The following is a 120819-nucleotide window of genomic DNA, read 5'->3' on the forward strand; positions in this document are numbered from 1 at the left end:
CTTTTTTCGCTCTGACCGTAACTTAGGTACAAGCTGGCTCATTGGAATCCACACTCTCTCCTTTTTCTATTGTGGATCACGGATTTGTATTTTAAACCACCTCGGATACTATATCCTACATCGACGAAGCTCTTTAGCATGAGCTAACGTGATAGCATCTGTCTCAAATGCAAATAGAAACAAAATAAATAAATCCCTGACTGGAAGGATAGACAGAAGATCAACAATACTACTATCAGGAGATACCGAACCAAACACTGGACATGTAAATACACGGTTAATGTGTATTCGACGCCTGTTGAAGCCTAGCAATGCTGTTGCTAACGACGCCCACTTAACAACGGGACCTCGTCAGAGCTATGATAAAAACATTAGCGCTCCACCTACGCCAGCCAGCCCTCCTCTGCTCACAACACCCGTGCTCACCTGCGTTCCAGTGATCGACGATGTGGTCGGCGGCCCCGAGACGTAGGAAGTCAAGGTGAGTTCGCCGCTAGCGCGTCTGCTATCCAACAAAGTCCTCCTTGTTGTGTTGCTACAGCCAGCCGCATACACCGATCCCACCTACAACGTTCTTCTTCATTGTTCATTAAACAAATTGCAAAAGATTCACCAACACAGATGTCCAGAATACTGTGGAATTTTGTCGAAGAAAACAGAGCTCTGTGCATTGTGTCCAAAAGGGTCCAAACACTTCCGTGGACCTCGCGACGTCACGCGCATACGTCATCCTCCAAAGGCGTTTTGAACCGGAAGTTCCCCGGGAAATTTAAAATTGCACTTTATAAGTTAACCCGGCCGTATTGGCATGTGTTGCAATGTTAAAATTTCATCATTGATATATAAACTATCAGACTGCGTGGTCGGTAGTAGTGGGTTTCAGTAGGCCTTTAATATTCTGAACAAAAATATAAAGGCAACATTTTTGTTTTTGCTCACATTTTTTATGAGTTGAACTCTAAGATCTAAAACTTTTACTATATACACTACCGTTCAAAAGTTTGGGGTCACATTGAAATGTCCTTATTTTTGAAGGAAAAGCACCGTACTTTTCAATGAAGATAACTTTAAACTAGTCTTAACTTTAAAGAAATACACTCTATACATTGCTAATGTGGTAAATGACTATTCTAGCTGCAAATGTCTGGTTTTTGATGCAATATCTAGGTGTATAGATTCCCATTTCCAGCAACTATCACTCCAGTGTTCTAATGGTACAATGTGTTTGCTCATTGGCTCAGAAGGCTAATTGATGATTGGAAAACACTTGTGCAATCATGTTCACACATCTGAAAACAGTTTAGCTCGTTACAGAAGCTACAAAACTGACCTTTCTTTGAGCAGATTGAGTTTCTGGAGCATCACATTTGTGGGGTCAATTAAATGCTCAAAATGGCCAGAAAAAGAGAACTTTCATCTGAAACTCGACAGTCTATTCTTGTTCTTAGAAATTAAGGCTATTCTACAAAATTGTTTGGGTGACCCCAAACTTTTGTATGTTAGTGTACACAAAATACCTATTCCTCCCAAGTATTGTTCACAAATCTGTCTAAATCTGTGTTAGTGAGCATTTTTCTTTGCCTAAATAATCTATCTCACCTCACAGGTGTGTGTCATATCAAGATGCTGATTAAACAGCATGATTGTTGCACAGGTGTGATTTAGGCTGCCCACGATAAAAGGTCACTCTGAAATGTGAAGTTTCGCTTTATTGGGAGTTCAGGGGGTTCAGAAAAGCAGTCAATATCTAGTGTGATCACCATTTGCCTCACACAGGCACCACATCTCCTTCGCATAGAGTTGAACAGGTTGTTGATTGTGGCCTGTGGAATGTTGGTCCACTCCTCTTCAATGGCTGTGCGAAGTTGCTGGATATTGGCAAGAACTTGAATACGCTGTCATATGCGACGATCCACAGCATCCCAAACATGCTCAATGGATGACATGTCCGGTGAGTATGTTGGCCATGCAAGAACTGGGATGTTTTCAGCTTCTAGGAATTGTGTACAGATCCTTGCAACATGAGGTAATGGTCTCGGGTGAATGGCACAATAATGGGCCTTAGGATCTCGTCACAGTATCTCTGTGCATTCAATATGCCATCAATAAAATGCACCTGTGTTCGTTGTCCATAACATACGCCTGCCCATACCATAACCCCACACCTACTATGGACCACTCGATTCACAACGTTGACATCAGCAAACAGCTCTCCCACATGACGCCACACGCTGTCTGCCATCTGCCCCGAACAGTGAAAAACAGGATTCATCTGTGAAGAGAACACCTCTCCAACGTGCCAGATGCCAGCAAATGTGAGCATTTGCCCAATCAAGTCGGTTACGACAACAAACTGCAATAAGGTTGAGACCTCGATGAGGATGACAAGCCTGCAGATGAGCTTCCTTGAGACGGCTTCTCACAGTTTGTGCAGAACTTCTTTGGTTATGCAAACCAGTTGTTGCAGCAGCTGTCCGAGTGGCTGGTCCCAGAAAATCAGGGAGGTGAACCTGCTGAATGTGGATGTCCTGGGCTGGTTTAGTTAGACATGGTCTGCGGTTGTGAGGCCGGTTGTATGTTCTGCCAAATTTTCTGAAACGCGTTTGGAGACGGCTTATGGTAGAAAAATGAACATTCAATTCACGGGCAAAAGCTCTGGTGGACTGCACACTCCCTCAAACTTGTTAAATCTGTGGCATTGTGCCGTGTGATAAAACTGCACATTTTAGAGTGGCATTTTATTGTGGGCAGCCTAAGGCACAACTGTGCAATAATCATGCTGTTTAATCAGCATCTTGATATGCCACACATTTGAGGTGTGATGGATTATCTTGGCAAAAAGAAATGCTTGCTAACACAGATTTAGACAGATTTGTGAACAATATTTGAGAGGTATAGGTCTTTTGCATATATAATAAAAGTTTTACAACTTTGAGTTCAACTCATGAAATATGAGAGCAAAAACAGAAGCATTGCGTTTATACTTTTGTTCAGTGTAAGTATACTGAGGACACTGTGTAGTTAATTCCTGACAGTGGTGTGCTGACACATTTTGACAGTGTCATGCTGCCCCGAATCCAATATTGTCCATGTGCACTTAGCGGAAATTACAATTGCTCTTCACTTCTTTTTTCTCTCCACATCCTTTTATTGGTGAATTGCAATTGCAGTTGAGTTAGTCCTTCCCCTTCCGCTATGTAGCAAAAATGGCGACAATTGGGGGTGGTAAGTGTCACTGCACATTCATAATTTTGAGGGCAAAACCCTGGTAATTCTTATTTTAATTCCCTGTGTAACGCACTTAAGCTCTCAAAAGACTGAGTATAAGAATGAATATGCACCAGCTGAAACACAGCCATGGTTAACAACTGCTTCCATGCTGTGTTTGGTATTTTTTAAATGTATTTTATTTTTTGCTCAATAATTTTGAAGGAGCGACCCAGCTACAGTGAACATTACTGATGAGATGTCCAAAGGCTCTTTTGGGGACGTATGGAAGGGTGTCAGTCCTGTGGAAAAAGATCCTCCTGCTAAAAGGTAAATCTTTTTTCCAAGAAAAAAACCCAGACATGGTGTGTTTAGGTCCAAAGTGGTTTACAGTATGTCCATCTATACATGTCCATTCTGTCCCAGTTCTATTTTATGATGTAAAAAGTGTGCACTATTACACTGACTAATTAGTTCACCCCTACAAAGATATGAACAGTATAATCATTATTTTATGGTTGTGACGTAGTAGCTCCGTCAAGATCGGCAGATCACAGAGAAACACCCGGCGCTACACGCACAGGCACACACCCACACACACACACCCACACACACACACACACACACACACACACACACACACACACACACACACACACACACACACACACACACACACACACACACACACACACACACACACACACACACAACAAACCACATGTACACACTTTCAATTCTGTGACCGCGTAGCTTTCATTTAGCCCGGCAGAACATCAACAGAGCACACTTGATGCCTATGCCTATCCTCATTATCCATAATCTACATTTCTGGCCAAACATAAAAGTATTCACAACATACTTGGTCATTTTCACTGCTGTCGGAGTCAAACTGAGCTGACGTCATTGCGCGCATTTTTAAAGCATCATTGTGGGCCGCATTTCAGTGACCTCACCGTCAGGGGGATGGTCCTAGGATTTAAAAAAAGGCCTTTGCCTGGCATTGAGAGGAGTATTGGGTTGGAGATAGTGATGGTTGGAAGCTGAGAAGCATTGTTTTCCATGTTGTACTATTACAAAGAAGATAATAGACTTTTAAGTATTTACCCAGTAAATTAAGTTCTGGTACTGTTTATTTTTTTGTAATTATTCGGCTAAATTGTTTTGGAATTTTTTCTGACACTTTTCACCATTTTTGTATTTTTTCACTTATTTTTTGCCACTATTTAAGAGAAAAAAATAAACACTTTTAAGTTTTTTTCTTTTGACTTGCCTATTTTTCACCCTAATTGTGGGGATTGAACCCCACGACAAATGGTGTCAGAAGTGGGATGGCAAGTCGGAAAATAGGAATTACCTTCACATTTAAAAGCCGCACAGGGCTGTGCTTCCAAAAACAGCAAGAACAGGGTGAAGATTGTGAAAACCCCAAAATGGATATTGTCGGAGAAGTAGAGGCCTCAGCAGAGGAAGAGGACTAAACCACTGCCTAAGCACCAGAACAAGCTGGGCCTTCAACACCAGTGCCAAGCGGAGAGTTTCTGGCAATGATGAGAGACTTTATGGCTGGGAAGAAGAAGAGAGAGGAGTATTTGTTGGCTTAGCGCAGAAGCCTCAGATCCTCACTCTCACCTCAACAGGCACCCCAGTTTCAGACGCCTGCGCCACAGACTTTTGAACAGCTTGGCCCTGTTATGTCGTTTTCGCTGCACAATGAAGACTTGAATGGAGACATTACAATGTCAAACGTTCCTCTATATTAGGCAGGTGATGACCTTGAGAACTATTTATTACGGTTTGAGTGCATTGCTATAACCTGGAGATGGCCAGAGAATGAATGGGTCTGCAGACTAGTTCCACTCCTATCTGGGAAGGCGCTAGAAGCATACACGGCGATGGATGAAGACAAAGCTCACCGTTACCCAGACCTGAAGGCAGCATTGCTGGTAAGATTCAAGATCTCTACAGAGACTTACCATCAACAATTGTGGACCGCAACTGTGCCTTCTGGTGAGCGCTCCAGTGGGACTTATCATAGTCTGAATGGCCTTTATCAAAGTTGGATAAGGCCAGAGCAGCACACCAAAGAATAAATTGGTGAGACCATCATCTTGGAGCATCTGCTTCAAGTGCTCTCAGTGCATGTTCGTACCTGGGTGAAAGAACTGAGCCCACCGAAGGGCTTGGAGCGGCTAAACTGGCTATGCAGTACTTCAATGGGCTCCAAGGTGGACTAGCGGCTCATGTCCCCAACACATCATACTGTCCAGCATTCCGTCCAGCAATCCAGCCACCTCTATTCAGATGGACACAACAGCCAGTAAGTGCCAGGTCGCACCAATACTGCCCCAAATCAGCGGCCAGCCCATAAGGACATAATTTGTTACCATTGCCAGCAGCCAGGCCATACAGCCTCTGTGCGTCCCATACGAAGAGCCAAAGTTGCAACCGCTTGCTATGCACCCCAACCTGAGATCAGCAGAGATTAGGAAGGCCAATTGCAATGATATCAAATTGTGTATCAATGGACAAAAGGTTACTGCTTTGTTGGAAACTGGCAGTTTAATCTTACCTGTAAAGTACAATTTAGTACCCGTTAACAGTGTGGACTATAGCAGACAAGCAGACATTTTATGTGTTCCTGGGGACATGCATCCTTATCCCAAATGTGATTTAAATGTGACAATAGATGAACACTCATTGGCTGACTTTAGGGTGGTAGAAAATGTACCAGTGGATGCCATTTGGGGATGTGACATGTTCATTCTTGTAGAGTTATTTTATGAAAATAAACAACCGGGGAACACTTACGGTGGAAAGAATGCTAAGGCTAACACAAATACTACTGCAAAGGCAAGTCTGCATGTGCCCTGTCCTGTGGTTAAGAGGGCCCAAGCCAAAATTGGTGTCCGACATCTCCCAGACCTTGATGATAGTATATATAAGGGAGGAATACTCCCTTTAGAAGGATAGCGAGGGACATTGTGGGTCCGCTGGTGAAGAGTTGTCGGTGACACCAGTATATTCTTCTTGTGTGCAATTATGCCACCAGATTCCCTGAAGCCTTCCCACTTTGCTGTATCATTGCACCGGCTGTCCTTCATGCACTGGTGCAACTCTTTTGAAGAGCGGGACTCCCAGATGAAGTGCCGACTAATCAGGGCACTAACTTTACCTCCAAGCTATTGCAGCTGTTCGACAATCCGCCGGGAATTAAGTCTATCAATACCACACCCTATCATCGCCAAACAGATGGACTTGCTGAAAGACTCAACCAGAACCTGAATAGGATGTAACAGAAATTTGTGGCTGATACCGGAAAGGACTGGCACCGTTGGCTTCCATTTATACTCTTCGCCTACGGAAAGTTCCCCAAGCATCAACAGGATTTTCACCCTTTAAACTTCTGTATAACTGTGACGTCCAAGGCCCATTGGACCTACTCTGGAAGAGCTGGGAAGCCTCAACACCCGCGTCAAATGACCATGGAGTGATACAATACATGCTCCAACTGACAGACAGGTTAGCCAGGTATCAAGAGAAGGCTCAAGAGAACCTGCAGGAGGCCCAGAAAACGCAGAAGTTCTGGTATGACAAACAAGCACGTCAGCGTGACTTCCAGCCAGGGCAAAAGGTTCTTCTACTTATTCCTTCCTCCAGTGGTAAATTTCTTGCAAAGTGGCAAGGTCTTTATACAATCATCCGTCGTATGAGCCCGGTCACTTATGAGATACTCCAACCTGACAAGAAGAAACAAAAACAAACATACCATGTGAACCTGCTTCATTTATGGAAAAAAGTTTAAGCTCCAACTCATGTAGTGTCACTGGTGAAAGACATTCAGATGGAAGAAGAGGAAGATCCCAGTGTAGCGGTAGTCACCAAGACACCTGACCACGGAACTAGCAGCACAGCTTCGGCAGGTGTTGCAAGAAGTATCATCCCTCTTTGCTGCAAGCCCGGGTAAGACAACCGTAATTGAGCATGCAATCCAGCTAAAGGAGGCTCATCCACTCCGCCAGCGACAGTATCGTGTTCCACAGCAGCTGGTGGAGAAATTACGCAGAGAGGTCGAGGCCATGCTGGAAATAGGAGTCATTGAGCCATCAAATTCGGAGTGGTGGCACAGTGGTCATTATTGGCAAAAAGTATGGATCCCTCCGCATCTGCTTTGACATTCGCAAGTTCAAATACATCTCTGAATTTGATGCCTACCCAATTCCACAAATAGACAAACTTCTAGAAAGGATTGGATCAGCAGCTTACATCACTACACTTGTTATCGCAAAGGTTTTTGGCAGGTGCCCCTTTGAGCCAGCGAGTCAGCCATACACTGTGTTCCGGACCCCTGGTGGGTTATTTCAATTTCCTGTTATGCCTTTTGGACTGCACGGAGCACCAGCGACTTTCCAACAACTGATGGATAAAGTCCTCTAAAGTTACGAGGAGTATTGTGCAGCTTATCTAGATGATGTGGTGAGCTTCAGCAGAACCTGAAAAGAACACCTGCAACATATAAAGCAAGTTGTTGGAAATATCCAGGCAGTAGGACTGACTTTAAATGTCAAAACAAAGGTGAGATCCTTCTTGATATCGCGCAAGACTAAGACAGGCCAACGTTTTAATGTTTTATTTGTTCCACTTATCTGGGTCCGAGTTTCTGGGGTAGTAGTCTCAGTAGAAAAGCCCAGACTCCAGCCATCATGTCCTTTTCCACCGGGGGGACACTGAGGCATTCCCAGCCTAGCTGCGAGACATAATTCAGCGTGTCCTAGGTCCAACCTGGTGTCTGCTGCCAGCTTGGCTTGCCTCAACAAGAGAGGCATTAGAGATATACCGAAACAAAATGCTTGAGTCACCTCACCTTGGTTCTCTCAATGGGGAGGGCAATGGGAAGCTGTAAGCGGGGGACGCACAGCTACTTCCAGCCCAGCAGCTTGCTAGATATGCAGGCCTTTTGTTTTTTCCACTCTTAGTTGCGTGTTCTCCCAGTCCCTTGTTTGTGCGCTTTCTTTTGATTATATTGAATAATATTATTTTACTCCCGTCTCTGCTTTTTTGGTGTCACGCCGCTAAGCTGCGTTCCAGCTTCCTGACAAATGTATGTGTTGTATGGACACATAACCGCTCTGTTGGGTCAAATGCTTGCTGATTGGTTTGGGGACGAAGTACTTATTTCACTCAATGTATTTTTCTACCCTCTTGTATCTCTCCCTACTACAACGGAGTACTGTTCATATCTTTGTAATGGAGTAAACTTACAAAATAAGCATTGAATATCGTTAGTGTCGGAACAAAAGAGGTGCATTATCATCTATTTCGTAGGGAATAAACATCCCTTTTTAGAAATACATATGTGTGTATACATGGCCTGCTCTAAATGATGTCCACCATGTAGGCTAACATAGAAACTCCTGCATTGCCTCTCTCCATCTCATTCCACCCCTCAAGATCCCCTTCCTAACCTCTCAGAAGCTGAGAAGCAAAAAGGTGAGTCTTGCACTGTTGCGCTTGGTGAGGCTTGAAATGGCTGCATGTTAGATGCAGTGATCTAGGGGTGTAACGGTACGTCATTGTCACAGTTTGTTATGAACCACAATTCGCTTTATTTTGGGAACATAATCCAAAACAGAAAATGTTTTAATTTTTTTTAATGATTTAATAAAAACAACATCAATAACAGCAAACTTGCAGGTAATTCTACTTTTAAAAAGTGACACATTTGTTAGGAATATTTGTCTAATCTTTTCTGCCGATGCCAAACATTCTATTATGTCATCGACTCTTGATTTGAGCTTCTGGTACCGCCAGGTGCTGCCAATTACACACCTGTGAGTATGATCAAAGCTCCAGTAGTTAGTAACTATGTGCACATGGACACCTTTAATCGGATTAAAAGCCTAACCGGAATAAAAATGCTCCATGTAAACACAGCATTCAGAATATTCTGACCCAATCACACACGTTCGGGTTAAAATTTCATTCGGATCGAGACGGGTGTTTTATGACGAAAGTCATTCTGATTGTAGCGCATGAAAACACATCTTCCGAAATGCGCATGTCTTTGATGTCAGCTATACTTTGGTGGTGGAGCGGGGACTACATTAAAGGCCTACTGAAAATATTTTTATTTATTTAAACGGGGATAGTAGATCCATTCTATGTGTCATACTTGATCATTTCGCGATATTGCCATATTTTTGCTGAAAGGATATAGTAGAGAACACCGACGATAATGTTCGCAACTTTTGGTCGCTGATAAAAAAAGCCTTGCCTGTACCGGAAGTAGCGTGACGTCACAGGTTGAAAGGCTCCTCATATTTCCCCATTGTTTTCAATGCAGCGAGAGCAATTCGGAACGAGAAAGCGACGATTACCCCATTATTTTGAGCGAGGATGAAAGATTCGTGGATGAGGAACGTAAGAGTGAAGGACTAGAGTGCAGTGCAGGACGTATCTTTTTTTGCTCTGACCGTAACTTAGGTACAAGGGTCCATTGAATTCCACACTTTCTCCTTTTTCTATTGTGGATCACGGATTTGTATTTTAAACCACCTCGGATACTATATCCTCTTGAAAATGAGAGTCGAGAACGCGAAATGGACATTCACAATGACTTTTATCTCCACTACAATACATCGGCGAAACACTTTAGCTACGGAGCTAACGTGATAGCATCGGGCTTAACTGCATATAGAAACAAAAGAAATAAGCCCCTGACTGGAAGGATAGACAGAAAATCAACAATACTATTAAACCCTGGACCTGTAACAACACGGTTAATGCTTTCCAGCCTGGCGAAGCTTAACAATGCTGTTGCTAACGACGCCATTGAAGCTAACTTAGCTACGGGACCTCACGGAGCTATGCTAAAAACATTAGCTATCTACCTACGCCAGCCCTCATCTGCTCATCAACACCTGTGCTCACCTGCGTTCCAGCGATCGACGGTGCGACGAAGGATTTCACCCGATCACCGATGCGGTCGGCGGCTAGCGTCGGATAGCGCGTCTGCTATCCAAATCAAAGTCCTCCTGGTTGTGTTGCTGCAACCAGCTGCTAATACACCGATCCCACCTACAGCTTTCTTCTTTGCAGTCTTCATTGTTCATTAAACAAATTGCAAAAGATTCACCAACACAGATGTCCAGAATACTGTGGAATTTTGCGATGAAAACAGAGCTTTTTGTATTAGATACAATGTGTCCGAATACTTCCATTTCAACCATTGACGTCACGTGCAAACGTCATCATATCTAGACGTTTTCAACCGGAAGTTCCCCTGGGAATTTAAAATTGCACTTTATAAGTTAACCCGGCCGTATTGGCATGTGTTGCAATGTTAAGATTTCATCATTGATATATAAACTATCAGACTGCGTGGTCGGTAGTAGTGGGTTTCAGTATGCCTTTAAATAGTCTCGGAATGTAGCCATTGTTTTGCTGCCAAGTTTCATATAGTGTGGGATGTCAGAGACAGGTAAAGTGGGCGTCCCAAGAAGACGACACCCTGAGAAGACTCTTTCCTCACCTTGTCATCACTTGAGTATCATGGGCTGTCTTCTACACTTTGCAGTCAGGGATTTTAAGATGGCTGACGGCTCTCTGCCCTGACAATCTGGAACAGACTGTATGCGGCCAATCTCTGTTCTCATAGGTCTGTCAGGACCTCTGTCTTGACGGCCCTTCACCGTCAGACCTTTTTGCGCTAGTGTCAGTAGCACGTTCATTAGAAGCTGAACATGTGGAGGAACATTCATTTCAGCGATGAGTCCAGAATCTTTATGACAGTTAGATCGTAAACTCAAAGTATTGCAAACGCTATTTTGATTACTGCACTGCGAGAGGAACGTCTTTTGGTGGAGGTCATGTGATGGTGTGGGGACATAAAATGAGGTTTGTCAATATTGTAGACAATCTCATTACAGACAGATATCTAAATGAGATTTTACAACCAGAGGCAATACCATATATCCACAGTAGGGCTGTCTTCGACTAAAGATTTTAATAGTCAAATCTGATTTTAGATTTTGCCAATAGTTTATGATCAGTAGAACCTACAGCATTTTTTTAAGAGAAATAAAGAGATGATCATATGTAGTAGTGTATACTGACTGGTTACTAGGTGTCGGTAATATCACATACTGTATGTGCTCTAGCTTGTATACAGTGAATCTCTCTCCTAAAGCTAATTAAAGTTAATTAATACAGCTAATCTTTCATTAAAGTGAACAAAACAAAGATCTCATATGTGAGATTTTCCATCTCAAAAAAAGTCTAAACCATAGTTTGTCTGGTTCTTGCTCTGGCGCAGCACCAATGAGGACATTAGACTTGACTAAATAGAGGAAGTAAAAGTATAACCACCAGCGGAATGAGCATTACCTTTGCAAAAGAAGCGCAACACTTCCAGGGCGAGACGTTATGAAATTGGCTGGAAATTGTACATGGTGTGGGCCAACTACGGGATTTGGCCAGCAAAAGGCTTACGATGGCACGGCGAGCTTTGTGTATGACATCATAGCGCCTTGACAAGTCTCAATCAGACGTCTAATGTACAAACATACTCCCAGCACTATTAGTAAAATGTTATTGTGTGTAGACAAATACTTTTTATATAGTAAGAGACGTGGAAGGCTAAAACACGGCAGCCGGTTACAAGACGTCAGAAAGCAGTGATTGCTCTCTTGTGACTGCTGAAATTGTAAATAGATATGAATTACAGTAGTACCGCAACATAGAAGCACATTGCATATCACAACTTAGCACTAACTCGGAATACTGGTATCTTAAAGTAACCCCGCCCATTGAAATGATTTGAAAACAATTTAAATTGGGATTGGCCATCTTAAAACAGCTCAATTTTAACATGTAACATGAGTTTTAAAAAGAAAAAAACTATCTCTTACATAAGAAATATTGTTTGAAAAATTATACAATAGTAATACAAACTGCTACAGGACGGTGGTTTTATGAATGTAACAGGGTAGGTAGATAATGGAAAATGCCCACGGCCAGCACTCCTGTGAACTCATCACCTGCGTTTGGTAATACAGTAATAATTATGTAAAGAGTTAACCTTTTCCAGCAGACTGATGAGCACTTCAAAATTGTCAGTTTTTTCTGTGTGGCGCTTTCCCGTCGCATTAGATCCAATATGTGCAACAAGCCAAGTTACCAAAAGGGCAAGGCTGGGATGGCAGCCAGTAGTGGTTATGGATGAGGTTATGGTGTTAGTTTATTCCGAACATGCATACAATCACAATATCATAAGTCACATATTTACAGTTTCTCATTACAACATGTCTGAAAAGGAGTAAGAGGAAGTAGAGTTTATTTAATCCTACCCCTTTCCCTCTCATAGCAATTTCTAACAGTTTTTACTGCTCATTCTTAGGGCTGGGCGATATGGCCTTTAATTAATATCTCGATATTTTTGGGCCATGTCACGATACACGATATATATCTCGATATTTTGCCTTAGCCTTGAATGAACACTTGATGCATATAATCACAGCAGTATGATGATTCTATGTGTCTACATTAAAACATTCTTGTTCACAGCCCTTTGAGACACTTGTGATTTAGGGTTATATAAATAAACATTGATTGATTGATTGATTGATTAACATATGTTCATTTTAAACTTTCATGCAGAGAGGTAAATCACAACTACATCAATTGACCAACACTGTATTTATTAAGCAGTTATTAAACAGTGGCACAAACATTCATGTCATTTCAAAACAGAAAGTGCAAGATTATCAGACATTTTAAAACAAGCTATTAGTGCACTTTTGTGCATGATGTCACTAAGATGACATATCAAAACAACACTAAATTAAAGTGCACTTTTTGTACAGAACGCCACTACAATAGTTTAAAACAAATAAAGTGCACTTTTGTGCATGATGTCACACAAGATATTTCAATAACTGTCAAATAAAAATGAGCTGTATAATAGGAAATCAAATAGTGTATGTCCTTCGTATGTGGTAGGTTCCTGCGGACGTTATCTCCTTATGTCGTGGACTATTTTTTTCATACGGTGTTGATCTGGATATGGAAGACTCCAGGCTCAATTGGGTCAGTGCATTTTGTTGGTGTGGCACCGGCCGAGATGTTGACATGCGGAGTTTCAATCACTTCTTAGTCTCTAGCGGGTGACTTTTCAAATGATGATACAAATGAGTAGTGCTGCTACTTTTTGTAGCAACGCTTTTGCCGCATACTTGACATATTACGGTTGTCTGTTCAACATCTTCCCATTTGAAGCCAACCCACCGCCAGACGATGGACCCCCTGCTGTTTTTCTTGGGAATTATTTATTCTTCCTTCATTTGTTACCAGATTGGCCCTTAACTCTCTCGTATTACCACTCGCATCGCTCCGCTAGCACCACAGCCAACGTTACCCATGCCGCTACCTCTCTGCTCGGCGAGAGCGTATGACGTCGCACGTGCGACAGTATGTGACATATGTAACAAGGTGCGCTTGTTTTATGTCTCTGTGAGAAGGAGAGACAAGAAAGGGTAAGAAAAGCCTGTAGTGTAATACCCGCAGCTAAAAGCAACTGCGTGAGAACGTATACTCGAATACTCACGATATAGTCATTTTCCACATCGCACAGAGACAAACCCGCCATATATCGAGTACCGTATTTTTCGGACTATAAGTCGCAGTTTTTTTCATAGTTTGGCCGGGGGTGCGACTTATACTCAGGAGCGACTTATGTGTGAAATTATTAACACATTACCGTAAAATATCAAATAATATTATTTAGCTCATTCACGTAAGAGACTAGACGTATAAGATTTCATAGGATTTAGCGATTAGGAGTGACAGATTGTTTGGTAAACGTATAGCATGTTCTATATGTTATAGTTATTTGAATGACTCTTACCATAATATGTTACGTTAACATACCAGGCATGTTCTCAGTTGATTATTTATGCCTCATATGAGGGAACTCTCCTGAAGGAATCAATAAAGTACTATCTATCTATCTATATCGTACACTTATTCAGCCTGTTGTTCACTATTCTTTATTTATTTTAAATTGCCTTTCAAATGTCTATTCTTGGTGTTGGGTTTTATCAAATAAATTTCCCAAAAAAATGCGACTTATATATGTTTTTTTCCTTCTTTATTATGCATTTTCGGCCGGTGCGACTTATACTCCGGAGCGACTTATAATCCGAAAAATATGGTACATTCGATATATCGCCCAGCCCTACTCATTCTTTACCACAACAGTAAATAAAAAACATAAATAAATAAATATATTACTAAATAGACAAATGAGTAAGTAAATAATTATCAAATACTCAAATAAAAATAAAGTTCTCATAAATAAATAGTTAAATAATTTATTCTTTACAAAATAATGTTGAAAAAGCAGATATAACTAATTAGGCTATCTCCCGCAGTCAGTGTTGTGGTAGTGTTGGGCTCTGTACCGCGGATGTCGTTGTGGCTTGTGCAGCCCTTTGAGACACTTGTGATTTAGGGCTATATAAATAAACATTGATTGATTGATTGATAGATGAGAGTTCACGCTTGGTAGGTGATAGGCTAGGAAAATCACCAGGACATGTCCGGTGCTCACGACGAGCCAAAGACTAACATAAACCGCTGCACACCCGGGGCCTCGACATGCATGCATATTAAGGCGAGCCGCGGGAACAAAACGAACAAACAAAAAACATAAACAACAATAAAACTTATAATTGACGGATAGATCTGAAGTTGATCTTGAGATTATTGTGTTAAAAGTAAAGAGTAAAAAAAATGTATAATTTATTTTTTTAGCACTTTAATGAGTAGGACCCTTTTGGATCCCCAATAATTTTAGTGTGATTTGTTTTTAAGTGTCATTGCTCAAAAAATAATATTGAATTAAAATCAATAGTCTTATGAGTTATTGACCTTTTTAAGGCTCAAATTATTGTATAATCTCAAATATTCCACTTAAAAAAAATTATTGGGTGAAAATATTGCATATTTTGTGTTTTTTCCATAAAAAAACAGGGTTTTCTTTGACAAAAAGAGCATAAAACTTATATCTTTAAAAACATTATATTGACAAATAGACCTAATGTTGATCTAGAGATTTAAAACTTGAATAATAATAAAAATAATAATACTGAATAATGACACATTTTAAATATTTTTTTGACCAAAACCCTTTGGGGTCCCCAGGATCAAGCCTGAGTGGAGGCCTGAATGTATATTTGTTATACATATATTGTATTGGTTTTTAAAATAAAAAATATCAAAATGGCCCCCGCTTGCTTTGATTTGTCAGTATGCGGCCCTTAGTGGAAAAAGTGTGGACACCCCAGTCTTACACTAAAATTATTTGTCTGCACAAAAGAGTCTTTTATTAATATAATCAAGAAGACATGACGAACGCAATTGATCTGTCCTCCCAACACACCTGCTGTACGCATTGGGCCTCAGCAGGTACTGAACTCGCAGTGTATTTAAGATAAGAAGATTCAAAAAACTTTTTTTGGATCTGTTAATGTGTACAGTGTGGGAACCAAACTTAATGCTCAATACTGAAAAGTGTGATTCCAAATAAATGGACCTTTCCACCCCTAAGTGATGCCAAGCTGCAACGGTGTGAATGTCTTTGGTTTGAAAAGCTACACAGCCTGGGCTTGCATGCACTTCTCTTGCCCATGCACATTTACCCTTGCATGTTATGACGAGTTCTTTATTGCCTCGCATGAGTGCATTTCAGTGTTTGCATGCCTTGTAATGTGCTTTGACTAACATTCAGTTACACTATTGTACAATTGTTTGACTCTTATACACTTACAATGTGTCTCATTTGGCAAACAGCCATACTTGCATTAGTCTTTTGAGTGCACAAGTGTGTACACTAAGAAATATGGCAAAATGCCACACACTGTCTGTCAGTCACCCAGATGTCGAACTCTGAACACTCAAAATTGGGGTGGGGCTAACTCAAGTGGTTGCAAAATCACCTTTGAAAGTAGAGAAGAAAGATAATGTGATGGTCTTTCCCGGTAGTGTGCAATGACAGCACTACTGTCTATATTCAGGAACTGAGTATACATTGTACATAGTATACTGATGAAGGTGTACTGGTATGTATTCCATTTGAGGCACAACCAGCGTCAAAAACAGAATGCAATGTGGCAATGATGTCATCATGCTGATGAAGATCATCACACAATCAGAGCATTCAATCAGATTTCTTTTATAATTGCATGATGTATTGGCACTTTAAATGATATGCTGTGCTGTATTAACTTTTACATCCACATATATATATATATATATATATATATATATATATATATATATATATATATATATATATATATATATATATATATATATATATATATATATATATATATATATATATATATATATATATATATATTTATGTATAGGGATGATACTCGAAACCGGTTTTCCCGGTTGTTCGATAAGAAAAGAACCGAGTCCTCGGACTCGAATCCCTTTTTGAGAACCGGTACCCGTTATCGAGACCACTATAGTAAAGAAAAAGAGTTGGTTCTTTATTCGAATCCCTCGGAACGAATCCCATCCCGACCAGAAATGCCCCTTGAGACATCACAAGAATTTACGTCACGTAGCTCAGCCATTAGGCGCAGATAGGGAAAGCAGGAAAAATAATGGAATAATAAAGTTCAAAACAAAAGGTATAATCCAATGAATAACTTTACTGAGAGATTTAAACAGGGTACAAACACATGACGAACACTTTTACGACCAACCGGAAACAGCAACCAGGCTAGCAACGCACCTCCTTTACGGCAGCTGTCACAACGTTCTTAAAGCAACCGCAGCACATACATATATGACATCTCCCTTTTTTAACTTTTGTTTTTCTTTCCTTGTAAACAGAACTAAATCACACTGTATATGTGTTGTCTGTCTAATTATAAATAATGCAGACGAGGCGTGTTGACGTTTACTTTCACAGGTGACGACATCTAACAACACTTTCGGGGCTACCGCGCATGCTCGTCACTCCCGTTGCATGCTGGGTAGTGTAGTTGTTATATTCTCATAACATCACATATTTCCCCCTAAAAAGAAAGATTTTAACTCAATAAAGTGTATTTCTTTTTTTAGCTTTAACTTTTCATTTTTTACCATTGTAACCACATTTGCAAACAACTTTTCTCTTCATAGAATTTTCTTTCAATAAAGAAATAAAGTGTAAAAATGTCAAAGCATCATAACAAACAGTTATGTCAAATAGCAGCAGAAGTGCACTTTTTGGAGAGCTGTATTATTTTCAGTTTTCTGCCCAAGGGACTGATTTTATTTAACACTATATTATTATTTATACACCTATAGTGATCACAGAGACAGCTTGTTTTTGTGTTACTGTATATATTTGTTTTTCTGAAAAATCCCACTTAATATACTTTGGGTAACAACAGTCAATATTTATTTTTTTTATTTTATTTTTTTAGCGGGGTAACAGTCAATATTTATTTATTTATTAGATTTTTTTTTTATATAATAAAAGTGAGCTTTTGTTAAACCAAATATTGTGTGTTTTTTTCCATATACAACAACCTATCTGGACTCGATAAGAGAATCGATAAGGAATCGGTTCGATAAGAGGATTCGATAATAGGCTCGAACTCGATAATTTCTTATCAAACATCATCCCTATTTATGTATATATATATATTTATGTATATATAGGTGTATACGGTACAGGCCAAAAGTTTGGACACACCTTCTCATTCAATGGGTTTTCTTTATTTTCATGACTGTTTACATTGTAGATTGTCACTGAAGGCATCAAAACTATGAATTAACACATGTGGAGTTATGTACTTAACAAAAAAAGGTGAAATAACTGAAAACATGTTTTATATTGTAGTTTCTTCAAAATAGCCACCGTTTGCTCTGATTACTGTTCAAGAGGTAGTCACCTGGAAGGGTTTTCACTTCACAGGTGTCATAGTTTTGATGCCTTCAGTGACAATCTACAATGTAAATAGTCATGAAAATAAAGAAAACACATTGAAATGAGAAGGTGTGTCCAAACGTTTGGACTGTACTGTACTATATATATATATATATATATATATATATATATATATATATATATATATATATATATATATATATATATATATATATATATATATATATATATATATATATATATATAAGTATGTATGTATGTATGTATGTATATATGTATGTGTATATATATATATATATATATATATATATATATATATATATATATATATATATATATATATATATATATATATATATATATATATATATATATATATATATATATATATGTGTGTGTGTATATATATATATATATATATATATATATATATATATATATATATATATATATATATATATATATATATATATATATATATATATATATATATATATTTATTTATTTATTTGTTATTTTTATTAATTTATTTATTTTCTGCCCAGGTTTTCCAAAAGTGGCGAGAAGCGTCACAAACGTCGGAGGCGCGACAAGAGCTTGGACAGAGAGACAAGTTTGTGAAGACATACACTGGCAGTGCCGCCATTTTGTCATTTCTGTGTTAATGATAGTTTTTAAAATACTGTGCCACACTCAACCACCTTTGTACTGTGATACACTGTTTTTGTCTTTGTGTGCAAGTTGTGTACTAAAAAGGTGAAATTAGAAATGTCATTGTCATAAAGAGTCAATGCACATTTGTGCAAAACCAGCAGCAAATGTAATGTTTTCAACAGGCCAAAATTATTGACAAATTTTGAATAACATTAATTGTATTTTACAGATTTGTATGCTTTGCAAAATCTGCATCGTATTGAAAAAAAAAAAAAAAAAGCTTATGTGTGTTGCACGTCCCTGAAGTGTGAATATATAATCTTCAAAGGTTTGACAACAGAAAAGTTTACATTTTAAAGAGGAACTGCACTTTTTTTTGGAATTTTGCCTATCGTTCACAATCATTATGAAAGACATGACGAAGGATGGATTTTTTAAATACGTTCTATCTTGTAAGTAAATGTAAATAAAAGTCCGCTTGATAAATAACCATTGAAAAACTGCCAACAATACCCCATTTACATATCATGACTTGAATATTAACCAAGTATTAGTGATATTGCCACAGCCCCCTGTTTATTTGTGAGGATTATGGTCATTCTTCATCTAAATGGGAACATATGAACATTCTAGCAGTCAGTAAATCAATGTTTATTTATATAGCCCTAAATCACAAAAGTCTCAAAGTCGGCATCCTATTGACAGCAGACCTTCCATTTTTCCATCCATTTTCTACCGCTTATTCCCTTCGGGGTCGCGGGGGTCGCTGGAGCCTATCCCAGCTACAATTGGGCGGAAGGCGGGGTACACCCTGGACAAGTTGCCACCTCATCGCAGGGCCAACACAGATAGGCAGACAACATTCACACTCACATTCACACACTAGGGCCAATTTAGTGTTGCCAATCAACCTATCCCCAGGTGCATGTCTTTGGAGGTGGGAGGAAGCCGGAGTAGTCACGGGGAGAACCCACGCAGTCACGGGGAGGACATGCAAACTCCACACAGAAAGATCCCGAGCCCGGGATTGAACTCACGACTACTCAGGACCTTCGTATTGTGAGGCAGACGCACTAACCCCTGTTCCACCGTGCTGCCCAGACCTTGCACAGTAAATTATGTTTTTTTATGTTTGTTGGCTCTTGTAACGTCTGCAGTAAATAATAGTGATGAAGAAAAAAAAGCAAACGTTGTGATGCGTTTTTAAAAATTAATTTGCCGCGTTTGCTTAAAATGATCAAAATACGGAAATATTAAATGTTATTATAAATATGCCCGTTATTACATTGCATACATATTTACATCATGTATATAAAACCTTAATGGAGGTGTCTGGATGTTTTTTTAAGGGCTTTGTAGGCAGAATTGCGCTGCTCCATTGAAAGCGAATCTATGATCGAATTTGTTTTAATATTCAGACTGCAAAAAAAAAAGAAAAAAATACATCAACATGATGATTGTAAATGATTGTAAACGATAGGCAAAATTCCAAAAAAGCTCAATTCAGCTTTAGTTTTTCAATACAGATCAAATGTCATCATTTATTATGACATTGCAATTAAATAATTTAAAAATGTATTGGAATAAAAATGTATAATATTAATTACAAAATTACAAATGAATTACAAATATAGAAAATAATGCATTACAAATAAGATTTAAATGTGTATTATATTTCATATATATATATTAAATATATGCCTTTTGCATCAAGACTTTAGGGACACATTTGGGAATTTGTGTGATGTCTAAAGGTTATAAAGCAAATCTTTGAGTTTTTATGTATTATGTATAATTGATTGTTTGTGATGGTAACAGCAATTTATTTATTATTTTTCATGACATTCCATTTAAAAATATCTACCTTTTTTTTTTTAAAGATACCATGTTAGCGTAGCTCTTTTTGGGAATTGCTCTTACTTGGTCTTTGTTTTGTATTGCAAAGGCGGATCTTTAGAGTTGCTTGTACAGGAAACATTAGCACTTGTGTCATCTTGTCACCCATGGACCTATGCTCTCCTCCATGCTGTTGGCATTCAAACTTTGTATTCTATAAAGACACTTCTAGAGATGCAATAATGAAAAAATCAGCAAAGGGCAACCTGTAATATGTGTTAACTGTCTTAACAATGTATTATACATGCTATATTTTATTAAGTGTTACTAATATATTACTAAACTGATGTCAAAGACAGTTTTTTCATGTAGATGTTTCTTTCCTTTCATCTCATTAATGCTTCTTTGTTCCTCAGACAAATCAATAATATTAAAATAATACATTTTTAACACATTTGGGTTTGTTTTTGCCTTAAACTTTGGTAAAAGGTAGCCATGCACTTTCTGTTCATAAATCGGACTGGTGATTTTGCCATAATTTACTTTCCAATTGTTGTTCACTTGTGTTTTCCGAAGAATGACAAAGAAGCAAGAGTGTTTGAAAATGTTCAATAAAATTAATTCACGTTTTGTTCATGTCTCTTTTGCTCGAGAACAATGACTTGGTCCCACCTCTGCTTTACAAAGCAACAAAGCAACAGGTAGTGTAACGCAGGGGTGTCCAAAGTGCGGCCCGGGGGCCATTTGCGGCCCGCAGCTAATTGTTTACTGGCCCGCCACACATTCTGCAAAAATTGCAAAATTGATAATATTGCAAAAATTAAAAAAAACATTTAAAAAAGTGGAATGAGGTGAAATCTAACAAGAAAAAGTTGCAATGTTGACACAAAGCTGTGCCATGCAGGCTGTTTTTTTTCTTTTGTCTTTGTTTATTTTTCTTTTTTTTGCCATTGCTAAAAAAAAAAAAAAAGACTAAAAATCTATGTTATAATGAATTATTACTTAAAAAATATCACTTTAAAATGTTTTATGTGGAAAAATATTGCATATATTGTGTGGTTGCCATAACAAAAACATCAATGTTTTATTTGACAAAAGAGCATAATACAAACGAAATAATAGTTCAAATGTAAAATCGACAGATATATCTGAAGTTGATCTCGTAATTTAAGTGTTAAAAGTAAAAAAAAACTAATAAAAATGTATCACTTTATGAGTGGGGGACCTTTTGGATCCCAAATATATTTAGTAGGATTTTATTTAACATTTCACTGTGATTACTCAAAAATATTAAAGAATTAAAATCAATGGTGTCTTGCATTATTGATCTTTTAGGGCTCTAATTACTAAATACTGCATATTTCAGTTTTACTATAAAAAACAAAGTTGTCTTTGACAGAAAAGGCATAAAACCTTTTTTTTTTTTTTACTTTATATCAACCTGAAGTTGATATAGAGATTTACTGTAAGCGTTAAATAAAAAATAATAATAATTTGACTTATTTTTTACATTTTAATGACTGAGACCCTTTATGGTCCCCGGGAGCCCTAAATGTTAAAAAAAAAAATCCATATATTTTGTTAAGATTTGAAAATGAGAAATATCAAAATGGCCCCCGCATGCTTAAATTTTTCCGTGTACGGCCCTCAGTGGAAAAAGTTTGGACACCCCTGGTGTAACGCAAGTATGAGGAAACCATGGCCCGTTAAGCTTTTAGTTCTGATCAACCCAACTTTCCCAAATTATTATTTTTCTTCAATTCCAAAGCTGTTGCTGTACACAGGATTTGAAACGCTTGTTGTTTACAAAGTAGAGTGTGATTAAGCATGGAGAGGCAAGTTTAGAATGACAAAAGTTCTACAGAGAACTTGTATTTTATCTGACTTTTGCGTGTTTTTTACTGTTGCTTTTTGTGGTTTTACATTTTTGTTTTTAATTGGCATCATTTGGAGCACTTAGTGTATTACATAAAGTTAATTCAAGGAGGGATGAAATCTTCTGAATGATGAATTCTACTAAGTAGTAAATACTCCTCCATCAAGTTTTATTGTTCATAGTTGAAATTGTTAATCCCAAATTCTTAACACATGTCTGTTCTGTCTGTCCTATTCAGTAAAAACATGTATTATGTTGTTTGGGGTGTTTGGTCATGATACGCTGGTCAAATGCAGGGCTGGAACACATAACAACTGACACATGTTCAAAATAGGTAGTAGTCCCGTAAAAAGGTGAAATATAAGTACTCAGAAAAGTACTGTATTTTCCGGACCATACTGATTATAAGGCGCACTGCAGATGAATGGTCTATTTTCGATAGTTTTCATAGATAAGGCGCATCGGATTATAGGGCGCATTAAAGGGTTCATATTATTATTATAGTTTTTTCTAAATTGAAAACACTTCCTTGTGGTCTACATAACATGAAATGGTGGTTCTTTGGTCAACATGTTGCATATATTATGTTTTACAGATCATCTTCAAGTCGCTTTCTGACAGTCGCTTCAGGATGCGTCGTTTTGTGGGCGGTCATATTTACGTGGCTCACCTTCTACAGCGTCTTTTCTCCGTCATCTTTGTTGTAGCGGTGTAGCGTGCAAGGACGGGGGTGAAAGATGGAGCTAACTGTTTTAATGACATTCAGACTTTACTTAAATTAACAACGGAGCAGCATCTCCTCATCTGGAAACAACAACAATGTCGGAATTTGTGTCCCGTGAAGAACCGTCCGACCAAAACTCTCTAAAAACTACAGTTCCTTTGGTGAATAATGTAAAGTCACTACACCGGTAGTTTTTAGCGCTTTCATGGCGAGTTTACTGACAGATATAAGTAAGAACTTTACGCTACTTTATATTAGAAATGGCAACAGTGGAGGATGAATGTCCAATAACAAGAAGATAGAGAAAAAGAAGAAGCTTATCGACTACGGCGTCGCACAGACTACAAAGGCGAATGTGCGCAATTTTTCAGGACTTATGCAGATCCCAAATACAGATCAGCAGGTACCAGACGGTAAGAAAAGTTGCTTTTGCATAACATAGCGAAACAAAACGCCAGATAATATGTCTTACCTTATACACACACCATAATACTGGTATGTTGAAGCACAGTGCAATCCACCAAGCAGTGCGGCTTCTGAACCTACCAAAGTTGTACTAAAACATTTTGATAGATTTTTGAGCGCCGTGTGTAATGTTCTATGATTTCAACGGAACATATACAATGTCGGTGTTATTTACTTGAGTCATGTTGCCCTCATATTGCAGTCTACACGTATCTCTTATGATTGACTGCCATCTACTGGTCACACTTATCATTTCACCATGTACCAAATAAAATAGCTTTGAGGTCAGTAAGCACAACCAGAATTATTCCGTACCTTAGGCGCACCGGGTTATAAGGCGCACTGTCGAGTTTTGAGGGGGAAAAAAATTAAGTGCGCCTTATAGTCCAAAAACCCTGTGTTTTTACTTGTCATTGTGAATGGTGCAAAGCTTTTCTTGTGTATATGTAGAAGTACTGCAAACGCACTATGGGAAAAAAAACTTTATTTTACTTTTCAACACTGTGATTGTTTTCTATACCTGAGTTTTTTCTTGGTGTTTCATTTCTTTTAAAATTGTTTCATCTTTTATACACAAGACAATAATTTAAATGTAAACAAAACAAAAATGGAAGAGTTTGCATTTTTTTTGTATGGCTTCCTGTTCCTCGTATTTGTGTTCTTGCACGGTCATGGATGTCTCCTCAATGGTCCACTTGTCTCCTCGCTAGTCCACTTGTCTCCTCTTCCTGCAGCACACACAACATCATTCTTTGAATAATGCCATCTTTTTCTTTGTAGATGCAGTAATTGTGCTCCTTATTTTGGATTGCATTCAAGCGTTTACCTCTCCCCTGAAGGCTTGGAGGTCATGACCCACAGTAAATACTCCTTGGCCGCCATAGAGTCCAGGACTTTGTTCACGTCGCTGGTGAAGCTTCCGTCCACGTGCCTTCTCCGGCTTAATCCCTGATCCTGCCTCTTGACGTCATATCTGGGTACATGCACACCAAGGAAACCATTATGGCTCCATTACGACACATTGGGCGTCCAGATCTGCTCCTGTGAGCAAATCTCATGTTTATTTTTATTTTAAGCTTTGGGCTTGGGTTTAGTTTGGGGTTAGGGGTCTTGGGTTGCAGCCACTACTTCGGTGACTAGTAATTATTGTTATTTTTTATTTTATTTGATGCTTGCTGAAGTAATAACCAACACATGTTTAGCAGTAAGATATGACTTTTAAGTTTGTTTATACGTTTCTTTCCTTATTGACAAAACCATCCATCCATCCATCTTCTTCCGCTTATCCGAGGTGGGGTCGCGGGGGCAGCAGCCTAAGCAGGGAAGCCCAGACTTCCCTCTCCCCAGCCACTTCGTCCAGCTCCTCCCGGGGAATCCCGAGGCGTTCCCAGGCCAGCCGTGAGAGATAGTCTTCCCAACGTGTCCTGGGTCTTCCCTGTGGCCTCCTACTGGTCGGACGTGCCCGAAACACCTCCCTAGGGAGGCGTTCGGGTGGCATCCTGAGCATATGCCTGAACCACCTCATCTGGCTCCTCTCGATGTGGAGGAGCAGCGGCTTTACTTTGAGCTCCTCCCGGATGGCAGAGCTTCTCACCCTATCTCTAAGGGAGAGCCCCGCCACCCGGCGGAGGAAACTCATTTCGGCCGCTTGTACTCGTGATCTTGTCCTTTCGGTCATGACCCAAAGCTCATGACCATAGGTGAGGATGGGAATGTAGATGACCGGTAAATCGAGAGCTTTGCCTTGCCGGCTCAGCTCCTTCTTCACCACAACGGATCGATACAGCGTCCGCATTACTGAAGACGCCGCACCGATCCGCCTGTCGATCTCATGATCCAGTCTTCCCTCACTCGTGAACAAGACTCCGAGGTACTTGAACTCCTCCACTTGGGGCAAGATCTCCTCCCCAACCCGAAGATGGCACGCCACCCTTTTCCGGGCGAGAACCATGAACTGGGACTTGGAGGTGCTGATTCCCATCCCAGTCGCTTCATACTCGGCTGCGAACCGATCCAGTGAGAGCTGAAGATCCTGGCCAAATGAAGCCATCAAGACCACATCATCTGCAAAAAGCAGAGACCTAATCCTGCAGCCACCAAACCAGCACACCAAAATGAAAGATGACATTTCAATACAAATATTTCATTCATATATTGTAGGGATGGGAATCTTACAATAACTCATGACTCAATTCCGATTCTTAGGGTGACGTTTCGACTCAGAACCGTTTTCGATTCAACACCATTGTGGATTCAGACCGATTCTCACAATATATTATTTGGTTTAAAAAAAGATCAAAACAGGTTACAAGCTTGGCTTCTGAGTAAGCGCAGAGATGACCTAATTAATTCATTTATTTTTGTAATCTATTCTTGAAAATTATAAATCGATTCAGAATCTGATAAAAAAAAAAGAATCGCATTTGGGAATTAAGAATCAATTTTTTTGGAGCATCCCAGTTACGTAGTCACTTAAAACTGGTGCTGATGTAGCGGCTCTGCTTTGTATGTTTGAGCTTCCCTTCCTGCCACTGCTTGTTGATTGAGAAGTAAGTGTGCTCGCCACGAGGCATTCTTTAGTGCACTTTAACATCCAAGTGACTTTGGAGCTTCTATTTGTTTCATGTGAGTACAGTAGATGGCCCAAGCTACTAATTTGATGCTAAATAAGCTCATGTTTAGCCTGTGCTCTGAAACAAGTCTCAATTGGTGCGTACTTACCTACGCTTACTCTTTTGAGTGCATCAGTGCATTCAAAGTACAGAAAAATGCAGCGCACTGTCAGTGCCTGGATGTTGCACTCAAAAAGCTTACAATGGTGGTCGCAATTTGCCGTTAAAAGGAGAGACGACGGAGGTAAATATTTGATTGCCATTTGCGGTAAGTGCGCATGGACAGTTTTGACTTCAGGACAGCACTACATGGTCTATTTGTACTCTGTAAGTACACAGTGTACACGGCAGTGGTGTGCCGTCAGGGCCAGCAAGGCCTTCTCTGCTGGCCTAACATAACCAGAAATCATGATCATAATTAATAATAAAAGTAATTTTTGATTTACTACCCCTAAATATCTAAAATTATTCATATTCATATGCTCCTTCCAGTGCTGTTTAGGTTATAGAGTATGCATCCAATCAGAATTCAGCTAGCTTATGTTGCCATGCTGCACCAAATCTACCCGGGGCCTTCAGAATCAACCATGCGGGCGTCTGTGCACTGTCAGCGAACGGACAAATATGGTTGATAGACAACTGCCATAGCCAATCAGATCACAAGTTGTTGTCAGTAAGGCTTTCTTGATGGCCTTACGTTGTGATTCACAATTTGCGAAAACAGGAAGTGGCACCGGAGCCGTACGCGCCATAGGAAGTCACAGAAAACTCAACGCTACTCACAAAGGAGGAGAGCAACATGTTGATTAGGTGGCAGGTATATATTTGCAAGGCCATTTTCAAGAAGGATATTTAAAGAGAAACTACATCTTGTGAGACGAGGCCGGCCAACACCGGACGCTATCTCGGCGGTGAAATGGTTTGCGCGTCTTTTCACACGAATCAACCAACTACGACCAACTGACTACTACGAGCGGTACCACTGGCTTATACGGCGTCGAATGGGTCCTACAAATTGTGAGTTCAAGTATTTTATTTCTTAATTTTTTCATTTGTTTTATACTTTTCTTTTGGCCTACTCAGTGGCCTAGTGGTTAGAGTGTCTGCCCAGAGATCGGTAGGTTGTGAGTTCAAACCCTGGCTGAGTCATACCAAAGACTATAAAAATGGGACCCATTACCTCCCTGCTTGGCACTCAGCATCAAGGGTTGGAATTGGGGGTTAAATCACAAAAAATTATTCCCTACTCCCCTCACCTCCCAGGGAGTGATCAAGGGGAGGGGTCAAATGCAGAGGACACATTTCACCACACCAAGTGTGTGTGTGACAATTATTGGTACTTTAACTTTAACTTTTAATTTTGACAGTACCACGTAAGATATGTTTTAATTGCCGAATTGAATGTTAAATGCGCCGAAAAATAGACCGTTTTGTACACTGCTGAGGGGTTTCAATACATAGTAGTGTGCAAGTGTGTTTCTGTATAGTACCTCCAGCCGTGTCCATGTGGTGAGATCAACTACGGTATTTTGAGAGGTGAAGTCTGAATAAGTGGGACATCACTGAAGGCCTAGGTGAGAAACGCACGGCCCGCCACTGGTACACGGTATACTTATTAAAGAGTACTGAGGGAAGTATTCTATTTGAAACACAGCTATATCTATTGATGCGGCGTTAAACTTATTTGACGCTGAGATGTAGAGCTAACCCTCGTTTTGTTAGCGCTGTGAAATACAACTTGTCGGCTTGCTCTCACTCCACTCAGCACGTTCATGTGGTTTATTGTTGCACCAGGAAGTAAAAACTACATCAAGTTCAAAGGTCAAATGGGGTAGGGGGGCGGGGGAGGCAAGACAAAGCAGCTGAGGCGTTGAGGAGCGCTAAGAAGAAGCAGGAAGTTCCCCTACTCTCTTCGGATCTGTCCCGACATGAGCCCGGCCACAAAGTCTTTGACGGCCTGCTCCCTCTGGTACGCGCTCACGTCGCTGGTGTAGGTGCCCTCGGCGTGGCGCTTGTCCGCAGCGCTGGAAATAAAATGAGAATAACCGTCAGGACAAGCTCAAGGGGTTAGTTGACAGCTGTTGTGTTTTGAAGCGTGTTACCACCGGAGAGAATTTGAATCAACAAACAATGTAGTTGGCGTAAACCGCCAAACAATGACAGCGACAGTTGAGTCCTGATGGTTCTTATTCAACAATTTGGTGTCCGAGTCTGAGAACGGTTAAGGAAGGAGTGTAAGTCATCCAATGGGATTTGCTAAATTTGCATGTAATTATCGGGACCTGACGAAGACCATGACCAACACTGCAAAAAGTCAGTGTTCAAAAACAAGAAAAAAGGGGTATTTTATTTGAACTAAGCAAAATTATCTGCTTATAGAACAAGAAAATTCGGCTGGTCAAGACTTTCCAAAACAAGTCAAATTAGCTAACCTCAATGAACCCAAAAATACCTTAAAATAAGTATATTCTCACTAATAACAAGTGCACTTTTCTTGGTAGAAAAAAAAAAGAGACCTTTTTGCTCAATATGTTGGAAAATATTCTTAAATTAAGTAAATGCTAGTGCCATTATCTTGACATATTGATATGCGCTTGGCATCATGATTTTTTTTTTGTCATGCTTGAAATAAGAAATGATTACTTTAAAAAAGTAATTTTATACTTGTGAGTGTTGATGACACAGCTTTGCATCAGTTGATATTCTAGTTTCAAGCACTCAATATAGGTCATAAAATCTCAGCTACAAGCTGTAATATCTTACTGAGATCATTTAGGATCAAAACCCTTAAAACAAGTAAAACACTCTAACATAACATTTGCTTAGTGAGAGGAATTATCTGATCAGACAGAAAATAAGCAAATGTAACCCTTGTTTGAGATATTTAAATTTACTTAGATTTCAGTTTTTGCAGTGAACCTGCTCCTGGTCTAGGATGTTTTGTGTTTTTTAGTTTAAAAAATCCTGTTAAAATTAAGCATGCAGTCAGAGTTTAACTATAAGGCACGTTTAATAACTTAAATTCTGTAACTCCAAAAAGGATTGCTAATTATGAATGTTTTTTGTAGTAGTTGTGACATACATGAAGGTAAAGTTGGAGTGTTCAGTTAGCCATTAAACCCATTTGAAATAGTTCTTACTAGGAGTGTGGGAAAAAATCGATTCAAATTCGAATCGCGATTCTCACGTTGTGTGATTCAGAATCGATTGTAATTTAAAAAAAAATCTATTTATTTGTATTTTTAATTATTACATTTTTTTTTTTAAATTAATCAATCCAATAAAACAATACAAAGCAATACCATAACAATGCAATCCAATTCCAAAACCAAACCCGACCCAGCAACTTTCAGAACTGCAATAAACAGAGCAATTGAGAGGAGACACAAACACGACACAGAACAAACCAAAACTAGTAAAACAAAAATGAATATTATCAACAACAGTATCAATATTAGTTACAATTTCAACATAGCAGTGATTAAAACCCCTCATTGACATGATCATTAGACATTTAGAAAAAAAAGAACAATAGTGTCACAGTGGCTTACACTTGCATCGCATCTCATAAGCTTGACAACACACTGTGTCCAATATTTTCACAAAGATAAAATAAGTCATATTTTTGGTTCATATAATAGTTAAAAAACATTTACATTATTGAAATCAGTTGATAAAACATTGTCCTTTACAATTATAAAAGCTTTTTACAAAAATCTACTACTCTGCTTGCATGTCAGCAGACTGGGGTAGATCCTCCTGAAATCCTATGTATTAAATGAATAGAGAATCCTTTTGAATCGGGAAAATATCGTTTTTGAATCGAGAATCGTGTTGAATTGAAAAAAAAAATTGATTTTGAATCGAATCGTGACCCCAAGAATCGATATTGAATTGAATCGTGGGACACCCAAAGATTCACAGCCCTAGTTCTTACCTACATAGCATGAGTTAAAGTCACTATAGAAGTGCTTTAGTCTTTAGTCGTCTTAATGCCAACTCGCTAGGTAATGGCATGTTAACATTTAGCTAGCTATGTTTCATAAAATGAAATAACTATAGATCTGCTCTCAAATGTCCAGTGCTTGGTGGTAGCATGCTAATTGTTAGCGTTTCCTCAATTAAAATTGTTTATACCTACATTATTTGATATACAAAATAACTACGATAATGCACATTAGCACTTTCAGCACTATCTTTTCAGGTAATAGCATGCTAACTGTTGCCATTTCAGCCATTTCAGCCATTTGAAATGTCATGGCTTGATGTAAGAAACTACAGAATTGCCATAACACTTTATGTACTTAAAGGCCTACTGAAATGAATTTTTTTTATTTAAACGGGGATAGCAGATCTATTCTATGTGTCATACTTGATCATTTCGCGATATTGCCATATTTTTGCTGAAAGGATTTAGTATAGAACAACGACGATAAAGATTGCAACTTTTGGTATCTGATAAAAAAAAGGCTTGCACCTACCGGAAGTAGCGTGACGTAGTCAGTTGAACATATACGCAAAGTTCCCTATTGTTTACAATGATGGCCGCATGAAGTGAGAGAGATTCGGACCGAGAAAGCGACAATTTCCCCATTAATTTGAGCGAGGATGAAAGATTTGTGGATGAGTAAAGTGCAAGTGAAGGACTAGTGGGGAGTTGAAGCTATTCAGATAGGGAAGATGCTGTGAGAGCCGGGGGTGACCTGATATTCAGCTGGGAATGACTACAACAGTAAATAAACACAAGACATATATATATACTCTATTAGCCACAACACAACCAGGCTTATATTTAATATGCCACAAATTAATCCTGCATAAAAACACCTGCGTGTTTGTTATGCTAGCTCCTAGCTCCTCTGCTAGCTCCTAGCTCCATAGAACACGCCAATACAATTCAAACACCTGATCAACACACACAATCACTCAGCCCAAAAGACCGTTTACCTAACCCAAGGTTCATAAAGCTTATATATTTTTAAAAAGTTACGTACGTGACGCGCACATACGGTCAAGTTATCGAATGTTTAGCAGCCAAGGCTGCATACTCACGGTACCTGATATTCAGCTGGGAATGACTACAACAGTAAATAAACACAAGACATATATATACTCTATTAGCCACAACACAACCAGGCTTATATTTAATATGCCACAAATTAATCCTGCATAATAACACCTGCGTGTTTGTTATGCTAGCTCCTAGCTCCTCTGCTAGCTCCTAGCTCCATAGAACACGCCAATACAATTCAAACACCCGATCAACACACACAATCACTCAGCCCAAAAGACCGTTCACCTAACCCAAGGTTCATAAAGCTTATATATTTTTAAAAAGTTACGTACGTGACGCGCACTTACGGTACGGTACGTGTTATGCTAGCTCCTAGCTCCTCTGCTAGCTCCTAGCTCCATAGAACACGCCAATACAATTCAAACACATGATCAACACACACAATCACTCAGCCCAAAAGACCGTTCACCTAACCCAAGGTTCATAAAGCTTATATATTTTAAAAAAGTTACGTACATACGCAAAAAAAAGCCAAAGCTGCATACTCACAGTAGCACGTCTGCGTCTTTGTCATCCAAATCAAAGTAATCCTGGTAAGAGTCTGTGTTGTCCCAGTTCTCTACAGGCGTCTGTGTATCCAAATCAAAAGTCCTCCTGGTTAGAGTCTCTGTTATCCGAGTTCTTCCATCTTGACTGCATCTTTCGGGAATGTAAACAAAGAAGCGCCGGCTGTGTACTGTTGTGGCTGACTACGTTCGAAAAATACGTCCATTTCGCACCGACAACTTTCTTCTTTGCTTGCTTGGCTTCCTTCTCCATAATGCAATGAACATGATTGAAACAGATTCACGAACACAGATGTCCAGAATACTGTGGAATTATGAAATGAAAACAGAGCTTTTTCGTACCGGCTTCAATGTGGAAGGCATACCCGTGTTCGTCGGGCTACGTCACGCGCATACGTCATCCTCAGAGGCGTTTCGAACCGGAAGTTTAGCGGCAAATTTAAAATGTCACTTTATAAGTTAACCCGGCCGTATTGGCATGTGTTATAATGTTAAGATTTCATCATTGATATATAAACTATCAGACTGCGTGGTCGGTAGTAGTGGGTTTCAGTAGGCCTTTAATGCTCTCTGACTAAGTTCTAGCATGTTACTTGTTAACATGCTATCGTTTTAGCCATTATCCTCATAATAGATTGCAAATTTGACTTAGCACGATGGCTTTTGAACTCCCTTATTATGTTTAGTACAGTGGTTCTTAACCTGGGTTCGATCGAACCCTAGGGGTTCGGTGAGTCGGCCTCAGGGGTTCGGCAGAGCCTCCGACGCGGAGGTCAAGACACGCCCGACTCATCGTGTAAATACAAACTTCTCCCTGACGGCGTATTATGGATACCCCCAAACAATGTTCCCTCTAATTTTCCATATGTGTGAGCAAACGCAAAATCTCCTTAAGCATTCAGTGGAGCACATGTGAGCGACGTCAGACCTGCAGCACACCTGTCCCAAACCTGGCTAAATAATAAGTTCAATGTTTTATTATTGTAATCAAATGACAGCAGTCATTTCCATGAGATTATTTTCTAAAATAAGTGTTTTGGCCCACTTACAATGACTATAACATATTTGTTTTTCATGAGCTGTGTACTAGTATTATATGTCTGGGTGGGGGTCCTGCTTTGGAAATAATGTGTATCCCTTTCAGATATCACATTTTGTTCCCACTAAATTATTCACATGTTGCACAATGAGATGTAAACATGGGATCATGTGTACATTCCTGTAACTTTGTTTGTAAAATATATCTACTAGTAATTCTTTAATATAATAACATCATTTTATTATTACGGTTCGGGTTCGGTGAATGCGCATATGAAACTGGTGGGGTTCAGTACCTCCAACAAGGTTAAGAACCACTGATTTAGTACTAGTTTACATGCCAACTGTTTCCTGATCTTGAATTGCACAATAATAATAATAATAATAATAATAATAATACTATTTGCATGGCCGGATGTAACTTTGAAACAGCTTTAGATCATTTGTTGCTTGCTAATTGCTAGAGTGTTAACAGTATTGTATTGTTTGTGATTTTTATGGGCTGCCGGAAGTATCTACCTATCTATCTATTCATCCATCCATCCATCTATCTATCTATCTACTTAACTACCTACTTGTCTGTCTGTCTTATTTAACTGTTACAGTCTTGTTTGGAGATAGCATTCTAACTGTTAGCATGTTTGCATTAATTTGAAGTTGTGTATAGGCCTACCTACATTGCATTGCATGATGTAAAATCAATTAAAAGTTACTGTGCTTTCGCACTTTTGATACTTAGTTTTTCTAGGTGTTAGCGTGTAAAATGTTTAGCCATTCTAAACATTTAAAACAGGGGTGTCCAAAGTGCGCCCCGGGGGCCATTTGCGGCCCGCAGGTCATTTTTTAACGGCCCCACGGCACATTTTAAAAATAAGGTTGAAAAAAATTAAAAACATAAAAAGTAGTATAAAAGAGCAAACAGGTGAAATGTAACAAGAACATGTTGCAATGTTCACTCTAATAACACAAAGCTGCCATGCAGGCAGTTTGTTTCTTTAAAAAATAATAGTGAATCAAAAGCAATGTCATTATGAATTATTGACCTATTCAAGGCTCCAATTACGTCACATTAAATATTCCACTTTAAAGTATTTTTTGGGGCAAATGTTGCATATTTTGTGTTTGCCATATAAAAAACTGAGCTGTTTTTTTTAAAGAAGGGCCTAAAACGAACAAACAAAAACCATAAACAACAATAAAAATTATAATTGACGGATACATCTGAAGTTGATCTCGAGACTATTGTGTTAAATGTAAACAGTAAAAAAAATGTATAATTAATTTTGTAACACTTTAATGAGTAGGACCCTTTTGGATCCCCAATAATTTTAGTGTGATTTTTTTTTAAGTGTCATTGCTCAAAAAATAATAATGAATTAAAATCAATGGTGTTATTGACCTTTTTAAGGCTCCAATTATTATATAATCTCAAATATTCCACTTAAAATTTTTATTGGGTGAAAATATTGCATATTTTGTGTTTTTCCATTAAAAAAACATGGTTTTCTTTGACAAAAAGAGCATACAACTTAAATCTTTAAAAACGTTATATTGACAGATAGACCTAATGTTGATCTAGAGATTTAAAACTTGAATAATAATAAAAATAATAATACTGAATAATGACACATTTTTAATATGTTTTTGACCAAAACCCTTTGGGGTCCCCGGGATCAAGCCTGAGTGGAGGCCTAAATGTATATCTTTTATACATATATTGTATTGGTTTTTTAAAAAAATGGCCCCCGCTTGCTTTGATTTTTCAATGTGCGGCCCTCAGTGGAAAAAGTTTGGACAACCCTGATTTAAAATAATATATTTCTTAATGTTGTGAAGTAAATTAACTTTGTTGTACGGGTTCTCTCCAGGTGTAACGATATGTGGCACAGTGGGCCTGATTTACTAAAGACTTGTGTGTACTAAAACATGTGCAAACTTGATAGCACACGCAGAGCGGATCTACTAAAGGTGTGCAAAGTGGATTGCGTCTGTTAAGTGAGCAGAATAATGCGTGCAAATCCATAATGCGCCTCTGTCTTAATTAACATGCAAAATATATGCTGATCGTTGGAACGCCCACGATACAAGGAGGAGAAAATGCAAATATAATTATTTAGCACACGCAGCCTGATTTACAAAACTAGAAAAGTGATTGTGGAACCAAGTCTGCAATTTATTTAACACATCTGAAAATTATGTGCAAACTGACAGTATCAGTGCACAGAATCCTCTGTTCTACACGTGTGTGTTAACATTTTGGACGGTCAGAAAGAAAAATATCAGATATATCTTCTATTTAGCCACATCATTTTATAATTTTATAGCCGCTTTTTTTTTTTTTCCATGTTGTTCGTCTTTTTTTTAAATTCAATATATTACTGTAATATACTGTATCTCCTACATGAAAAGACGTCTTTCATTTGCGCTGGTGAGTCAGTCCACAGCCACGCGCACAGAATTACGCGTCAGTGTGCATAATGTTTCTGTTGTCTAGATTGCGATTCAGAAAAAGTGTTACAGATTATAGATGTGTTGAACACATGGCACACAAGATAATATGAATGTACAGAAAATGATCGTCTCCGTGGTTAAAGCCCTGTATGCCCGCAAAATCCTCATTTTATAAGGCGGTCTTTACCACTTTTCAATTGCACACGCAGTCTTAGTAAATCACACGCAACACCCATAGTACACGCTATTTTATATTTTGCACATGCTGTTTAACGCGTGGTATTTGGATCTTAGTAAATCAGGCCCTTCGTCAACCGATGTATTGGCACATCAGAATCAGCCATCAGACCACTAACCCGCTCCGCTTGTTGTTCATCAGCCACCGAACAAAGTCCTGGGCTTTCCGGTCTTGGAGATATTTGCTGTAGTCGTTTGAGAATGTTCCCTCCGAGTGTCTTCTCACTAAAGCATCGTCCATATCTGAGCTTGAAGAGGAAAGAACATGTTCTTTACATTAGAACCCAACCAGAAATCACAGAATGTCCGCTTGGGAGTTTTACCTTGAGGTCTCCTGCAGAGGAACCTGCCAGCCGCTGTGGACGCAGCTGAGGACAACTAGGAGGCCGGCCATGGAGTGAATGCTAATCATTGCTGGAACCTGACCCACAGAACCACACTGTTATTGCAGAATGCAACTGAAATATGCTGGTAAACACCAGATGACAGATGATGGTAATACTGAGTCTATTGATACACATCCTTCATAATCTTGTTACTAATATGACAGTCATTATTCTACTGATACACATCCTTCATAATCTTGTTACTAATATGACAGTAATTATTCTACTGACACACATCCTTCATAATCTTGTTACTGATATGACAATCATTATTATACTGATGCACATCCTTCATAATCTTAGTATCGTGCTGAGCGATTAATGGAACAATTATTGAAACTGACATTTAAAGCTTTTAACCAACATAAAACCGTCTATTATATCACTTTTCTCTCCCAACTCTCACAGAGTTGAAAGTACTACATGATCAGCCTGCACCCAAAAGGAATTATTTGGCTACAATAAGGGTGTTGTTGACCCGATTGGGCTGTAGTAGCTAAAAGTGGAATAATCATGAATTAACCCAGATTGAGGTAAAAGTGAATTATATTTATATAGCGTTTTTTCTCTACAGCAGTGGTTCTTAACCTGGGTTCGATCGAAGCCTCGGGGTTCGGTGAGTCGGGCTCAGGGGTTCGGCGGGGGTCAAGACACACCCGACTCATCGTGTAAATACAAACTTCTCCCTATCGGCGTATTACGGATACGGCAACAGCAGAAGTCAGACTGATTTGCAGGTGTGTAATTTGTTGTGAGTTTATGCACTGTGTTGGTTTTGTTCCTTGCCCGTATGTGGGCTCTGTACCGAGGATGTCGTTGTGGCTTGTGCAGCCCTTTGAGACACTTGTGATTTAGGGCTATATAAATAAACATTGATTGATTGTTGTTTGAACAAGGTGATGTTCATGCACGGTTCATTGTGTGCACCAGTAATAAAATATGGTAACACTTTAGTATGGGGAACATATTCACCATTAATTAGTTGCTTATTAACATGCAAATTAGTAACATATTGGCTCTTAACTAGTCATTATTAAGTACTTATTAATGCCTTATTATAACCCTAACCCTCTAACCCTGGCCCTAACCCTCTAACCCTAACCATAACCAAATAACTCTAAATTAAGTCTTTGTTACTTAGAATATGTTCCCCATACTAAAGTGTTACCAAAAACATATAACTTTGTCTTGAATTTGAAAAAAATTAACATTTTATTTTTCACTAAAGAAGGGTTCGGTGAATGCGCATATGAAACTGGTGGGGTTCGGTACCTCCAACAAGGTTAAGAACCACTGCTCTAGAGGCTCTGAGCGCTTTATATTTGGAATTTTCTGCATTTCTAAGCCACATATATACCAGCGTTGATGGCACTGGGAGAAAGATGGGTGAAGTGTCTTGCCCAAGGACACAGCGGCAGTAACTAGGATGGTAGAAGCTGGATTCGAACCAGGAACCCTCACATTTCTGGCCGGCTGTTCTACCATCTGAGCCTTGATACTGTTTGATACCAACAGTATATGACATGAGAAAGTAATTGTACATTTAGTAGATGACAGTAGACTACAATGATTGATGAAGAGAAGAGCGACAACTCTTGTTGGTTGTAAGACTTACTGTTAAATGATTGTTTTTACGTATTAATTTACTCTGCTAATTGATGCTTTACCTTTTTGATTAAAAGTTATGAACCTAACCTGACAAGCTCCCCCTGTAAGTAGCTGAGGTGTGGAATAAATTTAAGACAATCTACTTGGGTTGAGATGATAAAGCATTCATTTTTCAAGTTCAGGCATGAAAAAGCAGAGAAGAAGTTGACACATACACAGTAAGTACAAATAGTTCAAGGTAAGTCAAGAAAAATGCCACCTCACCTTTTTCCTTATTGCTTTCAGAAGAATGTTCTAGTTCCTGGACTACTAACCCTGTTTTTGCCGTCCACTCTTAAATACCAGAGGATGCATTTGCTCAAGTAGTCCGGTTCGCCTCCTCAATCTGTCCTACCGATTACTTTCGAGCCATTAGGCAAGTCACTCCGCCACAATCATTGGACAACAAGAGCAATTGGTGCGTGACACCAGCTGCTGCGCTGGTGCGAAGTTCAAACAAACTTAATACTCATCCTGGCAAACAGCAGGAAGCAATGCTTTAATGGGCTACTGTGACATCACCATGTGTGTCACCATCATCAACATACGCACAAGGAGTCTACATTTTAGTTTCCCTTACGATTCATTTTTTAAAACACAGGAAACATGACAGGTTATTTTGCTTCAGTGAGCAGCATTAATTTGCCTGATGTAAAATCATTTGGCATTGTAAGGACAGTTTTAGTTACACTGCGGGACGTCTCAAAGTGGTATTACTGTTTTGGAGCAAAACAAGGTCGGCTTTGGACGTGAATAAAAAAGTAATTTTATAAAGTTTTTGTATATGCTAGCCATATAATTAGCATGGAAAAATAATAAATTATTTCAAACAATACAAATCCTTTTTCCCATTAAAGCTATTTCTTTGAAATATATTCAACAATTGTAAAGCTTTGATAGAGCGTCAAATATTCAAATTTTAGCCTTAAAATTGTCATGGAAAGTTTGACATGACTTATTTGTCACAAAGGCAAAATGCTAATGTGACACTCAATAAATGTATGATGTAAATGATCAAACAATGTTTGTTCCACACTAAAAAGTGTCAAGTTATTTTCAAGTGGTGAATACATCCATCCATCCATTTTCTTCCCCTTATCCGGGGTCGGGTCATGGGGGAAGTAGCAAAGCCCAGACTTCCCTCTCCTCAGCCACTTTGTCCAGCTCCTCCCGCGGGATCCCAGGGGGTTCCTAGGCCAGCCGGGAGACATAGTCTTCCCAACGTGTCCTGGGTCTTCCCCATTGCCTCCTACCGGTCGGACGTGCCATAAACACCTCCCCAGGGAGACGTCTGGGTGGCATCGTAATCAGATGTCCGAACCACCTCATCTGGCTCCTCTCGATTTGGAGGAGCAGCGGCTTTACTTTGAGCTCCTCCCGGATGACAGAGCTTCTCACCCTATCTCTAAGGGAGAGCCCTGCCAATCGACAGAGGAAACTAATTTTGTCCGCTACTACCCGTGATCTTGTCCTTTCGGTCATAACCCAAAGCTCAGGACCATAGGTGAGGATGGGAACGTAGATTGACCGGTAAATTGAGAGCTTTGCCTTCCGGCTCAACTCCTTCTTTTCCACAACAGATCGATACAGTGTCTGCATTACTGAAGATGCCGCACCGATCTGCCTGATGATCTCACAATCCACTCTTTCCTCACTCGTGAACGAGACTCCCACTTGGGGCAAGATCTCTTCCCCAATCCAGAGATGGCACTCCACCCTGTTCTGGGCAAGAACCATGGACTGCTGATTCTCATCCCAGTCGCTTCACACTCGGCTGCGACCAGATCCAGTGAGAGCTGAAGATCCTGGCCAGATGCAGCCACCAATACCACATCATCTGCAAAAAGCAGAGACCTAATCCTTTAGCAACCAAACCTGATCCCCTCAACCCCCTGACTGCACCTAGATATTCTGTCCATAATAGTTATGAACAGAATCGGCAACAAAGGGCAGCCCTGGCGAAGTCCAACCCTCACTGAAAACGTGTCCGACTTACAATGCGGACCAAGGTCTGACACCGGTCATACAGGGAGCGGACCGCCACAATCAGACGGTCCGATACCCCATACTATCTGAGCATTCCCCACAGAACTTCCTAAAGGGCACAGTCAAATGCCTTCTCAAAGTCCACAAAGCACATGTAGACTGGTTGGGCAAACTCCCATGCACTCTCAAGGATCCTGCCGAGAGTATTGAGCTGGTCCACAGTTCCACGACGTAAACCACACAGCTCCTCCTGAATCCGAAGTTCGAATATCCGGCGTAGCCTCCTCTCCAATACACCTGAATAGATCTTACCGGGAAGGCTGAGAAGCGTGATCCCACAATAGTTGGAACACACCTTCCGGTTCCCCTTCTTAAAGAGAGAAGATCCTGGCCAGATGAAGCCACCAATCCAGAGGTACCGCCCCCAATGTCAATGCAATGTTGCAGAGTCTTGTCAACCAAGACAGCCCCACAGCATCCAGAGCCTTAAGGAACTCAGGGCGGATCTCATCCACCCCCGGGGCTTTGCCACAGAGGAGCTTTTTAAATACCTCGGCAACCTCAGCCCCAGAAATAGGAGAGCCCACCACAGATTCCCCAGGCACTACTTCCTCAGAGGAAGACGTGTTGGTGGGATTGAGGAGGTCTTCGAAGTATTACCTCCACCGATCCACAACATCTGCAGTCGAAGTCAGTAGCACACCACCCTCACCATACACGGTGAACAGTGCACTGCTTCCCCTTCCAGAATTGCTTCGAAGCCATTTGGAAGTCGTTTTCCATGGCTTCCACAAACTCCTCCCATGTCTGAGTTTTTACCTCCGCGACCTCCAAACCAGAACACCGCTTTGCCTGTCTGTACCTGTACGCTGCCTCCGGAGTCCCATGATCCAATAGGACTTAAAGGCCTACTGAAATGAATTTTTTTTATTTAAACGGGGATAGCAGATCCATTCTATGTGTCATACTTGATCATTTCGCGATATTGCCATATTTTTGCTGAAAGGATTTAGTAGAGAACATCGACGATAAAGTTCGCAACTTTTGGTCGCTGATAAAAAAAAGTCTTGCCTGTACCGGAAGTGGCGTGACGTCACAGGTTGAAAGGCTCCTCACATTTCCCCATTGTTTACAATGCAGCCAGAGCGATTCGGAACGAGAAAGCAACGATTACCCCATTAATTTGAGGGAGGATGAAAGAATCGTGGATGAGGAACGTGAGAGTGAAGGACTAGAGTGTAGTGCAGGACGTATCTTTTTTCGCTCTGACCGTAACTTAGGTACAAGCTGGCTCATTGGATTCCACACTCTCTCCTTTTTCTATTGTGGATCACGGATTTGTATTTTAAACCACCTCGGATACTATATCTTCTTGAAAATGAGAGTCGAGAACGCGAAATGGACATTCACAGTGACTTTTATCTCCACGACAATACATCGGCGAAGCTCTTTAGCTACGGAGCTAACGTGATAGCACATCGGGCTTAAATGCAGATAGAAACAAAATAAATAAACCCCTGACTGGAAGGATAGACAGAAAATCAACAATACTATTAAACCATGGACATGTAACTACACGGTTAATGCTTTCCAGGCTGGCGAAGCTTAACAATGCTGTTGCTAACGACGCCATTGAACCTAACTTAGCAAAGGGACCTCTACAGAGCTATGCTAAAAACATTAGCTATCCACCTACGCCAGCCCTCATCTGCTCATCAACACCCGTGCTCACCTGCGTTCCAGCGATCGACGATCATAGATGCGGTCGGCGGCCCGGAGACGAAGGAAGTCAAGGTGAGGTCGGCGGCTAGCGCATATGCTATCCATCTCAAAGTCCTCCTGGTTGTGTTGCTGTAGTCCGCCGCTAATACACAGATCCCACCTACAACTTTCTTCTTTGCAGTCTTCATTGTTCATTAAACAAATTGCAAAAGATTCACCAACACAGATGTCCAGAATACTGTGTAATTTTGAGATGAAAACAGAGCTTTTTGTATTGGATTCAATGGGGTACCAACACTTCCGTTTCAACGATTGACGTCACACGCATACGTCATCATACATAGACGTTTTCAACCGGAAGTTTAGCGAGAAATTTAAAATTGCACTTTATAAGTTAACCCGGCTGTATTGGCATGTGTTGCAATGTTAAGATTTCATCATTGATATATAAACTATCAGACTGCGTGGTCGGTAGTAGTGGGTTTCAGTAGGCCTTTAATAGGACCCTTTGTTCAGCCTGACAGCATTCCTCACCAGAGGTGTCCACCAGAGGGTTTTAAGATTACCGCCACGACAGCCACCAACCACCTTGCGGCCACAGCTCCAAATTGGCCGCCTCGACAATAGAGGTACGGATCATGGTCCACTTGGACTCAATATTCAATGCCTCCCTCGTGACATGTTCAAAGTTCTTCCAGAGGTTGGAATTGAAATAAGTGTAGCTACTGTAAGTCAATCCTTTTTCTACCGCTTGTCCCTTTATGGGTGACGGGGCAGGGTTCTACAACTCAATTTTTGTTTCATCTGACCACAGAACTCCCCTCCAGAAGGTCTTATCTTTGTCCATGTGATGTCAATTGAAACAAAAATTTGGCTGTTTGGCCACAATACCCAGCAGTATGTTTGTAGGAGAAAAGGTGAGGTCTTTAATACCAAGAACACCATTCCTACCGTCAAGCATGGGGTGGTAGTATTACAGTATGCTTTGGGCCTGTTTTGCTGCCAATGGAACTGGTGCTTTACAGAGAGTAAATGGGACAATAAAAAAAAAGGATTACCTCCAAATTCTTCAGGACAACCTAAAATCATCAGCCCGGAGGTTAAGTCTTAAGGCACAAATGGGTGTTCCAACAGAACAATGACCACAAACACACATCAAAATTGGTAAAGGAATGGCTAAATCAGGCTAGAATTAAGGTTTTAGTGTGGCCTTCCCAAAGTCCTGACTTAAAAATGTGGACAATGCTGGAGAAACAAGTTCATGTCAGAAAATCAACAAATTTAGCTGAACTGCACCAATTATGTCAAGAGGAGTGGTCAAAAATTCAACCAGAAGCTTGCCAGAAATTTGTGGATGGCTACCAAAAGCACCTTATTGCAGTGAAACTTGCCAAGGGACATGTAACCAAATATTAACATTGCTGTATGTATACTTTTGACCCAGCAGATTTGGTTACATTATCAGTAGACCCATAAATTCATAAAAGAACCAAATTTCATGAATGTTTTTGTGACCAAGTATGTACTCCAATCACTCTATCACAAAAAATACAAGTTGTAGAAATGATTGAAAACTCAAGACAGCCATGACATTATGTTCTTTACAAGTGTATGTAAAATTTTGACCACGACTGAATATACAAGGATTAATCAGATTGAAAATTCTGTTTTGACAGCCCAAGTTATATCACTTATGATAGACAAATACACTGACCGAATAGAAAGGACTTCTGGCTGTAAATACACACTTTAATCCTTTATTTCGACTTTTTGCAGTGTGCTTGTGTGGGTTCCCTCCCATGTGTTATGTAAATTGTCCATAGCTGTAAATGTAAATGCATTGTTAGTGTTCGGGGATAAACAGGTGAACAGTCCAGGGTGTACCCAACCCCTCACCTAAAGTCAGCTGGGATATGTTCCAGAACTTCACTTGTGACCCTAACCTGGACAAGCAATAGGAAATGGAAGGATGGCTTATGTAACTTTTTACAGCATCTTTATTCAGGTTTTTTGAATGACGAAAAAAACAAATGAAAAAAGACACAAAACTCCACATTTCTATAACGGCATGTGGGTGGATGTACACCCATTGCCTAAAATACTCTGGTAAAGGTTTCTATGTCTCAAAGTCCTCTGTCCTCCCTCTGGTAACAAGTCAGTTTTTCCAGTAGGACATAACTCGTCATGTACTTAATTCTTGACTGGTTAAAGCTTCAAAGTTTTGGAGTGTGTTTAGCTATTGATACTACAATATTGACCACCATTTAAATATGTTTTATTATTCAACCTCAGCCCTACAACATGTTTCTCGAAAAAATGAATCCAAATATTGTAAATGTTTACCTAGAAGTTGTTGATCTAAAAATAAGTACATTTGTGTGCATGCTTTTTAGACCAAGTAAAAACTGTGGAATTTAAATGTTTGTCAAATGAAAGAAATGTGAATTTAGATTCAAAATGCTCTTTAGAAATATGTGGTTTCAGTGTAAAGTCAATAATAAAAATATGTGATTACCCATACAAAGAATGCAGTTATTAAAATAAGATATAGCTGTGGAGTTGAAACTCAGTGTGAATGAAGTGTCCCTGCCCTGGAAGTAAGGAGCTGTCTCCTCCTTAATCTTACTCCTTGGTGAAGTACCAGAAAGAACTACATTTCCCAGAACACCAAGGTCAAGATGGCCACCAATTGGCTGATTCAAGGCAGCTGTTAAGGAATGGTGGTGCTGTCTCATTTCATGCAAGCAAGCAGAGCGGCAAGACGCAAAAATCTACAAGATCCATCTTTAAAAGACTTCCAACACACCAATGGTCGGTGAATATACCCACTTTGCAATATGCTGAAATGCTTATTTGTTAAAACTCACCTTGACATGTTGGTTTACTTACCTGTCTTAAATTGTTTTTAGTTTGAACCACAGCAAATTTACTCCAACCTTGAGCATTGATTGCATCTGGGTATTTTCTTACTGTTTGATAATTAAAAAGCTTGAGTTAATTGAATTGTTAAATAAGCTCAATTTAAAGGGATAAAAAGTCAAAGATTATGGTTCAAAGTTAAAAGTAATAAAGATAAAAGCAAAGTTGAAGGATAAAAATGTTAAAACTTTTGCTTAAAGTTAAGCTAATTATACTTACCTTTATACTTACCTTACTAATTAAGCTACCTTATTAATTAAGTTAATTATACTTACCTTTTACTTACCTTTACTCCGTTTGGTGGATTTACTCAGTTCCATCATGGTAATGAATTTACATGATTGATTACTTAATTGCATGATTAGTTAAATGATTAATTGAGTGAACGATTAAGTAATTAAACGATTGATTGATTAAATTAAATGATCAATTAATTTTGACTTCTTTAAAGTGACTAAAACTACTTTTCTGATTTACTTGTTTCATTTTACTGAAACTGGTTAATTTGACAGTGCATTCACATGCATTTAATCTAAGTGTCTAGAGTCCTTTTGAAAAGTAATGTTAGATAATTTAAAAGTTTAAACAATGGTATTTAAAAGTTTGCAAATTTAACTTTAAAAATAATACCTGTTTGAGTCAGTTGAATTTGAACCTTTTTGTAAATACCTGTACATATATTGTTTTTCCATTGTTAACACTTGTGTTCGAAGGTTAACAAGCTGATTGAATGAAGATCAACAGAAAAGAAACCAACAAAGCCAAAAAAGTTGGATAAATAAAGTTGATCAATTGGAAATCCGAGTTGTCCTGGTGTCCTTTACGGAGTCAATAAGTGGAACTTGACAGTTGTTAACCACGGACCAGCCCTGGACAGTGAAGATCAAAGGCCTCAAGACCCAGGGGAGCTGTGGACGCCGGAGAAAACGGGATAAAGATGGCCGAAGAGGTATTGGGGAAGACTGCCGTGATCCTCAAGCAGGAGAGGACGACAGCCAAGAGGAACCTGACCAGAGTGGCCAACCTGATCTCCAGAGGAGCAGGCACCATGCTGCAATCCGAACTAAAAGAGGAGTTTGCCAAGTTTGCCGACCGTTTCACATCACTGCTGGATGCCAACGAGGACTTCAAGATTGGCCTGGAGGCTGACGTCAAGAAGGATGACCCAGATGGGGAGCTCGAGAAACAGCAGGAGGATGACATCCGAGCAATAATAAAAGATGCCGAAGATAAGATGGCAGAAATCAAGGACATTGTCCAGACCAACCTGTGGGGAAGATACGGGAAGACTGAGCTGAAGGCAGCGATTTCCGAGGCAGAGGACGCCATTCAAAGGGCTGAAAATGTAGCAGTTGAAAGCAACAACGTGGAAGGCTATGACGTTTACCTCACCCTGCTGAATGAGACGGTGAGTGTTACCATCCATACCATGGCCCATTGGGAGAAATGGATCCCTCAGCACTTAAAGGACGAGATGGATGACAAACTAACACAAGTGAAAGCAGCTCACTACAGGCTCAAGTTGAGGAAAGCTGAATTCGCCACATCCAGGAGGCTGGCTGATCAAGGTGCAGGAGGACGACCTGGCCAACCAACACATCCCATTGTGAGGATAAAGCCTACATCCCTACCAGTCTTCCATGGGAGCAAAATAGACTTTCACAGGTGGAAGAAGGATTGGGAGAGCCTCCAGAAACAAGGGGAGCCGACTGGATCACCAGAGGTAAAGAAGATCCAGCTGTTGGAGAGCGTCAGTGATTCCATTGCCAAGGAACTAAGACTGTCCACCTACACCACAGCAACAGATATCTTCAGGGTCCTCGAAAACAGGTACGGCAACAAATCAACGATCACAGTCGAAATCTTGGAAGCGCTGGACAAGATGGCACAAGTCAAGGGGAACCAGCCCAGGAAGGTCATTGACCTAATACAAGCTGTGGAGAAGGCCCTGGCTGACCTGACGGAGCTAGGAAACTCTGGAGCCATCAGAAACCCCCTCGTCATCAGGTCGATTGAAAGCAAGTTACCAGATTTCATAAAAAGAGACTGGCTGATGTACATGGTTGAGCCCACCAACCGTGTAACCCCAGACAACCATTTTGATATGCTCCTAAAGTTCCTAAAGAGCCAGGAGGAAATACTGGAACGACTCGAGCAACTAAAGCTGGTGGACAAAGCGGAAGAAGCAGACAGGAAGAAGCCAGAAAGAAAGTTTGCATCTACCAGGGCTACGAGTAAAGATGGTGACGAGGTCTGTGGCATTTGTGGTGGTGGTGGGCACACCAACAAGATCTACTTTTGCAAGAAGTTTAAAGGCTTGAAGCTACATGAGAAGAAAATGGCCCTGAAGAAGCTGGGAGCGTGCAGGAAGTGTCTTGGGTATCACGACGCAGGTGGCTACTGCAGAGACACCTTCCTATGCGGAAACCAAGACTGCAAAAGGGCAAGCGGCACACCTGACCACCACTACTTCCTATGCCCAACAGCAGAGGCCAGAATAGAAGGAAGCAAAGGTGCAAAAGGAGGAAAAGAAGGAAAAGGTAAATTCACTGAGGAACAGGAGGCCTTCTTGTCACAACTTGCCCCAGAACTGGCAGAGAAGGGCAGAAAGGCATTCTCAAACCGAGCCTCAATGACTCTCAAATCAGCGGGCCAGTCTGAACTGCTGAAGGAAACTGGGCTGGCTGAGTTACCAGTGATGATGATGTTGATGATGGTCACAGCTAACGCAGGTCAGAAGATTGGCACACTTATAGACCTGGCATCCGACACAAATTACATCACTCACAAAGCTGCCGAAAGACTTGGCCTGAGAAGTGAAGACATAGCGCTGGTCGTACATGGAGTTGGAGGCATGACAATGAAAGTCAGGACGAAAAGGTACCTCCTGAAGGTCCGAGTCAAGACTCCCAAGGGGACTGAGCGAGCACATCAACTGGTCTGCTATGGCCTGGAGCAAATTGCAAAGGTCCATCAAGCAACTGAACCCGAAAAGTTGAAAAGCTTCTTCCCAGATGTCCAGCTTGAGGAGTTAGAAAGACCAGAGGAAGTCGAGCTCCTCATAAGCCATCGCGAGGGACGACTCGCACCCCAAAGACTAAAAGTCATCGGTGACCTTGTCCTATGGGAGAGCCCCCTGGGCAAAACAGTCGGTGGAGCACACCCTGACTTGCTCGAAGAAGTGGAGGTGGCAGCATATGAGTCAAGAACCCACTTTGCCCGCTCCATGAGAACCGCTGCTGTCCGATACCAAGAGATCACAGTCCCAGCGTCTGAGCCAGGCCGGCTACAGCAGGACGATGTGGCTCACGCAACTACATCTGCCAGTAACCGTGAATTTCTTGATTGGTGGCACTGGGACAGCATCGGAGCTGCATGTGAGCCGAAATGTGGAAGCTGCCGGTGTGGAAACTGTCCTCCAGGAGGAAAGGACATGACCCTGGCGGAGGAGAGGGAGTTTGAGATCATTAAAGGAGGACTCACCTACAAGATGGAGGACTCTCACTCCTCAACTCCACACTGGGATGCCAAATATCCCTGGACTGAAAATCCAGCCTCTCTCCCCAACAACAAAAGAGCAGTCCAAGCTTGCTTCTTGAGAATGGAAAAGCAACTGAGCAAAGACCCAGACTGGAAAGTTGCATATTCCACCCAGATCCATGAAATGGTCCAAAGAGGCGCAGCCATAAAACTCACCAATGAAGTCATGGAGAAGTGGAAAGGACCAGTTTGGTATGTCAGCCACTTGGTGGCGCCAAATCCCCATTCAGTGACTACACCAGTTCGTATTGTCTGGAACAGCAGCCAAAAATACAACGGAGTGAGCATGAATGATCTTCTCCTAAAAGGACCAGATGTTCTCAACCCCATCAGAGCTGTCCTGCTCCGATTCAGAGAAGGAGTGAACGCAGCTCTGGGCGACATCAGAAAGATGTATAACTCTGTCTGGTTGGAAGAGCGAGAGATGCATCTGCACAGGTTCCTGTGGAGAGACAGCCCAGAAGAGGAAATCAGTGAGTATGCCGTCACCAGAGTCAATATGGGCGACAAACCTGCTGGCTGCATTGCTCAATTGGCCATGAGGGAAACTGCAAGTCTGCCCAACTTCACTCACCTGCAGGATGAACGCAGAGTCATTGAAGAAGACAGCTACGTGGATGACCTGTTGACCTCCCACAATGACCTGAACAGACTTGACCAAATCACAGCTGGAGTTGAAGAGGTCCTAAAGGCTGGAGGCTTCTTCCTCAAACCATGGGTCAGGTCAGGGCAAAGTGGGAGGAAAGAAACTGAAGCGGATGTCCTAAAGCCAGAGCAAGGAAACACCTTGATTCTTCCAAACCAAATAAGAGAAGGAGAGAACAAAGCCCTGGGCATCGGCTACCAGGTGGACAAAGACAAACTGTACATGCTGACGGCGGTTAACTTTTCCAATAGGAAGAAAAAGATGAGAGTTGGCAAAGATCTTCTTGAAGAGGAGGTGAGAGCTGAAACGCCTAACCCACTGACGAGGAGAGCTCTCCTAAGCCAAGTTGCTGCACTGTACGACCCAATCGGCCTAGTTGCACCGGTCAAGCAGAAGGGAGCAATTCTCGTCCGTAAAGCATTCCAAGAAGGAGGGGGTGGCAAGCTGACCCAAGAAACCTGGGATCAACCTCTTTCAGAAAGACTCAGGGAAGAAGCCATACAGCTCTTCGAGGAATATGCCCAGCTTGGACAGGTGAAATTCCACAGGAGCCTCACACCGCCCGACTGGAAAGGGAAACCCTACGGCATCACATTTTCTGACGGAAGTGACAAAACCTATGGTGCTGTGATGTACGTCAGATGGGAGACAAGTCACGGAACTGAAGTTCGATTCGTGGAAGCAAAGGCCAAACTGACACCCCTGGACCAAAAGGGAGATGCTGTAAAAGCAGAAATCTGTGGCGCAGTCTTTGCTGCCAGAATTCGGAAGTACGTGGAGAAACATGCCCGTATGAAGATTGAGAAATGGTTCCACCTACTGGACAGTCAAACAGTCCTCGGGGCCATCCAACGAGAATCATACGGATACCAAACCTTCTTCGCCAACAGAGTGGGCGAAATCCAGATGTCCGGGCCAGTGCAAGACTGGTGGTGGATCAGAGGAGATCTGAACATTGCTGACTTAATAACAAGAGGAGGCAATCCCAAAGACTTAAATGAGGAATCCACATGGCAAAACGGACCAGAGTTCCTGAAGTGGCCAGTGGAGGAGTGGCCTATTCAGTCAGCTGGAGAAGTTGCAGCCCAGGCCAGGGAGAGTGTAAACAAGCTTCAAAGAAAGGCATTCTCTGCTGCACTGACCAGAGCTCAAGCTAAGATGAGTCGGCAAAAAGAAGACCCACTGGCCACTCCGGAAAAGGAAAGTCCCTGTGAAGAATCGAAACCTATTATGCCAAAAAGAAAACCCACTAGCTGGGTGAAACATCTTGGGGATGTAAAAAGGTTCAGTAGCCTGACAAAACTGATCAGAGTTGTTGCCTGGACACGACGAGCTGCCGAGCAGTGGCTGAAGAGGAGGTCGAACCCAGGACAACCAAAGTGGGAGGCAACACCCAAGCAGGCTGGATTGGCTGGCACTGAACTAGAAGGTGCACGTGAAGACGTCTTCCTCGCAGCTCAAGAAGGTGTAACATTCCCAGTCACTACTCTGAGCAGATTGGCAGTATTCAAAGATGTGAAAACTGGACTCCTCGTTTGTGCAGGGAGGATCCAGATATTTAACGAAGATGAGACAGCCGTGCCAGTCTTGCCATTTGAAGCATGGGTGTCAACATTGCTGGCACAAGAATCCCATGACGCTAACCACGAGGGGGTAGCAGGAACCCTTCTACGGATGAGGAAGACAGCGTGGATAATAAAGGGCCGGAGAATTGCCAAGAAAGTAGTTGACAGCTGCATAGTTTGCAGAAAGAACAGAGCAAAGAAGTGTCAACAAATCATGGCAGACTTACCTCCAGAGCGAACCACCCCAGCTGCTCCTTTTGAATTCACAACCATGGACCTATTCGGCCCTTATGAAGTGAAGGATGAAGTCAAGAAAAGAACCAGACTGAAAGTGTGGGGAATCGTCTTCAGTTGCATGGCCTCCCGTGCCATACACACTGAACTAGTGAGTGACCAGTCATCCCAAGGCTTCCTCCTCGCCTATCAGAGGTTCACGTCACTCAGAGGACATCCCAGGAAGCTCTGGTCAGACCCCGGCACAAATTTTGTGGGCGCCAAACCTGCTCTGGAACAGCTGTACACATTCCTTGACCGACTGGACAAGTCTCAAGTCGAAGACATGGCTGCCAACCATGGAACAGAATGGTCCTGGAAGATCCACCCTGCGGATTCTCCCCACAGAAATGGTGCTGCAGAAGCGGCTGTCAGAGTGGTCAAACGGGCCCTGACCAATGTCGGCGGAAATGGTGTCTTCACCTGGGGTGAATTTCAAACCTTCCTCTACATGGCTGCCAACCTTGCAAATGAGCGACCAATCGATGCAAGAACTCAAAGCAGGGAAGACTGTGTGGAATACATCACCCCGAACTCTCTGCTCCTAGGGCGTGCCAACCCTAAGGGAGATCCTGGAGACTTCCAGTTTGATCGCTATCCTTATAAAAGACTGCAAGTAATTCAAGCTGAAGTCACCAAATTCTGGAAGAAATGGAGCCAACTAGCTGGACCCAACCTCTTCATAAGAAACAAATGGCACACCAAAGAGCGAAATGTTTCTGTCGGAGATGTGGTCTGGTTGGCTGACCAAAATGCCCTGAGAGGACAGTACAAGCTGGCCAGAGTAGTCAGAGCCAATACGGACAGCAAAGGCATCGTAAGAGACGTGCTTGTGAGGACCTTTCCCAGCTATCCTGTCCCCATCAAGAAGACAAGCGACAAAGAAAAACCGACCACGAAAACCAAGAGGCTCAGACATCAAATCCCAGCAACAATCCTGCATAGGGATGTCAGACGCCTCATCATTCTAATTCCCATTGAAGAACAAAGGAAAGAAGGACCTGTGTGACCCCATTGGGTTTTGAAAACCATGAGGGCCAAGTGGGAGGTGTGGAGTTGAAACTCAGTGTGAATGAAGTGTCCCTGCCCTGGAAGTAAGGAGCTGTCTCCTCCTTAATCTTACTCCTTGGTGAAGTACCAGAAAGAACTACATTTCCCAGAACACCAAGGTCAAGATGGCCACCAATTGGCTGATTCAAGGCAGCTGTTAAGGAATGGTGGTGCTGTCTCATTTCATGCAAGCAAGCAGAGCGGCAAGACGCAAAAATCTACAAGATCCATCTTTAAAAGACTTCCAACACACCAATGGTCGGTGAATATACCCACTTTGCAATATGCTGAAATGCTTATTTGTTAAAACTCACCTTGACATGTTGGTTTACTTACCTGTCTTAAATTGTTTTTAGTTTGAACCACAGCAAATTTACTCCAACCTTGAGCATTGATTGCATCTGGGTATTTTCTTACTGTTTGATAATTAAAAAGCTTGAGTTAATTGAATTGTTAAATAAGCTCAATTTAAAGGGATAAAAAGTCAAAGATTATGGTTTAAAGTTAAAAGTAATAAAGATAAAAGCAAAGTTGAAGGATAAAAATGTTAAAACTTTTGCTTAAAGTTAAGCTAATTATACTTACCTTTATACTTACCTTACTAATTAAGCTACCTTATTAATTAAGTTAATTATACTTACCTTTTACTTACCTTTACTCCGTTTGGTGGATTTACTCAGTTCCATCATGGTAATGAATTTACATGATTGATTACTTAATTGCATGATTAGTTAAATGATTAATTGAGTGAACGATTAAGTAATTAAACGATTGATTGATTAAATTAAATGATCAATTAATTTTGACTTCTTTAAAGTGACTAAAACTACTTTTCTGATTTACTTGTTTCATTTTACTGAAACTGGTTAATTTGACAGTGCATTCACATGCATTTAATCTAAGTGTCTAGAGTCCTTTTGAAAAGTAATGTTAGATAATTTAAAAGTTTAAACAATGGTATTTAAAAGTTTGCAAATTTAACTTTAAAAATAATACCTGTTTGAGTCAGTTGAATTTGAACCTTTTTGTAAATACCTGTACATATATTGTTTTTCCATTGTTAACACTTGTGTTCGAAGGTTAACAAGCTGATTGAATGAAGATCAACAGAAAAGAAACCAACAAAGCCAAAAAAGTTGGATAAATAAAGTTGATCAATTGGAAATCCGAGTTGTCCTGGTGTCCTTTACGGAGTCAATAAGTGGAACTTGACAATAGCAACGTTATAACTGACATTTTTACACACCCCAGGAAAAAACATTTATTGGTGTTAATCAACTTTTTATGTCCAAGTTAAGAAAACAAAATATTTCTAACTTGTGTACATGTTTGACACTAAATAAGACAGTTTGTCACAAATGATGCATGATGAATATTGATATTTTCTAATAACCGTGTGTGTATGGCTGGTTGTGTGCTCTCAATGATAGACATGTCTTTAGAAAGACTCAAGCCAATACAAACCAGATCCTGCCTCCACGTTTCAGATTGTCCAAAAGTGTTGTCATAAATTCATCAAGAAGTGACAGGAAGTTAGACTTTAAGGTAAAGCGTCATTGTTTGTGGTAGGAATCAAGTCAGTGTAATGCCCTTTAAAAATGACTTAGAAGCAACGTTGTAAAAAAAGTTGTATTTTTAAATTGAGACAAAGTTGTCTAACGTTGGTGCCACGTTGTTGGTTGAGAAATTACCACAATTTAATGGTAATATCAACGTCAGTACCCTACATTGATTACACGTCAGTAAAAAGCATGATGTTCCAGCGTTAAGTTTGAGTTGCTCAACGCCAGAATCTAATTCAACAAGTTTTCAGCATCTTGTGCTTGCTGGGATGTGAAGTTTGTGATTTGCAAAATGTTGCTAAAATTGGTTTTGTTCGAGCGATATGTAAATGTAGAGCATGACTATAGTGATGACTATTCATCATTACCATGACATTATAGACTGAGCCTTGTTGCACATACAGTATACAATCTGCTTTATGCGTAAGGTACAGGAGTTGCGTTGATCCGAGGACTTCATGCAAAGCACCTTTGTAGGAAGTGACTCATGTGGGTGTAGACATGCTGATTAGCAGGACCACCCAGCCCGTGGTCCTTGTCTGTGTACCACTGCAGGATGACAATAATCAAATTATTTAACATACTGCTTTTATTGTGGCCATCATGGTCACGTTTACTCACCATAGCTTCAAAGTCCACCTGCTCTTCTACCAAAGCTTCTGATATCTCAGCTGCTTGCTGGAAATGAACGTTGTCTAAAAAACAAACATGCTATTCGTCATTCATTTACTATACTGCTTTTATTACGGTCATGAGGAAGTTTGCGCCAATACCAGCTGACTTCAAGGAAGAGGGTAAACCCTAAACTGGTCGCCAGCCAATCGCAGGACAACCACCATTCCAAGTCCAATTCATACCCAAAGTCGTATATAAAGAGATTGTGGAGAACTAAAAAACAGGCGCCATGACTGCTACCAAGGATGTGTGCAGATGTGCCCGGATACATGCTTTCTGACAAAACAAAACAGTACGTCTAAATAGTTCTAAACATACTCCAGCTCATAAGCTTACGATAAAACATGCTTTTATTTTGTGAAAGGGTAATTTTGCGGCCGTATTTGACGCACTCTGCTGCTACATTGCTGCTGTGTTTATTAACAAGCACCCGAAACGTAAAAGAAACAATTTACCGTATTTTTCGGACTATAAGTCGCAATTTTTTTCATAGTTTGGCCGGGGGTGCGACTTATACTCAGGAGCGACTTATGTGTGAAATTATTAACACATTACCGTAAAATATCAAATAATATTATTTAGCTCATTCACGTAAGAGACTAGACGTATAAGATTTCATGGGATTTAGCGATTAGGAGTGACAGATTGTTTGGTAAACGTATAGCATGTTCTATATGTTATAGTTATTTGAATGACTCTTACCATAATATGTTACGTTTACATACCAGGCACGTTCTCAGTTGGTTATTTATGCGTCATATAACGTACACTTATTCAGCCTGTTCACTATTCATTATTTATTTTAAGTTAAAGTTAAAGTTAAAGTACCAATGATTGTCACACACACACTAGGTGTGGTGAAATTTTTCCTCTGCATTTGACCCATCCCCCTGGGAGATGAGGGGAGCAGTGGGCAGCAGCGGTGCCGCGCTCACAACCTACCGATCTCAGGGCGGACACTCTAACCACCAGGCCACTGAGTAGGTTTTAAATTGCCTTTCAAATTTCTATTCTTGGTGTTGGGTTTTATCAAATAAATTTCCCCAAAAAATGCGACTTATACTCCAGTGCGATTTATGTTTTTTTCCTTCTTTATTATGCATTTTCGGGAGGTGCGACATACTCCGGTGCGACTTATACTCCGAAAAATACGGTACACAGAACGACCCAAAAAATTACTTATTACCCTCACTTTGCTAAAACCTTTATTAGCTTTAGTATTTAGTATTTGTAATCACTGTATGGCAGTAGCGAATATGGAGTGATTTCTGGGTCCAGAACATACTGTATTTTGCCTTGTTTATTCTTGACGTATTCCTTTCCACCCTGTTGTATATTTTTTATGAGATTACCAGTTATTTTCCTCATCTATTACACCCAAAATGGTTTCTTTTACTCTTTCAATGTCCGTCTATTTGTCTTTCTCTTCTACTGTTGCCGAATTGCAATATTTTAGTTTTACTGGGATTCAAAGTTAGTCTTTTTGTAGAACCATTTTTTTAATTTGTTCTTTTCTTCAATTATTTGTAGTAGCTTCTGTGTGTTCCCTCCTGAACAAAACGCAGAGTGTTGCATTTACCTTGCACAAGACTAACAGTAATCTGTGGCGAACCTTCACTTCCCATACTTGCCTTCTCACCGGGTTGCTGGGAAGGCGATGGAAAAGCTCTCCACAATTCCGGCGGATGGAGCAGCCCCATGCTGCACAAGAGGGCATTTATACACGTCGAAAAATGTAACAAGGAAGCAACGCAAACACATAGCATTAGCTCAGGGTTAGTAGCAGTTATGGCGCCCTGTAGTCACGTCAGTGCCTTTTGACCAACCATTGAAGAGATCGCTGGAAACTGAGTTGGCTGTACTCTCTTTATACAGGACTCTGTCCATGACTATGGACAATTTGAGTTTTCGCACAAATCCATGTTTGCTTGTTTTTGGAAGAGCTAAACATTAGCTTTCTCACCGTTTGTTTTACACATTTGACTGCTTGCGGTTTAAATGTTCTTAATTTTTATATACAAACCCCAAAACCAGTGAAGTTGGCACGTTGTGGAAATCGTAAATAAATAAAAAATACAATTATTTGCAAATCCTTTTCAACCTATATTCGACAAGATACTTAACATTCAAAGTGGAAAACGTTATTTTTTGCAAATATTAGCTCATTTGGAACTTGATGCCTGCAACATGTTTCAAAAAAGCTGGCACAAGTGGCAAAAAAAGACTGAGAAAGTTGAGGAATGCTCATCAAACACTTATTTGGAACATCCCACAGGTAAACAGGGATGATTGGGAACAGGTGGGTGCCATGATTGGGTGTAAAAGCAGCTTCCATGAAATGCTCAGTCATTCACAAACAAGAATGGGGCGAGGGTCACCACTTTGTGAACAAATGCATGAGCAAATTGTCGAACAGTTTAAGAACAACATTTCTCAACGAGCTATTGCAAGGAATTTAGGGTTTTCACCATCTACGGTCCATAATATCAAAAGGTTCAGAGAATCTGGAGAAATCACTGCACATGAGCAATGATATTACGGACCTTCTATCCTTAAGGTGGTACTGCATCAAAAAACGACATCAGTGTGTAAAGGATATCACTACATGGGCTCAGGAACACTTCAGAAAACCACTGTCAGTAACTACAGTTTGTTGCTACATCTGTAAGTGCAAGTTAAAACTCTACTATGCAAAGCGAAAGCCATTTATCAACAACACTCAGAAACGCTGCCGGCTTCGCTGGGCCCGAGCTCATCTAAGATGGACTGATGCAAAGTGGAAATGTGTTCTGTGGTCTGACAAGTCCACATTTCAAATAGTTTTTGGAAATTGTGTCCTTCGGACCAAAGAGGAAAAGAACCATCCGTATTGTTATAGGCGCAAAGTTGAAAAGCCAGCATCTGTGATGGTATGGGGGTGTATTAGTGCCCAAGACATGGGTAACTTACACATCTGTGAAGGCACCAATAATGTTGAAAGGTACATACAGGTTTTGGAGCAACATATGTTGACATCCAAGCAACGTTATCATGGACGCCCCTGCTTATTTAAGCAAGACAATGCCAAGCCGTGTGTTACATCAACGTGGCTTCATAATAAAAGAGTGCGGGTACTAGACTGGCCTGCCTGTAGTCCAGACCTGTCTCCCATTGAAAAATGTGTGGCGCATTATGAAGCCTAAAATACCACAATGGAGACCTCCGGACTGTTGAACAACTTAAGCTGTACATCAAGCAAGAATGGGAAATAATTCCACCTGAAAAGCTAAAAAAAATCAGTCTCAGTTCCCAAACGTTTACTGAGTGTTGTTAAAAAGAAAGGCCATGTAACACGGTGGTAAAAATGCGCCTGTGCCATTAAATTCTAAGTTAATGATTTGCAAAAAAAACATGTTGCTTAGTTCAAACATTAAATATCTTGTCTTTGTAGTCTATTCAACTGAATATAAGTTGAAAAGGATGTGCAAATCATTGTATTCTGTTTTTATTTACGAATTACACAAAGTGCCAACTTCACTGGTTTTGGGTTTTGCAATTGGTTTGCTTGAGCTTTTAGCGGGCGTTCTTCCACCAGCATATTGATCCAAGCCTTAGGTAGCAGTTGCCAGTTACCATAACAACACAAATACAACCATGTTGCCCCCAGTACTGGAGGTACTAGCGGTTTTACAGGTTAAACAACCTTGACTTACCATCAGCTGTTCCATGAACTAGAAGATACTGCACTGAATGGAAGTTCTTGGCCCGTGCAGTTACTGTTGAATTCTGTGCAGACGACATCAAACTTCAACACAAAGCTGGACCATTTTTAAGTGTCTTTGCAAGGGACAACTTACTGAGTAGGCCACAGGATTGTCAGCTGGCGTCAACATGTACCTCTCGGTGTAGATGGAATCTGGCGGGAAAAAGTGGACATTTGCTGTTGGATGGACTGAGAGAGTGGAAAGGTGGTGAACAAAAAGTAGGTCTAAAAATACCATAATATTCCCATTTGGAGACTGGAGCAACTGCCATCCCACATTTAAAGACACCGCTTCCAGATCCCAAAGCCATGGATGCCACATAGCCGCCATAAGACTGAAAGAAGAATACATTAGAGGACTTCAGTTTCAATGCATTGAGCATCAAGAAACAATTTAGGCAAATAAGTATCGGATGCCAATACAAAAACAATATTGTTTTGAGTTGGGCTCTCTGGGTGGCTGGGGCTGTACTTTGGCTTTTGCACATACTGGGAGACAAATATATTATACATACAAACACACAATTATATACATACATAAGTACGTTTATCTATACATACCCACATACAGTACATACATCCACACACTTTAACTGTACAAACATACAAACACATACTGTACATATACAAGCACATATGCATACATTCATGCATAAAATCATGTTTCTTCAAACATTTTAATGTTTCACCTAGGAGAAACTGGGTAACACATGGTACACTGATAAAGCTTAACCTAATTTTACTATAACAATGTACAAGGTTAATATAGTTTGAGTCTTTCTTCCCCTCCATTTATCTGCTTTATTTTGTAATTCAAGTTATCGTTACATACATATTGTTGCATTTGAAACAATCTTATTGTTAATGGAAGTAATTATTAAATACTATTCATTATCAATAGTGATATTTCTATTCTCCATCTGTAGTACAATAATGTTCATTGTCATTCTGTTATTAATATTTACTTCACTACCTGCTTCTTTGCTATAATTTTTTGTATCACATCTGTACATATCGTATTTGCTGATGCTGTTTTTGTTGTTGTCAGTCGTATGTCTTTCTTGTACTCGCAATTTCCCCCTCTGCCTTCTTTCTATCCCCTCCTGCACCAAATATTAATATAAATCCATTTTAAAAAAGTCAAATACAAATAAGGCAACAAGAGAAGTATCGCGCACTTCTCTTTTTTAAAGTAAATCTGTGCACCAAATATGGGCATTTACAACAATATGATTTGCCCGAGTGGCTGGAAAGGACAAAAAAAAAAAAGTATTGTTTGGGAGCAGTTTCCTTTAGTTGTAGTACTTGTAGTAGCGCATGTGTAGTTTCTTGTAGCTCTAGTACTTGTAGTAGTGCACTTGAAGTTTATTTTGTAGTTGCGGTACTTTTAGTAGTGTATTTGTAGTTTGACGTCATACTACTTATGGTTTCTTGTATTTGTTGTAGTTGCAGTACTTGTAGTAATACTTCTCATAGTGCACTTGTAGTTGTAGTAGTGTACTTTTAGTTTCTTGTAGTTGGTCAGCAGGGTTGATCTTCCTCAGCAAGACATGGTGGTGTGTTTGGAGTCTTTTTGTTAGAAAACAGACATGTGGCTTAGTTTCTGCTTCACAATGTCACATTTCCCTCAATTAACCATAGCTCCGCAGTGCCAGTAGCGCTCATGCATCCCCAAAACTATAACACTTAACTGCAAGCCAAACCCAGTTATCTTGGTACTCAACTTGTTACCAGCTACTTAGACAATAACGGCTGTGTCATCTTAGTGGATGATGTATCTATACTGCAGTGCAATACTGGCTGAAACATGTCCCGACAAATATATACAGGTAGTCTTATAAAAGTGGTTGCTGAAATGTCACTGTTGTGTGACTGTGCTGAAAATAGACTGACTCTAACCCTAAGTGCGAAAGTGGTGCAGAGCACCTTTTTTTAAATTAGAATTTAGTACCGTCGGCTATCACCATGGAGACCCTCCCTGCACATTATGCTCTCCGACCTATTATGTTGTGAAACATGCAGCACACAAATAGAATCTGTACGCTACAACCTTTTCTGCAATATAGAAGCGCGATCTAGACAACCTTTTTTTGGCACACTTAATGTATGCTCTGGAAAACGGCGCCACAATAACTACGCTGTTGCGGCATTTTTAAATTTTTCAAATTATTTATTTAATTTTTTTTAATATACTCAAAAAGGTTCATTATGCCTTCTCATTAATATGCTTTGCACATTTTCTTGTAGTCAGACAATATTTTCGATATGGAAATTTTGCCTGACATGTTTTGACTGTCATCTGCAGTCTTCTTCAACAGGGTCACCTGACCACTGAAGCGTTGCCTACCTGCTGTTCTTATAGGCGTGGCCAACCGAGCAGACCTGTCAAGTTGGTTGGGGAGGGGAGATGAAAATATACCTTACCAAAAATATTGTCTGACTAAAAGAACATTTGAAAAGTTTTTCATAGATTTGCTAGTAATTCATCTCTTGTATGAAACATTTTGTGAAAAATTGACACCATTTAACAAAATGTCAGCCATGTCCCCAAGTCATTCCTTAAGTCATTAATAAAATAAAAGATGGAATTGCTGGACAGACAATATATCTAATATTTTAATTTCCCGACAGAAATGTGTGAATTGTCAACACGATCACGGAATATTGCAGCTGCTGGAGCGATTGCCACTTGCTGACTGCGGCTCAGCCATTTGTGCGTAACTGTGCCAGTTTGCACGTGCCTTCCAAACGTGCTAAATATAGACCCAAAACAGTTTCAGCCTTGATAAATCACACTGCGAGCGCTAAATGATTACATTTGCATCTCCTCCTCTTGTAGGAGTTCTAATGATTAGCATATATTCTGCATATACAGTATATGAAAACAGACACGCCAAATGGAATGCGCTCGCTCTTTTGCTAATTTAAGAAACAATTCTTTGCGCACAAGCTCATCTTTAGACTTAGACTTAGACAAACTTTAATGATCCACAAGGGAAATTGTTCCTCACAGTAGCTCAGTTACAAATGATGGTGTAATAGGATGCGCTATTCAGTTTGCACGTTTATTAATGCATGCAAACCTTCGGTAGATCAGGCCCAAACAAAGCTTTCCCTTTCTGCAAAACTGATGGAAAGTTAACTCGTCCCATGAACAAAAAAGAGCTTTAAACATGGACAACTCTTGAGTTCTTACCCATCCCCATATGGCAACTCTTTCTTTGTCAATAAATCCCATTTTGATGAATTCCCTAAAATAGAAATGGAGATCACAGCATGGGATTTTTTTTTCTTTCTGGCTTGAGCAGAAATGTGTTTGTTGAGACCCACAATCTTCTTACCTGGCTGCCCTTATCTGATCTTCCACCTCATAGGTTCCCAGATGTTTATAGATTTCGTGCATTAGCTTGTCACCTTGGTAACCACTGCCTCTACCATCGAAGCTGGCCACGATGACTTTCTCCTCGCTGGCCAGGTAGGTGGACCAGCTCACCCTGTAGAGAAAGTCAACCTTCTGGCTGCAGGGACCAGCATACCTGTAAAGTCCATCAGTGATTTATGACAGGTTGAGCAAAGCCATGTTTCTACACCACTACAGTCTGGACATATAATACACACACTTACAATTAACATAGTATACACAAGTTCGATTTGAGTCATGATTAATTAATACCATAAAAAAATAAAACATTGAAATTAAATTTTACAAAAATAAAAATTAATGACTTATCTATTTAGTACTAAATAAAATTAAAACATGTATCATATTTATTTATGTATATGTAGTTAACATTTTGAATATAAATAATTGTTTATAATTTATGATCATATGTGTATTTTGCTGTGTGTCCAGACTTTAGGGGCATGCTATATTTTTGGGGGGTATGATCTTACACATCCAGCAATAAAGGGTACTTCTTAGACTCATCAAAGCCTGGTGGCAAAAACATTTGGTACCAGAGATCTGTTAAAACAAGAACATTAGATTAATAAGAATTATTGCAATAAACATTAAACAGTTCTAGCACAAATAAACAAGAATATCATGACTCAAACAAGTAGATGATTCTCCACTATCAGAACCTTTTCTAATTCTGGGATTTGTGTGTGTGACACAAACATTCTTTTTGAAAAAGGTCATACGTAAGTAAAAGTAAAGCGGCCATTGAAAATGAAAAACATTTTAAAAGGTTGAAAGACTGACAGACTGATTGGTGCGGCGTCTGCAGTGATGCAGTCCCTGCACCGGTCTGTTATGGTGAAGAAGGAGCTGAGCCAGAAGGCGAAGCTCTCGATTTACAGGTCAGTCTATGTTCCTACCCTTACCTATGGCCACAATCTTTGGGTAATGACTGAAAGGACAAGGTCGTGAATAAAAGCGGCAGAAATGAGTTTTCTCCGCAGGATGTTTGGGATCTCCCTCAGAGATAGGGTGAGAAGCTCGGTCATCTGGGAAAGACTCAGAGTAAAGCCGCTGCTCCATCACGTCAAGAGGAGCCAGCTGATATGGCTCAGGCATCTACTTTTGTACAACGAATGCATGGACGCCTCCCTGGTGAGGTGTTTCGGGCATGTCTAGCCGGGAGGAGACATCAAGGCAGACTTAGGGCACGTTGGAGGGACTATGGGTGTGTCTCAATTCGGCAGCTGCATTCTTTGAAGTGCGCATTCAAAAAAGTTCTAAGTGTCCTTCGAATCCGCCCGACAAATGTGTCCTTTTCTCCCATTAGGAGAAAGGTTGCATCCGTGTACACATCGCGTCCTTTCATTTCCCGAAATTCTTTGCGCCCTCGACTCTGAAAATTTTCAACACGGGGATACCATGCGGCGCAAAAAGAACCACCTTAAAATGTAAGGATAGTTTTATTTATTCATTTAAAACAGCTAAAAGTAGACACGGCAAAATTTGTGTCAAAATACGAGACAGACTATCGTAATGTTGCATAATTAACTAATAATTAGGAATAACAGCTTTAGAACGCTTGTCAACACGTGACACATCTCCATGACAACCATCTCCCATGATCAAGGAAATCAGACGCCGGTGGTGCCGGGAGCTCTTACCCACTTCCTCTGGAATAAGGTAAAGGACCAAGAGAACACAAAAAAACTATTCGACATTCTTCTCTTCAATTCGTCATTAGTAAACCTCGGGCGACTGAGCAGCAGATACGTGACGTAAATGAAAGAGCGGGGACAACTGACGTAACCAGGAAGTGTAGACTAGACTGTCCCAAATAATATCACTCCAGCCGCTGCTAAAGGACTCTCGCCAGGACCCACACTTTGTCGACTCCATGGGCTCCTTGGGAGGATGCAGCCCCCAAATTGAGACACAGCTTATGTCTCACAGCTGGCTTGGGAATGCCTCAATATCCCCTCTATAGAACTAGAGGAGGTGGCCGGGGACAGGGAAGTCTGGGCTAGAAATGTCCGATAATATCGGACTAATATCGGCCGATAAATGCTTTAAAATGTAATATCGGAAATGATCGGTTTCGGTTTCAAAATTATCGATATCGGTTCCAAAACCTAAAATGTATGACTTTTTAAAACACCGCTGTGTACACGGACGTAGGGAGAAGTACAGAGCGCCAATAAACCTTAAAGGCACTGTCTTTGCGTGCCGGCCCAGTCACATAATATCTACGGCTTTTCACACACACAAGTGAATGCAAGGCTTACTTGGTCAACAGCATTTCAGGTCACACTGAGGGTGACCGTATAAACAACTTTAACACTGTTACAAATATGCGCTACACTGTGAACCCACACCAAACAAGAATGACAAACACATTTCGGGAGAACATCCGCACCGTAACACAACATAAACACAACAGAACAAATACCCAAAACCTCTTGCAGCACTAACTCTTCCGGGACGCTACAATATACACCTCCGCTACACCCCCCACCTCAACCCCGCCCACCTCAACCTCCTCATGCTCTCTCAGGGAGAGAATGTCCCAAATTCAAAGCTGCTGTTTTTAGGCATGTTTAAAAAAATAATGCACTTTGTGACTTCAATAATAAATATGGCAGTGCCATGTTGGCATTTTTTTCTAAACTTGAGTTGATTTATTTTGGGAAAACCTTGTTACCATTGTTTAATGCATCCAGCGGGGCATCACAACAAAATTAGGCATAATAATGTGTTAATTCCACGACTGTGTATATTGTATCGGTTGATATCGGAATCTGTAATTAAGAGTTGGACAATATCGGAATATCGGCAAAAAAGCCATTATCGGACATCTCTAGTTTGGGCATCTCTGCTTAGACTGCTGCCCCTGTGACCCGAACTCCAATAAACAGTGGAAAATGGATGGATGGAAAATATGCCCATCTAATGAAAATGAGTGTGCAGCAATGGTCACATACCTGTCAACCCAGACTCCCATATGTTGGGGTGTTCCTGATATATCTTTTTGTGGAAAAACAAGATTTTCCCCTTATTTTCCTTAAGTTTCCTTGTTTTTAATGGAAAGATTCCTTTATTCATAAATGCAAATGTAGACACGAGTGGTTTGTGTGTTTTTATGGATGTAGGATGTATAGTTCGGTGTGGATTACCAATATACATTGACTAGATTTTACTAACATAACAGGACCTTATTGTTGGTAGAGTGGCTGTGCCAGCAATCGGAGTGTTGCTGGTTACTGGGGTTCAATTCCCACCTTCTACCTTCCTAGTCACGTCCGTTGTGTCCTTGGGCAAGACACTTCCCCCTTTGCCTCTGATGGCTGCTGGTTAGCGTGTGTGAATGGGTAAATGTGGAAATACGGTCAAAGCGCTTTGAGTACCTTGAAGGTAGAAAAGCGCTATACAAGTATAACCCATTTATCATTTATTAGTCAGACTTTTATCTGTATTAGAATACCATCCTGCAATGGTTAATATCGGCCCCATTTCAGCAAACTAAGCTTTCCAATGATACAAAAACAATAAATGCATGTTGCATGGAATAGGTCGGCAGTGCACTCACTGTATCCAGCAACCTTGACAGTGCCGCGACGCATGGTTGGCATTTGGATGTGAGATATCAGCTGGATGAATTCCTTGTTATCCTCCAAACGCTTCAGCTCTAAATATGTAAAGATGGTTGGCAAGAATAAAGAATGAACAAAAACTAGCTGATCTCACCAGTGCCATCCCGGTTATCCACAAGTGAACTGTAAGGGACACCAGGACCTTTGAGCGAAAAGAAACATTTTTCACTCACAATGAAGACATTTCGCAAAAAGACAAGAACTAACCTCTGCAGCTCATGAGGTAAAATGATGCATTGTGACTGAAATAAGCAGAGTTAGACTGGCAGTTGTCCCTGCTTAAATTGCACGTCAGACACTGGACCTCTTCCTTGGTCCACCTGAAACAAGCACATGTTAAGAGCTCAAAAGCAGAAATTAACCAAAAATGTACATTTGTATTCACCTGTAAACGTTCCTTCCTCCGGGTTTTCCACCCTCTTGGTTGCTGGAGTAATAACTGTAGGATATTGTCAGCGTTTAAGTACCAATATGTAACCATTTGATTAAAACTAACTCACCTTTTTCTCAGGAAAGTGTAGTGTAGATAAGTACATAAATGAGTATAATTAACTAAGTGTAAGTAATTTACAAAGAAAGTGCAGTACATCATTTTTATGGTAGCTTAATTTCAGCTTAAAATTCAGTGTAAAGTGTATGAAAATTCAGTGTCGAAAAATTAGCTGCTTCAAAATTCAAGACTCACTTTCGGTAAATTAAGACAGAAGCAATCAATCCTTCCTCAGAACCAGCCAATGGGAGTGGACGGGGCTTGTTTTCAGCGGCAAACAGACTGATAGAGATTGTCAGACAAAGGCAGAATTCTACAGCAATGTTGTGCAGAAGAGTGATATTATATCGAATATGTAGATGTTTTTTTTACCCTTTGCGTTTATGTTTTGCCGTGTTTGTTGCATCTTTGTTGCTCTTGCTCCATTATAAAAGATGTCGACCAAGGAGGTGGTCTCAATATTCAGTATTTTATTAATGTATATTGTAAATCCCACATTCTATATTTCTATGTACATTCTGACTGTCATAATTCAGAAAAATAACCGAAGTTCATTCCATTTGGGAGATGGTATATTTATTTTTTTTTACTGAAAAACATTCTTCAATGTACATGAAAACACTGAATGTAAGATTTACAATATTAACTATGAACAATAAAACACAGAATATTTCAAATACATGAACGTTGCTCCTCTACTGCAGACCACCTCCTTGATCGAAATCTTTTATCAGGCAAGAGCAACAAATATGCGACAAAAACGGCGAACAATAAAGGAAAAAGGATTAAAAAAAAAACATCCACTTATTCAATATAATTTCACTGTTCCTATGGTCATCTATTAATGACCAGACTTTGTCTCGTGAACAACAAGCTTACACTCAAATATGTATTCCTCCCTCCTATGAATGAATCCAAACATGTCTTCTTCCTTACGTTTACCTGAACATCATTATCCAGCACTATCTGCTGGTCACATTGTGTATCAGTCAGTCTAGCTGCATATCATGATGTAGAAACCGTATGTCACTCAAAAGTGCAGATTCTAACCATTGGAATCATTTCTATAGTGTGAAAATATCAGCGGTCCCATTGAAATGTTAACTTTGTATTATGCCAAGATAGCCCAGTTAACTGCTTTAATGCAGTTTTGCAAGACCCGTATCACCTTACTTCAAACCTCATTGGCCGGTTCTAAGACAGGATCGACTGCTTCTGTCTCAATTTACCGAAATAGAGTCTTGTTTTTTAAAGCAGCGAATCTTTTTGCACTGAATTTTTAGACACCGGCTTGTTTCCCCACTCAATTTTAAAACACTGAATTTATTTTCAATTACATTTTTAGCATCATTTTATGTAAAAAAATGTAGTTCACAAAATTAAAACGCAAAAAAATTCAGTTACATACATTTAGTGTACATAAAAAGCTTTCGCAATAAAGACAAATTAACCTCCATTGTTTAAGCACAACATCAGATCAATAGTATCCCTTTACAATTATTAACCATAGAAATGGCTGTCATTTATTAGACATGACAAAGGCTTAAATAATTTCAAACACATATCCTTATGATAACCACGAATATAAGTGTTTGTCTTACATGTAGTAATTAGTTGTGGACAGACAAAGCCCGAAAGCAGTATACGCACGGCGGCGGGAACCCGTATTTGGCAACAAATAGATTTGACTTAGTTGTGTCAATGTCACGACCGATGACTTGCCTGCTGATGGCACAGCATTAAAATGTAAAAAAAGTAATGTTCACTTTCTTTCAGGTGTACACATCCGATGTGGAAAAAGGCAAAGCCATACATTTTGGTTTTCGCGGTGAGTCGGTGACCTTATCTTGCAAGTAAAAGGATCTGATTGGCTCTCGTTCATAACTAACCCCCCACCTCTTTTTCAATGTATGCCATTAAAGAGCTGGGATTGGATATATTAAGTTAAAGTTAAAGTTTTAATAATTGTCACACACACACTGGGTGTGGTGAAATGTGTCCTCTGCATTTGACCCATCCCCTTGTTCACCCCCTGGGAGGTGAGGGGAGCAGTGAGCAACAGCATGGGCCTCGCTCAGGAATCATTTGGTGATTTAACCCCCAATTCCAACCCTTAATGCTGAATGCCAAGCAGAGAGGTAATAGGTCCCATTTTTTGTAGTCTTTGGTATGACTCGGCCGGCGTTTCAACTCACAACCTCCTGATCTCAGGGCAAACACTAACCATAAGGCCACTGACATTCTGAACTTGTCCCATTCTTTCACAAAAAATTAAATTTGATTTAGTTTCTGTCAACATTTTCTTCTCCAATGTATAATTTAACATGTCAGTTTGTTTTATTGTCATAGTCAACGTGCCTATTTTTTTTACTTATCCTTTTTCACCAGCTGCAATGTAAAAAACAAACAAAAATAAAATAAACAGCTTCCAGCCCAGGGCGTGCTCGGACGCAAGGGCAGCTACAATATGAAGTATAAACGATAAAACATTGAATATTACGAGTATGTGGACCATTTCTACCTTGTTTATTTCCCTGACCTCCTTAAAGTTTTTTAATCAAACAGAAGTATCTAGCCATTATTTTTTTTCAGCGGATGTCCCTCAAACGAAATTGCATCAAACATGTCAAAGTGTGGAGAGAGTTTTACATTTTTTTTTTTTTTTTTTTTTTAATTATTATTATTTTATTTTTTTTAAATAATGTCCTGCCCAGCTTCTCGGGCAAATCATATAGCAGATGTAGATGCCCATATCGGCTGTTCAGATTTACTTTACAAAAGAGAAGTGTAGGATACTTCTCTTGTTGACTTACTTGTATTTTGACTTTATTAAATGTATTTATATTATCATTTGGTGCAGCCAGGCCGGAGCAGGAGGGGATAGAAAGAGAGAAAAAGGAAGACAGAGGGGGGAATTGTGGGGACAAGAGGGGGATTAGACAGAGACAAAAACAACAACAACAACATGTACAAATATGATGGTAAAAGTAATAGCAAATAAGCAGTTAGCGAAAATAAAAAAATACAGAAATGACAATGAGCATTATTACACTAAAAATGGAGCAATATGAATACCAATAGAAATAGTGCTATTGATAATAAACAATACCAATACTTTACCTTTATTATCAACAATACAATTGTTCAAATGCAACAATACATATACGTAATGATAACTTGAGATACGAAAGAATGCAGAAAAATGGAGGGGGAGAAAGAGAAGCAACCTACATTAACCTTGTAGATTGTTATAGTAACAATAGGTTAAGCTTTGTCAGTGTGCCATGTGTTATACCCAGTTTACCCTAGGGCAACAACATTAATATATGTTTGATGAAACGTGATTATGTGCATGAGTGTATGTGTGCATATGTACTTGTATATGTACAGTATGTGTATATGTGTGCTTGTACAGTGAATGTATATGTACAGTATGTGTATATGTGTGCTTGTACAGTGAATGTATATGTACAGTATGTGTATATGTGTGTACAGCGAATGTATATGTACAGTATGTGTATATGTGTGTTTGTACAGTGAATGTATATGTACAGTATATGTATGTGTGTGTTTGTACAGTGAATGTATATGTGTAGTATGTGTATGTGTGTGTTTGCACAGTGAGTGTATATGTACAGTATGTGTATATGTATGTTTTTACAGTGAATGTATATGTACAGTATGTGTATACAGTATGTTTGTATAATGAATGTGCGTGTGGATGTACGAACTTTGAGTGTGTAAATATGTACTGTATTTATTTGTATATGTATGTGGGAGCGTAGGTACCTATGTATGTCTGTATGTATGTGTGTGAGTATATGTGAATTTGCATGTACAATACATTTGACTCCCAGTGTGTGCGGGAGCCAGAGTACTGCCCCAGCCTCCCCGAGAGCCCATCCCACAAACAGTAGGTGTGGTGCCCAGGGAACCAGGGGCCACCGCCCCCATGCAGCCAAGCCGGACAGCGACAGGAACCCCAGAGCCTGGCCCACCGCGCCGCCCACAAGGGCCAGCAGCAGGCCGCAGACAGACGCACCCGGCAGAGGACAAGGCACGAGAAAAGCAGGGGGCAGCCAGACCCCAAGCCAGCGAGAGACCACACACCACACGGACAGAAAGGCGGGACGCCCCGCCCGAGGGGCCCTGAGACCCCCCGCAACCGGACGGGAAGACCGCCCCTGCCCCACCGGCAACCGGGCCCCCACGAGGCCCCCCCCCCCCCCCCCCCCCACCCCCGGAGAGCGCGGCGAGGCCAGCCCACGGCCACCCCACCCAAGCCGGCCGCCACAGGACCACCCAGCACGGGGCCACGGGAACCACCCACCCCACCTGCAGGGACCCCAACGATGGAGATGGAACAACCAGCAACCGCCCCGCCCCCCCCCCGAGGTAGGGGAAATAAATAAATAAAATAAATACATACATAATAATAATAATAATAATATTAATAAAATATAATAAAAAATAAGAATAAATAAATAATTAAATCTATTTATAAAAAAAAAAAAAAAAAAAAAAAAAAGAATTAAAAGAAGATCACAGACATGCTGACACACAAGGTCGCTACCCCAACAACTGGCCGACTCGCAGCACCTCGGAATACCCTGCAGCACCAAGCTACCACAGTAGACGCAGGGACCCGGAAGGGATGGACGGTGGGACCCAGGAGCTCCAGACACGCAGTCCGGATGCAGTAGCCTGAGGCGCCGACCCCCACCCGACAGGCAGGCCCAGAACGTACCCCCAGAAATATACATACATATATATATACATACACATAAACATACACATGTACACATACACACACATACACATACACATGCATACACATATATATACATACATACACACACACACATATACACAGTTTGTCAACCACCACGCGCGCGCGCTGCCACCAGTCACAACATCAGCCACCCCCCTGCACCAGACCCAGAGTTTTACATATTACCCATCAGGCCTATAGTAAATGGGTGTATCTGTACTTGTGTAAAAACTATTACACAATTTTCATGTTGACATAGTTCAGTAGGCAAGTTGTGTGTTTTTGTATCACATTTTAACGTTCCGTGTTGGATTTTGATCATACCATGAGTTTGAAAGGTTGTCCAATTTAGTACCTATATGCTGAGTTTGTGCAAATTATTTTTGGATTATACATGTTTAATAAAATTAGTGGAACACACTTATTGCGAGGCGTACTCATAAAAATGATGTACTGTTTAAAATATCTCTAAGGGTAAACTTACTAAATCAGCAGGGATCAAATACTTATTACACTGCAGCTGAGCAAAAATTTGAACTTACACAGTATCTGCAGTTACTTTTTGAATGCCAATAACTTCCCATTCTCCTGCGGTGATCGCTGTGGCGTTGCCCTGCAAGGTAAAATTGGCATAAGGTTTGACAAAAATGTTCTGCTTCTCGATGGTTAGCTTTGTCTGCCGGCTCAGCTTACCTCAACTACATGATGGATGTGTTTGTAGCCTTTAGTGTCACTCATCAGCAAATAAAAGCTCTTCCTATCTGCAGCAAAAACTGGATCTGGTGGAGAAAACTATCAACAAAAACATTTACAGGCACCTCAGAAATGCTTACTATGAGATATTTTTTAAAAGTGTTTTTATTTTACCCGTCCAATCCAGCCAGAGGGGCTTTGCACGTCCAGATGCTACAAAAATCAAGACAGATGTGTTAGAATGTTTCAATAAGATATCCTTCATATTCCATATCAAATATTGTCATTGTCTCCATCCTATCAAGCTCTTATGGTCAGTTCTTGTTCTGTCTGGTGACTTTTTGCATACAGCGAAAGAGGTCGCCAGCATCTTCACTGTCCAAGGAAATCGTCATACCTTCATGTTGACAAAACCATGAAGATTTTATTTTATCTGGCTTTTATTGAATCGGTTTTGTCTTTTTGTTTGGTGTCATGGTTTGGAGACCTGCCTCTGAAGGAGAGAAACTTAATTAAGCCAAATAATCAAGTGGTCAAATCGACTTATTGGTGAGCCTCAGCTGATTTTAGAGTCCCTGTACACTCGGCAGTTACAGCAGATTGCCAAGTCAATTAGAGCAGAAATCTCCCACACTCTTTATGGTGAGTTCCAGCTCCTCCCGTCTGGTCGGAGGCTTAGGTTCCCAAGATGCAGAACATCTCTGTATAGGAACAGCTTTGTTCCAGCCGCAGTTATTCTTTTAAACAAACTATAGCTATATTGCACATATTTATATATGTCTTTATTTCTATCCACTTATTAATTCATGGTAGTTTTATCCTACTGTCTTTTATTAACATTTACCCTGCCTCTTTTTATTGTTCAAGTGACTTTTTCTTACTTTCTTTTCCTGGTAAGCAGCTTGGCCTAAGAATTGGGGTCAGAGCAGAGAGGCAGGTGAACGCACTTGGCAATCATCAGCATCAATATAACAAGTTGATCTGGCCAAGCCAGTGACCTCAGGGATGACAATCGCGAACAGTATGGTAACTGCTGGAGAGATACCGGCATCTGGGAACAGTAACCGGGGAAGGAGGGCCTGAAACACCTGTGCAGCTCCTCGGAGGGTGCAACCACAAGCAAGCTACAGAAAACTCTACTGAATTAAAGCCCCAGGGGTGCCCAAGAGGGGTGAGGACAAGCACCTCAAAAAAGGCGGATAAACAGGCAATGACCTATGCTAATTGAAAAACGACGAGTGCAGTCTGTTCATATGGCAAAGTCTGCAAGAACCAGCATGGTCTGAAGATTCCCCAAACCAAAATGAAATGTTTGACAGGGAAGCAAGTGGTGGAATGCGCAGGTCCAATACTTGGTGAGACGCAGGAGGAACCTGGCAGAGAGTTAACCCAGAGTAGCCAGACCCTCCACGTTCCAAACGCCACCGTGTATCAGGCATTCCTCCTCGCCGGATCATGTGGCCTTCTGCCAACAAGCAAAGAGAGTGAGTCCAGTTTGATATAGATCTGGAACAAGTCCTTGAAGCTACTGCAAGGGGAGATGTAGTTCAGAAGTTGCGGACGATGTCTGATATGATCAGCATTGGCGCTGAAAAGTTCGGCATAAAGGAAAAACAGCCAACCAGATGGTAGGTGAAGATCAGCCAGCTTCAGCGAGAGCTTAGACTGATTGAGTGGCAATTGAAACAGGCAAGGGAGGGGGAGAAGGCCAGGCTAGCACAGCTTCACAATATCCTGATGAAAAAAACTCACCACCCTCCGTTGTGCTGAGTGGCACAGGAGGGCTAAGGAGAGAGACAGAAAGGGTGTAGCCTTTAGCTTGAACAGCTTTGGCTTTACCAAGAAGATCCTCGGGCAAACAATAAGTGGTCAGCTTGCTTGCACTGAAGATGAGGTTAGCAAGTACCTCAGGGCCACCTACAGTGATAGCACAAGAGCCTTGCAGTGATAGCATCTTGGGCCTTTCAGGACTTTGATAAGTCCGCCAGAACCCCCCTTGGCATTCAACACCAAGAAGCAGACTTTGAAAAAACTTGGAGGTTGTCAGATCAGCCTGATCCAGATGAGCACCAGGCCCCAGCGAAGTGCCATATGTTGTTTTCAATAGATGCCCTAGACTCTTGAAGCAACTGTGGATGATCCAAGGTTATCTAGAGAAATGGGAAGTTGGCACAGCAGTGGAGAGACAGAGGGTGTCTGGATCCTGAATACCAAAAGTGTAAAACCAAAGTAGATAAACAACCCAACAATAACCTCAAATCACACCTTACAACACTCAAAAAGCAATGCAATAAATTAAGAAATAAGGCGACCAACCTGACTACATCCTTAAAAAAAATTACTTTAACGACAAAATAGAGGAAAACACAAACAAGCCACGTGACCTCTGGAAAATTCTCAACAACCAGCTTCCTGGATGTAGCCAGGAACTTAAAACCAGGCTCACCAACATCGATATCAAGGAGGGCGACTCCCTCATTACAGACAAAATGGAGGTAGCAAGCAGACTTAACACCTTTTTCACCTGCATAGCCACAACTCTAGTTAACAAGCTGTCCCACCACTCTGGTTGTTTTGGTGTAGAACACATTAAAGCTTACTACAGAAAGCTAGGAGTATTCAACAACGTTTTCAAATTAGAAATGGTCTCAGCTGACGAGGTGCTTAAAAAATTGAGCGCGCTCCACCTAAACAAGGCCATCGGCCTTGACAATATCCCCTCCAGATTCCTCAGGGACTCTGCCACCACCTTTGCCCCAATCAGCACACACATAATAAATCTCTCAATAAAACAAGGCCAAGTACCAAAAGATTTCAAGATAGCAAGAGTAACTCCCCTTTTTAAAAAAGGAAGCAAATTAGAACCTGGTAACTACTGACCTGTTTCTATTCTCAGTTCCATTTTGAAAGTAATGGAAAAAATAGTTTATTAACAGGTCGATAGATACCTTGCTACTAAAAAACTCATATACAAATTCCAATCCGGCTTCAGAACTAACCACTCCACTGAAACATGCCTTCTCTATCTGACCGACCACATCACACATGAGGTGGACGCGGGCAAATACTGCGGCATGGTCATGCTGGACCTTCAGAAGGCCTTTGACACCGTTAACCACGCTATACTGTTGGATAAGCTCAGAGCAATCGGATTTGATAAAACATCATCGAGCTGGATGCAATCTTACTTGGAGGGGAGGAAACAGGTGGTAGAGGTGAACGGTACTGCCCCCCCCCCCCATCAGTAAGCTGTGGAGTCCCCCAAGGCAGTATATTGGGGCCTTTACTGTTCCTAATATACGTTAATGACATGTCATCAGCTTGCGACTGTGAATTGTTCCTGTTCGCGGATGACTCGGCCCTGCTGGTATCCGACAAGGACAAGTCACAGGTGGAAAAAATCCTCAGTGCTGAACTCTGTAGTATTTGCATCTGGCTCGCTGACAATAAACTATCCATACACTTAGGTAAAACAGAATCCATCCTATTTGGGTCCCAAATCAACCTTAAGAAAGTCAGTGACTTCACTATTAAAGTGGGTAACATTGTTATCACCAGGAAAGATGAGGTCACCTACCTCGGTTCCATTCTAGAGGCTAATCTTTCCTGTGATAAAATGGCAACCAAGGTAATCAAAAAGGTCAACCAACGAACGAGATTTCTCTACAGAATCTCCTCTCTGGTCCACAAAAGCACTATGAAGATTCTAACGGGAACTCTCGTTCAACCCTTTTTCGATTACGCATGCACCTCCTGGTACCCTAGCACCTCCAAAACCCTCAAATATAGACTCCAAACATCCCAGAACAAGCTAGTCAGGTTACTTTTAGACCTCCACCCCAGATCACACCTCACTCCTACCCACTTCTCCAAAGTGGGCTGGCTCAGGGTAGAGGACAGAGTAAAACAACTTGCACTGAGCTTAGTCTATAAAATTCACTACACCTCCCTGATACCGAAGTACATGTCAAACTACTTCCATAACGTAAATGACCGCCATAACCACAACACCAGGGGGAACTCCACAAACCACGTTAAACCCAGATTCCGATCTAACAAAGGTCTTAACTCATTCTCTTTCTATGCCACATCAATATGGAATGCACTCCCAACAGGTGTAAAAGAAAGTGCATCTCTATCCTCCTTCAAAACCACACTAAAAGAACACCTGCAGACAACTTCAACCTTTGACTAACACCCTCCCCCCTCCACATCCCACCTCCCCGGATTGTAAATAATCAAATGTAAATAATCAAATGTATATACTTATTCTTATGCTTTCTGATCTCTATCTCTATGTCCACTACTTGCTGTACATATCCTACCAAGTCAGACCTACACTGTTTCAATGTCCATTTCTCTGATGATGCAATTGTTGATGACTGAAGTGCTGATATCAGCTGAGATTTTTTTTTGTTTATTCTTTTTCTCAGCCATTTTCTAGACTGTCATGTTGCTCCGTCAATAGTAGGTGTTGCTTGTCAACCTAAAGCCATAGTTTTTGCTCTCACACTCATATTTTAAAGATTTTTAGCTAGGTTGTCTGTTGGTTTTTTGATTGTGTTACTTTGTTCCTGGCATTTATGTTGTTTTTGAGTGTGTATGTAATTGCTGGGTTGCAATCAGGTGACCCAGATGCACTTCCGGGTTTCCGATGGTGGTCAGGAGCAGTGTTGGGTTAGTTACTGAAAACTAGTAACTCGTTAGTTACGAGTTACTTTATTTTAAAAGTAACTCAGTTACTAACTCAGTTACTTACACCAAAAAGTAATGCGTTACTGTGAAAAGTAACTATTTAGTTACTTATTTTTTTCTTATTTTTTTAAAGCTCCCATTAATGCCCTTTTAGCTTTCATTTCAGTACTCTTATTGCACTGGAGAATAATACAATCTGTTGATCAACTTGACATGCATTTGCATCACTGAACTCTGCTAAGCAATGTGCTCTACATATAACACAAAGACAAAGATATGTTTCAAAGGGCCAACTTATTTCAGGCCAGAACAAATTGACAAAACTATTTTAAATAGCTGCAACATAACATACATAAGTAACAAACAGCATAATAAACATAGCTGTAAACCAAATAAGTACTTTAACTTTATTTTTACATACCAAAGCCTAACCAGGCGTTTTTTCTCTCAAGGAATTCTGAAATAAAATCATGTCTGAAGCCCAGAACACTACACATTTCCCCAGTTTTAGTTTAGAGATAAGGAAAGATTGGCCTGGCCCACTAGGATCCCTCTTTATGTTTGTGAACTTTATATTCTATACATTAAGAGTGATGTGATAATCAAACACTCTAGAAGTCTAGAATGAAAGAGTATATAAGAGAATTGACAGTGTGTGTGTACTATAATTCATAATAACATTGATTTTGATTCAATATTATGTTTTGAGCAATGACAGTTTGACAAAAAAAAACAGCTTTGTTTTATTAGACAACATTGCAACTTTTTCTAAATTACATTTCACCTTTAAGCTTTTTTATTTCCCTTTTGTTATGTTTTTGTTTATTTTAATAGTATTTTTAGAATTTGCTGTGGGCCTTTAAAACATTAGCTGTGGGCCGCAAATGGCCTCCGGGGCACACTTTTGACACCCCTGCTATAATAAAAAATTAAATCTGATAAATCTATCGATAAAAAGCTGACCCTGGCGACGCATGCGTGTTAACAACTCTCTTGCTCTCTCTGTCTCCGCCCCTCCCTCATGAATGCTGCTGTGCGCACCCCTCCCCTCCCTCCCCTTCCCACACCCAGACACACACACACACAGCGCGCCTCCTCCGTGTGACACAAGAAATTCAGAAGAACGACACTGCAGCGCTGCCACAAAACACTCAGATCTTCTGTTTCTAGCCGATACTACATAAAAAGTAACGTAAAATAACGCAGTAACGCATCATGTAGTAACGGTAACTGAGTTACTGAATATAAAAAATAACGCGTTAGATTACTAGTTACCGCCGAAACTAACGGCGTTACAGTAACGCGTTACTTTATAACGCGTTAGTCCCAACACTGGTCAGGAGTCCCCTTAAGCTATTGTTTAATTATCTGCATCAGTCAATTTGGACATATTTTGAAAGGTTTAGCGGCAAATACATACACTATATCTTTAAAAAAATATATATTTAAAATGGGATGGAGTGGATTTATACACTTCAGAAAAATAATTTTCGAAAGATTTAAACCATCATCGAAGTAGATGTCACTGCTCGCCTCGACCACACTTCCTCGACACAAGGATTTAAAAACAGAAAAGATTGGAGGCACATCCTGTCTTAACAAACTGACCATTAATCGGGGAAAGACAATGTTGGCTTTATTAATGCACTGGTTAAGTATGGAGGTTGATTTGTCTCTATTACAAAAGCTTTTTTTGCCACTGAATTCAGGTCACTGAATTTTTTGTGTTTGAATTTTGTGAACTGATTTTTTTTTTTTTTACATCCAATTATGCCAACAACTTAATTCAAAATAAATTCAGTGTTTTAAAATTCAGTGCAAAAAAAGCAAGACTCACTTCCAGTAAATTGAGAGAATAAATTGATCCTGTCTCAGAACCAGCCAATGAGATGTCAAGTTTAAAGTCACGTGACACGGGACTTGTAAAACAGCATAAACAAGCAGTTAACTGGGCTATCTTGGCATAATACAACAAACATTTCAATGCTGTCTGCTGGATATATTCCAACTATAGAAATGATTCCAATGGTTAAAATCTGCACTTTTGAGTGACATACACTTTTCTACATCATGATATGCAGCTAAACTGGCTGTGATACACAATGTGACCAGCAGAAGGTGCTGGATAATGATGTTCAGGTAAACGTAAAGAAGAAGACATGTTGGATTCATTCATAGAGTGAGGAATACATGTTTGAGTGCAAGCTCATTGTTCACAAGACAAAGTTTGGTCATTAATAGATTAACAACACACTACGGTGACCATAGGAACAGTGATATTATATTGAATAAGTGGATGTTTTTTATTCTTTTTGCCTTTCGCCGTATTTGTTGCATATTTGTTGCTCTTGCCCGATTATAAAATATGTCGATCGAGGAGGTGGTCTGCAGTATAGGAGCAACATTCCTATATTTGTTTAAATATTCAGTGTTTTATTGTTCATAGTTAATATTGTAAATCTTACATTATGTATTTTCATGTACATTCAAGTGTCTTTTTCAGTGAAAAACTAAACTGACCATCTCCAAAACAGAATTAATTTTAGGTATTTTACTGAATTAACAATAAAACACTGGATATTGAGAATATGTGTTGCGCTCCTGCAGACTACCTTCTTGATCGACATCTTTTATAATTGAGCAAGAGCAACAAAGATGCTAAAAACACAGAGAGAAACAAACAACGGGCAAAAAAACATCCACATATTCGATATAATATCACTGTTCTGCAGAATTCTGCTGTAGAATTCTGCCTCCGTCTGACACTCACGATCAGACATTTTGGCTCTGACAAGCCCCGTCCACTCTGCCCCACTCTGTTCGTGCTTTGTCTGCATGACGTCACTCAGAAGTCGTGCCTTGTCTGCATGACGTCACTCAAAAGTGAAGATTTTAATCATTGTATAGTTTGAAAATATATTATTAAAGTTAAAGTACCCATGATTGTCACACACACACGAGGTGTGGCAAAATTATTCTCTGCATTTGACCCATCACCCTTGATCACCCCCTGGGAGGTGAGGGGAGCAGTGAGCAGCAGTGGTGGTTTTATGCCAAGGTAGCACAGTTAAACTTTTTTGCTGTTTTGCAAGACCCATGTTACGTGACTTCAAACTTGACACCTTACTGGCTGGTTCTGAAAAAAGATCAATTGCTTCTGTCTTAATTTACTGGAAATTAGTCTTGAATTTTGAAGCAGCACATTTTTTGACACTGAATTTTTTGACATTGAATTTTTTACACAACTTTTAAACACTAAATGTATTTTCAATGAAATTCACAGCATAATATGTAAAAAATTCAGTTCACAAAATGCAGTATAAAAAAAAGCTTTCGCAATAAAAACAGATTAACCTCCATAGTTAAGTACCTTATTTAATAAACGAGTGTTGTGTTGCTGTGATCATGACGCTAATAAGAAAAATAAGTTTAGTTTTTGCAGTTGAATTCCTGGTTTAAATATTTTGCATCTAGAATTCATGTCTGCAGTTGTTTTAATGGTGTGAAGTTCATATTTTGTCTCATTGTTTAGCTAGAGTTCAGCAATGTTTGGTTTCCAACAACATTTAGTGGTTTCAAGACTCTGTATGCTATTGAGCCTACGAGTAATTAATTTATCTAGTTTATTAATACAATTGAGGATATTTTTTTCATGCTAATAAATATCAATAAAGATGCTGTAACGTGGTCGTCTTTGTCGGATAAAGCACTTTGCTTTGCTGCACAACTAAGCTTTTAGTTTCTACTATGAAAATCAGCAACACAACCACAGTGAATTGGACCAACGATCACAATATAGGACTTAACATGATGTGAGTTTATGTCCAGAATCAGGTCTTTGTAGTTATATTTAGGTAGAGCAACTACAACATAACTTAAAAGAACAAAAAAACTAATGCAATCTCTTGTCCTTTAAGATTAGTTCTGCTCTAAATTTGATTTGTTTCTCAAACAAATCAAATGTTCACACAAACCTTTGACTAAGTTATCGCTACAGACCCGTCGCATGGCCCGACTGATGAAAGTGATATTTTTCAGAGCCATTTCCCTCGACACACTTTTGTAATTTCCCTGACTTTATTCCATTTATGAACCACTTCCGTCAGAACTCCATTAAAAGGTATTTCCTATCTCTCGATTTGAACGCTTCAAACAGCACAGCAAAAGGCATTTTCAGCTAAAACTCTTCATTTACCAACGCGTCTCTCAAATTATTTAACGCTTTGCTCAGGTTTGTTGACCATCATGTGAATTACACCGTGACGAAGCAAAGCGGACGTGACTTCATATGCAACCCAGCAATACTAGCAAGAAACTGTTTTTGTGAGTCAAGTGAAAAAAATATTTTGTACCTCAACTGGGAGCCAAGTGGAGCCATTGAAGTCGTAGATCTGAAGGATAAGGTGATTCTGGACCCTCTTTAGCCACTGGACAGCAAGGCGCTGGTCTGTTCCCCAGGTCACGGTGGCTAAGTAATGATCGCTTGAAGGCCAGAGAGGGTAACATGTGCTCAACTGACAGTCAAGTTAAAGAGCTGGAAAGGTTCCCTTACCTTGAGCGGAAGAGTTCTGGAACGTGAACTTCGCTAATATGGGTTGTATTGTCTGTGTCTACAACAAATAGTCTCACGACTGGGTTGGGGGAACCTGCCTGAAGAGGACAAAACAAAAAACCATAACGCAAATATATGAATTAGGACCATAAGTATGTACCCATCTTTGGATAAGCGTATGGGGTTCAAGAATTAGAATCGTGGGTGGGTATAATATAATGTTTACTGTGAAGGGATACCCACCTTTGGATATGGGATGGAAACCGTACTGGGGTACTGACTATCCCCATACCAGGGGTATTCTACAAAAGGGACCTCTGTATCGTTGAATTCGACGTAGGACACATATTTTCCTCCCGGGGACCACCAGAGTCCCTGGTTGGAGGAGAACATCTCCTCTGGTAGGGGGTACAAACTATCGTTATGGCAGTGGCGGTCTAGTGGTTAGAAATGTTGCATCATGCTCAGAAGATGTGTTAAAATCTGATTAGTTCGATGGTTGTGAGTTTGTATATGATTGCATGTTATCTAATATGTAGGTTAGCAAGAGCACAACTAATGGGGATTACCATGAATACAAATCTCAAATTATGTACAGTTTAATGACCGACGATATAACTGCGAGGTTCATAGTTTAAAACTCCTCCAAATCGAATCGTCGACTATTCTAAGACACCCTTTGTGTGGAGTTTGAGGCAAAGTTAGACCAGGCCATGGTCAGAATATGGCCACAAGAAGCAACAGCAGCACTACAGAGAGGCAGCAACACACTAACTACCATTAAGAGACAGGCTAATCAGAAGCCTTGGCTGACAGGGGAAGTGTGCTCATTGCTCAGAGCAAAAGACGAGGCATTCAGAGTTGGAGACTCCATAGCATATGCACTCGCAAGTAGCAATCTGGCCCGGGGAAATAAACAAAAGGGCGGTATGCACAAACACTGAACAGACATTTCACTGAAGCGAAATATTCACGTTGCTTGTCGCAGGGAGTTCATTCAATCACTGACTACACACCCTGCCCCCCACGGATGTGTCACGATGACCTCCTGTTTCCAGATAAACTGAAAACCTATGCAGGTTTTGATGCAAAAAACTCCACACATACACAGACACTGCTGCCAGCACCGAACAAGCAGGCACTATAACTCATCACAACTGGAGTACAGAAGGGCCTGGCTATCATCAACCCATGCAAGGCTGCTGGGCCAGATAACATCCCTGGACATGTTCTCAAAAACTGTGCTGAGCAGCTCATGGATGTTTTCATGAACATCTTCCAGCACCTCGGTCCAACAAGCTGTGGTGCCGACCTGCGTCAAAAGCGCGACAATCATTCCTGTCAGCCTGTCTTAATTTCCGCCGTGGAGCTCTTACACCAATAGTAATTACGTTGTTTTAATACCTGGTCATGCAGCACATTAAAAACTGCCTCCCAGCTGACCATGACCCACTACAATTGGCTTGCAGAAAAAACACACATAAGACACGTTTTCCACCATGCTCCACCTCACGCAGTCTTACCTTGAGCAAAAAAAAAGAACATATACGCCAGGTTCCTGTTCATGGACTTCAGCAGTGCCTTCAATACCATTATACCAGTGCACCTGGTTGAAGAGATCCAGCTGTTAAAGGTGGACAATGGCATCTGTAACTGGGTTTGCAACTTATTGACTCAGCGACAGCAGACACTTAGGGTGGGCAGTCGTTTATCACAGACCAATAGTGAGCACAGGCTCTCCATAGGGCTGCTTCATGAGCCCTTTGCTCTTAAGCCTGCTCACCTTTGACTGCACTGCCAGATTCCACAACTACGTCTTGAAATTCACAGAAGACAACGGTGGTGGGCCTCAATAAGGACAACAGCGAGTCTGCATACACTGAAGAGGGGGAAACAGCTGTGTTCGTGGTGCTGTTCTAATGACCTCATCCTCAATGTGGACAAAGATTGTTTGTTATCGATTTCAGGAAGGCTTGGCAAACAGGATCAGGCACCACTATTCATCAACGGAACTGCCATTAAGAGGGTAAGCAGTGTGAAGTACCTGGGGGTTCACATGGTTATGACCTCACTTCGATCACTGATACTTTGGTGGTACTCAAAAAAGCACAGCATCGGCTCCACTCTCCCCGAGACTCAGGAAAACAGGTCTCTTTACCACACACCTCACCACCTTCTCTAGGGACACAGTTGAATGCATCCTGACCTATAGCTTCACCACCTGGGACGGTGTACCACTTCGATGTCTGATGGAGTTATCCCAATATTGTTGCATCAGTAGCGCCACCTCCATCATCATAGGCTCATTCCACTCCTCCCACCACATTTTCTATTTTGCCACCAGGGAGCAGATACTGCAGCATTGGCTGCAAATCTAGCAGGACGCTTCAACTTCTTTCTTTCTCCAGGCTGTAAGACTAATTAATGGAGTGTTCCCCATCGCCACATACACACCCACACTCACCCCAACAGCTGTCTAGTTAAGCGATTGAATGCACTGACAATTGGATTGTTTTTATCCGATTATATTGCTATGCATTAGTTTACTATGGTGTTTATATTTTATATGATGTATACTATTTTATGAATATTTTTATTTGCTCTGTAGTCACTGATCGAGAAAATGAATTTTGTTCTCTTGGATATGTAAATGCTCAGTGAAAAGGGCAAACAAATAGGTTTGACCTTTGGTATAGTCCATAGGTGTGATTGTGAATGCTTGTTTTAGTTTGTGTCCTGTGATTGACTGGTAACTGGTCCAGGGTGAATGTACCCCACCTCTCATGCAAAATCAGCTGGGAAAGGCTCCAGCTCACCTAGGACCCTATAAGGACAAATGGTGGAGCGAAAATATTTGCCATTTCTTTATTTACTTACCTTCATACACCCAATCTGGAATTCCATTTAAAATGTGGTTCTCCTTGCCATTAAATGTAACTTGCTGGACCCGTGAATCTGGGCTGGTCTTTATGTACACATTGTTTTCCAAAACAAAAGCCTAGGAATCCAAAAGAGAAAATCCATGTGAACACTCCATAATCCATCTCCAGTTGGGAGTTGACACAAGTGTTTGGGAAAGGCGGATCAAGGTTTGACTCATTGATCACGTTGAAGCTGACAGTGCAAGAGCCCTTGATCACACTCACCAGTTTGTTGCCTTCAGGAGCCCATGCCAAATACTGGACTTCTTGAGCAAGGTCAGAATCTTCCAAGAATTTGCTGAGATAAATTATGATAGTATCAAATCATGTATAAAAAATACAAATCCCGCATACTTACTCCAAAGTCCGATCGTAGATTGAATATGAAGCCATAAATGAATGCCTCCAAAGCTAGCAGAACAGAAACACTTCAGTCATTCTGATGCATTTGCTAAATCATTTATATTAAATTAATGTACAATGACAAACTGTCTTACCTTGGTGTGGTTGCTCATAAATGCCACATATCTGCGGTTAGCGGAAAGCTGGTAGTCAGTAGCACCTTTTTCATTCTGTTTGAATAAAGGGAATTCATTTTGTCATATCAAAACCATTTGAACCGATTTGAATTATATTAATGAGTGCTTATAGAAATTGTTTGAGACATGCTTAAAGTTACTTTTAAGGAACATCACATACAGTATTTAGACTTGAACAATACAAAGGAGTAAGAAGATGCCAATCATGTTTAATCCCACCCTCCTCCATGGCTCACGTGTGTTTTAACAAATTGGTCTATCAGAAGGAGCTGGGTAACAAAAAATATTTCTCTCAAAATAAGTATTTAAGATTTAATATTTTATCTTTAATAAAATCAGGATTTTATCTTCATTATACTCTTACTTTTTTGCAGTGTGAAACATTCAGGGATTGATTGTGAGCCATTCCACTGAATCAGTGTCATTTGATTGTTGTAACTCTCAAAATAAAATGTTTTCAACTCTAAATCTGATATCAAATTGTTTTTAATTTTGGTGCAAGGTTCCTAAACTGAAGATGACTTATTTGAGTAACAAGACAGAACGTACATTTCAGTTAATTTTTACATTTTTGTTACATTTACATTATTAGCATGTTTATACTAAACTAATTTCAGTGATAAATAATAAAAATAAACACATTTAAAAATATATTTTAATTAACAGGACTACGCTGCAATTGTAATCTACAGTCAAAATAATCGAATATACAGAAAACAAACTAGTGAACTTACTTTTGTTGTTCCCATGGACCATGTGATTTGTGGAATATTACAGATTTTTCAGAGGGGGTAGCGGCACTGATTGAAAACCCACCAATATAGGAATTTTAACTTATTTAAAAAAAAAAGAAGATGTACTTAAGGTATAACATATGTATAACATTTATGAAAGATGTACATGATTATATCTTATGGTAGAGTCTAACTTTAGGAAGCAAGGACAGGTAACAAGTGCATTTTTTCTGGTGTTCAAGGTAATTAAAATGTATCTTTTAATTGTCCATCCATCCATCCATCCATCCATCTTCTTCCGCTTATCCGAGGTCGGGTCGCGGGGGCAGCAGCTTAAGCAGGGAAGCCCAGACTTCCCTCTACCCAGCCACTTCGTCCAGCTCCTCCCGGGGGATCCCAAGGTGTTCCCAGGCCAGCCGGGACACAGTCTTCCCAATGTGTCCTGGGTCTTCCCCGTGGCCTCCTACCGGTCGGACGTGCCCTAAACACCTCCCTAGGGAGGCGTTCGGGTGGCATCCCGACCAGATGCCCGAACCACCTCATCTGGCTCCTCTCGATGTGGAGGAGCAGCGGCTTTACTTTGAGCTCCCCCCGGATGGCAGAGCTTCTCACCCTATCTCTAAGGGAGAGCCCCGCCACCCGGCGGAGGAAACTCATTTCGGCCGCTTGTACCCGTGATCTTGTCCTTTCGGTCATAACCCAAAGCTCATGACCATAGGTGAGGATGGGAACGTAGATCGACCTGTAAATTGAGAGCTTTGCCTTCCGGCTCAGCTCCTTCACCACAACGGATCTATACAGCGTCCGCATTACTGAAGACGCCGCACCGATCCGCCTGTCGATCTCACGATCCACTCTTCCCTCACTTGTGAACAAGACTCCGAGGTACTTGAACTCCTCCACTTGGGGCAGGGTCTCCTCCGCAACCCGGAGATGGCACTCCACCCTTTTCCGGGCGAGAACCATGGATTCGGACTTGGAGGTGCTGATTTTCATCCCAGTCGCTTCACACTCAGCTGCGAACCGATCCAGCGAGAGCTGAAGATCCTGGCCAGATGAAGCCATCAGGACCACATAATTTGCAAAAAGCAGAGACCTAATCCTGCAGCCACCAAACCAGATCCCCTCAACGCCTTGACTGCGCCTAGAAATTCTGTCCATAAAAGTTATGAACAGAATCGGTGACAAAGGGCAGCCTTGGCGGAGTCCAACTCTCATCTGGAAATGTGTCCGACTTACTGCCGGCAATGCGGACCAAACTCTGGCACTGATCATACAGGGAGCGGACCGCCACAATCAGACAGTCCGATACCCCATACTCTCTGAGCACTCCCCACAGGACTTCCCGAGGGACACGGTCGAATGCCTTCTCCAAGTCCACAAAACACATGTAGACTGGTTGGGCAAACTCCCATGCACCCTCAAGGACCCTGCCGAGAGTATAGAGCTGGTCCACAGTTCCACGACCAGGACGAAAACCACACTGTTCCTCCTGAATCCGAGGTTCGACTATCCGGCGTAGCCTCCTCTCCAGCACACCTGAATAGACCTTACCGGGAAGGCTGAGGAGTGTGATCCCACGATAGTTAGAACACACCCTCCGGTTCCCCTTCTTAAAGAGAGGAACCACCCTCCGGTCTGCCAATCCAGAGGTACCGCCCCCGATGTCCACGCGATGCTGCAGAGTCTTGTCAACCAAGACAGCCCCACAGCATCCAGAGCCTTAAGGAACTCCAGGCGGATCTCATCCACCCCCGGGGCCTTGCCACCGAGGAGCTTTTTAACTACCTCAGCAACCTCAGCCCCAGAAATAGGAGAGCCCACCACAGATTCCCCAGGCACTGCTTCCTCATAGGAAGACGTGTTGGTGGGATTGAGGAGGTCTTCGAAGTATTCCCTCCACGGATCCACAACATCCGCAGTCGAGGTCAGCAGAACACCATCCTCACCATACACGGTGTTGATAGTGCACTGCTTCCCCTTCCTGAGGCGGCGGATGGTGGTCCAGAATCGCTTTGAAGCCGTCCGGAAGTCGTTTTCCATGGCTTCCCCGAACTCCTCCCATGTCCGAGTTTTTGCCTCTGCGACCGCCGAAGCCGCACACCGCTTGGCCTGTCGGTACCTGTCCGCTGCCTCAGGAGTCCTATGAGCCAAAAGAACCCGATAGGACTCCTTCAGCTTGACGGCATCCCTCACCGCCGGTGTCCACCAACGGGTTCTAGGATTACCGCCACGACAGGCACCAACTACCTTGCGGCCACAGCTCCAATCAGCCGCCTCGACAATAGAGGTGCGGAACATGGTCCATTCAGACTCAATGTCCAGCACCTCCCTCATGACATGTTCAAAGTTCTTCCGGAGGTGGGAATTGAAACTCTCTCTGACAGGAGACTCTGCCAGACGTTCCCAGCAAACCCTCACAATGCGTTTGGGCCTGCCAGGTCTGTCCGGCATCCTCCCCCACCATCGCAGCCAACTCACCACCAGGTGGTGATCGGTAGAAAGCTCCGCCCCTCTCTTCACCCGAGTGTCCAAAACATGAGGCCGCAAATCCGACGACACAACTACAAAGTCGATCATGGAACTGCGGCCAAGGGTGTCCTGGTGCCAAGTGCACATATGGACACCCTTATGTTTGAACATGGTGTTTGTTATGGACAATCTGTGACGGGCACAAAAGTCCAATAACAAAACACCGCTCGGGTTCAGATCCGGGCAGCCATTCTTCCCAATCACGCCTCTCCAGGTTTCACTGTCGCTGCCAACATGAGCGTTGAAGTCCCCCAGTAGAACGAGGGAATCACCCGGGGGCGCACTCTCAAGTACTCCCTCGAGTGAATCCAAAAAGGGTGGGTACTCTGAGCTGCGGTTTGGCGCGTAAGCGCAAACCACAGTCAGGACCCGTTCCCCCACCCGAAGGCGGAGGGAAGCTACCCTCTCGTCCATCGGGTTGAACTCCAACATGCAGGCTCTGAGCCGGGGGGCAACAAGAATTTCCACCCCAGCCCGTCGCCTCTCACTGCCGGCAACGCCAGAGTAGAAGAGAGTCCAGCCCCTCTCGAGAGAACTGGTTCCAGAGCCCTTGCTGTGCGTCGAAGTGAGTCCGACTAGGTCTAGTCGGAACTTCTCCACCTCGCGCACTAGCTCAGGTTCCTTCCCCCCCAGCGAGGTGACGTTCCACATCCCAAGAGCTAGCTTCTGTAGCCGAGGATCGGACCGCCAAGTGCCCTGCCTTCGGCTGCCGCCCAGCTCACATCGCACCCGACCTCTATGACCCCTGCTATGGGTGGTGAGCCCATTGGAGGGGGAACCCACGTTGTCTCTTCGGGCTGTGCCCGGCCGGGCCCCATGGGGACAGGCCCGGCCACCAGGCGCTCGCCATCGTGCCCCACCTCCAGGGCCTGGCTCCAGAGGGGGGCCCAGGTGACCCGCGTCCGGGCGAGGGAAATCTGGGTCCATAGGTTTTATTTTTCATTGAGGTCTTCGAGGTCTTTTAATTGTATTTATCAAATATGTAATCAGAAAAATATGCAGGATACTTTACTTAAAAGGGCCCTATTGTGCAAAACTAACATTTCTAACCTATTGGTACAGTACCTGCTTATATGTATTTGGTATATGCATAAGTCCTGAAAATTTGAAATGAAACCGTGGATTGCAGAGATATTTACAAAACTATCTTGCCTTCCTCCCTACTTCCTCCAAACGGTCCGTTTGGAATTTGTCAGTCCTGTGACGTTTTTCTGGCCAGTGAAGTATCCGCCATTTTATTTATCATTCGAGCATTTGTAGTCCAAACGAGGTATGACCAAGGTACCACGAAAACCAAAAATGCTGTCATTGCTTATTTTAACCAGCACAAGTTACGACAAACTTTCAGTCTCATCTGAAGTAAAAAGTGCCTAACTTTTTTGATTCGTGGCATTGCGCCTTCAACTCGGAAGAAATTGCTTTGAGTGCTTGCTAAGAAGAATCCTGCTTCCCACAAACTTTCCAAAAAAAATACTTTTACTGGCATGCTCGGTTCCTACAATTTTGGCAAAGGAGGAGACAATGAAATGGTAAATGGGTTGTACTTGTATAGCGCTTTTCTACCTTTATAAGGAACTCAAAGCGCTTTGACACTATTTCCACATTCACCCATTCACACACTGATGGCGGGAGCTGCCATGCACGGCGCTAACCAGGCCCATCAGGAGTAAGGGTGAAGTGTCTTGCTCAAGGACACAACGGACGTGACTAGGATGGTAGAAGGTGGGAATTGAACCAGTAACCCTCAGATTGCTGGCACGGCCACTCTCCCAACTTCGCCACGCCATCCCCATGAAACGGTAAGTAATAACATTAGGTTAGAAATGTGTAAAGGATACGTTAGCATTGTTAGCTCGAGTTGTTGTGTAGCTAATTTAACCTTCTAATGTAAGACAGTCACGTGCTGCCACAAAATAAATAATTTTCCCAAAGATTACTTTTAATGGGATAAGTGCCTTCTGTGTTTGGCAATGGACAAGTTAGTAACATAATCTGTTATTACGTTTGCGATGTCGCTTGTGGCGTGACTTACTGTAACCGGCTTTAGCCTTCGTTCTTTATGTTCAAAGCAGCAGCAGTGAAAGTATTAACATGATATAGAACAAAAAAGCATTATGTTGTAAATATACAGATGGATATGTTCAGGATATAGCATTGGAGAGACAGACTCTGTAGAAGTTTAACCTTAGTGTATAGTTACAGACCGGACCAGACTTCATTTCGCTCGTCCGCCCGCTTTGTCTCCTTATCGGCAAGACTATAAAACACGGTGAGCCCATTGGTCTCGTTACATCATCTGGGATGTTGCGTTGTGGTGAAAGTCACTCAAAACAGATGGCTGGTGCTGGTAATTGATGTCCAAAGTGCACAATAAAAGCAAGAGAGCTAAAAATAAACTACAAAACATTTCTGCCCGGCGGGGACAAATGCTTACTCATGTGTGAGGAGGCGTGGTGAGAAGGGGTTCATTTGCATCTGACAACTCCACCCTTCAAAACGAGCTGCTTTAAAATTTTGCAAAAATATGATCCGTAAAACAAAATCTGTGCAAAATGTTCACCAGAGAACCATCATTACACGTTATGTAGACCATAATGAAGTGTTTTAAAAATGAAAAAAAATCATAATATGACCCCTTTAATAAAAATTTATTTTACAGTTAATTCTATCCTGCATTTATACATTTTATTTCCCGGGGATGCAAAGGGCACAGACTGGGTTGAATGGTCCTGGTGCAGATTCATCACTACATCAACACAACGTGGACGACTTACAAATTGGTCTCTGCTGATGAACATGGAGGACTCTCCTGTGGCCACATTATAGAGATAGACGGAGCCTTGTCGCTTCTGTAGATACTCGTCGTCTACGAAGAAAAATATGTTATTTGTACTACAGTCTAGCTAACGGATGGAAAGCCAGAAAAGCTTCTGCAATACCAAAGTGATAAAATAAGACTCAGCGTAAAAGTTGCGTAGACCTTGATGGCCTCACCTGAGATCCACTTCATGCTGTAAGTCCTGGGTTTGAGGGAACTGTTGAAGACATCCATCAATGTAAAGGATGCCCTGTCTTCGGTTACATCCTGCTCCTCTGAAACATGAGAAAAATAGATGCTGAACACCAGGAAAGCACAGTGGAAAAATGCTTGGCACATCAAGGCGACTGTGTTAAAATCTCAGCTCAAGCGTTTGAGTTTTGTTCATCTACCAACAGAACAATCCACAACTTCTATGGTATTTTGCTCATTTTACATCCTACAGTATAATCAATCAATCAATCAGCTTTATTTGTCCATTCTTACATGTACAAGACACATAAGAACTGAAATTACATTTTCGGCACAATCCCGCTAAGAGCAGACATACGTTACAGGGAGACAAGACGGGACCGCCAACGGATCAGCCTCACTTAGGCGCTCCTTAAAAAGGTGGGAAAAAGGTGACATTGGGGAAGGGGGGAAGTAAAAAAAATATCAGTCTGAGGCTGGAACCAGTTATTGTTGGAAACCCATCAAGGTGGACCAACTCATCAAGTTCGGGTCTGTTCTATTTTCTAAAAAGACGACATCGACGTACTTAGTCAAGCGTTCTTGTCAACATAAAACATGAGAGCTTAATTGGTCAATTGTATAAAAAATGGGTCGGTGTATGTCGAAATGTGTTGTTTGTAGTATAAGTGCCATGATGCAGAAAGCTGAGGTGGCAGTGTGCAGGTAAAAAGGTATTTAATGTAGTGACAAAAACAAAAGATACTGAAGCATAGGATAGGCTATGCAAAACAGGCTACAAAACAACAAAAACGGAATGCTGGATCACAGCAAAAACTTACTGGTGAAAATGCAAGGCAGGAGAAGCACCCACAATGTATAAACATACATGTCAATCAATATTCCGAAACCGAAACATAACAGCCGCACAACTTAAATAGTCTTGATTGTTGACAGAAAACAGGTGTGTAGTGCAGCGCTCAAAGGGCAGGAGTAAAGTTGCTGCAGGGAAACACACACAAAACAGGAAGTGCAACCAAACTAAGAGCGCAAGACAGGAAGTAAGATACTAAACACAGGGAAACGTCAACAAACTCAAAAGAATATATAGAATACATGCAGATCATGAGAATGCCCACAATACTTGGAGGAGGCGATGCAAATATTATCATTTAGCACTTGCAAAGTGATTGATCAAGTTTGGAACTGCTTTGCGGATGCTGTTTTGCGGCGGTCTTAGCACATTTGGAAGGTACGTGCAAAGTGACACAGTTACGGCGTAACTGTGTCACAGCTTTTTGTGCGTAACTGTTACGCACAAAAAGCTGTGAGAGCCCTGGCTGGGTCACCTGGAGGAAACAGCCAATGATTGCAGCAACATCACTGAAGATGTGACCGGAAGCGTCGGCAGAATGCCTTTTACAGTGAGGAAGGAGGAGATTTGTGCTGCAATCACAGACGATGGAGAGAGAATATTCCATATGTCTGTGTGTCAATACATTTGACATTCAAATACAATAACACCTCAATTTATGAGCTTATTTGGTTCTGTAACCAAGCTCTTAACTTAAAACTCATGTACATCAAATCAATGTCTTCCCATTGAAATCAATTTAATCAAGGATTGGCTGCCCCAAAACAGCACAATTTTAACATGTAACAACAAGACTTTAAACAAACTTTGAGACACAAATGTTGTATAAAAACAATACACTATAATGTACTTCTAACTTCTATGGTATCTCCTTCCAGCTACTTCTCCGTCAAAGACATCATCAGCAGCTTTTTAATATTTTCATGGATAAATATCCGCCGTTTAGGTATTATTTTAACACTCGTGGCTGGCGTTAGACTCATTCTGCTTCAGTATAGTCCAGACGAGCAGTGATACGCTTGAATTGCTTTGCCAAGTTGGAGATACGCTTGCTTTCTTTTTTTAAATTCAATGAATATCATCTACTTCCTATTCTTAGCACTGCCCTTCACGCTGACTTTCTTCCTTCCCATGGTTTGAAAACATCTTCATTGATGTCACAGAACAACATTTACCTAAAACACATCACTTCCTGTTCATCTACACACAGGCGAAAGTTGCAACCTTCAAATCCAAGTACAGAGATAAATACACCCTGATCTTTCACTTATACTGCATACACATATTCCTTGGAATGAATTTACATTACATTTCTTCATATTATACCACACATCACAATAACGCAATATGAATAATGCCTTTTGTAGCAAATGACGCTTAAACTTGCTTAAATTTGCGTATATATATATATGTGTGTGTGTGTGTGTGTGTGTGTGTGTGTGTGTGTGTGTGTGTGTGTGTGTGTGTGTGTGTGTGTGTGTGTGTGTGTGTGTGTGTGTGTGTGTGTGTGTGTGTGTGTGTGTGTGTGTGTGTGTGTGTGTGTGTGTGTGTGTGTGTGTGTGTGTGTGTGTGTGTACAGTACAGGCCAAAAGTTTGGACACACCTTCTCATTTCAATGCGTTTTTTTTTTTTCATGACTATTTACATTGTCGATTGTCACTGAAGGCATCAAAACTATTACACCTGGGAAGTGAAAACCCTTTAGGGTGACTACCTCTTGAAGCTCATCAAGAGAATGCCAAGAGTGTGCAAAACAGTAATCAGAGCAAAGGGTGGCTATTTTGAAGAAACTAGAATACAAAACATGTTTTCACCTTTTTTTGTTAAGTACATAACTCCACATGTGTTCATTCATAGATGTGATGCCTTCAGTGGCAATCTACAATGTAAATAGTCATGAAAATAAAGAAAACCCATTAAATGAGAAGGTGTGTCCAAACTTTTGGCTTGTATTGTGTAAATATATATATATATATATATATATATATATATATATATATATATATATATATATATATATATATATATATATATATATATATATACACAGTATATGATTTAAATAAACTCTTGCTACTCCTTATTGGATAGGATGTTCTTTAATATTCAGCATGTTCATAATCTACTTAACCATTACCATGGTTTTACTATAAGAACTACTGTACAGTGTGTTGGCTTTTCAGAGTTTGGACAAATCATTTTTCTCATGTTTTTTGTTCTTTGATATAACTTTGGTGTATAAAAAAAGTGCGCTGGATGGAACGTTTAAAGTTCATGGTAACATCACGCATATATGAGGTCAATTTCCCATGTAATTTTGACATCATGATAATACCCATAAAGAAGGGGAGGGGCAGGACAGCATGCTGTTAAAGGTTGCCAATAACTGATAATGACAGGAATGGATAGCACTAAAATCTCAACTTTTATCACACAGCCTTAAAAAAATAACTATCAGGAAGAATGTAATCAAATAAAAATAAGACTTACCCTTCAAATAAATGACAGTGGGCACCGTGATGAGAACAACAACGATGGCCAGTCCACAGACACCAAGGACCACCCTGGCAATGGAGACCTGAGTGGACGTAAACTCAGTGAACACTCGTAGAAAAACATCAAGCTGAAAAAGTGTGTTCTCTCATGAACTAACCATGACTTAAAGAACAATCAGGATATGTTTTGGAAAGAAATGACAACAGGATCCATGCAGCGGCAGAAAGGTGTGCGGAAAGGTTGTTGTGTGTCTGTCACGCGTTGCTGTTAAATATTACCTGAGGTTTCATAGTCAGGACAATAAATAGGCAAGCAGCAGAGCAAAGTTTGTCAAGTTCAATCAACTTTGGAGGAAGTGAGTTGTGTTTCTTAGGAGTCGTTGAACTTAGACATATTTCATTATTCTTACCAAAGCAACACAAAATAACTGATAAACTACAATATTTGTATCATTTATGTTTGTATTATTATTATTTAGTATGAGTCTTGGATTTTGTCAATATGGTTTATTTTGCACCCAAATGTTCACGGGACATGTTTACTATAGAGTATAGACCAGAGGTGTCAAACGTACGGCCCGCAGCCCGCAAATTGAGATTTCTCAGTATAAATATGAGCTGCAATTTTTTTAATGAAAGAAACTGCTGTTCTTAAATGTGTCCACTGGATGTCGCAATAGCAATTCAAGTGTAACCCACGTCACACGTGACGCTGTTTAAAGATGACGTGTCAGCTGTCTTTAACAAAATGGTAAGATTCAAAGACGTAAGTCAACATGACCATCATCTTTGTAGTTAGAATTCCATGCAGCGTTCGCAAATTGTTGATGTGCACTTTGAATTCCACTGTAAAAATGTGTGTTTTTTCATTTGTTGTTTGTTCTATTTTATTTTATGTGTAAATCTACCATGTTCATATTGGTTAAGTTTGTAGTTATTTTACCTTACATTTGACTATTATGGTGTCATTTTGACAATGATTTTGATTATATTATAATTGTACAGCCCTTTGAGACACTTGTGATTTAGGGCTATATAAATAAACATTGATTGATTGATTGATAATATTTGAATGATGATAAATGAATGTGTTGTGGCAGTTGTGGATGTCACCAATGTGGCGGTTTGAAGAAACACTCCATTGCTTTTCCAAACATGTATTTACTGAACTGCCAACATGAAAATGCTAAATAGTTAGTGTTTAAAGTTTCATGGGTTTGTAAATACACTGAGACAAAGTCTAAGTTCATTGTGCTTTTCATGGTGTTTTTGAAAATGCATCAATTTGGAATATTCAACTAACTTGTAATGTTTTGCCAAGATAAGTTTTTGTAATGTGTAAATTGTTTTTATTGTCTCAGTAATCATTATAGGAAACTACAATTATACCACTACAAGTACTACTAATACAATAAACTACAGGTACACGACTGCACGTACTACAACAACAAGAAACTTCAAGTACACTACTACTACAAGTACGGTACTAGAAGTACTACAACTACAAAAAACTACAAGTACACCATGACTACAAGTATTACAACTACAAGAAATTGGTGTGTGGTTGTCGGTCACGGTTTTTCTGTCACTATGATTTGATCGAGTGGTGCTGGTTGTCAGGGGTATGCAGCCGTTGTTTCTGCTGCCGTTTGCTTGTGGAGTGGGCGCCCGTGGCTGCTGGGTCCGGTGCTTGGGGGGTGGCCGATGTTGGGGTTTGCGGCAACGCATGGTGGTTGTCGGGGCTGGCAAACTTGCTGGCTTCGTTCTCGTTTGTTGGCTTGTCGGGTGTCGGGCCATCCTTCACGCCCAGTGTCATGCCGTCGTCTGGGTGCAGGCTTGTCGGGGGTTGTCCCTGGGGGGGGGGGGGGGGGGGGGGGTTGGCCGGACCTTTGGGGGGGAATAAGTGATCAGCTGGTTCTCGGTGGACAGTGGGTTTCGGGGCTGGATCGCTGCCCCGTCGGCCTGTGAATAGAATTGTTTGTTTATATGTGTGTGTGTGTGTGTGTGTGTGTGTGTGTGTGTGTGTGTGTGTGTGTGTGTGTGTGTGTGTGTGTGTGTGTGTGTGTGTGTGTGTGTGTGTGTGTGTGTGTGTGTGTGTGTGTGTGTGTGTGTGTGTATGTATGTAATTATTATTGTTACATACTGTATGTACACAACCGTTCAAAAGTTTGGGGTCACATTGAAATGTCCTTATTTTTGAAGGAAAATCCCTGTACTTTTCAATTAAGATAACTTTAAACTAGTCTTAACTTTAAAGAAATACACTCTATACATTACTAATGTGATAAATGACTATTCTAGCTGCAAATGTCTGGTTTTTGGTGCAATATCTACATAGGTGTATAGAGGCCCATTTCCAGCAACTATCACTCCAGTGTTCTAATGGTACAATGTGTTTGCTCATTGGCTCAGAAGGCTAATTGATGATTAGAAAACCCTTGTGCAATCATGTTCACACATCTGAAAACAGTTTAGCTCGTTACAGAAGCTACAAAACTGACCTTCCTTTGAGCAGATTGAGTTTCTGGAGCATCACATTTGTGGGGTCAATTAAACGCTCAGAATGGCCAGAAAAAGAGAACTTTCATCTGAAACTCGACAGTCTATTCTTGTTCTTAGAAATGAAGGCTATTCCACAAAATTGTTTGGGTGACCCCAAACTTTTGAACGGTAGTGTATATATGTATGTATGTATGTATGTATGTATATGTGTATGTGTATGTATGCATGTGTTTGCAGTGTTGAGCAGTAGCTCGCTACACATAGGGGAGCTACGTAGCTCAACTACATTTCCCAGTAGCTTGGCAGTAGCTTCGCTACTTTTTAAACGCGTAGCTTAGCTATTTTTAGACCCATCAGTCTAAAAATAGCTATCCCTACAAAGCTACAAGTTATAAAAGAAGAGAGAGGGAGAAGAGAAAGAGATTTGAAAGAGAGAAATTGACTAGCGCAACTCTATAGGCACGGTACAAAAACATACGGGAAAATTCATGATGATTGGTTGGTTTTCTATGATGAGTCACGATTAGTTAAGATTAGGGCAAAACATTACGGACAGGCCAATCAGAGGCAAGATAGGGTCATCGAACCAGAAAGGGAAATCACAACAGACACGCACATCCCAAATGACGACGAGGAAGTCGGATAAGAAAAGAGGGAATATTCAAGTAGGCGATTTGAAAAAAAAAAAAAAAAAAGAGATGGCAGAGGGATTATCTTCCTTTGATTTTTCTTTTGGTGATGAAGATGACGCCCAGGAAACTCATGGTGCATCTACTTGGCCACATTTGAACAAAAATGTATATCCATCCATCCATCCATTTTCTACTGCTTGTCCCTTTTGGGATCGCGGGGGGTGCTGAAGCCTATCTCAGCTGTATATGCGTTTGGATAAAACAACACCCAAAACATTAATTTGAGTTGTTTAACATGTAAGCCCAAATCAAAACTGCTCTCGACATGGAAGACGTGGAACACACATTGAAGAACACACATTAAGGTGAGTTGAGTTTAAAGTTTTACTGGACATAATAACTATTATCAACTGTTCCCAAACAACACACAAGTCATTGTTTTTATGTCAAGATAAAGATAGATGTTTTTATTTACTGTAGGCAGAGAAAATTAATAACATTATAGGGGTGGGCCAAAGAAAAGGCAAACTAAAATAAATACATAGTGGGGTGTGGGGACCCCCAGAGGTCGTTGTAGGGTGTCCCCTGCTAAATGACAGTTAATAGTAATGGACCCTTATTGGGGCCATTTAGTTCCATAAGTACACTCTCAATTACATTACCATCCATGCATCCATTTTCTACCGCTTAACATGGTTACTTATATCCATCCATCCATTTTCTACCGCTTGTCCCGTTCGGGAGAACTTAAAATGTAGAAGTTGGGGAAGAATTTCATTTCGTTAGACTCTGTTCCGGAAAATATGTTTACTTTAAATATGTTCAGTTTTATTGATTTCCGTTCATGTAAAACTGGAGTTTGTTAAAGGGAAAGTGCACTTTTTTTTTGGAATTTTACCAATCATTCACAAAATATTATTAAAAAAATGACAATGGATGTATTCTTTTAATGTATTCTAGGGGTGTGGGAAAAAATTGATTCGAATTCGAATCGTGATTCTCACGTTGTGCGATTCTGAATCGATTCTCATTTTTTAAAAATCGATTAATTTTTTTTTTATTAAAACAATAAATACATTTATTTTTATTTTGTTATTTTTTGATTAATCAATCCAACAAAACAATACACAGCAATACCATAACAATGCAATCCAATTCCAAAACCAAATCCGACCCAGCAACACTCAGAACTGCAATAAACAGAGCAATTGAGAGGAGACACAAACACGACACAGAACAAACCAAAAGTAGTGAAACAAAAATGAATATTATCAACAACAGTATCAATATTAGTTACAATTTCAACATAGCAGTGATTAAAAACCCCTCATTGACATTATCATTAGACATTTATAAAAATAAAAATAAATGAACAATAGTGTCACAGTGGCTTACACTTGTATCACATCTCATAAGCTTGACAACACACTGTGTCCAATATTTTCACAAAGATAAAATAAGTCATATTTTTGGTTCATTTAATAGTTCAAACAAATTTACATTATTGCAATCCGTTGATAAAACATTGTCCTTTACAATTATAAAAGTTTTTTACAAAAATCTACTACTCTGCTTGCATGTCAGCAGACTGGGGTAGATCCTGCTGAAATCCTATGTATTGAATGAATAGAGAATCGTCTTGAATCGGGAAAAAATCTTTTTTTAATGGAGAATCGTGTTGAATTGAAAAAAAAAAAAGATTTTGAATTGAATCGTGACCCAAGAATCGATATTGAATCGAATCGTGGAACACCCAAAGATTCACAGCCCTAATGTATTCTAAATTTATTCTAAATATTAAAAGTCTGTTTACAATAAAGCCTATGGGAGCCGCTCTATTCTGCCTATAAAGCCCTTAAAAAAACATGTAAACACCTCCATTAGAGTTTTATATACATGAAGTAAGTATATATGTAATATAGTAACAGGCACATGTATAATACGATGTAATATTCACATATTTTGCTCATTTTGCGCATATGCCCTTAATTTCAAGAAGGCATTACAACGTTTGCTTTTTTCCCCAACATCACTGATTGTTACTTACTGCAGACTTCAGGAGAGCTAACAAACATAATAAAACATCACTTACCGTGCAAAGTCTGCTGTCATTAAGATGCCGACTGATAGAATCGTGTTATATTCCTGTTTAGATAAAGAATAACACATAATCTTCACGAAGAAAAGGGAGATGGAGCCAAGCGTCTTTTCGTGTCGTTCTTGGCATTGCCGGGTCTAAATTGGCTGTCAAAATGTACCAACTTGTTGGAATTTGCCTCAGCCTTCTTCTACCCAGGTGAGAAGCATTAATTATTAACTATAATAACCTTCCAAGGAGCAGGGAAGCGAGGAAACAGCATAAACTGGTGATCACGTTGCAGCTAAAATAGTTTGTCTGTGTTAGTGCTTATAATAACAATATCACTAATACTTGGTTAATATTCAAGTCACAAAATGTAAATGGAGTATTGTTGCCGCTTTTTGGATGATTATTTATTGGGTTTTATGGGCAGAATAGAGGACCTCCCATTGGCTCTGCTGTAAACTGACATTTATTTACGGTTATGTACAAGTTAGAATGCTTTTTTTTTTTTAAATCCATTCGTCGTCATGACTTTCATAATGATTGTGAACGATGGGCAAAATTCCTAAAAAATGCAGTTCCCTTTTGCTTTCCCAGTTCTCTTTTGTGAGACAATTAGTTTGTTCCTTTGGAGTCTGTGGCAAAATGAAAATAACCTCATTTTCATTTTGCCACTGTGGTTTCTTTTAAAACTTGTTGGAATGTATCCTGTGCTGAAAAGTCTCCATTACAGTATATATTATGGTATTTATTTAGCATTGTTATTGTTTCACTGCCTTTTATTTAATTTGGTTCCTATGTTTTTTCCCTCATTTTGTACATGGTGCGCAATTTTAAAGAAATGTTAAAAAGCCAGACAAAGCACATGTTTCTAAGTTGTGTTTATTTTAACAAACAATCAAAATGAGCATTTTTTCTTTTGTTTGGTGGAAAGTTGTACATTAACCATCTCAGTGGCTTTGTGGTCAAAGTGTCCGCCCTGAGACTGAAAGGTCGTGAGTTCAAACCCCGGCCGAGTCATACCAAAGACTATAAAAATGGTACCAATTACCTCCCTGCTTGGTACTCAGCATCAAGGGTTGGAATTGGAGGTTAAATCACCAAATGATTCCCGAGCGTGGCGCACGCTGCTGCTCACTGCTCCCCTCACCTCCCAGGGTGTGAACATGGGGATGGGTCAAATGCAGAGGACAAGTTTCACCACACCCAGTGTGTGTGTGACGATTTTTGGGACTTTAACTTAATATTTATATAATGTAGCTTTAATGTCGCAAGCTGCTTTTGCCGTGTAGCTTGTTGTGTAGCTTGCTAAAATTCTCTGGGGATACCTTCACCTGTAGCTTAGCTACATTTAATCAAGAGTAACTTGTAGCTTAGTATACTACATTTTCCGAGTAGCTTTCCCATCACTATGTGTACGTGTATATATGTGTGTATGTGTACTGTATTTGTATATGTGTACATACTAGGGGTGTAATGGTACACAAAAATTTCGGTTCGGTACGTACCTCGGTTCAGAGGTCACAGTGCGGTTCATTTTCGGTACAGTGAGAAAACGACAAAATATCAATTTTTTGGTTATTTATTTACCAAATTTGTAAACAATGGCTTAATCCTTTCAACATTGGTGTCATGTCTGTTCATGTTTTTGTTTTGGCCATGTGTTTATTTTTTGGACTCTTTTTAGTTCCTGGTTGCACTTCCTTGTTTGGTTTGGTTTCCATGGTCACCCATTAGTTTTCACCTGTCTTGTCACGCACCTGTTTCACGTTTCGAGTCATGCACCTGTTTTCACTGATCACGTTACTATTTAAATCTGTCTGTTTCTGTTGTTCGTCCTGGCGTCCTCACACTATTTCATCACTCTGCTCCATGTCTTGTCACAGTTCTTTACCAAGTAAGTTTTGTTCATTTATGCCACAGTTAGTGTTTTTGTTTTATTGTTCATAGTTTTTGTGCCCACGTGCATGCCTTTTGTTTCATAGTCAAGTTTGTATTTCCGCCTTTGTGTGCGCCTTTTGTTTGCTTCCCTTTTTTTTGTAGTTTTTTTATTTGTTAAAATTAAATCATGTATTTAAATTCACGTCTTGCACGCGCCAATTTTCCTTTGCCTTCCGGAGAAGCAAAACCCAAGAACCCAGTTATGACAATTGGGAACACTATAACAATTCTGCCCACGTTAATCAACATTAAACAGCCTCAAGTTGTTGCTCAGATTAAATAAAATGACAAAACTTTTCTTCCACGTATAAAAAGTGCAACATTAAACAGTTTCAAGTCAACACATCATGCTTAATTTATTAAAGCATTTGGGAAGCCCGTAGTTGATTTTTATTATGTAAATGTTATATTTTTATCAACATGTGATAGCAGGGACCCTGCCATTCAAAACTAGGCCGCTCCATTACTAATGATTAATGTAACTATAGCTGAAAAAATAGTACAATAGCAATAGGAGAGACTACACACACACACACACACCGCAAAATGAGCTAACGTTACGCTAAAGGCTAATTAGCCTTCACCTCAAACCAGGACTGCGAGCGAGCTGAGCTGCAGTTTAAGTTTCTAGAAGGTCAACAGGCTCATAGTGATGTTACTAGTAGTTGACTGGGAGGTGTTTATTTTAATTTGGGGAGAGTCCGCTGCCTTATGCTCACCTGCTAAACACCTACCTGCTCGACGCTGAAGCACTGACTACATGCGCTCTGAATATGCACTGCTGATTGGCTGTTACCGCTTTGAATACGCACTGTTGATTGGCTGTTACCTCTTTTTGTGTAACCAATCAGATGGTTGTGTGCTGAGACAGAGGCAGAAGAAGCCAAGCAGCTTGTTAAGACTTTAGCTTAGAAACTCGTTCGGTACACCCCCGTACCGAACCGAAACCCCCGTACCGAAACGGTTCAATACAAAACATTTTTACTTTAATATGGAGAACATATGAACCATTAATTAGTTACTTATTAACATGCAAATTAGTAGCATATTGGCTGTTAATTAGTCATTATTAAGTATTTATTAAGTACTTATTAAGTACTTATTAATGCCTTATTCTGCATGGCTAACCCTAGCCCTAACCCTAACCCTAACCCTGACCATGACCCCAACTCTAACCCTAACCCTACCACCAACCCCAACCCCAACCCCAACCCTAACCCTAGCCTTAACCCAGACCTGGGCATTGTACGGCCCGCGGGCCGCATCCGGCCCGTTGCGCAACCCTGTCCGGCCCGCGTGAGGCCAATCATAAATTACAAAATAAATTTCAAAAAGTATCTATGTCGAGTGTGCAATACAACGGTGCTGCTTTTGTTTTGAAAAGCGTTATTTGTATTACTTCCGCGTGTGCGATTGTGAGTGAATTGAACGGCGCAATTACAAATTACAAAATAAAGTTTAAAAAACATCTATGTCGTGCGCGCAATACAACTGTGCTGCTTTTATTTTGAAATGTGTTATTTATGCCGTATGTCCGGGGGGAACCTGTGAGTGAAGGTGCATAGAGACAAGTGATGAGACGCTAAAAAAAGAAAAGTTGATGAGGAATGGCGTGTTTCCAACAAGACATGGACTGCCAAGTATTTCTTTACATAAATTAATGGTAAAGCCGTGTGCTTAATGTGTGGTACACAGTTCGCTGTGTTTAAATATCATTTTAATCGCCACTACACGAAGAAACACGAGGGAAAATACCGGGATGTGTCTGATGAAGCGCGCGCAAGGGAGGCTGATGCGTTGATGGTAAAATTGCAAACCCAACAAGGACTTTGTGCCATATTTCACACCCCCAGAGATGCAGCCGTCAAGACAAGTTTTGTCATTTCTCACAAAAGCGCCAGAAAAAGTAAGGCGTTTTCTGACGGAGAGTTTATTAAGGAGTGCTTATTGGACTTTGTTGCGCTGATAATGCCCGGAGACATGGACTGTTTTTCGCTAACTTTGGATGAGAGCTCTGATGCAGTCAATTAAAGAGACAACCACAGGTAATGACTTGTTCACAGAAGTAAATGCGTGTTGGGACAAGCTGGCAGGTGTGACAATCCAATCCACTTTATTTATATAGCACATTTAAACAACAAAATGTTTCCAAAGTGCTGCACAACAATATTACAAACAATATTCAAATATTATCCTTAGCTCCACCAATGACTGAATAAAAAGAAAAAACAATTACATATAAAACCAATATAAAAAACAATATAAAATAAATATGATTAAAAACTATTTTTAACAACAGATGGTTGTCCAAATCTGATGTGGAAAAATGTTGGATAATGCAGGATAAAGTGACCATCAAAAGCAATCTGCTTTTGTATAAAGTTAAGTTAGGTTAAATTAAATTATTATTATTATTATTAATTATTATTACTATTATCATCATTATTATTTATCTTACGGTATATCAAAAATAATATTGAGCAAAATTTAATTGAAATATTGTCGTGTGGCCCTCCAGCAGTGCTCGGGTTGCTTATGCGGCCCCCGGTGAAAATTAATTGCCCACCCCTGCCTTAACCCTTACCCTGACCCTTACCCTAACCCTTACCCTAACCCTAACCCTAACCCTATGTTAATAAGCAACTAATAAATGGTTCATATGTTCTCCATACTAAAGTGTTACTGTATGTATATATAAATGTATATATGTATATATTTTGGGGGGTCGCTCCTGGGCCCTGCTTGTTCGGCGGTGGTCGGCACCTCAGGCTACTGCAGCCAGGATGCGTGTCTGGGGCCCCTTGGTCTCGCCGTCCACTCCTTCCGGATGCCTGTCTTGGTTGGGGCCTGCTGGGTCTATTCCCCGCATCTATCGTGGCAGCTCGGTGCGCTTCAGTGTATTCTGCAGTGCTGAAAGGCGGCCAGCTGCTGGAGTAGTGACCTTGTGTGTCAGGGTGTCTGTGATCTCTTTTTTTTTTGAGTGGACAAATATGTCACTACTTCTCACAGTGTTTCAGCTGGACTGAGTGACTTCCCTGAACCAACCCACACTACAGGAACCCTCCCAGGCACCAGACATGATTGAAATAGACCCAAATGCCAAGGGTGTGGTCCATCCTGTCCGCCGACAGCCAGCTGCACTAAAAGAGAAAATAATGGACAAGTTAAAAGAAATGGAGAAGGATGGGTTCATCACAAAAGTAGAGCGTCGAACAGAATGGGTGATTTTCATTGTTGCTGCAGTGCGTAATGGCAAGATAAGAATCTGCATTGGCCCCACCTGAATAAAGGCATAAAGAGAGAACATCACCCCATGCGCATCATGGAAGAAGTCATCTCTTTGATTCCTGTTGCCAAAATCTTCACAGTTTTAGATGCCAAATCCGGTTTTCTGCAAATCGAGCTGGATGAACCATCATCATTTCTCACAACAGTCAACATGCCGAACTGGCGGTACAGATGGCTGAGGCTGCCTTTTAGACTAAAGTGTGAACCAGAAATATTTCAGCACATCATGGATGAAATGCTTCAGGGCATAACAGGAGCCATAAATGTGATGGACGACATTGTAGTTGCACCCCCCACTGACCACGAACATGATGCAATCTTGCGTCAAGTGGTTAAACGAGCAACAAAATACAATCTCAAACTCAATTTCAACAAGTGCCATGTTAGGCAGACGCCAGTGCCATATGTTAGTTGCCTCATAACGGCGGATGGTTTAAAGCCAGACCCAGCCAAAGTGGAGGCTCTAACACCTCTAACAGACAAAGATGGTGTCCACGGTTTTCTGGGATTGGTAACTTCCATCCAGCCATTAATTTTCTACCCCTTGTCCCCCTCTTGGTTGCGGGGGGTGCTGCAGCCTGTCCCAGCTGCACTCGGGCGGAAGGCGGGGTACACCCTGGACAAGTCGCCTCTTAATCGCAGGGCCAACACAGATAGATAGACAACATTCACATTCACATTCACACACTCGGGCCAATATTGTGTTGCCAATCAACCTATCCCCAGGTGCATGTCTTTGGAGGTGGAGTAAGCCGGAGTACCCGGAGGGAACCCACGCAGTAACGGGGAGAACATGCAAACTCCACACAGAAAGACCCCGAACCCGGGGATCGAACCCAGGACGGATTGGTAACTTACCTGTAAAAATGCTGAAAGCATGCATTAAAGCGGTGAGTGTCTGTTATGTCCCTGCAGTGTTCCTGTAGCATGCCCACAAATGTTGCGCAGTGTTACAAGCATGAGAGTACAATAATAAAAGATGGCTACGATGTAAGCTCACGCAAGTCGCGTTGCAGCGTCCATTATTTCACAACAAGTAATACAATAAACTACAAGTTCACTACTCCAAATACTACGGCTACAATAAACTACAAGTAGTACAACTACAAGTACTACCACTGTAAGAAACGACAAGTACGTCACTATATAGTGCATCCAAAAAGTATTCACTTTTTCCACATTTTGTTATGTCACAGCCTTATTTCAAAATGGAATACATTCATTTTTGTCCTTAACATTCTACACACATTCTACCGCTTGTCCCTTTCGGTGTCGGGAGGGTTTGCATTCGGGCGGTAGGCGCGGGACACCCTGGACAGTGTCCCCACCTCATCACAGATTCTACACACAATAACACCATAAAGACAATGATAAACAACTTTTTTCTTTTCTTTTTCGTAAATTTTTGCAAATTTAATAAACAATATAAAACTAAGAAATCGCATGTATATAAAGATTCTCCGCCTTTTCCATGAAGGTCAGAAGTGAGCACAGGGTGTTGCGCGGACATTTTACAAAGAGCTAAAATCGCGGAAGGACAGAGGACGATAAACAGCACACAGCATTGTGTTTGCCTTAGACTTAAATTTAGACTTACACAAACTTTATTGATCCACAAGGGAAAATGCATCAACAATCTGCAGCCTTTTATTGATAGTTAGGCACACTGATGCGGACTACAACTACAATCAACTGAACCACAAGAAACTACAAGTACACCACTACAAGTACTACTGCTACAATTCACTGCAATTACACTACTGCAAGTATTGTACTACAACTACAATAAACTGCAAGTACACTACTGCAAGTATTGTACTACAACTACAATAGACTGCAAGTACACTACTGCAAGTATTGTACTACAACTACAATAAACTGCAAGTACACTACTGCAAGTATTGTAATACAACTACAATAAACTGCAAGTACACTACTGCAAGTATTTTACTACAACTACAATAAACTGCAAGTAAACTACTGCAAGTATTTTACTACAACTACAATAAACTGCAAGTACACTACTGCAAGCACATCTGCTACTGTACAAGATCTGAAATCTATGTTTGACCAAAATACTTTATTCATTACATTTGAACCTTTTCTTATGTACCTCAATATAATAACAATTACTTTACTACTTTTATTGAATGTTATTTTCTTTAAATTATGTGTTTCTATGTTAGAGTAAATCAACCATATTTTTTTCAACTAAATCAGAAGGTTATATATTTTGCACACTGTGTAAGTGAAGAACATTTGGTCACAGTAAACGCTGGTTAAAAAAAAAAACCCTGTTAAAAGCTTAACAAATAGAAAAGCGCTACCTTTATGTGGAATAAAACACCATTTTGGTCACTTGTTGGCCTCAGAGTGGACATCCTGGGCAAACAAACGTTCCCTCATGCAGCGTGCTTTGTTTGAAGAGATGAAATGTACCATTTACCTGCCACTAAACCACAGCATTTATAGGTGACACTGTCAACGCATTTGGTCCCAATGGAAGAGTAAAGTGTTTATACAAGGCTTTTTACTGGGACTACCAGCACTTAATGATATTGCTTCTGTCGTGATGAACACACAATGTGACTAAAGGAAGTTTGGACAGGCGGAACAAAACTGGAGAGGTCAGAACATTCAATAAATATTTGTCTGCAGTTGAAGTTTATAACTGGAACAAACATACTTGGTAATGGGTGTTTCTTTAAGTGCCCAATTGCAGTTTTGATTGTTTTATGGTTATTCAATCCAGAAAAAAACACTTTAGAAGTGTTCAAATGTGTCCTATAGAGTTGTGTGCTTCACTTGAACTCTTTGAACTTTTTGACCCACAGTGTTCAATGGAGAAGTCTGATCTACAAAATGTGCAGGCAGTATACCCCTTCCCCTTCGAGCTGTCCTGGATGAACTGAAATTATTTTTTCCAATCATTTTGGAACTTGCAAGCATACTTCTTCTTCTTACTCGTCGTCGCCATGTCTCTTCTTCGTTCTTCTGCTTCGTCTCTGTTATGTTTTTGGACATTACTACTTGCCGTAGTTTTGAAGCAATGCATGATGGGAATCCGGATGTTGTGTGTCAGTGTATTAACGTGCCGGCTGGAATAAACACACCCTGAGAACTAGCTCCGTGCCTGCCTACTTTATGGGTTATAGATAAACCTATGGATAACGGAGACATATATAATAGTCTCCTTTTCAGGTGAGAGAGGACGCTAAAGGCAGTGCCTTTAAGGCACGCCCCCAAAATTGTTTTCCGGGTGGAAATCAGGAGAAATTCGGGAGAATGGTTGCCCCGGGAGATTTTTGGGAGGGGCACTGAAATTCGGGAGTCTCCCGGGAAAATCGGGAGGGTTGGCAAGTATGGGCCAACGTTCCCTCTAAGGCAGTGGTTCTTAACCTTGTTGGAGGTACCGAACCCCACGAGTTTCATATGCGGATTCACAGAACCCGAACCGTAATCATAAAATGATGTTATCATATTAAAGAAATACTAATAAAGATATATTTTACAAACGGAAAGATACAGGAATGGACACATGATTCCATGTTTACATCTCATTGTGCAACATGTGAATGTTTTAGTGGGAACTGGATGCGATATCTGAAAGGGGTACACATTATTTCCAAAGCAGGACCCCACACCCAGACATATAGTACTAGTACACAACTCATGAAAAACAATATGTTATAGTCATTGTAAGTGGGCCAAAAAACTTATATTCGAAAATAATCTCATGGAAATGACTGCTGTCATTTGATTACAATAATAAAACATTGAACTTGTTATTTAGTCAGGTTTGGGACAAGTGTGCTGCAGGTGTGACCACAGTGCATGTGTACGTCTGACCTCGCTCACATGTGCGCCACTGAATGCTCAAGGAGTTTTTGCGTTTGCTCACACATATGGAAAATTAGAGGGAACATTTTTTGGGGGTATCCATAATACGCCGACAGGGAGAAGTTTTTATTTACACGATGAGTCGGGCGTGTCTCGCCCTCCGCGGCGGAGGCTCTGCCGAACCCCTGAGGCTGACTCACAGAACCCCTAGGGTTCGATCGAACCCAGGTTAAGAACCACTGCTCTAAGGTGTGCGCCTGTACAATTGCCCACTGCTCATGCGTCTGCTGTGCACAGCAAATCCATGCCGAGCACAAAATCAAATCCAACCTGAACTCTAAACAAAATAAACACATAAAAACATGTTTTGTATGATTTTGCAAGGCAACTGTGAGTGACAGGTGCCAACAAGCGGCCCTAACAGATAAAACAATATTCGTTAACACTGTTCAATTATCTCTCAAGATGCTTTATGGAGGACAGGAATTCCATTAACCATTTTATTGAGCAAAATTGTTTCTTGTCGGCCGTAACCACATCAAAAACATTTGTAAAAAACTGGTCATTTTCTGCTGTACAAACCGGGCCAAAACCAACTCACAGTACTCTGTCATATTAATAGCAGCCATTCGCTCTTTCTCACTTGCGCCAAACACACACACTCATGGCACTTAGCCATTGATGTGTTTATGGTCACACAAACAGTTGGACAGCTCCAACACCACCTATAAAGTGTAAATTCCAGGTCGTTACATTAGGCTCCACAATCAGATGCATGCTTATTCTACTGTCATTTAGTAAAAATGTTAAATTATGGATATATATCATTAAATGCTGCCATTAGACTACAGAAATGCTAATACAAAGATATGTTTTACAGACAGTAAGTTACAGGAATGTACACGTTATGCTTACATCTCATTGTGCAACATGAGAATGTTTCAATGACAACAAAATGTGATCTTTCAAAGGGGTACAAATACTTTCCAAAGCAAGACCCCCACCAAGACATACAATACTAATACATAGCTAATAAAATGATTTTTTGTTATTTTCATTGTAAGTGGAGGCTGTGCATCACATGACACCTCTAACAGACTAAGATTGGTAACCTTCATCCATTCATCCATTTGTCCCTCTCGGGGCTGCAGGGGGGCTTGAGCCTCAGGCGGAAGGCAGGGTACATCCCTGACAAGTCGCTACCTCATCACAGGGCCAACACAGACAGACAGACAACATTCACAATCACATTCACACACTAGGGCCAATTTAGTGTTGCCAATCAACCTATCCCCTGGTGCATGTCTTTGGAGGCGCATGGAGGAAACACGAGTACCCGCAAAGAACCCACGCAGTCACGGGGACTCTGGGAGAACATGCCAACTCCACACAGAAAGACCCAGGACCTTCTTGCTTGCTTGGCATGAGCGCTAACCACTGCATATTAGAAATGAATCTCGTAGAAATGCTTGCTGTCCTTTGATTAGGCCTACTGAAACCAGTGGCGTGCCGTCACTAGAGGCAGGGGAGGCACGGCCTCACCTGCCATCATGGAAAGAAAAAAAAAAGTAAAAAGAAAAACATTTATTTAAATTGTTATATGTATCCAGTGATTATACTAAAGTTATTTTCCATTTAACTTCACCAGTTTTAGATTATTTTTATTTTTATTTTCACATTTGCCGTTCAAATACTGAGAAGAGACGGTGCGGTGATCAGCAGCCAGTTGAGGCACGTCACTGCGTTGTGCCTCACCATGGATTGTGTGCAATGACTCGGCTAACTGCTGGCCTGCTGTGCAGTGAGGCCGTATTGCTATATGAATTATATTATACATTTCCATAGTTTAGTTAGCTGAGGTATATAATGTACAGTGTATTTTGTCAACAACTGTATGTGTGTAACGTATTTCTTGTGCTGAGCGATCATAAAACTGGAGGCTCGTCTCATAACCCCGCCTCCTGGTGCCAAGCACCTCCGCCGCAGAATGCAGCCCCGACGGGAGCGCCGCGGCCACACCAACCAAAGCCCACACCCAAACCCTCGACGTGCAAGACCGAATCCACCCAAAAAAAGTCACTTAACAAGAAGCCAAAAAGTGCAAAAACAACAATGCTCGCGCGGCGCGCCGGAGGAGCCGTGAACAGGGACACAACATTAGGTACACCTGCAGACGGCAGCGCGGATTTCATATTTCATTCATTCACAACTCTTCCAACATGAACACCACTGCTCCCGCACTTATAAGTAAAGGTAAGACCATAATAACGTTTTTTTTTATTAAATGTGCTTTTTTGTGTGCATGCTACAGTTTGTAAGTGTAAAGTTAAGTTAAAGTACCAATGATTGTCACACACACACTAGGTGTGGTGAAATGTGTCCTCTGCATTTGACCCATCCCTTGTTCACCCCCTGGGAGGTGAGGGGAGCAGTGGGCAGCAGCGGCGCCGTGCCTGGGAATAATTTTTGGTGATTTAACCCCCAATTCCAACCCTTGATGCTGAGTGCCAAGCAGGGAAGAATGCTGGTATGAGCTTTTAAAAACAACCCGTTAACTGCTGCCAATCACATGGTGAATAAGATACTATTTAGGGTTCATATGTTTGTAAATCTGACTGTGATGAAGTCAGTGCCTCACCAGCCATGAACCTCACCGCACGCCACTGACTGAAACCCACTACTACCGACCACGCAGTCTGATAGTTTATATATCAATGATGAAATCTTAACATTGCCAATACAGCCGGGTTAACTTATAAAGTGCAATTTTAAATTTCCCGGGGAACTTCCGGTTGAAAACGTCTATGTATGATGACGTTTGCGCGTGACGTCAATGGTTGAAACGGAAGTATTCGGACACATTGTATCCCAATACAAACAGCTCTGTTTTCATCACATAATTCCACAGTATTCTGGACATCTGTGTTGGTGAATCTTTTGCAATATGTTTAATGAACAATGGAGACTGCAAAGAAGAAAGCTGCAGGTGGGATCGGTGTATTAGCGGCTGGCTGCAGCAACACAACCAGGAGGACTTTGACTTGGATAGCAGACGCGCTATCCGACGCTAGCCGCCGACCGCATCGATGATCGGGTGAAGTCCTTCGTCGCGCCGTCGATCGCTGGAATGCAGGTGAGCACGGGTGTTGATGAGCAGATGAGGGCTGGCGTAGGTGGAGCGCTAATGTTTTTGTCATAGCTCTGACGAGGTCCCGTAGCTAAGTTAGCTTCAATGGCGTCGTTAGCAACAGCATTGCTAGGCTTCGACAGGCCGCACAGCATTAACCGTGTAGTTACAGGTCCAGTGTTTGGTTCGGTGTCTCCTGATAGTAGTATTGTTGATCTTCTGTCTATCCTTCCAGTCAGGGGCTTATTTATTTTGTTTCTAACTGCAGTTAAGCCCGATGCTATCACGTTAGCTAAGTAGCTAAAGTGCTTCACCAATGTATTGTCGTGGAGATAAAAGTCACTGTGAATGTCCATTTCGCGTTCTCGACTCTCATTTTCAAGAGGATATAGTATCCGTGGTGGTTTAAAATACAAATCCTTGATCCACAAAAGAAAAAGGACAAAGTGTGGAATCCAATGAGCCCTTTTACCTAAGTTACGGTCAGAGAGAAAAAAGATACGTCCTGCACTGCACTCTAATCCTTCACTCTCACGTTCCTCATTCACGAATCTTTCATCCTCGCTCAAATTAATGGGGTAATCGTCGCTTTCTCGGTCCGAATCGCTCTCGCTGCTGGTGTAAACAATGGGGAAATGTGAGGAGCCTTTCAACCTGTGACGTCACGCTACTTCCGGTACAGGCAAGGCTTTTTTATCAGCGACCAAAAGTTGCGAACTTTATCGTCGATGTTCTCTACTAAATCTTTTCAGCAAAAATATGGCAATATCGCGAAATGATCAAGTATGACACATAGAATGGATCTGCTATCCCTGTTTAAATAAAAAAAATTCATTTCAGTAGGCCTTTAAATTGTTATGATGTCATACTTGGGACAGGTGTGCTGCTGCTATGGCCACTGTGTGCACGTCTAAAGTTGCTCTCATGTGCTCCACTGAATGCCCAAGGGAGTTTTTGCGTTTGCTTACACACATGAAACATTAGATGGAACATTGCTCGAAGCACAACCTTTTCCAGTATAGAGGGGCCGGGAGCCCACTCAAAGATTAACACTGAATTAGTAATCTTACTCTTGATTTTCATTGTATACAATAATTATATCTAACCCTCTTTAAGTTTACATTTTTGTTGAATGATATGAAAGCATGTGTTAATCACCAAGATTGGTACTTATTTAACACATAGACCTTAGGCTTAAGTCGGGCGGATTAAAAAAAAAAGTACTAACTTGTACACTGCATAAGAAGGGACTCCTGAAAAACTGACGAAAAATAAATGTACGTACGTTTATGTTGTGCTAAAACAAATGAACTAAGTTAGTAATGAATGTTTCTTAACTAAACTGTCAATACATTTAAAGTGCAAATAAAAATACAGCTTCACAGCTTTAGTCATAATTTTTGCGCTTAAGAAACTTCTCTATGACTTCAGCTCCAGACTTCTTCTGTTTGTTTGAGATGGTCATTACTGCCACAAGTGGTGGAAACGTGTTTTACAACTGAATACGGGCCACAGCTGAGAAACAGTATTTTTTTGGACGGCCCTTTAGATGGCGCTCGCAGCTATGGTTGAGAAACACTGCCCTAAGTGACAAATAGGAAACATTTTAGAGTGGTTGTCAAGTGACCAGTGGCTTCTAGCTTCAATGGCGCCCACAGCGAGATTCTCCTTGGCCTGTAATATTCTCTTGACATCCACGTCAGGAGAAGACATTTGATTTTCATTTGTTTTTGTCAGAGTTACACATTTCAGAGAATAAAACCTGAAGCAAAATAGAAATATCCACTCTAATTGGTTCTCAGGAGGATAATATACAAAAATAAGATGTTTTAAGACAGTATTAACCCTTGTATTATGTTGAAAAAAAATGACATTGATTATGTTGCGGGGGCATTTTGACCCGTACTGTGTAAATGCACTCAAAACAGTCAAGAAAACAGGTTAAACCATTGACAACTTTATTTTAGGTTATATAAACATTTAGAAAAGTGACATACAATACATTTTTAATTCCAACACTATATGTAAGAAATACTTTAACTTCATCCCAGCGAACTTCAACATTTTCAACTGTTAAGTTTCCCTTTACTGTATAGTGCAAGGTCATGTAGAATTATCGTTAGTTGCTCATAATATTTATAATAAAACATAGTAATGATAATAATTATAATTATTTGTGCATCTACTGGGGGTTAAGCCTCCCCTGTCTTTAAAAACACAAATAGATGTATTTTATGTTTACCTTAGAAGATGTTGTGACGTCTGTGTTGTTGAGTTGTTTACCATGAATTGATTAACGTGGTAGTTATTTACTGAAATTGGGTGAGCCTATGGCTTTGCACTTTGTTTATTTTATATATATATATATATATATATATATATATATATATATATATATATATATATATATATATATATATATATATATATATATATATATATATATTTATAGATATAGATATATATATATATATATGTCTTAATTAGATTATCCAAAAAAAATAGTGCTCGATACCGTGGTAGAGCGTAATATGTGTGTGTGGGAAAAAATCACAAGACTATTTCATCTCTACAGGCCTGTTTCATTAGGGTTTCCTCAATCATCAGGAGATTTTAATGGAAGCATTCACATACCATGGTTTATATAGGGCACAGAGCGGGTGGGTACAGGCAGGCGCAGGGGCGTGGTGATTGGCTCATGTGTTACCTAGGAGGTGTTTCCTTCTGTGACGGCATGCTGATACAATTTCGCTGCGCTTGTTGAGGGATGACAAGTCTGGACTGTATATAATAAACAGTTTCTCTTTTAAGCATAGGTTGCATCTTTTATTACCACTGTTGTAAGGTGTGCTGGATGCAAGAATTTGCCATGTTATCGAATATTCAACATTATTGTCTTTGAGATTCCAAATGTGTTTACTGAGTTCTGTAGTATTCCGCAAGCTTTTGCTTCTGAAAGAGGCTTTGTGATTGTTCCATCTGGTTTTGAATGCTCCCTCAGTTAATCCTACATATGTGTCGGATGTGTTAATGTCCTTGCGTGTTACCTTTGCTTGGTAAACGACTGATGGTTGTGAGCACCCCCCGCTGAGAGGGCAACAGGTTTCTTGCGGCAGTTGCAGCCTTTGTCGGTTTTGGAGTCATTCTGCCTGGTGATGGACGGCTCCTTTTCAATTGCTTTATTGTGGTTTGAAATGATTTGTCGTATGTTGTTCATGCATCAAAACTCCCCATAGTGACGTCGAATGTTGAATTGTTCTTTTTTTGCCATGGTGTACTGTTGCGGAAGAGTATGGAGTTCTTTGCATGGATGATGATGTTTCTTTCGCTGCCCGTGATTGAGTCGTAGTCCGAGGCAAAGTCTAGCGCTTTGGTCAGTAGGTCTTGTGTGATGGAAGGGTAAAATTCTTCGACATCGAAGGAGATAAAGTTGTGCTGTTGTTTGTCTTGGATGTTGCTGAACCATTTGATTACTGCTGCTGTATTTCTCCATTGGTTGAGTGGTGTTTCGTCCGTAATTTTTGTGTTGATTCTGTCCAGGATTATTTCGCTGATTTTTCCTATTTCGGATTTAGTTGGGTTTATTGGAGAAATACAGCAGCAGTAATCAAATGGTTCAGCAACATCCAAGACAAACAACAGCACAACTTTATCTCCTTCGATGTCAAAGAATTTTACCCTTCCATCACACAAGACCTACTGACCAAAGCGCTAGACTTTGCCTCGGACTACGACTCAATCACAGGCAACAAAATTAACAAAAATCATCCATGCAAAGAACTCCATACTCTTCCGCAACGGTACACCATGGCAAAAAAAGAACAATTCAACATTCGACGTCACTATGGGGAGTTTTGACGGAGCAGAAACGTGCGAACTTGTTGGGAGTTTCCTCCTCTCCCAGCTCGCTAGCCTCAACCTGAACCTTGGTATTTACCGTGATGACGGACTGGCAGTGTGTCGCGCCTCGCCAAGGAGCAGCGAGAATACCAAGAAGCGTATGTGCCAAATCTTCAAAGAGAACGGCCTATGGATCACGATTGAAGCCAACAAGCAAACCGTCAACTTCCTCGACGTCACTTTCAACCTGAGGAATAACAGCTACCAACCATTCACGAAACCCAACACAACCCTCCAATACGTGCACCATTACAGCAACCACCCACCCATCACCACGAAAAGAATACCTACCGGTATTAATAAAAGACTATCGATGCTGTCATCTAACAAAGCTGAATTCGACAAAGCAACCCCCCCGTACCAAAAAGCACTAGACGAAAGCGGATACAACTTCACCCTCACCTGCGAACCCACGCCAGGAAACCAACCAAAAAGGAGCAGAAAACGAAACAACATTATCTGGTACAACCCCCCATACAGCAAAAACGTCTCAACTAATATGGCCACAAATTCCTCACCCTGATCGACAAACACTTCCCCAAAGGCAACACCCCTAAGAAAAGTATTCAACAAGAACAACATTAAATTGAGCTACAGCTGCATGAACAACATACGACAAATCATTTCAAACCACAATAAAGCAATTGAAAAGGAGCCGTCCACCACCAGGCAGAACGACTCCAAAACCGACAAAGGCTGCAACTGCCGCAAGAAACCTGATTGCCCTCTCAGCGGGGGGTGCTCACAACCATCAGTCGTTTACCAAGCAAAGGTAACACGCAAGGACATTAACACATCCGACACATATGTAGGATTAACTGAGGGAGCATTCAAAACCAGATGGAACAATCACAAAGCCTCTTTCAGAAGCAAAAGCTTGCGGAATACTACAGAACTCAGTAAACACATTTGGAATCTCAAAGACAATAATGTTGAATATTCGATAACATGGCAAATTCTTGCATCCAGCACACCTTACAACAGTGGTAATAAAAGATGCAACCTATGCTTAAAAGAGAAACTGTTTATTATATACAGTCCAGACGTGTTATCCCTCAACAAGCGCAGCGAAATTGTATCAGCATGCCGTCACAGAAGGAAACACCTCCTAGGTAACACATGAGCCAATCACCACGCCCCTACGCCTGCCTGTACCCACCCGCTCTGTGCCCTATATAAACCATGGTATGTGAATGCTTCCATTAAAATCTCCTGATGATTGAGGAAACCCTCATGAAACAGGCCTGTAGAGATGAAATAGTCTTGTGATTTTTCCCCACACACATATATATAATATATATATATATATATATATATATATATATATATATATATATATATATATATATATACATATATATATATATATATATATATATATATATATATATATATATATATATATATATATATATATATATATATATATATATATATATATATATATATATGTATATATATATATATATATATATATATATATATATATATATATATATATATATATATATATATATATATATATATATATATATATATATATATATATATATATATATATACTGTATATATATATTTTTGCATTCTATTTTAGTTACTTTGAATTTATGACCCCCTGGCGCTGCTTTGTACTCGTTTTGTACTGTTTTGTGCTATTTTTGTACTTATTTTGATTGTTTCTTGTCTGTTTGTAAATGTTGAAATTTATAAGTAAAAGTTTATTTAAAAAAAAGAAAAAGGAAAAAAAAGAATTGATTAACGTGGATCCCGACTTAAACAAGTTGAAAAACTTATTCGGGTGTTACCATTTAGTGGTCAATTGTACGGAATATGTACTGTACTGTGCAATCTACTAATAATAGTCTCAATCAATCATACAAAAAGTCAACAGGGAAGTGTTTCATGCTGGGTTTGTCGCCACCAAGCGGAATGAACCAGCAACTACACATTCCTAATTTGGATTCAACCAACGTTAATAATTGTTTTACTTTCATGACACCTCATTTTTACAAGAAATCTTCACAAAAGCCCAAACAAAAATCGGCACCGTAAAAACTTCAAAATTGTAAAGTCTATTGATTTATTTATTTGTATGTATTTATTTGGATTATGTATTTTTTAATGTTATGTTTCTGTTCCGTTTAGTTATAGTTGTAATCATTGTAGTCGTTTTCATTGTTTATTATTCGTTTTTATTGTTTAGGATATTTAAATTTTCGAATGTTTCCACTTTAAGCCCTTGTCACTACTAGTTTGTATTTTAAATACAGTTACGAGGGGGAAAAAAAACCTGACGGCGGACCAGGGCAGACTTTGTCGACGGAAGGCGGAAGTAAACCAAGAGTGGTGGCTAAACACGTGAGAGTATCCAAATCTTCTTGGCGGTTGTGCATAAACTGTTTTGTGACTGGATCGAGATGGAAGGGGATAGTGACAGGATGTATGAGGAAGGTATGGACGTGGATAGGACTAGAGGGGAGAAAGGAAAGAAGGGGAGCGGAGGACATGAAGGAAAGTCGAGTGCTAAAAGAGCCCATGAAGAAGATGAAGAAGTAGAAGAAAGGAAAAAGACTATGGAAGATAATTATAGGATTATATATACATTTAAATCAAGTCAAGACATGAATGACATAAGTTTAATGACACTGGTTAAGGGGTTAAAGAAGGACATCGGAGAGGTGGAGATAGCGAAGGTGCTTAGGGACGGGCGACTTTTGATTAAATGCAAAAATGGAGAGCAAAAAAGTAAAGCAATGCGGTTGCAAAAACTGTGCAATAAGATAATAAAGGAAAAAATCGAAGTAGGAGAACAAAAGGGGGCAAGAGGAGTAGTGACAGGAATTCCAAGAGGTGAAAATTTAGAAGAATTGAAAAGACAAATAAAAGGGGGAACTGTCAAGATGTTGACAAGAATGATGGCATATAGAAATGGAGAAAAGATGGAGAGCGAATCAGTATTAGTACAGTTTGTCGAGGAAGTCCTCCCGCAGAGAATCATGATTGTGTTTTTAAGCTTTTATGTTAGAGCTTACGTCCCACCCCCAGTACGCTGCTTCAAGTGCCAACGCTATGGGCACACAGCCAGTGTGTGTCATGCTAAGTTGAGATGTGGAAGGTGTGGAGGGGAGCATGAATATGGACAATGTGGAGATAATGATCTGGTCAAATGTTGTAACTGTGGCGGGAATCACACAGCAGCGTATGGGGGATGTGTCATTAGGAAACAGGCAACAGAAGTACAGCAAATCAGAGTAGAAAGAAATATTACATATGCAGAGGCAGTTAAAGTAAGAAATCAAGAAAGTGCAGAACAAGATAGAAGTGAGAATAGTTCAGAACGAGACAGAAGTGGCAATAGTTCAAGTAATAAAAAACAAGAGGCAACAAATACAGGACTTTCTATGGACAAGCTAGTTGTGTTCCTGGCATATGTCATAAACTGTACAGAACAGGCAAAAAATTGTAGTGGATTGTCCGAAGCTTTAGCAGGCAACAAAAGTAGTTTAGTACAACAAATTTATTTACCCATTATCAGAAGTGCAGGTTGAATTAAGTTGGCCGTGCAGACAGACCACATGTTACTCCGGAGTAAACAAGACACACACAAGCCAAAATCACTGTCGAGTTCCGGTCTTCTGCCATTTTTTATATGTCTCTTGTGCGTCATTGTTTTTTATCTAGTGCGTCAATGTCTTTTATCTAGTGCGTCAATGTCTTTTTGTTTTCCCTATCTGTTCCATAACAACTCGAATCCTTTAGACAGTCAACACATTCTGTAGACAGGTTGGCACGACTTAATATTCACTTTTGTCCCACTGGCACAGAATAGAAGAGAAATTAAATGAGCGTACATTCTTGACAGACATGCAATATAGGTCAAAGGTCAGAAATTCTACTACATACCCGCCTTCCAGGGTCTTAAGACCCTGGACCAGGGGTCGGCAACCCAAAATGTTGAAAGAGCCATATTGGACCAAAAATACAAAAACAAATCTGTCTGGAGCCGCAAAAAATTAAAAGCCATATTACATACAGATAGTGTGTCATGAGATATAAATTGAATTAAGATGACTTAAAGGAAACTAAATTACCTCAAATATACCTACAAATGAGGCATAATGCTGCAATGGGTGAGGGCCGACATCCGGGCAACTGAGCTACATACGGGTTCTTCGAGCCATAGCAACCAGACTGGCGTTGAAAATAAACCGTTGCCATTACTCTTTAACCTGTCGACCTACGCTGGTTAAACCCGTCATTCTGCCTCCAAAATGCCGAAAAACTGTGTTGTTTTTGGTTGTGCTAACCACAACTGGAAACAGGGAAAACAAAGGTTGTATTTTGTTCTGCCAAAGCGTGATAAAAGCCCACAGAGACGAGACAAATGGCTCGCAGCTTTACACCGGGAAAACGAGGACGGTTCTCACTGGAGTCCCCCAAAGTCGGCAGGAAGGCAGGCAGGCAGGCAGCATCATGGCGGACAGAGACAGTGGAAGTGAGCAGGGAGGAGGAGCCACGGGCCCAGGCTTCGGTTCCATGCACGCTACAGCGGGAGGGACGGGCTCGGCTCCGGCCTCCAGCATGAGACGCAGGAACTGGCGTCCAAGCGAGTTGACATCCAAAACAAACGCTTCTACTTGGACGTCAAGCAGAACGCCAAAGGCCGCTTCTTGAAGATAGCCGAAGTCGGGGCCGGTGACAACAAGAGCCGCCTCACGCTGTCTATGTCGGTGGCGGTCGAGTTCCGCGACTACTTGGGGGACTTCATCGAACACTACGCCCAGTTGGGTCCCAGCAACCCGGGCATGGTGCAGGATGAGCCGCGGCGGGCCCTGAAAAGCGAGTTCCTAGTGCGGGAGAATCGGAAGTACAACATGGAGCTGAAAGAGAACCAGCGGGGACGGTTCTTGAGGATCCGGCAGACCGTGAACAGGGGGCCCGGCTTGGGGTCAGACCATCGCGCTCCCGGCGCAGGGACTTATCGAGTTCCGCGACGCTTTGGCCAAACTTATTGACGATTACGGCGTGGACGAGGAGCCCGTGGAGCTGCCGGAGGGCTCGTCGATGACTGTGGACAACAAGCGTTTCTTCGACGTGGGCTCCAACAAATACGGCGTGTTCACACAAAGTTGTTGATAACTTCCGCGTCTCTTTCTTAGTAGCGCGCAGGCTAAGCTAACTAGCAAGCTAAGCTAAGCCTGAGAAGCTTTAAAGTTCACTGAGACGAGTCTGACGCAAATAATACATTTTCGTTTTTTCACACGATATGCGAATAAGTAAAAATGCGTAAATGAAGGATTTAACGCCGACTTCCAAGCCACAATGCTCGTTAAATGCTTTTTCTGTCAATGCTGTGTTCGCTGTGAGCTGGTTTGTTTTCAACGAATTCCCGGTTGCTAGGGGATTGGTAGGCGGAAGTGACGTAGGTCCGCCCTCACCCATATGTACATATAGCTAGCCTAAATAGCATGTTAGCATCGATTAGCTTGCAGTCATGCAGTGACCAAATATGTCTGATTAGCACTCCACACAAGTCAATAATATAAACAAAACTCACCTTTGTGCATTCATGCACAACGTTAAAAGTTTGGTGGACAAAATGAGACAGAAAAAGAAGTGGCATAAAACACGTCGTAAAAAGTCGGAGAAAGTTATACTTGTAAACAAACTACGGTGAGATCAAGGACCGCCAAAATTAGTAGGACAAAACGGCGCTCGCCAAATACTCAAATCAGTGAAGCATGTTTAATATAAACAGTGTGCTTTATAACAATTAGGGAGGTTTGCGTCATGTTTGTCCTCCTACGGAAACCATATTAAAACAAAAACTTTTTTTTTTTCCTCATGTTTTTCCATTTTTCATACATTTTTTAAAAAGCTCCAGAGAGCCACTAGGGCAGCGCTAAAGAGCCACATGCGGCTCTAGAGCCGCGGGTTGCGGACCCCTGCCCTGGACCAAAACAATTTCTGATGTAGACCACTAAGTTAAATCTCTACCACAGATAGAGGCAAAAACCTCAATGTTTTTATACAAGGCAAAAATTCCGTCTATGACCCTCCTTCAGAGCGATCGCTGTTACCAGCCTGCAGTAAAACCATCTCACAGAACACAATTAGTGGCCTACCCTTTGATTTAGTAACGTAATACCAAAATACTTTGATCATGAACATCATTGAACATAAATAGATGAATGTATATAGACTTATGACTGCAAGACATTTGCAAAAATATTTTTCCCGGTATTTGCAATGAATGTAGTTACCAATATTGTTAATTATCAATTGATTTTGAACACACAACTGAATTTCGCATGAGTCCATGTTCGATTAGTGCTCGTATAGATGGCTCGGTGGTGCCTCAGGCTGGTGGCCTGCCGACACCTCGTTGGGCTTTTGGCTGCCTTGGTGAAGAAAGAGATCCACTCAAACAGTCTGTCTCTGTCTCTTCTTGGGGTGTGGTTCAGTCCATTGGGCAGACTGTGCAATGGCATGTGCGCGCTGGCCGCTTTGGGGAAAACTCAGGTAGAGTTGGAGCTCTGGGGGCTTTGGTCCAGGCCCTCGGCTTGCTTCAGGCCTCCTCGCTGCTTCGGCACTCCAGACACATCTTTCCACAGCTGCTGGAGTCCTGGTGGACACATTGGCTGGCAACCTTAGTTGTTCTCGTCATTGCTGGCAAGGTGTTGTCTCTCCTCTCGGTTCCTTCCAGTCAGGTATCGGGTGTTGGTCCTGGATTGGCTTTGACCGTGCCCCTCTTAGCGAGTGCAAGGGAATCTGGAGTGGCTGCTTTCATCCTCAAATCTGCACAGAGGAACTGGCACACAAATT

General features: G+C 40.8%; 3 protein-coding genes and 1 pseudogene across 7 annotated transcripts in view; 2 read left to right on the forward strand and 2 right to left on the reverse strand.

Moving 5' to 3' along the window:
• The window catches only part of LOC133654059 (sodium-driven chloride bicarbonate exchanger-like), a 111227-nt gene extending 89598 nt beyond the window's left edge, over positions 1-21629 (forward strand). For 3 of the 4 annotated variants that reach the window (XM_062054021.1, XM_062054022.1, XM_062054024.1), the window contains 2 exons: positions 3433-3537; positions 18706-21629. In XM_062054021.1, coding sequence (XP_061910005.1) covers positions 3433-3537; positions 18706-18781 — 181 coding nt within the window. In that variant the 3' untranslated portion in view covers positions 18782-21629. Of the gene's footprint in view, positions 1-3432; positions 3538-8658; positions 8698-18705 lie in introns of all 4 variants that reach the window. The other variant, XM_062054023.1, reaches the window with a different exon arrangement.
• Positions 21630-24224: 2595 nt separating this feature from the next.
• Positions 24225-37972, reverse strand: LOC133653132 (glucagon-1-like). The gene is made up of 6 exons (XM_062052154.1): positions 37892-37972; positions 35957-36054; positions 35753-35881; positions 28235-28351; positions 24542-24688; positions 24225-24443 (listed from the first exon to the last, which is right to left on the reverse strand). The coding sequence occupies exons 2-6, from the start codon at positions 36043-36045 to the stop codon at positions 24422-24424; spliced, it is 504 nt and encodes a 167-aa protein (XP_061908138.1). The 5' UTR covers positions 36046-36054; positions 37892-37972; the 3' UTR covers positions 24225-24421.
• Positions 37973-52587: 14615 nt separating this feature from the next.
• Positions 52588-92894, reverse strand: LOC133653133 (dipeptidyl peptidase 4-like). 2 transcript variants are annotated; one of them, XM_062052156.1, is made up of 26 exons: positions 92840-92894; positions 92677-92764; positions 89318-89416; positions 89098-89189; positions 83016-83090; positions 82877-82929; positions 82744-82816; positions 82475-82595; positions 79841-79995; positions 79598-79695; positions 79398-79527; positions 70525-70563; positions 70351-70449; positions 70200-70270; positions 64782-64835; positions 64604-64716; positions 64491-64538; positions 64333-64431; positions 61241-61310; positions 60688-60882; positions 60543-60597; positions 57582-57681; positions 57441-57499; positions 57297-57369; positions 53551-53624; positions 52588-53478 (listed from the first exon to the last, which is right to left on the reverse strand). In XM_062052156.1, exons 1-26 carry the CDS (start codon positions 92840-92842, stop codon positions 53386-53388), a joined length of 2229 nt encoding a protein of 742 aa, XP_061908140.1. In that variant the 5' UTR covers positions 92843-92894; the 3' UTR covers positions 52588-53385. The 2 variants fall into 2 exon arrangements, with proteins under 2 accessions (XP_061908140.1, XP_061908141.1); XM_062052157.1 differs by lacking the exons at positions 92677-92764; positions 92840-92894 and adding an exon at positions 90155-90234.
• Positions 92895-118467: 25573 nt separating this feature from the next.
• Positions 118468-119130, forward strand: LOC133654393 (transcriptional activator protein Pur-alpha-like; annotated as a pseudogene).
• The last annotated feature ends 1689 nt before the right edge of the window (positions 119131-120819 follow it).

The sequence above is a fragment of the Entelurus aequoreus genome, linkage group LG07 (genome assembly GCF_033978785.1).
Source record: "Entelurus aequoreus isolate RoL-2023_Sb linkage group LG07, RoL_Eaeq_v1.1, whole genome shotgun sequence".
Lineage (NCBI taxonomy): Eukaryota > Metazoa > Chordata > Actinopteri > Syngnathiformes > Syngnathidae > Entelurus > Entelurus aequoreus.

Excerpts from the sequence above, each read along its gene's own strand:
- LOC133653132 (XM_062052154.1), bottom strand. The coding sequence starts at position 36,045 with ATGATTAGCATTCACTCCATGGCCGGCCTCCTAGTTGTCCTCAGCTGC. Across the intron at positions 28,352-35,752 it reads ATGAACAACAAGCGGAGCGG|CGCTGCGGACAAGCGCCACG; the intron begins GTTAGTGGTCTG and ends TTTTATTTCCAG. Across the intron at positions 24,689-28,234 it reads TCGGGACAGATCCGAAGAGA|ATATGACGTCAAGAGGCAGG; the intron begins GTAGGGGAACTT and ends GCATGTACCCAG.
- LOC133653133 (XM_062052156.1), bottom strand. Across the intron at positions 83,091-89,097 it reads TCATCAGCAGAGACCAATTT|AATGAAAAAGGTGCTACTGA; the intron begins GTAAGTCGTCCA and ends TTATTCAAACAG. Across the intron at positions 60,883-61,240 it reads TACCCTTTATTGCTGGATGT|GTATGCTGGTCCCTGCAGCC; the intron begins GTAAGATCATAC and ends TGGACTTTACAG.